Source organism: Achroia grisella, unplaced genomic scaffold (assembly GCF_030625045.1).
Source record: "Achroia grisella isolate CSIRO2021 unplaced genomic scaffold, CSIRO_AGI_Agris_v1 utg770, whole genome shotgun sequence".
NCBI lineage: Eukaryota > Metazoa > Arthropoda > Insecta > Lepidoptera > Pyralidae > Achroia > Achroia grisella.
Genome location: NW_026713016.1, coordinates 1,158,415 through 1,302,593, shown reverse-complemented (window position 1 = coordinate 1,302,593; position 144,179 = coordinate 1,158,415). Strand labels below are relative to the sequence as shown.

At 31.2% G+C, this 144,179-nt stretch overlaps 1 protein-coding gene across 1 annotated transcript; it reads right to left on the bottom strand.

Annotated features, from left to right (window-relative positions):
• Positions 1 to 35,499: 35,499 nt before the first annotated feature.
• Positions 35,500 to 102,922, bottom strand: LOC131850535 (acid sphingomyelinase-like phosphodiesterase 3a). Its single transcript, XM_059200785.1, has 10 exons — positions 102,782 to 102,922; positions 51,734 to 51,881; positions 46,465 to 46,530; positions 45,408 to 45,561; positions 44,620 to 44,825; positions 42,687 to 42,859; positions 41,826 to 42,024; positions 37,985 to 38,094; positions 36,649 to 36,821; positions 35,500 to 35,894 (listed from the first exon to the last, which is right to left on the bottom strand). Exons 2-10 carry the CDS (start codon positions 51,807 to 51,809, stop codon positions 35,684 to 35,686), a joined length of 1,368 nt encoding a protein of 455 aa, XP_059056768.1. The 5' UTR covers positions 51,810 to 51,881; positions 102,782 to 102,922; the 3' UTR covers positions 35,500 to 35,683.
• Positions 102,923 to 144,179: the final 41,257 nt, after the last annotated feature.

Genomic DNA, 144,179 nt, shown 5'->3' with positions numbered 1-144,179 from the left:
AGCCAACCTTTAATTGGAAGAATAAAAAGTGAGAATCGTCTTCTCCAAACATGACTCCCAAAATCACAAATTGCACACTGACATACTTTCATCATTTACATACATACTTACATTGCTATTGTTGTGGAAAATTTTATACGTATTGCATATATGTATGTGTTAATGCATGCATAATTTTATTACTAAATTCCACCTTACAAACTGATATCATGTAGTTTCGGCTATTAGATAACAGACATGGACAGACTCCGTTACAGACAGTCAGGCAAGATCTGTTAATAAAATTATATCAAAATAGCTTCATTCATTTATATTATAGATACTTAAAATAAGGGAATTCTAATTAATTAAGATCCTAACAGCCGTTTAGTCGTGAATATATAACAAGCAGACATACAGGTAGAGACACATTTTCGAATTTATAAAAATTATATCTGAAATTTATATTCTATTCTATAAAAAAAAATAATAATACATAATTGGCTACAAATGTGTATTTAGGCATATAGGCATTGTCATGCCTAAAAACATAATAAAAAAAGTGTAAAGAAATAACAAAATTAAAATTAACAAAGGTTTTCAAGACATTAAACATTTTTATATTACTCAAAATGATTTTTAAATGAATAAATACTCAGTCTTTAACAAGTTATATATAAAAGTGTTAAACATACATATAAATGTTGGTAAATTTGTATATACACGACGTCTGAATTCGATATCTGACTCGCTAACTGTAAAAATAGAAGTCTCATCTACATTCACCCACGGGTCGGAGTTAGGCGGATCACCGCGGTGTTTTACATGAAAAAGGAACGGCCCTATATGCCAGAAAGCAATATCGTGTTAGTGCTTATATTTCGTTTTGGTACAAGCCATGACATGCCAGTAAATAGAAGGCAACATACTCTCTTAGCTCGGTTAAATAATCTATTATTCTATTTGGAAAACAGGTCTGCATATGTTAGTGAATAAGTGTAATAAATAAGTATATATTTAAAATTGACAAAGTTTCATACAATCTTTCATCCCCTGTTTTATCCTCTTGGGTGTAGAATTAATAAAAATCCTTATTCTTAGCGGATGCCTACATCATAACATCTACCTGTATGCCAAATTTCAGCCCGATCTGTCCAGTGGTTTGGACTGTTTGTTGATAGGTCACTATGTCAGTCATCTTTGAGTTATATATATTTAGATAAAGTAAATAGTCGCAAATATGTATAGCTTAAACTACGCGTACTAAACAACTAACAGAAAATCTTAAATATATTTTATTATATATATATATATATATATAATATAAATAGAATGTATGTACATTAACGGTATAATAATGTTATAAAATTGTTAATTGATTGATTAATGATTGGTTGATACTGACGGAGACTGAACTGTCAACCATGAATGAGACAGTGTACAGAATTGTATCATGAAAAACATCTTAATAACCAAATCATTGTAAATAATTTAGAAAATAAAAGAATACAAAATGTTGTGATATTGTGAAATTGATTCCACATTATTAGTACATAAACATTCAGTCAATACAGTATTTTAAGGACTGTAACAATGCTATGTCATAACATAATAGGAAGACTTTTCTCGCTATTGGCTACAGAAGCTTTCTAAATACTTTCACAAAGAAAGAATTGAACAATTTTCTCATCCTCTTTATATACGAACCGATATTTATATACGACAAAATTTTTCAATATTCCTTTTTTAATAATTTCTCAATGTTCCTTTTTAAATGTAGGCGTATGTAAAATATTTTATTTAGTATTTATGTATAATATTAATTATTATATATGTATAATTTCAATATTTTACATAGTATAAAACAACCGCCGTCTGTATTTAATCTACGCAACGGTTTTTTTTTTATTGACGCACTTTAATGCAGTTTTCAGCAATAGATAGAGTGATTTAAGAGGAATGATTATATATATAATACATGCTTATCACAGGACATAACAAGCCGACAAATGCATGCTTGTCTGATATAAACAAATCTACAATACCATGAAATATATATTTATTACACATTATACTGATTTAAATTTTGTAAAAAATGTCTACATGGGTACTTCAACCTCACCTACGTTATTCTACCAAGCACCTTGCTTTGAAAGATATGTTTCGGTTGAAGGGTGAGTGTCCTATAATTATCACTGTAGTTTCGACAGAGAAATCATAGGATAAGATAATATGATGTTCGTAGTTCTATTTATATATACAATGCTTGCCATTTGTATATATATATAAGACAAGATACAAAAATATTTTAAGAATAAGGAATAGGATATTATAATGTAAAGTCAAAATGTTGTAAGTACCTAATAAACATTCGAATACGATGCAGTTTCAATTCAGAATCCCATCGTGAAATTAATGTCGTAAATTGTAAAGCATTGAAAAAAGGACATGATATTCTCGGAAAGGTCAGATATTGAAGAAGGTTTGGTGTCAATAAATAAGTTTAAACAAGAGAAGGTACACTTAGTTACATAAACTGAGATACTCGTATTTGTAACATTTTATACCCTTACCTCTTGCATAATATATTATGGTATTGACTGACTATTGAATTTAGAACCATCGTAAAAAGATACCTTTTACATATGCATTCTTGTAAAAGGTTTTTTTTTGTGTATTTTTGGAGGATAAAGAAACATAGGTAAAAATGCTTATTACAAAATTAAAGAGTTTATAGATGATAATAATAATGTTTTTATAGACTAACTCTAACTTAGAATTCAAAGTGCTGAGAATATTATGTGATTGCACAATGATTGAGTGCATAGCAGTTTCTATATTGATTATCACTTGCCCAATCCTTGTTAATGTGTGATACTTAAAACAAAATTTATTTAAAAGTGCAACACGCAAGTTTCTTTCTTGTTCTTCTTGTAATGTATATATTAAGTTATTTATATTAATGAAGTAACTTCTGATCTCGCCACCGATTACGCAAGTTTCTTTCTTGTTCTTCTTGTAATGTATATATTAAGTTATTTAAATTTATTTTAATGATGATTATTTCTATTTCAGACGACGTCTGCCAGATCTGTTAGTAGGTGTAATGTTGTAAATCGTTATTTAATCATTATTGAATAGAAAAATAGGGGGGCTTAAATCGGTCATTCTCTACCCTTCAAACTTGGGACTCTCTAAGGTTGGCTGGAAGTTACTCGAAGGCAGTTTAGATATTTAAATAAAAATATATAATATATACAATAGGTATACATATACAACAAAAAAAACAAAATACTACATACAGTGGCATATATTTTAAACAAACTACACATATAAATAAGATGATGAGGACGATCATTATTGCAGTTCTATGAGAGACGATTTAAAAGATACTATATAATTCTTACTATATTTATATTACAAATCTGAAAGTATCTCTGTCTGTCTGTCTTGCTTTCATGCCAAAATTATACATAACTATACTAAACGATACACAGATAGTCTAGAACCTGAGAAAGGACATAGGCTACTTTTAAATGCGAAAAAGGGGTAGTAAGAGGTTGAAAGGGGAGATGAGAGGTTGTATGGAAGTATCGTTATTTTTAAAGCTAGAAGCTTGAAATATGTTTTTTATTTAAACAGATATGAACTTCAAAGTTAGTAAAAAAATTCCCTTAAGGGGGTAAAATAAAGTAGGTAGTGAAAGTTTGTATGGAAATTTGTCATTTTTGAGCTAGACTGATATCATGTATATCTTATTTGTAAAATAATTAGTCTAAGTAATAAAATGCTATCTAAGTTCACTATTCCACGTGGACGAACTTGCGGGCACTGCTAGTTCTATATATTTTCCATTCTATATTACTCTATTAACTAAACCATCCTGTATTACTATTGTAATAGTATATTTTGATAATCGCCGTCAGCCTATAAAATGAGCCGGGCCGGCGCGCCGTGCACTTGTATAAAACGACACCACGTCCTTATGTCCTTATGGACATTGTGAAAATACACCAAAAGCCGGCAACGGTGTGAGCTAACGCCTTCCCACTTTGCTTAGTATAACGGAGGAAAAAATGCCACTGTTTTGAAACGTTTATGTGCCCTTTTTATTGTTCTTTTATTATTGTCGCGTTATTTTTTATATCTTGCCGAGCCAAAGTAGCTATGTGCTTGTAATATGGGAATACTTTTGTTATATCCGTGTCTGAATGTGCACATATAATCTATGGAAAATTCATTCGTTCCAAATCTTCAATGGGATAATACCAGATATTATTTACTGATTTTTAGGTTTTTCAGAAGGAAACCTGTACAATACAGGACATTTCAGATAGCACCATCCTATGGTAAAATAATCAGAGTTTATACTAAGAGTGCTCATACTAGTAATATGGTAATATGAAATATACAATAGGATATATAAGATATTTTGTTGTAATCCAAAGGAGCGCGATAGGTTATATTTATATTGTATTAGTCTGGATATTTCCTATCTATAGTAATATATATTTGTATTTACAAAAAAATCTATGTACCTACTTATATCAGTTATCCGATACCATAGAAAATGCTCCGCTTAGTGTGTGACTGGACGACACTGTTTGGATTGTCCCGGGCTAATAATTTTTAAAGTTAGTTACAGTACTATCTTCAGAAAAATACAGTTAAATGAAAACAATAAAATGCAATACACAAAGCATTCCATTGAAGCATTGTACGTCAGTCAAAGTCGGGTATAAACCCCTTCAGTTAACTTACCAGCAATTTATTCCTAGATAATAAACTGTATGAGGCTGTCCCGTGGAATATGCAAATGACAGTGTAATCTTTATGTCAAGTAGGATGACATTATTCTGAGCAATTATACGGATAGTTCGCTTTAATGTGCAGGTAATAAATTAACCATTCTTTATAGCAATACTGTATTCTCTATTATTCTTTTTTAATATTACAAGAATGACGTAGATACCATTTGCCCTTTATTAAGTCACTAATTACTTTGTCTTGATAGCTGTAGGATTTATGGTTCGAATCCATAGAATTTATTTATCAGTGCAATATTTGATGGTCGATTTTGATTGATGTATCACGTGTACACGTCGAGTCCAAGTTTAATTGGGACACGATCATGTTAGGCGTTAGTTGTTTAGACAAAGGATTTTTCATATTTTATATATGCTAGACTCATATACATTATCTGAAAAGTATATATTCATTATTTCAGCCCATAAGAAGTCCACAGCTGGACAAAGACTACCCAAAAATTTCCATAACAATCAGTCCTGCTCATCGGTCCACCTTGTCAGAGGCCTTCACATGCTGCTTCTTCTGGTCCGTGGTTGGACTAGAGGACTTTACCCCAACGGCCATATATATATTATTTATATATATATATATATATATATATATATTTAAATATTTGAGTTTCCTCCCAGTTGCTAGCCGAAATGAACGGTAGGGATAGTGATAAAAAACTATGACTTGCATAAATGAACGAAAGTGTCCTAAATTATTCTGACTTTGATGTACAGCTTACAAAACAAGCTGCGTTGTCTGAAATAGGTACTATGACGAAATTCAACAAAATCTACCTCGATTAAAATGTAGTTGCTATAATAATAATAATAAAAACTCTTTATTGTGCATAAGAAAAAACAAATAATTACAAAAAAGAAATATATGCAAACAAATGGCGGCCTTATCGCTCAAAGCAATCTCTTACAGACAACCTGGGAGCAGAAGTATTGGTTAAGGGAAAGGTAAGTAACGCACTATAAAAAGAGAGTTAGATATTATATTAATACAAATACATATACATACAAATATTAAAGGTATATATATATATATAAATAAAATACGCATACCTAATTATAATATTGAAAATTGTTTGCACCCGCAAAATACAGCACGAAGTACCAACGATTTCAAATTTGCGGTGTGAACAAATGACCGCACATTTGTAGCAGCGCTGTATTCCATACAACCCCGTTTATATGGCGACATGTGACCATAGCACTGCGGTGAGTAATGTGGACAACTTTAATTTAGATTTGTTTTTAGGTAATTACCTCATTAGTTTCGGTATTCGGCCATCCTTATTAATATAATAACAGTTACGTTAGTTATTTAATTAATAAGCACTGTACATGTTTCTACTAGCTGTTATACCGAGACTTGAACGGCATTTTATATGTTTTTATTATGTTCGCCATCGTAATACAATCTCTTTTCACGATGAATTACATTGGGAACTGTTCAGGCGTTTATTTGTTAAGATTTAAGAAATAGACAGACATACAGATAGACTGTCTGTAAGATCTACACGAATCGTTTGAGTTTAATTTTTGTAGGCATCTCTATTTTTTTTTTAAATATAATGCCATATAATAATAATTCTAGAGGTGAAAGAATTATTAAAACAGATTATGTTTTTATAGTGTTATATATGTATATCTATATATATAGGGCGATGTTCTTTACAGCTTTAATGAACAATAAGGGGTGATTGCAGATGGTACTCCAAACCTGCGGGAGGATATGGAGCGGTTGAACGTCATTTCCTGCCTGTTGGTACCGCTAGAGGTTCGAACCTCGTTTCAGGCCGCCGTAATTTCGATTCCCGTTTGAATTCGACGGAGATCGATTAGAGGAGACAGCCATCAGTTTGTTTGCCATTCCCATAAACAAAATAAAATCCATAATTTAAAAAAGTTTCTTCAAATGTCGACGAGAATATTAAACCCTCGAGGGCAAACTCGTGGGTAACCGCTAATAATAACATAATTATGGCGAAATTTATTTAATCTCACCCAGTTTGGTAAGTAGGTAACGAAAAACTCATAATTAATAAGGTATAATGAGAACGAGAACCCGCAGGCTATCAACTGGAGGTATCCCTGTCAGATCATTAGTACAAGAGACTGGAGCTGCATCGACGATCGGCTGGTAAAATAATTTATGAGGCACGTCTACCGTGCACGGAGCGGTAAATAACGGCCTATATTAAAAAATCTACTTCTTGAACAGCGGACTAGGGTTGCCACTTGGCTTGAAGGTATATTAACCCTAGACAATTCACATACCACTGTTTAGTCCCAAGCTTTTTGGAATACATTGACGTACATAAAAATAGCGATACAAATAATCACATTCATGAATACAAATGTTTTTACCGTACGAGGAATCGAACCCGCGGTTATCGAATGTGAAACCGCATGCTAAACTACCAAACCACCGAGGCTGACTAATTATATATACGCATATATTTTATACAACAATACGTATATATTTTAACAAATATAATTATATATATAAATTGTATTCGTCATTATAAAATATGGTAAAAATCTAATATTTAAAATTTTCGTGTCACAGGTTTCGTGTTCATAATCCTCCGAAACGGCTTGACCGATTTTGATGAAATTTTATATGTATATTCAGTAGGTCTGAGAATAATTTAAAACTAATTTTCATATCCTTTAGTGGTAAGGGTGGCTTACCCAAACCATTTTTCATTTTATGACATTTTTTTTTAAGTTTTATATTTTTATTATGTCTCATTAAAAAATACATACAACTCTAAATTTTCATCCTTCTAGCATCAATCCCTTTTTAATAGCGATTTCTTTTTATTTAGCAAAACAACGTTTGCCGGGACTGCTAGTATACCTATGTATATATTTTAAAAATAAATCATCACTATTTAATGATTACATATATTACTTTCATTTATCTAGTATTAATAAGTAAGTTAATAAACAAATGCTTTTACTTTAATATATTTGCAAATAGAAAAAAATAGGGCAATAAATAAAAATTTATAAATTACATTTAGAATTTGTTAAACTATAGTTATCGCTTATTTCAATACACATAATAATATTATATTAATTATTAATAGTCGTCCATAAACCTACATAATTTATTTAAATGGATACATTATATATTAAGAGAAAGGATGACTCTGATATATATATTAATAAACATATGAACGGACCGCAGCCGTTCCTCATTAACTACAGGACCCTAAATAAGCATTATTAACATGCTTTTCGAGAACAAACCTTCATCCAACCGGACTGTATAGCAATCATAGAAATATAAGGAAAATTATAACTGCCAACCCTAATAAGGAATGCAAATTAGGACCCTCATGTTTGCGTTTTAATACACTTCGCTGATCAATAACTTCGTTTCAGTTGGAAATAGGCTAATATTAAAACGTTTGAACGAAAGGTCAACGTTTTTCAGTAGGTATGCTAATGCTCGTGTAATGAAATTGTATATCCTCATATTTATATATACACGTAATTAGGGTTGTCACAAACAGACCTGATGAAAAAATAATCCAGGATAAACCATGCAACGTTATGTAGTCGCAAATTAAGCAAATATTATGCTACTGGTATTAGACGGTGGATAGAAATGTTTATATGTATTTTTGTATATTATTATACGTGAAATAAAGAAAAATTGCAGGATCTTACCACATTTTAATTTTGTTCATAGAAGAACAGACTATATATACAAGTAGGTAATTATGAATATACCTATCTCATTGCTTTTAGAAATAGATTTTTTGATAAGAGATGGCGAAAGTACCTTCCTACTCTGTAAATTATGTTGCTTATATTATATTTTTGGTACAAATAAAGAGAATAAATCTATATATACACATCCCTACCTTTCTATAACAACTAGCAATGTACGGGTTAATACAGAATAAAAAATATAATTTAATCATTCGTATATTGTCCGACATGCCAATCAATGAGGTCAATTTTGAACTGACTGGAGAGGGTAAATGCTTAAAACCTTTAATAAGTCATTTAAGTACATAACATAATTCAAAATAAGTACAACGTATAAACGTTATAAACGTTATGTTATATTTTAAGCGGTTGTATCCCTCACTAGTCATGAGCGATACGAGGTGAGCTATAGATTGAGCTAATAAATCACTCATTACCCTTGGATGCTGGTCGACGTGCCAATCCGTCGAGATCTAGGTTGGATTGCAAACTGTGATTAATTATGGTTTCACTCATGTTAATGTTTATTCTAACCACTTAAAGCTGATTCGTACTGTGAATTTTGCTATTGAAATGCTTCCGGAACCAAGGAAATAACTTAATTTTTATTTATTTAATTGAAATAGCAATAGAGTTCATAGCTCTATGACTGATGAAAATAGCAACCATGAACAGCGCTACTCCGATTGCTATTCAAATGATGTCTGTACATCACGTCATCATGTGAAGCTTAGAATGTTTTATCGATATTCAAATAGAAATGCAGAATAAAAGTCAGTGACTCGGCTCGAAGGACCAAAAATTTTTATAAATCATAGTCAAATTGTGGAGATAAATAAAGACGCCATGATGGTATTGTTACATCTCTGTAATAATATTTTTATCCATAAAACAAATGAATGCGTAGCGCATTCGAAACTCAAAATATATTTATTTTACGAGAAAACTTTTTTGTATTAAAAATATTTTTTATGTCTCGTACAACAATAAGAATAGGTAATACGTACCCAAGTAGATAATTTATGGAATGTGATAGGAATACAGTAGAGAGGGAACTATTTCAAAGCCCTCTAGTAGTTAGTTTTATAAATAGATCCCTCGCAGTTGGTAATTATTTGATTGATTATTATTTTTAAAAATTGTTCCGATAAGTTTGTAATAATGGGGTTAACATGTCCGAAAACAAAAAACCCAAAATAAATTTAGATGAAAAAAAAGTTGATAATTTTCAACAAAATCTATTCGGTGAAGTCTACCTACAACATCATACAGATATTATAAATTGAAAAGTTTGTGGGTAGGGATGGATGTTTTGCAAAAACTATTGATGGAATAGTTGATGAATGGATTTTAATGGAACTTTCCAATAGTGTAGCTTATTCGGCAGAATAATACATAGGCTATAATTTAAAAAGATATTATGTAAATTGGGCGAAATATAATGTTGATAAATATCAAGTAAGTGTGATGCAGACAAAGTTGCGCGAGTCAGCTCGTAAGTACTATTAACTATTTTAGTCATATAATCTGCCAATTTATTTAGCGCGTCTATAATATTAAAAATATATGCAGCTATAAACGCTGTTAGTAACCATCGTTTAAATTTAAACCTGCAATATTATTTTGATCCTTATTTAAAGCGATTATCTCCTAAAGTAGATAGCACTAAAGGCACAATTGTCTTACTGTTTCGAGCATCCTCCTAATTTCTACTGGGGTAGCGAGAAATAAGCAACGCTGTAGCTTTCATCAACTGGATTAGTCTGCTCGAATAAGATATTTATTTTTGTCTACTTTATCTAAATTACTTTATAATTTGTAATTTCTTTGTAAGTATTTTTTAAGTCTACTCTTTTTGTGTGGATTTCTCTAAAATAATTAATAACTATATAAAATTTATACTATAGGGTATATCACATATACATTACATAACTACATTATTATAGTAATTTATTGCTGTTTCTATATACCTACTGTAGCTGCTCTGTAAATTTTTTTAATAGTAGATAATTGATTGCTACGCTTGTCTGCGCTAACGGTTCACGCTGGAGGGGCACTAGTGGAAGATGATAAGATGAAAATGAACTCGGTTCAGTTTCTGATAAATTCACAGAAATTTATTAGGATGGTTACTAGAGGTTTCCAAATGGAGGTCGACAGGTTATGGTACATTGCTAGTAATATAGGTAAGCTAGGCTAATACTATAACTAGTAATATAGTCTATGGTCCCCATTACTAAAATTTCCGTTCCCTATTCTATATTGTAAATTGTATATAAGAGATCAATTGATAATTTTATGATTAAACTGTATATTTTTATCATATTAACATTATGAGGATATGGACAAGCAGCAAAAAAACTGCTTGACGTATTCCATTAGTCCGTAATAATTAGACGAGATGGGCTAAAGGTCGTGCCCAGTGACGTGCCTTGGGAGAGGCCTATGTTGAGCAATTAACTGCAGTGGGCTGACGACGATGATGATGATGTATTTCAATGATTGAATTGAATCCATGCTAACAGTGTCGCGAGATGTTGGTTGAAGAGAAGTTGGTTATAAATATTTCGTTAACTTATAAACATTAAAAGACAATAATTAGATAGCTATACATCCAATATCACTGAATGCATGAATATATTTATATAAGTAGATTAAAATTTAAAAATGTACATTACATTGTCAAACAAACACGTAATTCTATATAAAGAGGCAATCATTTCAATGGAATCACAGCGGAATAACGTTGTGTTACGCACATAGCTGAGATTCGGGACACACGACCGTAAACAACTTAGAGCACATAGAAAATAGACAGTAATACTTATTAAAGTACATAGTTTGTAATTTCAAAACAGTTTCACGGAACAATTAGTGACACTCCAAACCCGCGGAAGGATTTATCGAGCGGCTGAAGGCTAACTCCTGCCAGATAGATACGACTTTAGTTTGAAGGCATCCAAATCTCGGTTCAGGTCATCGTTATACGATTCCTATTTGATTTTTTTTTTATGATAATGGAATGGTGCACCCGCCTGCGCTAGCGGTTTACGCTGGCGAGGCACCAGTGGAAGATGATAAGATGAGCATGAGGTCAGGTCAGTTAGCCCATCGTGACAAGCTCACCAGGAATTTGTCATGATGGTTTCCATGGGGAACCGCGTGGAGGTCAACCTGACATGGTACATTGTTAGCAATGGGGTTATCAATCCACATTACAAACAATCCTCTTTCCCCCCTTCCAATTTGATTGTAAAATCTGTAAATGCAGTCTCAACTATTTTAGCCGCCAAGCAGCAACAGCAAGCTTTCACAAAATTACGAGAGAAGAGACATAACATCATCCTCTGGTATGGTAATATAATTGTGTCATAGATTTATATACGCAAGAGTTACCGCTTACCATGGAGGTTGAAATATTGTAGACAAGTTTTAAAATCTTATATTTCCGGAATGGCAAAACATTAGGAATGACAAATACCATCGGGTGGGATATCGTTCACTACTATATTAAAACTTCCAACTAAAATACAGTTTACAATGTAAATTATTTGGCTGGTTGAACAGGTGAGACACGTACTGACTAAAATGCTTGTTTCATACTCTACCTTCGGATATCTAATGTGATAAAGATGCAACTAGTAAAGGTTTGTTACTCGATCACTTGAGCAACATGTCTCTAAATATAAACCGCCAGAGAGCGTCTCCCTTTACGAATGTTAATGGCTGCTATTTGATGGTAGACGTTGACAAAAATCCTCCACACCCATTGCTAACTGGTTAACCCAGGGCATTCACTGACTTCTATATTGGATTCGCGAATTTGTGAGTTAAGAAAACTTATATTATGAGTATACGAAATACTTATGCAATATGAAACTTGCCAACGAAATTTAGTTAGAAAAGGTTGTTGTTGATACTGGCGACTGATTATTGTTAATATGTTAAATGTAGCACCGGTGCCACAGTATGTGATTTCTTCTAACCAAAGGATATCTTTTTTTTTCGGACTACTCTAATGCTGTTGGCCGGAGCTGGCCTTTACAGTTTCACCGGACGTTAGGGGGCGGAAGAGATTAATTGAGTCGTAAGACCATATTTTGAACTGTTTTTGGAAGAAACGAATAACTTTAATTATTAGAAAACTAAACTTAAGGTATAGTTTATGTATGACCCTATTAGGCTATGGTTATATCGTGGAAGTTAAAGCGAAAATTAACATTGCTACTTTATCAGAAATAAAATACTGTTTATTTAATAATAATAAATAGCAGTAAAAATATGTTTTTTGTAATACATTTCTTAAGAAATTGTAGAGTTATTAATAAAATTATTTCTGATAGGTATATCACCCACTATAGTAGAGGAAACTACGTGTATTGTTAATTCCGTTAATATAATTATGTATACACGAGAAGTTCTAGTATAAATAAAAGTGAGGAGAACTAATCCAACGATACCCTTGTCGACTATGTATCACCCACACTAAGCGGCATGCTGAGGATAGTAACCAAATACATACATACACACATACCTCAAAATTTGTTGAAATAAAAATTGGTAGTACTAGTAATACAATATATTATATATACATGTACTAAGTCAGCCAAAATTCTTATAAAATTGAGGTACTTTCACCAAGAAACAAAACCAATGAACTAAGGATTTTTAAAATTGAACGAGAAGGGTTGGTGACCATGCTCAGTGCCACACATTGAGAGAGGTATCCAGCAATGGACTGCAGTAGCCTGATAATTATGATGATGATGATATTAAAAAATGAAATATTGTAACATAGTAACTGACTGCCCACCTCAATTCATGAAGATTCCCTTCATATGTAGGCTAAGGAGTATTTACCTTGTAATTTTACTGTTACAATTCACCTTTCAAACTAACATGAGTTAACATTAGTTGAGCAAGCTGCTTGGTGACAGAAAATGATAAGTAGGCATAGTTTCATAGTCTCATAGTAGTCGTGTATATCGGCTAAGATTAAAAAGCGTTGAGCGCATTCGAATGGAAAATCTCTACGAATGAATGTCTATATCTCACAAATAATGCCTATAATACATCCAGATAGTTTTCTAGGTGATACTTTCTTCAAAATAAAATAAAACTAACGCTATTATGAAAGTTAAACAATGGGTCTGATTACTAGTTTCTGAGAATTATAATAGTTTGAGTATTCTATTTATTGTGAAAGAGTTCTTTTATACTATAAAAGAATACATTACCATACACATACATATACATTACCATGGTAAAATTATGAATTTATTTTATTATTACATCTCTTTATAATAATAATAATAATAATAAAGCCATTTATTCTGAAATTTACAAATATTTTTAATTATAATATACAAATTCTTCTATATTTTTTTTAATAATATATCTCTAATTTCAGTGTGCCTTTTGGCTTAGGCCTCCTCAAGCGACTTCCATTGACTCCTATCCTGTCCAACTATTTATTATTAATAGATGAATTATTGTAGATAATTATTGTACTTTAAAAAAATCACGAGTAACTAGCTCGCTGTTAATGTCTCATTTTTTTTAAACAATTCAGTAATTATAGTATTACGGATGTGACTATTTTAATTTCTGTAAAGACATAATATAAAAGAAGTCACATCCGCTGTCTATTCACTTAGATCTTTTAAACTATGCAACAGATTTTAATGCAGTTTAGAGTAAAATATAGTAGCAGATAGGGTAATTCATAAGGAAGGCTTTGATGTATAATACATATATACATGTGCGAAGCCGGGATGGGTAGCTAGTTAATAATAAATAATACTAAAAATATTTAAAAAATCTTTTCTGTAATTGTTAAAAGTACATATATATACGGAAAAAGATGTGGAAGCGTCTGTCACGTACCTGTATGGTTCTGCGGATTTCTTGGGCTTAATAATAAATTTCAATAGGTCTAAAAATATTTTAATTCAAACACAATCGCGCGCGCGTCAAGGCCGCTTACGGTCAGTTCAGTAATTAATAATTTAATATAATAATCTGTGCTTACGATGATACAAGATTTTGAACAGTAATTAATAATTTAGTTTTATATATGTAAGCACACATTTACATTAATCTTAAATGTGTGCTTATACATATTATGTGACGTCGTACTGTCAGATAGCGTCGCCAAGGGTATAGTCACTGTTATGGTGAACACGTGGTTTTGCGTAGTAATATTTTATTTCAAGTTTTCTTCTTTACATCGAATGTGTTTCATCAATGCCATTGCTGGACGTAGGCTTCTCAGAAGGAACACAACTGGGCATGATCTTTAGGCCTTTTCTTTCAGTTGCTTCGTGCAACCCTTCGTACGACGTTTCTTCACCTAGCTTTTATTAAATCGCAGTCTCGAGCTTGTGTATACATTTAGTCAAATATATCAAACCTCCACAGTATATCCTCTCTATACAATTAAAGTAGTTTCAAACTTGAATAATTAACGTACTAAGGTACATTCGTAATCTACTTAATTTGTTAGAAATGGACTCCATTTGGGCAGGGTCCCGAGACAGTTCATTATAATGATGTAACTCGGGGAGCGAATGTATGTTTGTCTTTGTACCTTTAGAGATGTTAATGAACACAACCGAGTAATGTATATTTGGTACAATACATTTCACGTTTATCGTGAGTTATTTATCTGAAGTAAATTGGTTCATTATTTTGTAAAATTATTGTTGTTAACTATGAGGCCGCCATTTTGTCCACATGACTGGGTTATAGTTATTTAAACCTTGATTGAAACCATCTACTTTAAGTTCTTTGTAAAAAGTCGTCTGCATGGGGACCTTTGTGTATATATTACAACCGGCAAACGGCTTGTTTTGTGAGCTGTGTGAATAATGAGATATGGCAGTAAAATTATAGGTTAAGATGCATGACATCTTAGTTTAGCGGAATGGCAACGCGTAACATCACGGCAACAGCAGCATGATTAAAAAAAATTATATATGTTAATGCCAAGATCAAAAACTGACATATAAATTTTAATATTATGTACTACATGAACGCGACAGCTAGTCCCCTCCAATCGATCCTCCGTCCAATACAAACGGGTTCTATATTACAACAGCCCGAGCCGAGGTCTGAACCCCTAGCGGTGCCCTCAGACTAAAGTCGTATCCGTCAGGCGGCAGTTGGCTTTTAGCCGCTCTATAAGTCCTTCCGCGGGTTTGGAGTGCCAACTGCACTCGCCCCCTATCGTCCGGTGAAGTTGTAAAGGCCAGTTGCGGCCAACTGCATTAGAGTAGTCCGAAAAAAACGTGACAGCTACTACTTATCATCAGGTGGGCAGTCTGTTTCTTTACCATTCCCGTTACATAAAAAAATATTTCACTCCAATCGGGGAATAGTGTCATGGTTGTTACTTCAGTCAGCTCGTGACCACGGCTAGTGCAACCTAGTCGAAACATCGCGAGAGGTAAAGACCTTTATTTGCCATAAAATTATTCGTGTTAAGACCTGGTTAATAATTTAAATGTCATGGCAATTTTAAATGCGGTATAGATAATTAAAAGCTTTATACATCATCCTTGGAAATGAATGAGGGGTATGACGGGTGTTGTAATTTATGTTGCGAACATGGATGATGGCCATCAGCTTGCTTGTTTGCCAAGTAATGTAAAAATAGATAGATAAAAATAACAAAATCACCAGGAATTTATCTTGACTGTTTCCAATCAATCGTTGAAAGTTCAATCTGAAGTACATTGCTAGCAATGAGGTCATCAGTCTAAATTTCTAATAGTCCCTTTTCCTTCCTACTCGACACAGTCCTTACCTTAGTAAATTTAACTTCTAATTACACTAATATATTTACGGATATGAATAAAACATATAATAATAATAATAATAATCTCAAGACAATTCACACAGCGCCATCTAGACCTAAGTTAAGCTAGCTAAAGCTTGTGTACGTATAATTTTTTTTGTTTTCGTAAATACATACATATTATACATAGAAAATACCCAGACCGATACAAACAATCATACTTACGAATACAAATGTTTGTGCCGTGCGAGGAATCGACCCGCGACCATCGCACGTAAAGTCTGTCGGGTGTGCTAGACCGCTAGACCACCGAGGCCGTCTAATATATACGTCTGTAGTTGGCCTAACGCATTGTTGTTTGAAAAATAAGTAGATAATTTTTCTATATTGTTTCTTTTTGTTGTAAGGTAAAGTCTATTTCTCAACATCAGCAGCAGTACAACGGCAACTGTCATTCAAACTTCTTAAAGTTTAATCATCCAGCTACATAAGTTGCCAACAAAGGGTGTCGACACACTACGCAGAACAATTAAAACTTGCCTCATTAATAACGAGAGATTTAGGGCGCCACAGAGAGCAGACTGCGTCGAGACTTGTATGTTATATGTATGTGTATGTATGAGATTTGAGGTAGGTAACGTTTTGTTTTTTAAATAATTTTTTAAGAACTATTATGATATTCTTAAAAATAATAAAATAATAAAAAAAATACAATAATTTTTTTTACTATTTTTAAGTATTCCTAAGTATAGTATTTCATATTGTATTGAACTTAAAAACTACATTAGTAAATATGTAGTATTAATATTTTTGTTAACGCCCAATTATAATTGACCTTTATACCAGTTAATTTTCATATACATATGATAAGAGATTCTACATTTAATGTTCAGTCTTAAATATTGAAATATGTTCATCATTACTATAAAAGTTTATGGTAAATTTACCATAAACTTTTATAATTTATTTTTACAGTTGTTACACTAATTAATAATGAAATAATTGTTTACTTCCAGGAATTAATTCAATAACGACCCAAAGGAATTAAACAACAAAGTCACCTGCAAAAACCAGTTAATAAAAATAGTCATAAAAAGCTTTCAAAGCATATCTTTTCCCCGTACTCGAACTAATTTTTATAATGAGGAACTCCGTAATGTTAATGGATAACTAGGTAGGTAGGTGACTTAGCTTTTGTTGCGACCGACTTTTCTTAACATTTGTCTTCGTTTTATTTCCAGAACAAAAATGGAGAGACAGTCTGTTTATTATCCCCGCGGCACAAAGAAAATGCGATATTCCCCAGCTCTTGATGATTAAAAAGTTATGTTGAATTTGTTTTAAGAAGTTTATAACTAGCATTCGCAACTATATTTGCGTCGACATTTTATTTTGACAATAACAAAGAGTGTCGTATAAAGTAGAACATATAACCGAGTTTACTATATGTGAATATATGATTTCTTTGTTTCATGTTTTCACTAAAGTCACTAAGTAGCTACCAATTAAACTAATATAGTTTTTAGATCGTTTACTAATATAACCCAATTAAATAAATTAATAAAGTATGATTATATCTGTCGTAAAAAATATATTGCCAACACGTTTTGTGGTTTAAATTTTCTTGGACACACTTATTGTAACATTTTCTTTTAATATTTGTATACATATATAAAGTTATTGTGAACAACTAAAAGACATTAATATAGAATATTCTGTGCTAAATTTAATAATACAAGAAATTGCTAGTGTGTTCTGTATAAGCAATAGAATTCATCACTCCCAGAATTAATGTCTATCTGTTTACAGACGCTGTAACTTCTTAAAACTTAACTAAACACTTCTGACAATGTTTGAAACATATTACAGAATTTTACAACAATTTCAAATAAATCTAATAAGCATCAGAAATCAGAATGCAGTAGTTAGTAAAGATCTAAAATTGATTGCTATTTCAAGGCATTTTACACGCTGTTAAGTTACAGATAGACATGTTTATAAAATATGCTTATTAGCATGCTCAAAACTGCACAAGAAAATGTGTCATACTGAAGAACATGTAGTATGCTTCTCAAATAGACTCACTTATTTTTGCACTCACTTATAGCATGCTTATTTTAAATGTTGTTCATTATTCTACCGCATTGCAACTACCATGCACGAGAATCGCACAATGATAGAGTTTTGAGCGTATTAACTGGAAAGCGCGCTTGCATACTTATTTAATGTACGAACATATTATTATGCTACCTCATTAATAACTTTGTACTACATTTGAGCATGTCTATACCTTTAGTTTTAAATTTAACCTCACCTTATAGAGCACTAAAACGTGTATTAGAAATGTTGTATACCGCGAATGTACCGGTAATGATACAGCTATAAAGCGCTGTTCGTGCTGTAGTGAGCAAGCCCTGAACTGTAATAAACACTTCAATCTGTGGGCTTGTCTCCTTATGGGCTATTAGGGTTGTGAATGTTGAAACATTAAGAATTATATTCGCATGTGCTTTGTACGCGGGCTGATGGCAAATTCGATAAGTGTTACAATGGAATGGTGATGTTGAGAGGAAAATCGTTTACTTTTGATTGCAATTGTTAAGGTTTTGTGTACTTCATAGGTCTATTTGTACTTAACCGTACATTCAACAACGCTGAAATTTACATATTTCAACTTAGAAAACATTACAATAGGGACTGCAGTTATAAAATGTAAAAAGAATTTTCAAACATGATGGGAGAATTGAGTTGTTCATAATTGCCTTGCCTTTATCCCATAATAATAATATATTAATATCGGTATTAGTATATTATTATTGCATTACAAAGCAAGTTGGTGACTGCTTTGTGTATTAAAGTACTTGACAAAATTGTACAAAGAAATAACTTGAAATCTGCTGGAATTCATAGCTAGAACCCGCACAACGTACACGGAGTGTGTGACGTTTTTGTAAATCCAATATGGCGTTTGTTCGAAAATGTCGCATTATTTTTATATAAGTCTTGTATCATCAAACAAAAAGGTTAGCGAGTTGAATCTACCTACGACATTCTGTTACTACATGATCGAAGACAAAAATAGGCCTACTCGTAAATGCCAATGGGTAATTCAGATCGTTATTGCTTTTTATAAATATGTGATAATCTAGTGGTGTTTACGATTACACTATCTTTATATTGTAAGGAAGATGTCAGGTCATTAGTCTTGTTAACAACCTCGGTGGTCTAGCGCACCGCTTTACGTCTGATGATCGCGGGTTCGATTCCTCGCACGACACAAACATTTGTATTAATGAGTATGATTGTTTGTATTGGTATGGATGTTTTTTATATATCTTAAGTATGCATTTAGTAAATAAACAGTAATAATAATTAATAAAATAAAAAATAAACAAAAAGTATATATGTATATATATCAGTTGACTAGACAACTGTATATAATTTTTTATACTACTATAACACAAGCCTTGTTTAGCTTGAGACTGGACGACGCTGTGTGAATTGTCCTGAAATATTAATATTATATTTTATTATTATTAGTCTATCATGGTCTCTAGTAATTAACTACAATTATATCCAGGAACGAAAGGATATATTGACCTGTCAGGGTACTTTTTTAGTACTACATACATTTAGCCCTGACTTTTGAAGTAGGTAAACCTGTACCACGAAAAGCATTCCGTTTAAACATTGATCATGATAGCAATGAGGGCACTAGTTCCTATTACTAACAATACCTTCCCCCTCTCCGTGACTATTGGCTATCTTCAAAAGTATTTAAGTTTTTTTTTTTCATTCCTTTATATACACAACTGCAAATGTACTAAAAATGATTACAGAATGTTGGAGGGAACTGGCTATCGTGGCACAGATTCACCTATATCGAAAGCAAGGGCTAACTATATTTAATTATATCGTACATTTCTGAATAAAGTTTATTATTATTATTATTATTATTAACTATTATCAAGTCTATAATATAAAGTAATGTAATAATTATACTACAATATAATAATCTCATTCTCTATCTCAATAAATATCTTCATAGAGACGATGGGATTGAATTAATCTAGATTAGAGCTTGGTTACTCAATTTAATTATGAAAAATAAACATGGAATATTAGTAACAGCATATTCTCCGCACGGAGACCTGAGTACGAATACGAGATTTTTGAGACGACGACGTTTCATTCTCGTACAAGTCTGTACGAGATTTTGACCTATGATTGTTAGAGGTTAATATATCATATTCTACACTTTATTTCTTCGGGTTATCAGTACATTCCTGGACTGTTGCACCTACTGTTTATCTTGGTTAAACATGACCACGCGGACGAAGACGCGAGCAGAAGCTAAGTTCTACTAATATCGAAAACTCGAAAGTTTGGATGTTTGTTCTACACCAAAAATGTTGAACAGATTCGAATGTAATAGTAGAAAATCTTACGTAGGATACTTTTTACTGAATTTGATGCGGGCAGTGACGGAGAATATAACTAGTAAAAAAATGGAATGAAATAATAATTACCTCTTTTTTTGCCACTTCTCTTCCGGCATCCTCTGTATGTATGTTTATCAGCTTAGTCGTACTAGAATAAAAATGAAACGAATATATAAAAAATCCCCTTCATATTAAAAACGCATTTGTTTTTGCAGCAATTTAATAAGCCCGTTGCAAAGGACGTTTTTAATTCATGGCAGGGTGTAGCATTATCATAATCTTCTCCCTTTACAAACGATTCAGGTATTATAGCATTGAATTTAATATACTGACGGCCTCGGTGGTCTACCGGTTTAGCACACTGTCTTGATTTCGATGGTCGCGGGTTCGATTCCTCAAACAGTACAAACATTATTATAACGGTACAATATTTGTATTCATTAGTACGATTGTACGTAGCAGTCCCAGTGTGTTTTGTGTGTAATCGGGCATTTTCTTTCGTTGATGAACATCATCATCTGTTTCTTCCTTATCCCATTTATTTGGGGTCGGCTTAATATGTTTTTCTCTTCCACTCATCCCAGTTCGCAGTTATCAGGTTATTTGCTCCATTTCTTACCATATCATCTTTCACACAGTCCATACATCTCTTTTTCGGCCTTCTTCTGCCCTTATAACCATCCACATTGATATGTAACATTTTCTTTAAAATATTATCTTCATTCCTATGCATTACACGCCCATACCACGATAGACAATTACTCTTGAATCTCTCCAACACCAGCGTCACTTCCTCTAATGTAATCATTCTTTATCTTATCCAGTCTTGTGACACCACACATCCATCTCAACATTCGCATTTTAGTTCCATGCAGTCGTCTTTCATCCACCGCCTTTACGGGCCAGCACTCTGATCCATACAAGACAGCAAGCTGGATCATAATCTTCTAACTTGATGGACAATGTGCATTAAAGTACTTTTAAAGTTTCTCATATTATTGTGCTAATTATACTAACCACAAAAATGTACAACACAAACGGTAGGTAATTTACGGAAACCGAACGCGATTTAATAGCGGAAAATATCATTTTTCAACACGGGCAGACTGCTCGTTCTGTCCCTTTCATCGAGTTTTACAAGCCATGAATCCGATACGCTATCTCATTGGCAAATTTAGCGTAAACCAGCGGTGGTTTGAGCGGTTTTCGCTTTACATATTTTATATTGGATATTCACGTAGTTTTGTGGCTGTGGTCGCATAGTTGATGCGAATATTTGGAGCCGTAAAAGGCATTTTATACTTTATGGGCGTGATATTTATTGTAGGCATCGGTGACGTAAATAAATATCGTAAATAAAAATTATCTTAACATTATTTTGCTACTTTTTAAACTAAACTATAAATAACTAGCTGAATGGCAAACGTTGTTTTGCCATATAAATTAAACTCGCTATTAAAAAAAGTTAATGGTTGAAGGGTTAAAAATTTAGGATTGTTTGTATTTTTAATATCATATTACAAAAAAGAAATGTTATCACTTATGGGTATGAAAAATAGATAGTAACCGATCAGACCTACTGAATATGCATATAAAATTTAATAAACATCGATCAAGCCGTTTCGGAGGAGTATGATAACTAACATTGTGACAGAAGAATTTTTAACTATATATAAAAGATTAATATAACCCAGAGTAAAATGTAACTTTATACATATTTGAACCTTTGAACATAAAATTTAGTTGTCAAAAACGATGCATCCTATTCTATGTTTCAGTTTTTTATATGTACCTAATTGGAATGGCAAATAAGTTAATAGCCCAGTTGATGGTAAGTGGTAATCGTCATCTATAGACATGAACAACACTGAAGACAACACATATAATGCCAGTAATTTGTTGCCATTTTAGAGGAATAAATTGCGAGTGAAATAGGTAACATAAAGGTACCCAGAAAAAAACAAAAGACTTTATGTTCGGTGACGATGTTTTTGATTGGGATCATTAGAGAAATTGTTGATATTAAATTAGATTTTATGTTTCGATTATTACTAATGTAAAAAATATTTTATATATAGTGAGTTATAAAATACGGTAATTATGTATTATGTGATAAAATTACTACTTGGCCAAATTGAAGTATGAATAAACTTTATAAACAACATAATTCTTATCAGATATTACGAACGCTTGTGAGTGCATATATCTTTTTTTATATAATACAGTCCAATATTATTTGAAAGTATGTAATTTAAGTTATAAGCTTTGTTGGATATGTGTTGTGTATCTAAAACTTATCTCTGAATTTTTAAACTTATAATTTATGTATAAATATTGCCACATACTTTGTCATGCGGGGAAATAAAAGCCTCTGAACTCAGAACTCACTTTACTAAATACTACTACTACTAAGGGGATGGATAGTAATATAATAAGATAAGTAGATCACTGCATAGAGGCATAAAGGAACAACATAGAGAACAAGATTGTTCCTTTACGTTGCGACTGACCATGTCAAAGCAACGTTAGGTGGTATGTAGGTCCCTACTACATAGTAGAGACAAATAGCGAGCTGTCGTAAGGCGGATAACATCTGCTTCTAACTCCACTACATAATGACCGCTACCGTTCTGTCAAGAGAATATAGAATAAGAAGAAGAGGTGGCAATTTAAAACATTCATAAAGATATTAGTTAATCCCTTTATGTGGTATTCTTCTCGGGTTTGTTTACCTTAATTACTGTCCATAATTAACTAGAATCTATGAAAATCTCATTCTAATTCTTTCATCTATTTTTACGTGTATATGTATAAGTAAATGTAAATAGTATAATTTATTTTCTATTTATTTGTACTTAATATATTTTTTATTATTTTATATATTTTTTATTTTTGTCTACATAATTGTATAGCACATTAAACACAGTAAATAGACAAATAACTAGTTTTCGATTAAAAAAGAGTCATTATAAAACTTTACTTGTTATACACAAGAGATTACATAGGAAGGAAGGGTAAATATAGGAATTGCTGTTTTTCTTACCTTCTTTAATGTGTAGCATATTTATTTATTTATTATAAGCCTTGTTATTTATTTTTTAATATCATAATTAGTGACATTACAGAGAATCATCCGTCAGAACATCGCTAACGACGGTCTCTAATGATAGGATAACGACAAATAATGCCGACGATCAGCGTTGATATCTCATAAATTATTCATTCAACAATTAATATCGGTTATTTGGAATGTAGAAAGAGTTGAAGCCAGGTGCCTCGGATGGATCTCGAGGAATTTAATTATGAAACTTGAGGTATCTCGAAAATATCGCTTAGAGGGAACGATCTGATGTTATAAAATTAATTGTGCATTTGTAAAAAAACGTTCTAATAATAATCTAATAAAACATTTATAAAATTACAGAAACCAAAATCTACTTGATAACAAAATCAATGTGTATGTAACAAGCAATCATTAAAAAAAAATGTAAGGACATACAGGAAAAAGATGTTTGTATTGCAAAATGTACATAAATATTAAAACAAAAGATATTTAACAGCACCCGCAGATTTTAATATAATTGAAAGGATATAAGATATTAAAATAAATTGACCACATGTATGTGCCATGTTCTAAAATTAAAATGACATTATTGAATTGTTTTCTTATTTAATGTTAAACTGTTTATAGATTTTTTAAATATAAAAACCCTATCACGAAATGGAAACCCAACTTCCTTCTATTCAAAATTCTTTTTTGTTTCGGATTATGGAACTCTTTTCCCCCTTCGATTCGGTACGCTCAATTACTTGCTAAATTCCTTTGCCTCTAAGTTCTACCATTTCTTTTCTCATTGCTCCTTTCTTTCCTTCGATCTTTTCATGGGATATGTGTACTATTAAGTTTATATTTGTTTTTCTTTTCATTCATGTGTGTTCATTCGTTTTCACACCTGTGCTGCTATGTTCACTACCTACTCCTTCTCTCATATATTTATCTTCTACTGATTGTTTCTTTGGAAGAAATTGTTAACGATAAACTGTTTGCGATAAGATTGTACAAGTCTGTTTGAATATTTTAAATTAATTCTTTTTTTTTTTGTACACAAACACTGTGTAATAAATTGTTAAATAAAATAAAATAGTTGTTCAAGCACGATATTTTCTCTCGCGATATATTTTTTGTTTTATTTATTTGTGTGACCATTTTATTTCCGCAGTCGAAATAGGTTTTTTAGAACTATGCTCTAAAAAAGTGATGCATCAAGCGCGAGTTATGAATATAATAAAGTTACCGTGGTTCCACTTTTATTGGGTTTAACGTTGCGTTTTTAGTGTCACTGTAATGAAATTTTACATGTTATAAAAATATATTAAGGTCACAGAGAAATAAATGTGTAGAGTTGAATTTCGTATCTTGATGAAATAATAAAGAAAAGATTGAATAAAGAAAAGAAGAAAATATTATATTATTATCATTTCTATTTGTGTTCCGATGACGTTCTCGCCTTGATATTATTAGTTATTAGTAAATATATTATAATTTTAAATAAGCACATTTGAGTAATTATGATAAATAATTACTGAAATACTAACTAATACTGTATTTAATATGTATTCCATTGATTCGTATTAGTATATGTTTAAGTATTTTTTACACTGTCTATATAAATTAAGACGCAAAGTATTTTCTTAAATCGGCCTACCTTTTAAGTAAGTAAGGTTTTGTTTTATTTATAAGTAATTGACGCAATGGCGGATATGTGCATTATCCATAATTATTATACTTAATCGGAGTAATAACTATTACTTATTTTGTATTATGTAAATGATTCGGTATTTTGCTATCTGTTAATTACACATACGACGCATTTTGCAATATCAACTTTATACATGAACCGATACATTACACTATTCGTATAATACGGCCCTTAGTCATGAACAATTTCACCTAATATCAGTTGCGAACATATCAGTCTTCACCCGCCTACGTCGTGTCCCCTATTAAAACTTTTACCGCATCATTTCGCCGAAGTTTCATTGTATCCGCACATGTACGTACGACTAGAACAAAAAACGCCACATCGGCGTCAGTTTGCGTTAATTTAACTTTTGGACTCTCATTACAGTAGGCACGATTTGCGGCAGTGGCCTGATTTGTTACATTTGTTCATTCTAATAGAATTAAACTTAATTGTAATAGCAAAATTGATATTTATAATTTGAGAAAAAATTATTGATTTTAACTGAAAATATATTAATTTTATATCTTCCTCTTATTATGTCTTAGATTCCTTACCTAGAAATAAAATTTAGGTCGTGTTTTTTTCGGTTATGTCAGTTTGTTAAAGACTCGTCATTTCATGAATCGTTAACATTCTATATTTTCATATTTTCAAATACATTATATATGGATTATAGGCAACAATCTGACAAAAATAGAAAATATCTTTATGAGTTTTTTCTAAGACGAATTTCTTATCATTGACTGTTAAACTTCTTAAAACAAAAAGCAGTATTTCAGTTAGACATTATAAGTAATGTTTATTGTGTACGACTATATTTTACTTTATTTTGCACGAAAGAATGAGGCCAAGGAAAACAAAGCGCTACGTAAAACATTTATTATTTACTTTTAATTGTATTACAGATAGCGTGAATATAGTATAATTAACATGGAATATATTTAAAAATGTACCGCAACTGCGAACAGCTCCATAATTCACTGCGCGCAATTCTCTAAAAAAATCCCTCGTGTTCAGAATTCACAGTGGCCATATTAAATTGGCCACTAAAAGCGGATTGCCTTTGGTTTATTAGTGCACTAATTTGATTTTATGTCCAACCGCAGCGGTCGTCCAGCGCCGTGACTGGAAAAGTAAACAAATGAAGCACTTCCATTTAGTGGAGTCTGTACAAGTTTGTGTTGTTGGTTCTTAGTCGGCCAACTTTAAGAATAATTAACGGTCAATAACTTACGTGGGATTGGTCCGGATAATCTATTCAAACAGTTTCAAATAGGTGATTAAATTAACGTGTTAATAATCAGAAAGTGACGTATAGACGTGACTCTTAAACCTCAGGAATTGGATCGCAACATTTTTTTTTCTTGAACTTCATTATTTTTATACTACGATGGTGGCAAACTATCATACGGCCCATTTAATGGTAAACTATTACCGTAGGTTATATATGTAGCCTGAGACACCACGGGTGTTAAGTTGCCGAAACCTTAGGAAACCTTAATATGGCGTATATTGAAAATCCCCATACTGTAGTCTCGCGTGAAACCCTAGGTAGGTAGTTCATTCCACAATCTAAGTGTGAGGAAGCTCCTCTGAAGCCGCACTATCCGAAACCACGTAGATTTCAGCGTGTGGGGATGAATAAAAGAAGATATATACACGAGAAGAAGATATTGCGTAAGTATGTGGTATTACACGATTATCGGTATCTTTACGAATAAATTAATTGTGATGACATATTATATGATTTTACAAGTTTTTACGATATTGGTGATTAAGAGATATAATCAGCAACTACAAGTTCTTAGTTATGACAGCTGTGCCCATAGTTTCACATGCGTAAAATTTATATACCTCAGAATAATATATAGCTAATCTGTATATGTTATTCCGATGTATAAGCTATATTACTGTAAAGTTTAATTAAAATCCATTGAGTACTTCTTGCGTAAAAGAGTAACAAACATCTATTCATCCATCGATCCACACAAACTTTACGTTTATAATATTCGTAATATAGAGCATTATATATAAAACTATATATACATGTATATGTTTGTTGTGAACATTTCTGCTCTAATACTTGCGTGTCTATTCGACAATTTCATCATTTGATGTATCTAAATATGTAAAAGAATTCAACTAGAAAGGGTAATATACTCTTATGTTATTAAGGTCAATCGCATTGTGATCCAGAGTGAAATGCCAACAGAATGAAATATAGCTGGCAAACCTTTACGGGTCGCTTCCATAGGGGCTGCATTGACGGGGACAGTATCTACTAGGGTCTGTCTTCACAGCGTACATTATCGGAAATAAAGGTGAAATGAATTCCTGAATTCTGTCCTAGCAGTAAGATATTTTTAGACATAAAAAAAATTTGGGTTTCGATGGAATAGGATATGAAACTGCATCTCTTCGATATTTCGGTACCTTCAAATACTAGAATACGCAGTTTTTAAATTTAAGAACTACACAGAAAATACAAAAAAAAACGTCGTCTTATTAAAATAAAAATATAATATAATATGTATAAGAAATCACTCATTAATATCGTATTGTATCTAAGAATCTACATAAAATATCCCAAACTTAAAATAGGTTATACTCTCAGTATACGAGATTATGATGGAATCATGGATTTGATTTGATTTGATTTATAGCCTATTTGTTATTCTCATGTGTAAGCTATATTACTGTAAAGTGTCATCAAAATCCGGTCAGTAGTTTTTGCGTGAAAGGGTAACAAACATCCATCCACACTCACAAACTTTCTCGTTTATAATATTAATAATATATAATAAAAATAATAATGTCCCAATATAAATAGAGCTTGTGTTATGGGTACTAGGCAACTGACATAAATATTTTTTTTTGTAAATACATAGGAAACACTCACACCGATACTAACAATACTTATGAATACAAATGTTTGTACTGTGCTAGGAATAGACCCCCGACTATCGGAAATAAAGCTAGACCCCGACTTGACTATAAAAAAGCTCAGCTGTACCTTTGCTATTTTATTATTTTCACTAATAATTCGTACACCTTTACGTGCAAAGTAACATAACAAAATTAATTTATTTTCCATTTAAATCACATTTGTTATACCAAAGCACCTGACCATCTCTAAAAGGCTAACAGAACTAGAATTAGTGTCTGAATATTCAACATTATTCCACTGGCATGGCCTGCGTTTTAATTCAAGGGTATCCCAAGTGTTTAGTATTCACGGCTGTAATATTCTTAACATAGCCGGGTCTATTTGAAAGGAGTACATTTACAACTGTAAAAAGGATTATGTAGGATTATAGCGCCTCAAATGAGTGGGTGTAAACTTATTGTACGTAAGCTGTCTATGATTTATTTCAATAGACGGAATCATTTGCTTATAAGATTACAGAATCTCCCATTCAAGATTCGCCATTCATTATTCAAGTATGTGTAAAAAAAGATGAATAACTGAAAAAATATATTTTACGGGGCTTTTACAATCAAGTGCATTTGTTAATCAAAACATCTTATAATGAAAATGCATCGATCCCATGAGCTAATCACAATATCTCCTTGTAAACCAAATCTCTTTGAGACGCTAATGATATTCAAAAATATTTTTACTTTCGCCGCATAAAGTTTATCTCGCTCTATGAATATTTACGACACTCGCTGTATTTTAAATGTTAATTATTGTTTGCCTTGAGACTTACGAGAGCCTTAAGCACTTGAGTTAGCAAATGGGAAAAACTACGGCATTACGTACTCTTCTTAATTACGTTTCCGTCAATCATGACTTCATTATTATGCAACGATTATTTTGTTCAAAGCGAATAACACTACAATTTATCAGTGTTATGTGGTCTTAATTAGGATATTAATATTATTTCTCATAAAGTATTATATAATTAAGTAAATATGAAATAAATTCCATCCAACTAATATGAATAAAAAAAAATATATCGTGAGAGTCCACAATAGTTTGATGAGGTTTTATTTTGTCAATTATGACTCATCTTTATTACTGACTCTTATTTTCATATTTTCAACACTTTCTATTAAAAAAATCTTTTGTTGCCTTCACTTGTAGGTTTTATATGTTTTAAATACAATAACTATAGTGTATTTAAGTGACACGATATCTTGAGGTGGCGTGTAGGTTCAGACAAGTTGGGCTCAGTCGGAACAAAACGATGTGATGAACGGGACCTTGCGGTTCAATTGTAACTCGTAAATTTCGTTTAAGAACACAATTTTGAAAATGCGATTGCAGACGCAAATTTAACCAAATTGAAATTCTACTGGTAATTTGAAATTTGAACTTTTCTTATGTAGTTTTACTGAAGTTTTATTTTTTGTTTGTAGACGATCTTCTTAATTAGGTTAATTTAGAGTACCTACCTACCTCTAATGTGTGTTCCATTTCTAGAAACCTCTCTCTTCTCTTTAAATATAGTAAACTAGTATTATACTTACTTCCATTCCCAAGATCTCACAGCTTATATAGGTACTTTAATAAGCTGTGAAATCTATTTACTAAGTATGGATGACATAGCGTTCAAGCCGTTAATGTTTTCACTCCGTCATCCCTTCAGCATTTATAGGCTATAATTTAACAAACATCGTAGAATTTGTACGGGTAACAAATGAGCTTTTCTTAGATCATTAGGCACCTAATTTAATTGTGCTATGGCTATCTACGCCGTGAGTGCGTCGTGGGTAGAATCTCATTAATTCTGCACCGAATTAAATTACGAACTAGAGGGTCAGTCTAAATGTGCGTAATATAATAAACATGAAATGAGATGGTGCTCTAAATACGCTGTACCATTGGCCCTTGATATTATTTAAACGACTAAAATTTACGATTGTCGATGATATTCAAACGGTACCATTACTTCAAGTAATTTAGGAGTCAATTTTGTTAGAGGATAGTTAATTATTTTGATGATGTATATTTATATACATTAATATAATTTAATTTTGTCGGCCTCGGTGCTCCTGCGGTATAGCACACCGCTTTATTTACGATGGTCGCGAGTTTAATTCCTCGTATGGTATAAACATTTGTATTAGCAAGTATGATTGTTTGTATCGGTCTGGATGGTTTCTATGTATGTATTTACAAAAAAAAGAATTTATGTAATTATATCAGTTTCTAGTACCCATAACACAAGCTCTGTTTAACTTGGTTTTAGATGTCGCTGTATGAATTTGTCCTGAGATGTTATTAAAACTATTATTTTAAATTATATAACATTATTTCAGAGAAGTAATATAAATGTAAATGGATTACTGGGAACATCCCTACGGTTACTCCGAGATAAGAATATCATCCCATTGAGATCAGTTAGTTCTGTTAAAATGGAGAAGATTTAATAAAAATAACTTTATGTTGATAAAACATATTGAATTAACACGAGGAGAAATCCTTCCAAAAAATGCTATAATATCGAAGAAGACTTTACGTACACTGAAATATAACTTATTTACAATAATTATAGGCAATAATTATATTTTAAGATAATTGGTAATATAGAAACATAACGCCTAGACATATCTAAAATTAAACTAAGTACAAGTAGATTAGCCTAAATATAGTATCATCCGCCTAATTGAACAGATAAGGAGCTAATAGCGAATTTAGATGAATTTTATTTATTCATAGAGTCTAGAACTTAATCGTGTTGAGACTAATCTATACATACATATAAATAAAATTGGAGTGTCTATTTGTAATATTGAAATAACCGTTATTTACTACATGCATTTGAATATAAATACGGTACATAAAACAAAATAATATTTTTTACAATTTTTGTCTGTCTGTCTGCCTGTTTGTTCCGGCTAATCTCTGAAATGGCTGGACCGATTTTGACGGGACTATTTTTGGCAGGTAGCTGATATAATAAGGAGTAACTTAGACTATTTTTATTTTAGAAAAATAAAGTTAAATTCCACGCGGACGAAGTCGCGGGAATATCTAGTAAATTATAAATTTGCTTATCTTATATTTCATGAAGCAATATAATACATTCATTTATTCGTTACTCTTTACGAATGTGTTATAACTGATGAGATTTTGATGAATTGTAGATGGCTTAGTTTATTTAGGACGCTTGTGTAAATTCAGAATTAGTAACACAAACATTGAAAGCTAATTAGATATTCGTTTATATACATACATATTCTACTGATAAAGATGAAAAAATATTAAGCATATATATTAACCTCGGTGGTCTAGTGGTTTAGTACACCGCCTTACTTCCGATGGTTGCGGGTTCGGTTTCTTGCACCGCACAAACGTTTGTATTTATGAGTATGATTGTACGTATCGGTCTAGGAATTTTCTATGTATATTATGAATGGATTTACGAAAATATAATAAATATGTATTTGTGTCAGTTATCCAGTGCCCATAATACAAGTTTTAGTTAGCTTAACTTGGGTCTAGATGGCGCTGTATTCAGGGTTATTATTATTAAATTAATACAAGTTTTAGTTAGCTTAACTTGGGTCTAGATGGCCATGTGTAAATTGTCCAGGGTTATTATTATTAAATATAATAATAATGAAAAGTTTGAATTAAAAAGTGTTTAATAGTGTTTAATACTAGTTCAAGGCGATATTATAATCAAAATAACAAAAACAAAGAGAAGAAATATTGACCTTTTCCAAAGTAAGAGGGAACTAGAAAGTTTCAGTCCAAAAGGACAAAAGCTATTCATGTTATGTTTCTTTTCACAATTCCCTTTTCTTATTCACAAATGCTTACTGGCATTTTACCACTATGTGACCCATTCGTTCGTATATCGAGACGTATTCACACGACATAAACTACCTATACACGACCGGCAACACTTGACCTCCCTCGGTGAATCAAAACACTCTTTCGTGTTCCCCTTCATTGTGGTATAGGGAGAGATGGAAAGGTCTCGATACATTGGTGACACATTTGCAGCTTTTAGAAAAAGTATGGAGACGACCCACTTCTCTCGGGCGTTTTAGAAGCACCCCTGATATTAGTAATGCTAAGAGAGCCCTTAGAAAACGCGAATATTATTCTTATGAAAATGCGGATATGAACCTTGCTTTTGGATATTGGCCAAATATATCCCCATATTCTAATATTTGCGATATTTACACCTTGAGAATATACTTATTATGTTTGTATAACAATGCTATGAAATATTTGTTATTCTGCAATTTTGTAATGGAATATAAGTAAAATATTTGATTAAAGATAAGTTAGCAATCTTTTATTGTTATTAAGAGAGAAATATTATATTAGTTATTATTATATAAAAAATTTAATAGTTTGCCATCAGATGCGCCATATACTTGATTGCTACCGTTGTAGAATAAAAAATTGCATCTGTTATAGTAACAAAATAACAAAAATGTAACAGCTTTGATAATCTGTGGTAGTAAATGTCAGTAATGGCAAATAATTTTATTAGCATTACAGATGAAATATTCAATTATAAAAAAATATAAGAATTCTAATTTTGATCTGATATCACATTAATAACGTCTCTATAAAGATGACATACGTGTAGGAGGCAATACAAATTATTGTTTAAATTGTAAAATAAAAGAATCATTAAAATTTCAGTAACAAACAACAATAAAATAAAAACAAGGATAACACAGCGAAAAAATGTACCTGTAATACATAAAATTCCCGTGTCGCGATATTTTGTTACCAAGCTCCTGTAAAACGCCTTTACCGATATTATTTAATTAAATAATCTATATATTATAAGAAGCCGTTCCTCAGACCTAGCGAAGTCTGAACGGCTTCAAAGATGAGAGTGCAATTTTTTTTTACCACTATTACCACTAATTTTTTTTTATTTTGCTATTTATGTAATGATTCGTCATTAGAAAATACTTGTAACCCTCAATTTTCATCATTCTACATCATTTCTTTACATTCTACTTCATCAACCCCTATTTTTAATAACGTTTTTAATTTATATGCCAAAACAACGTTTTCTTTATATATCATTATAAAAGCTGAATGATAATGATTTCCATGCTCCATCAATAGTTTGGGTTCTCCACTTTCCAGACAAGTTGTTCAATTCAGATGCCAATTAACTTGGAAATCCTTTGTCGAAGCGACTTGACTATTCTATTCTTTTCATTCTGTTTCGTCAGCGAGTATCTGAACTGAACTATCGTGTACTTTCAAATTGACAGTGTTAGTCTTCAATCTATCTATCTGCAGTGTATGTATGTCTATAATAATGAGACTTGAACAAATTGGATGACTCTTATTTCTACGTACAATCTCGTATTTTTATGTTCTTCACTATAGTGTTTTGTTTTTTATTTTATATATCAGATTTTTGTCGCTGCTTTAAACTGTAGCAATTTATATTTTCGTTATACAAAATTTAAACAAATAATAAAATTAAAAAAGATTAATGATTACTACCATAGTGATAACAATAATGTTACTCAGAAATTTAAAGCTGATAATTCTTATACTCTTGCATTGAACTATACAATTTGAAACCTAAAAAAGGCATTTCGATCACGTTAACTCTTCAATAAAAACGGCGCATGAAAATCGGTTCATCCGTTCATTATATCATAAGTTCGACTCAATTAAACCTATAACAGAGTTTGACATCGAAGCTCCTAAAGGAATGAACAGATTTTGATAGCATTTTTTTAGTTTTCTTTCTCTTTTTGCATGAAAGTTTTAAAATAACACTATCGTACACTGTATATGGAAGTCTAGTGGAAAAATTTATATAATCTGATTTTTTTGACTGTATGTTTATAAAACACTTAGACGTTCAGTTTACTAAAATCTCTGTGGTCTACTGAACTACGTACAATAAAGAGGTCAAAGTAATTACTTTAAGGTATTTATTGCATATAATACTTATATGGTATTTATTATATTTCATGTTTTGTTGAACCGATTACGATAATTTCTTTTAATGCTATATACATCTACTATTTCTAACGTATCTCTAAAAAAACTCTTAGAAAACTGTTATTTTATTTGCCTTCGGTACTTTGGTTTTTAGAAATTAATACTATAATAAAATAAAACACATTTACCTTAAAATTTTGCATTTTATTAGTTACATTGAATTTCAGTTCGCTTACGTAGTTACCTTTATATACAAGACTTATAATATTATTATGTATAATTATCACAATCAAATTAGCGACGAGAATTCCCAACTAATCAATAAATAGAATACACCAACAATATGCTAACATATCACATGTTCAATAATAAACAACTTTAGAAAAAATAAGAATTGGAAACCGACTTTAAAGTAATTGTTTTAAAGTCGAAATTTTAAAATATTTTTTTAATATTAATACAGTTTATTATTAAGCTTGAGATATAATTAAAAATGGAATTATCAAAATTAAAGCTTCAATTTTTCACAGTAGGTATAAAGTAAACTATTGAATATCTGTTACATAATTACATGATTATAATGAGGCTGTTTCGATTATAATATTCCCCAATTATAGGTTAACACAATAAAATAGACTACAGAACAAAAACTTGCCACATTTTTTCTAAATATTCCTTTAATAATTAACTAGTATATTTATACATTATGTACATTTACGTCTACTTAAAATTAATATAAAACAATTTTGATATTGGCCTATGTTTAAGATATGTCACTACACCCAATATGTCCTATATAAAAAAACGAGATATTCTTATTTTGTTACAATATTTCAAAACATATATTAGCACAGAAAAAGAAGGAAATTTAAACAATATAACTTACATACATAGATATGACGTTGCAAAATATCAATTAAAATACAAAAACGAATCACTTACGTTTCTTTTCAGGGATTGGAAATTAATTTTGAGTTCTTTTTTTTTAATACAAAACTAAATATAAACATTTAACGACAAAACACAATAAGAATATTAAAATTAAATTAACAGATTGTAAACCAATAGTTCTTAATTTAAATACAATTACTCATATGTCAATTAACACGAAATTACAATTAAAACTCAGTTCTATTTTTGAAAACACAATTTCATATTGCAAATTATGACAATATCAAAATGAGAGGTTCATAAATTAATGATTCTTTATTTAAATTAGAAAACTATCAAGATTCTAAAATAGGTTAAATTAATTTCCAGTTGATAGATGCAGCACCAAAATATGATTTTACAAATTATGAGGATATTAAAATCAAGATGGCGTAAAGAATAATGGCAGCGGAGTTGTGAGGGGCACGGGACGCAAGCGCCGATGCAGGATTGCGCACGCACATGCGGAAATCGTTATAGTCTGCACGGGTGATTGCACAATAATGTACGTATACACATGCTGCGTCGCAATCTGATACGTCTGTTGAAAGTCGCACGCGCAGTGCTGTTAAATACCTGGCGAGTAATATTTTATTATTAATAGAAAATGTAAATTTGATCATAATAAATGAGACAATATTAAAAGTTATTTATACCGAGGTAGACTTCGTAAAATCATTTGAGTGAGTGCATATTCTCATCTATTTTATCAGCAAAGCATTTACTTTGTAAGCGGTGTTTTGGTTGAACAATACCAAGTACAGAATATGGAGATATAAAATCTTAGTCGTCCGAAATGGTATCGCATGAGTGGTAACACTGATGTCACGTGATAACGTGATGTTCACATTCATATTCATATGTATAGGCGACAGCTACCACTTACCATTAGATGGACAGATAACTTGTTAGCCATTCTAATCACATAAAAAGAAATTGACTATCGATTGTGAATATTTGAAAAACTTGAAATAATTTTCTAACGCAGTTAAAATCTATCATATATTTCCATATTACAATGAAATTAACTTGAAATATAACTCATTAATTATAATATAACAATAATAATACAAATGTTAAATAGCATATTTCATGGAATAATTTATTCAATAATAATTCTTATATCGATTTCTGAAAAATGATAATAATTTCGTCACTCACATATGTGAGTATTCACAGGAGAAAAGCATCACTGTAATTACACACGGTGTTTTATCTTCACTTGACTTTTTCTTTATTACATTTAAACGAATCTGGTAGAAACATTCCATTCCTATATCTGTTACATGTATTATTCATAAGAGGGAACATGTTTTTAGAAGGTACTTACTTTGCAAATATTCCTCTATCATGATAATTTCTTATCCTCTCCGCCAACGCGTCTAATGAAGTTGCGCTTACTTCCCTGAGCCCATAATACTGCGTCAGGTTATATTCTATAGACCAATGTAGCTCCCCTCGGTTATTTGTTACATCTAAATAATACTGCGTGTAGTCTAAAACCTAAAATAAGAGAAATTTACAATAAATACTTGTGAACTGTTTTATATACCTTTTTTATTATTCCCGCGACTTCGTCCGCGTGGACATTATTTATCTAAAAAAAAACTCTCATCGCATTCTCGTCTTTGATCTCCTTTTACATTTTGGTCTTTCGATTGCCGTTTATTATAAAAAAAACATAGACAATCAAAAAGGTATGTAAAACAGTTCGTAACATATATTTAAAGCATAAATTATTAAAGATTATTATTATTATGTAAAAACACATTTTTGATAGTATGTCACATCAATTCTAGTTTACTTCACAGATTCATAAATCAAATTAGAATTTAAATAAACCACATTTATTTCTATAGGTCTAACTATCAGACACTTATGATAAGTGAAATAAAACGTCAGTTCAAAAAGTTTGAAGCAAGAAAAACTGATAATTGGTTACTGCAAATATCGTTGCATTTAAAAATGAAAACGTAACGAGTTACAGAAAGAAAGAAATGAAACGAGATATAGTTTTTCTTACCGAACTAGCCTATGTTTTTAAGGTGACGTTATTTATACTCTTGATCAAGATACTTATAACAACGTCTAATATCGGTAACTCATAAATAATATATTCAAGATAAATTGGGCCATTGAGCTCCTTAAAATATGGTCGAGCGCAGTGATGGCTGGCCCATCCGTCATACTCGTGAACGAGTTGCTTGTAGGGACTGGTCTGCTCTTATCACTACGACTGATTTAATCTCATTGCATATTTATATTTGACCCAAAAAATTTGTGCTTGTTGGTAGTTTGTATTCACACGTTTCGACTTGTAAATGTAAACTTACAAGGATTATTTAAAAAAGTAACACACAAGTTTCTTGCTCGTTCTTCTTGTGATGAGACAGCTTTCCGAACGAGTGGTCGATAAAAAACAAATTGTTATGAGTATTCAAAAGTGCTTAAATTAAGTTTATTTGGATAAATGATTTTCTATTCTATTCTATTCTAAATATCTCGTTTATATCACAATGTGTACAATTATAAACTACCGTGAAAGAAGTTTAAAATTAAGTAACACTAATTGAAATTTTTAAATTTAGATTCCTAGTAAAATTACATATAAAATTAGTTTCGTAATATTGCTCTGACTTATAAAGTATAAAATGTTATAAAATTACCTTTCCAGAGTTTGAATCGAATTTATAAAGTCTCAGTCCTGGATTTGAAATACTTCCGGCGCCTCGGGGTGTTACAGATGGCGCTAGTAATGCCCAAGATACAGGTTGACCTGCAAATATAGTCAATTAGAATTTGATATTTACGTGTTTTGTATGTGACGTAAATACTCGTTTCTTTAGAGGTTGTATAAATTTTAGAAATTTTAAGGGTTTATGGTAAGGGAGGGTATTTAGATCTTCGAAAGAACCGAGTTTATATAATAGTGATCGAACTTCACTTACAAGTTCGTTTGATCATATGTATACTTGTACTTTTTCCACTCGAGAATGGCGTAAGTGGAGACTAGGTAAACAAAACACACCAGTGTATAATGATTTTTGTAATTAAATAACCTGTCTTTATTGTACAATTATATATTACTCGCAGTGCCCGCGGTTTCATCCGCGTTAGTTGTAATAAAAAATATAGCCATGTGTTACTCTAATGCTTAAGCTATATTATTGTAAAGTTTCGTCAAAATCCGTTTAGTAGTTTTTGCATGAAATAGTAACAAACGTCAATACTTACAATTTTTCACGTTTATATTATTCAGATTAATATTATTTCCATTATACTATATTTCTTATATATTTAAAAACGAACCACTGCATACAAAATGTGTACTTTTGATTGACAATGCATACTTTCGAAGACGACGAAGAAATCTAATTGTTGCATACTTTAGAAACTTCTTTCATTCGTTAACGAACCACCGACCGTATAACATCGTTATTGTATGCGGAACTATATTTAAAATTAGAACGGTATTAAAGTTATGTATTATTAATTTTTTTTTAATCAGATTTTTTTCTTCTTCTTTTGTCTCCGGCGGTGTGTTTCATGTGTGTGCCATTAGCCATAAATCAGATGGTTCTAAGTTTTATTTATTAACAATATTTAAATAAAGAATGCTATTAGAGGGTGTTTTTTTTTAATAGGTGTTTATTCGTTTTATTATAAGTGTAGGAGTAAGAAAATTTGTAATAAACATGGATCATATTTTTTTATTGGGACTTTATGGGTTATTTATTAAGCGTGAGTGATGTTTACATAAATATAAAAGTAAGATAATTTGAATCATTTTAATAACATTAAGAGATACCAAATATCTGATTAATATTATAAACGCGATAGTTTGTGACTATGCATGATAGAGATAGAAGTTTGATACACTTTCACGTAAAAAGTAACAAACTTCTTACAGAATTTAATGGAACTTTACAATAATATAGCTTTATACATTAGAAAATAGGCTGTAATTTTCACGTGAGCAAAACCGCGGGCACAGGTATATAAAAGACAAAAAAAATATATACTTCAAAATATAGTAACCGTAGTAATGAATCATTTCCACAATGAGATAAACAATGAAGTAAATAAATAACTGTTAAATAATGAACGGCATCGAAAACGGCAGAGTATTAATTATATAAAGTGGTTTTAGTCCCCTCGTGAGTATTCAACGTAAAATTTACTGGTGATAAATTTAAGAACGGGACTACGGAATTGAATCGCAACTTTTTAGCTTTTAGACTCAATCTTGAATATACACAAATACCAAGTAGAAAATTAAATTGATATTATTCAATGAAAATGTCGTTGCCTTCTGATGCAGTAAGGTCGTGAGATCAAGGCTTTACTGAGCCTACTAGTTAAAGGCCGACACCAAAAACTTTATCTAACAATATATTGATTATTGGATTAATGGAAACACCGGTAACAAATGAATAAATTAATGATTGATGATAATTGTGGGTGAGTAGATGTCAAATGTTGTTCACACTTCACGATCACAATGTCGAGTTTGATAATTCCTTTTAAATCTAAATCCTATTATAATAAAATATGCTTCTAAAATATTTATAAACTATTTAACATCATACTACAATTTTTATTACAACCCCCGAAGGGGGTGGTGTATAGCCGCTACCGTGGCAAATTACCGAAATCAATACCTCATGGTATGGACTAATATATTGAAGTTGATTCTGTGTGTGTATAATAATATTATATTAAAGTAAATATTAATTCCTATGTATGTTAGTCTATAATGTATTTATAATATGGGCATAGTAGCCTAAATTTCATAATTAATAACAATTAAAAGAAATAAATTGGAACAAATGCTATGCGAAAACTATTTAATAATGCGAACAGGTGATATTATGCGATTGTATCAACTTGGAACCAAAGACACTCGCCATTTCTTTTTGAAATCGGACTCCGGCTAAAACCGCGCTGTAATTAACTATCTAATTAAACAAATAAATAATTGATTCCGGGTAAAACTGTGGAGTAATTAACTAGCTAATTAAACAAACAAATAATTTGACTTCCTCGGCAGTTTCCGATGGTTGCGTGTTCGATTCTTCGTTCAATACAAATTTCTATTTGTATTCATGAGTATGATAAATATTTACAAAAAAAATATATCTATGTGTACTTTATGTATAATAAAAATATGTCTAGTATAATATATATTTATATCAGTTGTCTAGAACTCGTAACACATGCTCTGCTTAGCTTAGAACCAGATGTCGCTGTGTGAATTGTAGTGAATATATATTTATATCGGCGAGTTGGTGAATACTTATAACACAAGCTTGGCTTAGCTTAGAACTAAATAAGATGGCGTCGTGAGATATTATATTTACCATTACTATTTATAAGCCGGAATGTATCGGCGAGTTGGTGAATACTTATAACACAAGCTTGGCTTAGCTTAGAACTAAATAAGATGGCGTCGTGAGATATTATATTTACCATTACTATTTATAAGCCGGAATGTATCGGCGAGTTGGTGAATACTTATAACACAAGCTTGGCTTAGCTTAGAACTAAATAAGATGGCGTCGTGAGATATTATATTTACCATTACTATTTATAAGCCGGAATGTATCGGCGAGTTGGTGAATACTTATAACACAAGCTTGGCTTAGCTTAGAACTAAATAAGATATACTTTTGTACCATCTAAGTACATGTCAGTCCCATTGTACCCTAAAACCAATCACTCCATTACCTCACCAGTGAACAAATTGCCTTAGCCGCATCGCCCGAAGGATCGGCTAAAACAGTTTGTATGGCACCAACATCTAATATATTTATTTCATGGTCTGACGTTATTCCATGTCGTAGACTCTCGTTCCTGACACACTCCATCAGCAAATGATAAACATCCTCTATTGTACCACATACTTCACAATTTTGTGAATTGCTTTTTTCATCAGGTATGCAAACTTTGCCGATGGATAATGTCCAGAACGGAGTCTATGCATTTTTACAATGTAAGAACGTGTACCCTTCACATAATTGCACCAAGGCACCCGGGGAGGTTCTTTCTGTATTGTTTTGTACCAAATGCCCTTAGAATGAGATATACTATCAAAATGGGTTTTCCATTTCTCAAATACAATTCTTTTGAATTTATGCATAATTTCGGAATAATAAACCATTACTATTTATAAGCCGGAATGTATCGGCGAGTTGGTGAATACTTATAACACAAGCTTGGCTTAGCTTAGAACTAAATAAGATGGCGTCGTGAGATATTATATTTACCATTACTATTTATAAGCTGGAATGTATCGGCGAGTTGGTGAATACTTATAACACAAGCTTGGCTTAGCTTAGAACTAAGTAAGATGGCGTCGTGAGATATTATATTTACCATTACTATTTATAAGCCGGAATGTGTCGGCGTGTTGGTGAGTACTCGTAGTGAGTACTCATAACACAAGCTCCGCTTAGCTTGCGACTAGAGGGCGCTGTATGAATTGCCCTGAGATATTATTATATTTACCATCACTATATATGAGCCGGAATGTATCAGCGTGCCGGTGACCATAGAACTGTCCGGCTATCACATCGCTATAGGTTCTAATCACGTGCAACAGTCTTCCATTTGCATTAGGGGTTAATTCCCCACCACCAGCAGCTGATGAACTGCCAGCGTTGTGCCGTTCCTCCACTCCTGGACCAGCATGTGCTACTAGGTATACCTTAAAATAATAGAAACTAATTTAATATGATTGTGAGTTTGTTGTTTAGGGGTTTAGCACACAACATTACTTCCGTCGGTCGCTGATTAAATTACTGAATTGAGGCTTTAAATTTATACAAATGGCCGAAATTCGACCATAACTAATTTAAATTATAACTCTGCATGTTACTAAGTTTTTATTATCGTTAAAGACTTAATGACAATAATAAATATATAATCGAAATTATACAATACTTTCATGAAATAGTCTGAAAGTAGTTATTAAATATACACATTGGAATATTAATTTGTACGGCACAAAACTTACTATTGAAAGATGAAGCAACTAAAAATAATTATAATAACTATTATTGACAGCCTCGTTGGATTAGTGGTTTAGCACACCATCTTACTTCTGATGGTCGCGGTGTCCGATTCCTATAGCACTGTACAAATATTTGTATTAATGATTATGACTGTTTGTAAAGGTCTGAGTGTTTTATATTTATATTATGTATGTATATACAAAAAAAATGTATCTATGTACTTATATATAATAGCCATAACACAAGCTCTACTTTCTTGAGACTAGGTGGCGCTATGTGATTTATCCTAGGATATTATTAGATAAAACTGTCAGGCACAGTGGAAGGCAAGTTACCCGATAAATATGAAACCTACCATTTCCTTTTTCCTCCTAGCTTTGCTGAGGACCTTCTCAAGCCACTCCCATTGAGCACGAGCTCTGTGATGGTGGGGGTTATCATTCCTGGCCGCACCACCTGCCCACAGCACGCTGTTCAGCACCACTATACATAACTTGCTATGAGACTGCTCTATTGTATAATATCCACCTATAAAAAAATAAGGACTTATCACGACACTTTAGATGTCATTGGATGAACAAAAACGGAAAACAAGCTGAGAGCCTACATGATCGAAGAAAGTCGCCTATACATATGTAGAGAGTCTTACAAAAATTATTAATAAAAAAAAATCGTAGAGTAAAGTATGCTACGCTTAGACTAACTAGTAATGTAAGGCCATTTTGTAAAATTATTAGGCCCCTATATTTTATTATTTCACTGCTGTGAACTGTAGAAATATCCAAGCTTCGAATAAAAACTTGCACAAAATGTACAATCTGGCAAAACTGTCCTATTAGTTATACCACAGATAATATAATATACTAACTCAAACACACCCACTCAAACACAAATAAGAAATACCCATAGTAAGTTACGAAATATAAGTATAATCATAAACAGGAATAAAACTACGAATATAATTTAAAAAGTCCTTAACCGATTCAATATGTGTTACAAAACTGTCATTATCGCTTTACAAGACAAAAAGACCTTCCAAATGTTACCAATATAACGTTAATGTACTTTAAAAGACCCAATATAATACAGAGTAAAAGCTTTTCACTTGTTTTTTGTTACTGAGAAAATGGGACGCGATCAACCGATATTCGCCGCTTCAGCAAGCTGTGATGCAATGTCTTTAAGTTTAAGCTAAAAGGGTGTTTCTTAAAATTAAAATAAAGCTTAAATTGGCATTACAAATAGTATTATGTAACAGCTTAGTGTATACACTTTAACTGTTTATGGTAAAGCAAAAGGTAGACAACATAAGTCGTCTTTTTTAAATTTTATGTCGTGTTTTTAATCTTTTTTAACGTTAAAACATTATTGACCTTGCTATTCTATTTGTACTTATATTTGGACAGTAGCCGGAATGTTAGACTGGACAGTCACAGTTTATATAGTATAATAGCTGTTACCGTGACTTCGTCCGCGTGGAATTTAACTTTATTTTTCTAAAATAAAATATTTTTTCTAAAATAGAAGAGGCCTATGTTACTTATATTATAACCTTATTACATCAGCTACCTGCAAAAAATTCTCGTCAAAATCGGTCCAGCCATTTTAGAAATTAGCCGGAACAAACAAACAGACAGAAAAAAATTGTAAAAAAATGTTATTTTGGAGTATGTACCGTATTTATATTCATATGCATGTAGTAAAAAATGGTTATTTTAATATAACAAACAGACACTACAATTTTATTTATATGTATAGATTTTATCACTCTATTTTACATATCCTACATTCAATTTAACCGAAAAAAGTTTGTATTGTTATACAGTGCTATTTGTTTGAGAATGAATCTCGACTAAATAGATTTACATTTCGTTTGTTTATATTTTGTCCATATAAATGTTTTTTGTATTGTACTTTAATTTAGACTAAAAACTGTTTATAATACAATATAAACTGTACTTCTTCTCTTCATTCTTCTTTTGAATTCTCTCATTCTCTTCTTCTGAACTTCATTTAGAATAGAAACATAATTAAGACAAAATAGACTGTTTTTTTTGTGTATACATATTTTGCCTCTGTCTTAAATATTTTATTGTAGCCACTTAGATACCTATTAGATACTGCATCGTGAAACACTTAATCTTTATATGGAATATATCTATCAAATATTTTACAGAGTTATATTATTTTATCAACAGACTTTTATATTGTCAACGAGTACACAGGGACATATTTTACACGGGTAGTGTCACGGGATTCAACTAGTATGACAAATAAACATTGCTCACCAGTCTCAAATGTCTGTAAGGCTTCAGTAGGGAGCCACTGCATCCACATATCTACAAGCTTTCTCGAAGGTGGCGGATCATTGTGGCCCAGCGCTGGGAAGACAAATTGGCTGCTGAATGTCCTACTAAGTATATCGGTGACATTTCTTACGGCTTCCAGTTTGAACTCGTCGCTTACGTGTTCCAGAGATGATGACAGTATATCCCTGCAGTATAAGAAACCTTTTAAAATACACATCGTTACATATAAAATGCTGTTACTGTCTGTCTGTCCGTCCCTATGTATGCTTAAATGTTTAAAACTACGCTACGGATTTTGAAGTGTTTTTTTTAAATAGATAGAGTGATTCAAAACGAAGCTTTATATGTTTATACACATAAACCTTCCTCTTGAAAAACCCATAAACCTTCTTGTAAAAAAAAAACCTTACATATAATACGTGTGAAGCCGGGGCGAGTAGCTAGTACTTAATTAATTAAAGAAACAAAAGAAATTTAGCTGAGTGCCAGTTCTTCTCAATAAAGTCTGTATACCTACAACTGAACTGGACGGCAGCGAAAAAAATAGTAAATTGTCGTTTCTAATGGGCTAAAACGTTCTACATATATGAATAAATTATTTTTTTATTTGATTGGATTGGAATCGACTAAAAAATAAATTGAATTATTTGTTGAACGATACAAAAGAAACTTATGAATAGCTCACAACATTTTACAGACAAACTGCCAAGCAAGAAACTCAACCAATAGTGTATTAATATATATATTTTTTATTGAATAATACTGACCCAGTCCAAAGCACGAATTCCAACGTATCAGGATGTCGCTCAGCCATCAGGGCTGCAGCACTCTGTATCAGGGACCATGAGCTGTCGCATGTGTGGTCCCTATGACGTCCATTTCTATGATTGTGTTCACTGTTGCCGCGGTTGTGTCGACACCCTAACATAAGAATAGAAATAAGAATTCAAATAAACTTAATATATGCACTTTTGAATAGTCACATTTTTTTGATGCTACCGCTCATTCAAAACTTTCTTTGGATAAACTAGTGACGGTAGAAAATAAAACTGCTAGCACCTATCTAGACTGACATCGATGATAATGCAGTCTACTCGTGACCACAGCTAGTGCAATATAGTCGAAACGTCGAGAGAGGCAAATATCTTTATTTGCTATAAATTTATTAGTGATAAGAGTCGGTTAATATAAATAAAGTATATTAAATATGAAATGAATAGATTACTTATTTTTTTATTAGAAAACTAATAGCTTATAATCTAATACATTAACTCAAGAGTACATATCTAGAGAAAACCAATAACAGGTTTCAGTGATTTAGCTAAAGAAAATAAAATAGAATATGGCATTTATTTCTTAATTTACTCTACATTGCACCACAAGTATGTATCGTTATAGATAAACATATATAATATAAAGAACATTAACAGATAGTAAGTAATAAGGCACAAAAGGCGGTCTTACACGTAAGCAATCTTTTCCAGACAACCTTTGGGCATAGGAAAGAAGAGATAAAGTGGTAGATGGCACAAGAATAGACTAGAGAAATAAAAAAGGCATAGCAAATAATAAATTACTACTTACATATATATTTGTATACAATACACTTTATATACTCATATATACATACCTATACTTAATAAACAATGAAATTATAGGACAATGAAATATAATTTCGTATCTCTAATTTCCGACGAAATACTTAACAGTTAACAACAACTACATAAAATTCACAATTTCATAGCAGAATATATCACAATTATGCTAGGTCCTGGCTTAGCAAGTGCGAAAATAAAGATAAATTCAGACGTAAAGTGACCTTACCTCTATGGAACTCCGGGGAATTGTGGAATGGGTCATAATGAAGATCAGTTATATGCCAGAAGTATCCTGCGAACAAAATATGAATTTAGTAAATGTTACATCCCTTGGGGAGACAATTTCGAAACTAAATATTTAATTAAATTAATTGGGTTGTATGAATTACTATTTGGCTTTTGATGGAATCTACAGTGTAATTTATATAATGAAGCATGTAATAAATAATAATTGTTAACAATTACGTAAACCAATAGGAATATAATTTGTAATTTGAATATATGCAATTAGAAAGAATGATATTTATATTTTGTTAACGTGAATTCCGAGAAGGTGCGAATCATTGTGTAAATATTTTATATTCTATTCCTGTGAAGTTTGCAAATTATGTTTAGATTTGATAAAAGGCGAATGATAATAAAATTTTGATTACGATTAATAATTGTCGCCTCCGTAGAAATACATATATACATATATATCATATATAATATAATATGACTAATTATTTATTATAAGTTACAATTAATTTCAAAAATAATGTTTGCTGCAATATTGTAAAAAGACCACGTAAAAATGTAAGTGTGGAAAAATAAATAAATAAATAAAAATTATCGTCATCATTAATAAGTGATATTAAACCTTAAAAAATAAACCGAGAGACTGAGTGGATTTTCCTTATGCCTCGTTAGATTAAAAATATATCTTGCGAAATGTAGGTATGTAGTTGGGTTTACAACAACATTGATACTTGACAACGCTTCCTATTATCTTATCTGGATTAAAAGTCGTAATCACTACTAACTTACTTACATAGAAATGGTCCCGGAAAGGTAATAAGCTACTTTTAATTGTGTCACTAAAGTAAAAATTTTCTTTGATTCTGATTACAAGCTTGCCTACTTTAGTTACGTCTTTATATATACAGTGCTCCAAACGAGATGTTAAATGCAGAGAATATTGTCATATATACAATAACAGATATTTTTTATACAACAGTGGTAGCAAATTAGCATACGGCCTATCTGATAGTAAGCGGTTCGTTGTATATAGATGCCTAAAATAAGTGCATACATGCATCTAACGCGCGTTGCCGACCTTTGAGAAATATTAATATACTCTTTTTGGAAAATCTCAAGCAGTAATCTCTAGAGAAACCTCGGCATCCCTGCCAAGTTCATTCCACAATCTGAGTATGTGAGAAAGGCTAGCTATTTTCTAACCTAGTACTTATAAAATAGTTGGAAAAATTACATTTTACCAGAGATACCATAGTGTAACACCTAGTAAATTGCTGTGTATGAATTACCCGACACCAATACTTAAAAGACCGAATTACCGATAATATTGTACCTTTGTTTTCACCTCATTGTAATAACAATTAATGTATTTTTATTCAGTCTTATTCGTTCATTATTTATAATTAAACTATTTTATTTCACTATACATTCTTTGAATTAATAAAATAGATTTATAAAACTTCGATATCGCCCGCCGTAACATAAATCGAGTATAATTTTTTTAAGTCTATAAAATAATATATGTTTTTTCTTATACTTATAGGTGTACAAGTTTATACTAATTTTCATAATCAATAAAATATTCAAAACAGACTTGAAGCATCAGAATTAATTCACAAAACCCTTACATCAGTTGAGAGGATTACCTACATACCCTACATATAATTCCATACATGTAGGCATACATACATATATGGATTTAAATAACAGAATTCCCGACAGAACCATTTAAAGTCAGCGCGCAGGGATGTTGACCCTTTTACCGGGGTGATCCGGATAAACTCGGATTAAATAATAATGCTTACTCATTTGGTACTTAAACATTATAAAAAGGTACCCAGATAATTACTTTTTGGGCTTACTAAAAGTCCTTCAGATTACAATGATTAAGCCAATAATACTTTTATTATTGTCTTCACACAACCCTACTTCTTTGTGTAATTAATACTTTACTAGTGGGGGGAATAACCCCATTGCTAGCAATGTACCATATCAAGTTCACCTCCACGTATTTCCCCTTGTAAATATCATGATAAATTCATGGTAACTTTACCACGATGAGCAAACTGATGTGACCTTATGCTCATCTTATCATCCTCCACTGGTGCCCCACCAGCGTAAACCATCAGCGCAGGCGGGAGTTCCATTCCATTATTATTTATGAGAAAAAAATACTTTACTATTGGTTTTCCATGGCGATCTTTACACATATTATACGAGGTAAACTTTGTACAAAATCGTTAATGTATGCAGATCATCATCATCATCCATCCATTCCGTCAGTATATATCAGCCGCTTAGCTGCTTCTTTCTAAGCTGTATTTTAGTTGTAGGGTGCGATTAAACTGTGAAATTACTGGACAAGAGGCATGACGTCTTAGTTCTCTGGAATGGTAATTCATGACTTTATCGCACTTTACATATATAATCGATGGCTACCACTTACCAACGAGTAGACTAAGGATTTAGCATCAGCTGACGAGCTTGGTACTAGTTCAGTTATGTAAAAATAATCTACAATTCTGCTATGTCTATTCCCAATTTTATTATTCTTCTCTTCGTTAATTTCATTCATAATTGTATCATTCATAATTTATACTTACATTTTATTTTCAACTAATCTAAAAGCATCTCGCGTTGCTGCCTGCATTGAATACATCCTATATTACTCGTAGATAATATATATCTACAGGTCAAGAAGTATATAAAATCGTTCAAATATATTTTGAGTTTATCCAATATAAACAAACAAAATTAAATATTGCCTCTTATATATATTATATTAGTAGTAGTAGTAGTTATATATTGTATTAAAAAAGTTTAGAGAGAAATAGTTCGCACCGATAAAAATAGTTGAACGGAATTCTATTTCTATCATAACGAAAATATCGTAACAAATAGATGATAATCAGTCACACAACTACAAGAGGTAGCGATCAGTCAACGCTCCCTGAAGACGTAACAGGTAACCTTGTTACAACTTCCCCAGTTGTAACAGGCTGCGAACTGTCAAAGTTTCATGACAGCCATTGATTTAACATTCGACAATGATAAGTTGATATTGCGTAGGAATACATAAAATTTATTTATAACACTGAACCGTCGTTGCTCAGTGGTTTACTTAGACCCCAAAGGTAGTGTGTTTGAATCTGGCAGACATAAGAGAAAAAACTTATTATGAAAATTAATCCGGTTATGTTATACAGTTAAAAATGAAATGAAAGTTTGAAATATACCTAGTGAAATGTACCCATATCAAGAATTACATTAGAATACACCGACATTTGGCAATGACTTCTGACTTATCTAGAATAGTAGTTTAGTTTATTTGCTAAATTAAACCGACTTTGAGTTTTTGTTTTTATTGGGTTGTTTGGGCTATAGTCAGGTGCTTGGACCTGTAGCACTGCGACTTACATAGATCTATTATGCTCACCATTTTTCAGAGTTCGCTACCTCGTCAGGGACAAGAATTGAAGGACATTCTTAGGAGCGATCGTTTTTATCTACTCAGGATATAGTGTAAACTTTCCAAAGAAGATATTACGTTTATGCATGAGTGGGCTACAACCACATGGGAGGTGTAGTGGCGTTTCCTCTTCAGTTTGATAAAATCTGCAAATTTTTGTTGTGCATAGGCCTAGGTTTGCCGTATGTTTTTTCAATTTGGAGTGTCCTGTGAGGGCCCTAGTCATCATACATATGTTGCTTTTACTCAATAGCAATAGTCTATTGGGGTATTTGTTCGAGTAGTCTGATATTAGGGCTTCTGAATATAGCAATCCTGGCATTTCCGGCTAGTGATTCAGTGCTTCTCGTTTGGTTATTAATTTCAGTATGAATAGACTTTGAGTATCTCTATAGAAAATATTAATAGCAATAACAGCCCATTGTACACAAAATGAAAAAAGTTTCAATAAAGAAATTAATAAAATAAATAATACTCACAAAATGATAAATTATTGTTTTAAATTAAAAAAAACTAATTACAATATATATGTTTCTTATAAGTTTGTTTTGTTACAGCTGTGAAATTTCAGGATAATGAGATACAAAAGTCACAAAATATCACTTGAATGTTTTTTGAAGAATTTTTCAAATCGGATAAGTAGTTCTGGCGCCTATTCAATACAAACAAACAAACAAACTTTTCCTCTTCATATTATTATTAATAATAATAATAAAGTATTATTAGTATTATTATTTTATTAGTATTAATAATGTACAAAATGTAAGTAAGCAATATGTTGTCTGTTGTATGTTGTAAATTACGTTAATTGAGATGTGAGCAAAAATTCAATCTGTTAGTACTATTTATTTTTTATCACTGCATTACGTCATCATACAAATAGTCGTTAATCAATCGTCTTTACATCAATGTATCAATCAGGAAATCACTAACCCTAGAGTATTTTTTTTCAATCAGTATATTTCTAAGACCAGTTTCAAATAGATGAATTTTACTAATACATTTTATTGCCTTATATTACGTGAACTCAATTAATAAACACATTTACAGTTATTATTTCACATTCATTTAAATGGAAACTTTATAAATTGCGTAATTTTAAATACAATTATACAGAATTCAATTGTAAATAATTAACATTCAAGTTCTTGAACAATGTCTCGCTACTTGACCTGTTCCGCTCGCATTTCATTAACAAATGTCATTTTCAACGATTCCGCGAAGTTTACAAATTATAAAGAACGTTTATTTTTATTAAATATAGTATAATTCATATTTAATAAATATATTATACTACTTTAATTATTATAAGTAATAACTTATAGTTTACTAAAGCGAAATTTAGCGGTTTAACACACCGCTTCCTTCCGATAGTCGCGATTTCGATTCCTTACACAATACAAATATTTGTATATATGAGTATGATTGTTTATATTCGTCTGCATGTTCCTACGTATATTATGTATTTATTTACAAAAAAAAGTCTTTTAGTTGTCTAGTACCCATCACAGAAACTCTGTTTAGCTTGGTACTAGATGGTTCTATTATACATGTATTGTCTTGGGTTATTGTTATTATATTATTATGTATTAATTCATCTGTTTATTTATATTAGTTTCGCAAGCTGTATTTCGTTTTGATTGTGATATCAAGATCGTCACATGATAACGTGATATCCATGTATATTGCAGCTTGATTGTAGTTATAACTATATAAAAAACATGTGATATCTACGTACAAGCAACGGTTATCATTGGGTCGTCAGTTTGAATACAGACTTAAAACTTACCAATCTTAGCGTCAGTCAGGCTCAGCCAGAGCAGGCTCGTGATGTGTATGTACAAGGCGAAGTTGCTGGGACTCATGTTACAATGTTACATGGTGACTGCCGCCCTCGATTGTGCCTTGCCCGCTTGATCATCTCGTAGTATCGTTGCCTGTTGACAAAATCAAAATATGTTTATTCAAGTAGAATAGAATATAATTTTATCGACTCGTCTTGACACAACAATAATGACAAAAAATATACAACCAACAATAAAAGGGAGTGAGCAGTAAAGCGGTGTGGACCACAACACAGCTAAAGCTGGAGACTATGTTGACACCATAAATTATTTTAATAAAGTAATTAATACAATAAAGTTTTTTTTTTTGTAAACAACTAATGAATTAACAGGTGGCGTATTGAGACTTCATAAAAGTAATTATTTCATCTCTTTGCGAGCTATATTTCCTTTCTATAGCCCACATATTGATCAATATTTAATAACATTTTCTGTAAAAATTGCATGATAATACCTCCTTTTTACGTTACACCGTTAGACATGAAACAGGCTTGTTCTAATTTTATTATATAACGATAATGAACATTAGACTTATTTAGAAATAGACTTTATCTCCATAGTGACTCATCTGTATCGCCACCGTGTATATATTCTTAACATGAATATCAGGCTTTAGGATTACACCACGGCAAACAGGGTAAAAAGTAAACAAATGATGTAGGAGCGGACACGTGAGCTACTAACAAGGTACGGTTAACAAAAAACCTCATTTACACTCACACAGCCCGCAGTTGTACGTCAATCTCTCAGAACAACGATCGTTGTTTGGCATAGATTCGGGATGGGTACCTCTACTCTCTGCGTTGTTGAGTGGCCAGTTTAAATGTTCTAATTCATAAGCTGAAGCGAGAGAGTTCCTTGCGTATAGTATTACAGTAACAAAAACGAGTGATTGGGCTTTTTAATCCAAATCAAAATATTTATGAAACAATTAAAAAAAAACTTGCATTACTATTATTTTCGTATTTTATTGTGGGCATCTTTTAACGAAGCTATAATAATTCGTATATAAATAAATATGCGTTAAATTTCGAAAGAATTAAATTTAGCTGTAATTAAACAAGCCATTATAGCAGAATACTTAAAAAATTGTATTAAACATTATTTTTTATTATTTAATTAATATATATAGCATTTCATCTTCATATCACTATAGAAACAAAACTTTGATGTAAATAAAATACTGCAATGCGAAGTATGCGCTAGGATAATAGGTATGTAGTAATCTAGTTTTTCTCTTTGAAATACTTTAATTATATTAAAAAAAAATGTTTTGGTATTTTATTTATAGGATAAAAAAATGTGCCTATTCAAAAATGTTTAAAATGTAGCAGTTTTTTTTTGGTAAAGATTATGTATATTCAATTCCTTTCTGCTGCTCAACTGATCGCTCAGCTTGTAACTTGCACCAATCCAGTCCAGTGGTTCGAGTAACTCGCTTCGAGTGCCCATTTGTCCGTCACACTGGTCGTTTCAAGTAGTGGTCGAGTGCCCGTCGTGTTTATGTTTTGCTTAGTTTACTTAGGCCGTGTACGAATACGTAAGCCTTAAATATACATTCATCCACGTGCCTAATTCCAAGAAGAACAGTCAGTCGCATGGATTATGTATGCAGGAATACCATATCAGATAATGGTAGAAAAATATTGAGAAATTTCTTATCATTTACGTATATATTTTTAAAGTAGAGCTGCTTTGGGGCGTCGTGACCTAGTAGTTTAACATCTCGAGGTACAGACAGGCCATGAGATCAAATCTGGCATAGACTATTAACTTTGTGTGTTAACAATGTACTGTTTAGTAAATTTTATTTTTGGATTTTTTACTACTGTTTGCTCTTCTGCGTATTGTTATACATTTATGTATGTTGTGTATGTTATTTAAATGTAATATATTAAGGACTGTATATCCGGCAAATAAAGAAAGAGACGAAGTTCGTAGTATTTTATAAATTTACTGTGCGGGTACCGCTTCCAGTTGTAGAGAGGGAAACTCCGAGCTGTTCCCGGGACTTGCAACCCGGATGTAGGTTGGCCAAGATGACAGACAGATGTCGCTATAACTCCCGCTTGAACTGGATATTGATATTTCAACACATTTAAAATTAATATGTATTTTCAGCTAGAGTAGAGTTTATTAATAACATATTGTACAACTCTGATTGTGATGTAATTGAAAAGACCATTAAAGTAATAAATTATAGTTATTGTTATAGTGGATAATCTAAGTGAATATTTCCGTCATTTCGAAGATTGGGGATGTGAAAATTAACAAAGCACTCCTGTAGAACTGTTCATGTTTTTTTTATTAATTTAATCACATAATTTTTGTTAATTAATAATTTAATAAAAATTCAATAGAAACTGGATACCTCAACTTCGTGCCGAATCTTTTCGGACTCGAATCTTTCGTATAAAGATTGTATTATCCGAAAGTTAAATTAACGCATTGTCAAATTTCAATTAAAAGTTCATTCTTGTATTATATTAATTCGTTATAAACATTTTGTTAATTAAAAAGTTTATACATATACTTATATTTCAAGTTCTATGAAGTTTTCGAATATCACAGCGGATTGAGTATACAGCCATCATCTCGTCTAATCTAAGCGTGAATACCATCGCATAATCAGGATCTCAGTTACATACACATACAAATTGATTAAACATACTCTTGTTGGTAAAGCATTTGTCTAATGGAGGGCTACAAGCGATAGGCGGTGCCTCGTTAGCAGGAAAGTTAAGTTTATGTTCATTTCAATTTTATGGTTTAGTCATAGTCATAGTTTTAGTCATGCTCCTAAGAATGGGCAGACTTACTACTAGAAGCCAATACAGTTGGTATTGGTTACAGAGGAGTTTGTAACTCTGAATTTTTTATTTAGCATTTAAATGTAACTTGTCTCAATGGAAAAAACTGCAAAAAATTAAAAACAATATCTATGAGTTTATAAGAAGAATATTATTAATTAATTATTATGTGCAGATATGGGATTTTTAAAGATAAATATATCAGATTCGTTACAGATTAAAAAAAAATGTAAAGTTACTGATATATATTAAAATGTAACAATTAAATACTTCAGTTGAGAATCGGTAATCTCAACTGAAGTATGTAATATAACTGATTGATAGGAATAGTGATATAGAAAATACCTGCATAAGTGAATAAAGAATATTCTGTCTGAATGAGTAATCTAAAGTGTAGACTTTATTGATAGAACTTGACTTAAATAATACTCCTTACGCAGTAACTCTGTTTTTATTGTAGAAATTGAGAAGGCAAATGCAGTTTTACAAACTAGATATCAACAAGCACAAATCACAAAACACAAGCATAGACAAGATGAGCAGGTATTCTACAAACTCTATAGACCATAGGCTATAAGATGCTACAGATAAACAAATATTTTATTACATCTACATTATATCCACATTTCTAATTTAGACTTTATCTAACATACAATCTTTTTATTGGCGTTTTCTGTAAAGGAATTGGACAGGAGCCGAAAACGTGACAAAACCGTGCCACGCTTGGATCCTTTAAGACAAGCTTTGTTCCGAGTACAGAAGGATTTGTTTATAGAAATCCCGCAAAAGATGCAGTGAGCCACTTGTGTTTACCGACGGTAAATTACTTCGTATTTGTACTACGCTTTTTAGAGATCGGTGAGGTCTATATAATGCATTTTTTTATATGCTCCGTCTGAAAGTATCTGACGTTGAGATTGATAAGTTTCTTTTTTTTTTCTAAATGAAATAACAATAATAATCTCAGATAATTTACACAGCGCCATCTAGACCCCAATTAACCTAGCTAAAGCTTGTATTGTGGATACTAGATAACTGATATAGATTTTTTTTTCGTAAATATATATAGATTATACATAGGAAACACCAAGACCGACACAAACAATCATACTCAAGAATACAAATTGTTTTGTCGAATGAATCGAACCTGCGACCATCGGAAATAAGTCGGTGTGTTAAACTGCTAGACCATCGAGGCCGTCAATGACAAACAAGCTAACGGCCTGCCTGATGTTAAGCGGTATCCATCGCCTATACAAGATGTAATCGTTAAGCATATACACTCGACTAATCCGTGCCTATAATAGATAATAATATTAAAAAACTTTTCATTACATAGTATAAAACAAAATCGCTGTCCCTGTCTGTCCGTCCCTATGTATGCTTAAATGTTTAAAACTACGCAACGGATTTTGAAGCGGTTTTTTTAATATATGAAGTGATTCAAGAGGAAGGTTTATACATATAATATATGTACACTCGAGCGAAGCCGAGGACGGGTGGCTAGTTAAATATAAATTGAAAAACATTCAACATTTTGACATTAAACACACTCATACATTTAGTATCAGATTAGAAGAAGAGTTTAAAGTACACCTATACTTTTTGCAGCTTTATCTGTTTCTTTATCTTTCCTATAAGTTGACGCATATTTTGTGAAATTTTTTTCCCAATTCCACTAGCCGTTTTCACCTAAAAGCTCAACACTCAGATGAACAGATGATTTTCGTGTCGTCAATATTTTAGGATTTTATTATATGTAGATATGTATACAAAATTTGTTCTGGAAACAAACTAAACAGTACAAGTTGAGTTATTGTCAAACTACTGAACCCGCCAGCGAAACAGTTGTTCTGACGGTTTATTTTCTCAATTGCTTTCAGAGAGAATAAAAGGAGTAACATGTGCGCGACTTGTTGACCGTCCCCGATGTAAGTCTAGCAAACATTTAGTTCAGTTTCTATTAAAGTTTGAAAACAATAGACATTCCAGTATTTTTGTAGTCAATCTCTTTGCTGTTTTTCAATTTAAAAATACTCGCAAACACACACGCAATATAAATAAAAAACATTTTACTATTTTTTTTATACTACGATGGTGCTACTACATTTTAACATACGGGCTATTTGATTTGATGCTTAACAGTTACCGTAGCCTATGCAAAAATACATTCGTAAATACATACATCGTATACATAAAAAACATTATACTCAAGATTTTTCTTATACTACGATGGTGCCCATCAAATATACGGCTAAAAAATATATTATAAATACATACTTAATAGATAAAAAATGTCTAAACAGTTACAAACAATCATAGTCATGAATACAAATTACTGTGCAAGGATTCGAACCCGCAACCATCGGAAGAAGTGTGCTAAACCATTGAACCACGGAGGCCGTCAATATATATGACAGTAACAAATTACTTAGCATATAGGAGCCGTCAGCTAATTTGTCATTCCAGTTACAAAAAAATGTTATTATTTCTACATACACTTTTGTATAGGCTCATTATAAAATAAACATTGATTATCACAATAAATGTTCGAGAGTTGTTCAAAGAGGATATTTTAGCGTCTTCAACTTTCCAAAGTTTTTTCAAATCGACAATGCACTCTAAAATATATTCTAGAAATATATTTAAAGCAATCCAATTAAAACTTCCTGACCTTACAGTCCGAAGTTCGGTTCTCCAGCCGACGAGAACAAAATACTTTTGTGCTGATTCAACTTTAAAAGTACAAAGAAAATCGTTTTTCAACTTGAATAAAGCTAGCTATTACTACGTAGCTATTTACGGATTGTATGAATAGAAGGTTGTATTAAGTTAATTTGTGGAAGCTATAGTGTACTGGAAGTAAGCGTTATTGAACCTTGATACGTTCTATTATGTTGCTTTATTATTAAAATAGTTAGAATAAGCGGCTTTTCCTTCATGATATAAAGGCTAAAAATATTGTAAAAACAATTTTTTTTACACACAGCTAGTTATATAAGTTTAAATTTTTATTATATTCCTTTATTTTTTACTAGTTGTAATAAACTGCTTTGTCTGTTTAATTTAAATAATTGTTTCATATTTTTGAACTTCACCACAGGTTATTTAATGTCAAAAATATAAAATAAATACAGTTTTGAACTTAATCAGAGCTAGTTGTTTACATTATTATATTGCCTTATTTTTTATTTATTTATTTTCATTTAACCTCAAAAAAAAAATACATTTTTGAACTTTCATAAACCTAGTTTACGTATAATATTAATGTATGGTTATATTAACTTCATTTGTAGAAGTAAGAATTTTAAGGCTTATTGAATATATTGATACGTTCTATCGCTTTATTTATAAGTGATTATTTTTTCTAGCAGTGGCATTTCCTGCATGATATGAATGCTAAAAAATATTATTTAGACTTCTCAAAATAGTATTCAACTTTAAAAATGAGTAAAAGAATATGAAATGTAACAATATGTATAAAAATAAGGGTGTAGAAAGTAGGTAATTTTATGATATATAAATATATTACTCTGATAAAAACATATATTTTTTTAACTAGTTGTAATAACTGACCTAGTCTACGTTATATCCTTACGAAAATTTGAATGTGATAGTCTATTTGTGCGTTTGTTATGTTTCTTATTCTTTAATAACTTGAAAAATAATCCTAATTTAATATACACATAGCAGTTACAATGTACAAGGACATAGGCAAATATTTAGTCAATTAAAGCTACACCGAAGAAGCAGAATCGCGAGCAGAACGTGTATATGTAATGTATATTATAAAAACATATCTCTATATATAATATGACGTCCATTTGTACACCAAATTACATTAAAATCTCTTTAACATCTCATGCGTTACAGAGTAATGAACATCTTCATTAAACTTTCACGGTTTAGGAGGATAAAAATAAAAATAAATCTTTAAAATGTTTCCAGAGGCACGTAAGAATGTGGCCTTTGTATAAAAAAGTATTTGCACAAAAGCTCTTTTTGTTTGGAATTCCGTAATATAAAAATACTAAATGAACTCTATTTTTATACAATTTATTTCAAAGCTACTTGGTCTTGTGACTCACTATTACATTTTGTGAACAACAAGTGATGTTGAATATATATTAACGTAGTATAAAACAAAATCGCTGTCGCAGTCTGTCCGTCCCTATGTAGGCTTAAATCTTTAAAACTACTCTAGGGATTTTGAAGTGGTTTTTTTTAATAGATAGAGTGATTCTAGAGGAAGGTTTATCTAGACATGCGGAAGCGTGTCAAGCCGAGTTTCAAGTAAGAGAACTGGCGAGCAGCACCGTGTGTATATTTACACGAACCATTTGGAGCCACTTTTGACCCCCTCATAACTCAAAACCTCTTTGACATAGACCTGTCAAATTTGGTTCATATATTTAGACTTGCGAGATAAATATGTGTTCAAAATTTCATAAACATATCTCAAACGGTTATTTAGATATTAACGTCCAAATATCGTAATTTTATCACTGATCAACTATAGATCAAAATTATAACCCACTTCCAGATGACCTAGGAAGTTACCTACGAAATATACTGTAGCCTTCGCAAGTTCTAAACATGTTACTTGTCGGTTTCTATTTTATTATTAGTAGTAACTAGCAATCGAAAGTAATAATTGGTATATGAGAACTGGCCAAGTTAGATCTTAGGCTACAGTATATTATCCTAAGTTATAAGAAGAAATGATATTTTGTATTGTTATAAATATATTTCAGGACAGACCATTGAACTTGGCACCAATTTAGATCTTACCTCTTTTGTCGTAGAAGTCAACTATCAAGGCATATATCATAATATTAAACTCGGCTATCACTTCACATTTAAGTTTTTGATGGGATATGTATAATACATGTACACCTGGGCGAAGCCGGGGCGAGTAACTAGTATAGTATAATGCAAAAACTTTATACGTCAGTTGCAATTTCTGTCCAACACGGTGATAAAAATTGAAAGACGAAATTCTTAGCATTCTATGAATTCACTGTGCGGGTGCCGGGTCTATGGTGTTGCCACTCGATAGGGAAACTCCGAGTAGCAGGAGAGCCTTGCCGATATACGTCAACACTCACCTTCGTCACTCGTGTTTCTCTCCCTGCACAACCAAATATAGTAGTCTGCTAGTGCACCTTTATATACACGTTTTAGAATAGAACTTACTGGAGTTCTAAAAAACAAAGATCTTTTAGATGATTGTGGAATGATTTTGCTGGTAGTAAAATCGATTATATACATTTTTTTGTCATTTTACTTAAATTTTTGAATGTATTTACTATTTATATTATAGTATGTACACAAAAGACCTCTGGATATCACTACAAATGTAATCAATTAAATAATAAACAAAAATGTGTAAGCAAATTCATCCACACCAATGCTAATAAATGCGAAAGTGTCTCTGTCTATTTGTTACTTTTTCCCGACTAAACGGCTGAACGGATTTTAATAAAATTTGATACGTACATGGGTGGTACAATGAGGATTGACTTAAAGATAGTCTATGATCTATCTTTTATTTCAAAAAAGTAATCCCAATGAGATCCGCAGAAGAACCAGATTGACCGACATAGGCCGAAGAATTGCGAAACTGAAGTGGAAATGGACTCATTGGATATGACATAACTAAAAGGACAGATGATCGTTGGGATAGTAAAGTCCTCGAGTGGCGACCGCGAACCTGAAGACCCAGTGTGGGAAGGCCTCAAGCAAAATGGACCAAAGATCTGGTCAAGATCGCTGGAAGGAGTTGGATACAAGCAGTGCAGGACCAATCGTCGGTGGGATTTTTGGGGGAGGCCTTTGTTCATCAGTGGACTGAAATGATGATGATGATGAATCGGAATGGGGTGAAAGTTTGTACAGACAAAGTCACGGCAATACCGTGTATACAATATTTTTAATATGATTTACAGTGCCTAAAATAATATTACATTATACATACAAACTCGTTCAATTATACGGGAACTCCGAGGCAGGGTATAACTGTGGGTGGATTTGAGAGGAAAGGGTAGTATGTACTCTATTTATTATTAGCATCATTATACAAGTTTACATGTTTTGATGTTAGGATGGTTGTCGGTCAATAATATTCCAGTGGTTGAGTTATATATAAATTACAGACGTCGTGATGTAGTGGTAAGACAATGTTTTAACTAAGTTAATAGATGCCGGTTCGATCCTCACTCACACATATAAGTTCGTCTTTAATAAACTGAGTTTTTAATACATTTTTGTTGGTAACTACAACTTTTTTTGTTATAGTACCCGATTAGATAATACAGACCAAGAAAGTCCAGTGATTTACTTTCTTAAATTTCTGTCTATGATTTTTACTAGTGTCATCAATAATAAATTGTGCGAATATACCAAGTTTGATCCAATAAGTTTTTAATTTCCTTAACAATAACAATATGTATATGTAAATACAAAAAAGTATATTCGAATATAAGACACTGATATACAATTATAAACAATCATACTCATGAATATAAATGTTTGTACCACGCAAGAAATCGAACCCGCGACCACCAAAAGAGGTGTGGTAAATCGCTAGACCAATGAGGCATATACATCGGTTTGTTATTCTAAATATAAAACCGATGTACCACTTTGTAACAAACCTGAAAGTATTGCATATCGATTGCTGGCTGCCGGATGCCGCTCTATGGAAGCGGATTTGGGTGTAGTCGACTTTACATGAGCGGTAGCAAGGCTTAAGTATCTCTGTACCTATCAAATATTACAGAAGTATCTATATAAAAAAACAAAAATCTTTATATATTTACTAGCTGTACCCGCGACTTCATCCGCGTGGAATAGTGATCGCATTTTTAATTACGTACATATTTTTTATTTTACCCCCTTAATCAACAGCCTAAAAACAAATTTCAAGCTTAGCTTTAAATACTTCCATACAACCTTTCATGTTTCTTTTGAACCCCTTACAACCCTTTCTTTTTATTACAGTCATAATGCTGTATTTTAATTATTGAGGATCATTTCATGATAATGTACGACTCAAGGCAATAAAACTGAAATCGAATTCCTCATAAATAATCATTTTCTTATATATATCTTCGCGTATAACTTAACAAGTCAGAAATGAACCTTACTCCAATGCTCATAGAAATCTATATTGATCGTATAATCCGCTATCTTACTTATACCTAAGAACCTCACTCGTACGTCGGATACTAATTGTACTAGAAGCATTGGTTGGTATGGAGTGTGTGTGTTATCGACGTTGTATGCGAAGTGACTTAGTAGCATTTCGATAGATACCAATAATAATAATTCAACATACCACTAGTCAATAAGCCTGTCATTTACCAATTATAAAACAACAAATCGAAAACAATCATGGTGATGTTCGAAATTCGACCATAATCTTTTTAAAACTTAAGTCTAAATTCTATTTTCAAATAAGTACTAAAGCATCATCTGTTAAGATATGATAGGACTTCCGTACTGAAGCGACATCTGATAGTTCAAGGGAAATATTTGATATTTGGTAGCGATTTTGTCTTTCTGCCAAATCTCTACAGCCATTGTTGACTTGATCGAACGTATTTGTGAATCATAGGCATAGGTCATAATGTGTAATCTTTTTATTATTAATTTAATGTTTTCTTTAGTATTATTGTATAAAAATCTATTAGATTTATACCTTTTCTCAATATAAACGTTCTGTTTGAATTTTCAGTCTCATCCGTTTGTAATTTTTTTAGCGTAAAAAGGGGTAGAAAGTTTTATACTTCACGCATACTGTATTGCTATGTGTCTTCATTAGGTGTTATTATTGTTTCGTGTTTGTGAGTTACAGAAGAAGATGTCGGAGAAATCGAAGATATTTGACTCCTAAAATTACAGCTAAAAATCCTTAATAATTAATTGCTAGATCACTAGATCACCGAGGTCGTCACTATTATAGATTATTAGGCTTTGCCCGGGTGTTCATGTATTATATATATAAACCTTCCTCTAGAATCACTCTGACTATAAAAAAAATCGCTTCAAAATCCATTGCGTAGTTTTAAAGATTTAAGCATACATAGAGACGGACAGACTGCGACAGCGTCTTTGTTTTATATTATGTATTAATGATAATGATTCTGTTAAAAGTATTTCTACTGTATAGCTATGGGAAACCGAGTATGATGTGTTATAAACATATCTGTATATAGCGTAAATATATGTTCCTCTTTAGGGAAATCCGAACATGGTTTCATAAATACATTTTCATGTAATAATGTTGTCATCAAAGAGAAACTCGATTGTTATACTTATATACTCCTTCTGTATACAATAGAATATATGTACATACATACATATAACTTTTAAGTATTACCATTTTCTTAAAATACATAATTGAAATTACGAAACGTTGATTTGAAGTAGTAACTATTGCTTATATAGGGTACTGGCACTAGTAGTCGGCCCCGCACCAGTACTCAGCCTTTTTCGGTTTAAAACCAATAGGAATAGCGCTATAACAGAAAATACCTAATCAAATTATTTTAAATTGCTTCTATGACTTCTCATTGGTAGAATTAAATCCAAACATAATAGCTACGTGGCTGCGAAGTACATTAAATATGAATCTATTTCGACGTCATCGGCTGACGAGGCGACATGCGGCGTGCGCGCCATTTTTTTATTAGTGAGAAGCGTTCACAGAAATGGTAATTTATTTCATTTTTTTGTTAGTTTTAGGCCACATTGTATTAAAATTTACATTAATTAATAGTTTTGGCATTGTAATCAATGAAAAGTATCATGTTTTTCTTAAGAATTATTAAATAATGAAGAGGCCGACTACTGGGTTCCATTTTTATATACATTATCTAGTACTCAACCACCCCTGGTTGACTACTGGTTTTAACGCTGTATGTCAAAAACTCAATAGTCGGCCACTAAAATAGTTAGAGTTTGTTACCTGGCTGAGTACTGGTGAAAGTAGACCCAGTATTCAACCGTCCATATTTTAATTGTTTTTTATATAATTTTTTATACAAAAAAAAGAAAAAAAGCAGATCTAGATTCTACCAAAAGTAAAGTGAAGGAGACTACAAGAAGAAAAATTATGAATATGATAAGGAATTGAGTGTAAAATGCACAAAGACAGGCTGTGATTTAGTGGAAATCAAAAGAAAATAAAATTAAAATTTTCAGTAATATACTTCTATCTCCTAAAACTCCTGACACAGAAACCTGTAAGGAAGATAAGCTCCTAAAAAAAATTGTTAATCGGTGACTTTTACAAAGAAGAAGAAGAAGAACTTGTAATCTTTTTAAATACTGATGTTACTAAAGAAGTTTCCGACTGATTTAAATATAAGTTAGATAGGTATTTGATTTTTGTGATTGTTAGGGCACAGTTAAGTCCTTTTAGGTTCTATGACCGGACTAATTGTTTATTAATGTTCTTAATCTTTAAGCTTAAAACTATTGATCTTAAGAGAGGCTGGCTATATGAATATGAATGTGGCTGAGTACTAGTTTTTGGCGGCTGAGCACTGGTGAAAAGTGCCTTATTTTGTTAAAAAGTATTTTTCACTTTATTAAAGGATAAATTTGTAATTTTTGTTAATTTTGTAACAAAGTTTAATAAATGAGTAAGTTAAATTATACAAAAGACTTTCAATTTACTCTTTCTAATATTTTCTTATATAAGTTTGAACCCAGACTTACCACTAAAAGGCTGACTACTGGTGCCAGTACCCTACCTATATGATTAACATGACGAACTTCTTTTCGTTATATATACTCGATACATTTTCTTTACTGCTTCGGTGGTATAGTTTTAGCATAACGCTTTACTTTCGATGATCGCGGGTTCGATTACTCTATCTCACAGTTTTAAATATGACCTAAAAAGCAATCTGTATGATAATAGTAATTAATATTACGTAAGATATTGAGACGGAGATTCTGAAATAAAACTTAGAATATTTATTTCTGTTTAATGTAATTTTTTTTTACCCTTTTTAAATTCTATCTAGACACGGTTTTTTCTGAATGTTATTAAATATGTACATATGTATCACTTCAAATAAAAGAAAATTAAAATATGAGATTATTACTTTAGTGTCAATAAAATATAATTTCTTTTATGATAAGGAATTATAGATTCATTATAGATTATTAGGCTTTGCCCGGGTGTTCATAATAATATTCTTCATTTAAGTAAACAGTTTATCATATCTGCGCTTCCCAACTGCTTCTGTATGTTTAGTCAATAGTATTCTAGGATGCAGGTATTCAACTATGGAGAGTATTGTAAACACGAGACCGTCACGTGTTGCGATGCAACATACAGAGCAACGTGGAATGATGTGTCATGAACAGTAATTGTACAGGATACGCGCATTACATACATACAGAAAATCTCTCCTATTACGTAGTTAAATTGGTTGTAAAGAAACTGCTTTAAATGCAGTATATTCGTCGGTAAGACGGAACTATTAAATTGCATAAATCATAATCTAACAGAGAATAACTGGATTACTTAATGGATTTATATATTATTTTCTTTAATTTAATGTGGAAACCTTACAACCGACTTTGGTCAGTAACTTGGTGAATGTCTGCTCACTGAACAGTTAACACTAGGCATCCATGCTATATTCGAGCTATACACGACCTCTCTCAAATTAAGTATAGACTCCTTATTAAATAGAAACTAATAGAAAATTAATAATATTGATATGATAGGATCACCTTAGAGATAATCATATCAAATGCAAAAGGAATATGTTTTTTTTCATACTATGTGAATTATAATGTTTATACATTATAATTCACTGGAGTCTTTTGATTTACATCGGAATATATATTCATTTATAACAACGTTCTTAATTTTGCTTTTAAGAATCTCCATAAATATTATCAACACGTAAAAATGTTTTACAAATTTTAACAATAAAGTAAAATAGAAGACCAATCAATTAGAAAATAGATATCATAAAACGACGGCCAGGCGAAAAAAATACCAGCGAAGTATATCACTTGAACTGTAGGTAATTGAAGTCTGCTTCTAGCGATGATACTCCCATTCGCAAAGCTCTCCAGTCGTAGTAGTACTATTGTTATAATTCCAATCCCATCTCTACGGGTACAATTTATATATAGTACTTAATATTGAATAGTATGAAATTGAACGAGGAAGGAAATGTAACGGATAATATACTGATTCTATTCTAGATGTGATGTGAAAAATCATGAAATCAATTTAAATTATTAAAAATATACGTATATTTGAATTTTCATAATAAAAGCAAAATTTGATTATCCATATCCATACTAATATTAAAAAGTCGAAAGTGTCTTTGTGTGTCTATTTGTTTCGGTTTTTCCTTCGGATATATACCCCAGTCTGTCAAGTAGTAATTAGTAGGATTACTCCTACTGATTAAATTATTATTGGTTGTAACATAAGTTCGTTCGGTTTTTTTCGAAGAGGTATATTTAAACAAAAAACAATAATTATGAGGATAGTTTAATCAATGACGTTTTTCTATTACTATTTAGAACTTGCTCCCACCTCTCGACTAATTTGTTGATCCCGTTACAAGAAAATTCGCCGGGTCTGGTATCTAAGAAGTGGTTGAGCCAATTTTTTAAGGTGCTCTTCATTGTCGAAAGTAACGCCTCTCATTTTATTTGAGATGGAGCGGAAAACATGGCAATAGGTTGGCGCAAGGTCGGAAGAGTACGGCGGGTTCTGAAAACCTCCCATTTGGCCTTGTCGATCGGGTCTTTTTAGGCGAATAACCTCAGTCACGCGGTGCAGTTGAGCAATATAGAGTCCTCCTCCTTACCCGTAGAATTCTTTTTCAAGCAATTCCCAGCGTACCATTCGCTCCCCGCCACTCCAAACGCAGATCATTGTCTTTTTTGGGTAAAGATTCATCTTGATTCTCGGATTCGGTGGATCTCCTGGAGCCACCCACTTTTTTCTTTGCTTTATATTGACGTACAGGCACCATTTCTCATCTCCAGCGACGATCCGGTACAAAAAACACTGTTTATGACCGAGTGCTGGCCGATGGCGGGCCAGATGTTGAGCAGCAATTTAAAGGTGATTTTCTTTGTGAAACTAGTTAAGCTTGTGAGGGAGTTAAGCTCTGAGTTTTTGGATAAAGCTCGTTAATTGAAGGTGGCAAAAAGAGATCGTCATAGCACTGGTGTTTATTTTCGGCCAATTCACGCGTTGTTTGGCTGTCTTCCTTCAAATGATTATCTTTGAATTCTGCACTTCGTCCGCTGCGAAGCCTGTTTCCGAGCTCAAAGTCGCTCTGATTAAAGTTTGCAAACCATTTTTGTGCTGCACTGCACTTATGATATCTTTTCCATACACGTTGCATATGTACCTAGCGATTTCAGCTGCTTTTTGACCGTGATGATAAGCAAAGAAAAGCAGATGTCGAAAATGCAGATTTTTGCCTCCTGGATAGTTCATTTCGGAGACACAAAAGCAATGAGAAATTATGTTATCCAAAAAAACCAAATACACGGTTTTTCAAAGCAAAAAGAGCTGCATCAAATGAATATATACACTCTATATAAATTTCTACAAATCATTGTAAATGAAAATATGTTACAACCTTAATATTTCCTTTTGAAAAAAATGCAGTAGCATATTCTGATGGTCATTATATTCTACCTAATTGAATTTAAAATTAAATCTGCATTTTTGTAATTATGCAAGCTCATTTGAAAAGAATATGAGCTGAGTTTCTTGTCTGCTCTGCTTGTAACCAAAGCACTCCCGATGGTAGTTTTGATATATTAAAAGTCTGTTATATAAACCTACATGAATAAAGCTATTTGGATTTATTTTAATTTAATTCAATATATGTTAGTAAACCAGATGAAGTCACGTGTGATAACTAGTAAGTATATAAATAGATTGCTAACCTTATAAATTCGGCATCTGATTGTGAACGACGTTAGATTGCGAGGTATGCCGTAATAACATCTCTGGCTTGCCAGAAATTTCACGAGTCGAACAACTTTTTTCGTTACGGGAATTCGATTTACGCGCGTAAGCTATTGATATGATGGTTCGACGCAAATAAGAGAAAGTAGATATATTATGGTATTGACTTATACTCTACAATGGCTGTACTTATACTATGTATTGTATGTAGTAAGTTTATTTTCTTAGGGGTTCAAAATGATTTGGTTTTCATATATTTAGAGAAGCGAAGGTTTAAGAAGTAACAAAATGTGTACCTGTTTTGTATATTTACATATCATATTATATACATGTTTTTTATATATTTTTTATTATTATATTTCAATATTTTTTCTCTACGCCATCTATGGTTGACTGAAATATGAAGAAATTTCAAAGAATATGTCACAGTTCTATAATTTCTGATGATGTAAACCAATTATAGAACTATGCTTTTATATTTGCTGAGCATACATATATATATATTAGCCTAGTAAAGTCGAGGTTGTTATTGGTTATTTTGTAAAAAAAGCTAAAATATAAATATGAAATAAATTTCGAAAAAGTTTATATTATAAAATATTCCGATACGAACAAATCGTACATAATACCCAGGACTTCATAAATTTCGTATTCCCGTCTATAAATTAGTACGATACGGAGGGAGAAGATATACGAGCCGTAACGGTAATGTAAATTTATGTAATTCAAAACCCTAATAAAGATATCTTGTTTACAGTTAATTTTGGAATAATTAATATTCTATATTTAAGTAATCCAATAATTCAGAACGCATTCCTTTCAGAACAGCAATTAAATAACGCGCCATTGTCCCGGCCTAGTTTCAAATCACTCGTGTACACAACAAATAGGGTTGGCAACTGAAAAATCTTATGATTTTACCTCGTACATGAAATATCTCGTATTTTGACTCTTTAACCTATTCGAGGTTAGATATTCTCATGATGAATAAAAATAATGAATATAGTTAAACTTTAAGTAACTTACGTATTTTTAATTTTGGCATATAATAAAAAATTACTTGAATTAACATTCATATAAAAATATTAGTCAATTGAATGGCGTCGTCGCCGCGTCGGTATCATTAGTTTGCAGCGAATCTTATAATTTATGTGCAGTGAATAAATTGCTAAAAAGTAAAAACTTCGTACAAAAATGTATGAGGGTGATGACTTCGTACCATATATCGAACACTAAGGGTTTGTAACAGTACGAGAATCGTTGTACATTTTTTTTACAATAATCTCAGGATAATTCGCACAGCGCTCTCTAGACCCAAGCTAATCTAGCTTGTGATATGGGTACTAGATAACTAATACAAATACATAGATATTTTTTTTGTAAATACATACATATTATAAATAGAAAACACCCAGATCGATACAAACAATTATACTCATGAATACAAATGTTTGTGCCACGAGGAATCGAATCAACGACCGTCGGCCGACCGAGGCCGTCATTTGGCAAAAGCCGACAGTTGGCAGCCCTGACAACGTACACCGTACATCTCTCTAACAACAACGTATAATTCCCGGAAATACATACAGACCTTGACTCGCATTGTACCCAAGACGTATCCTTACGACCCCCATTTTCGTAACGCGCTTATAAAACAACTGCTCAAGAAAATGGACGCGTCATTATTATCCGTAAAATAAACATCAGCATTATTATAAAGCAAGGAAGTCCACTGTCCCAGGTGCGTCTGTGTCCGCTTGATTTATAATTTAAGCCCACCCCCTTTCGGGGTAAGTTATAAGATGACGAGGCTGGATGGAAAAGGTCATAATAATATTATATGAAAGTCACGGTAACATGGAATGGACCTGACAATTACTTTATTTTTCAAATATTCACGGGAATGTAATTTAATGGATTCTTCAAAATATTTATCACCTATATATATATATAATCCATTTTTCATGTTCATAAAATGCATACTTTTCCAAATCGTTTATGCACGATTTATCGTATATATCATATATTGATATGGATGGTATAAAAAGTAATAAAAAATATATAAATATATGCATTTTATGACAAGTTAAAGAATCAGAATATCTTTACCAAATAATAAAACATTGAAAAGAATTTATTACTGTCTCTTTATTGTTAATCAAAATATTGTAGTATTTATTTTAACAGAATAAACTACTTTAACTATCGCTACAAGCTTATAACTTGAATAGTTTCTCAAAAATACCCCTCGCGGGCACTTTTGAAATAATCGTAAAAATGAAAAGTCTCAAGACAGGACAGCTAATAGAAGTAACCGTTGTATTTACTTTGTCTTGTTCTCCGTGTAACTAAAACGAGTTACACACGCGACTAAAAGCAGAGGCAATTTGGACTGGTGGGGATATTATTATTGCCTTGTGTGTAGCCAAATCGTGGACGATTTCACAAGCGATACTAAAATTATCAACATCGAAGTGGTTAGGGTAAAATATGAAAACAGCCCTGTTACTGGAGCGGGAACATAACTAATTATTTTAATAAAAATCAAACACCAGTAAAAATGTGTATTCTTCCCAATAGGGCTCACAGCGAGAAGTAACAAAAAAATTAGTTAGTCAAAAGTGACATATAAAAAATAGCATACTAATATCAATTTTGTTGCACAAGAGGATATGTGAGCGATCTAAGCACTCACTGCCATCATCGCGTATTTGAAAGAATATCAATATTGAAGCAGTGGTGATAAATGCTGGGTCGCAGGCACTCCGACTTTAGTGTCGTACATAATACATCTTTGCTTATATCTAGAAATGTCTACAGATTTGTAGATCATTCTAGATATAAGTAATTTGAAAGAATATCCAATATTGAAGCAGTGGTGATAAATGCTGGGTCGCAGACACTCCGACTTTAGTGTCGTACATACAACATTTTTGCTTCCTTTTCTTATATCTAGAAAAGTCTACAGATTTGTAGATCATTCTAAATATAAGTAATTCGAAAGAATATCCAATATTGAAGCAGTGGTGATAAATGCTGGGTCGCAGAGACTCCGACTTTAGTGTCGTACATAGAACATTTTTGCTTCCTTATATCTAGAAAAGTCTACAGATTTGTAGATCATTCTAGATATAAGTAATTCGAAAGAATATCCAATATTGAAGCAGTGGTGATAAATGCTGGGTCGCAGACACTCCGACTTTAGTGTCGTACATACAACATTTTTGCTTCCTTTTCTTATATCTAGAAAAGTCTACAGATTTGTAGATCATTCTAAATATAAGTAATTCGAAAGAATATCCAATATTGAAGCAGTGATGATAAATGCTGGGTCGCAGGCACTCCGACTTTAGTGTCGTACATAATACATCTTTGCTTACTTTTCTTATATCTAGAAAAGTCTACAGATTTGTAGATCATTCTAGATATAAGTAATTTGAAAGAATATCCAATATTGAAGCAGTGGTGATAAATGCTGGGTCGCAGGCACTCCGACTTTAGTGTCGTACATAATACATCTTTGCTTACTTTTCTTATATCTAGAAAAGTCTACAGATTTGTAGATCATTCTAGATATAAGTAATTTGAAAGAATATCCAATATTGAAGCAGTGGTGATAAATGCTAGGTCGCAGACACTCCGACTTTAGTGTCGTACATACAACATTTTTGCTTCCTTTTCTTATATCTAGAAAAGTCTACAGATTTGTAGATCATTCTAAATATAAGTAATTCGAAAGAATATCCAATATCGAAGTGGTGATGAATGCTGGGTCGCAGAGAGACTTTACAGTCGCACATAGACTCGATTTTATCTTATTTTTTTTTATAACTAGAATAGTCTACAAATTTGTAGATTATTTTAGATATAAATATTGAGTCTTCGTGATGCGTCTATAGAAACGACAGTGGTAATATGGGAGTGTAGCCAGCGCTCTAATCGCTGCCTTGTTCATCTCATGTGTAGCGAAATCAAGCCTTATCACCATCATTGCTTTGATATTGTCCCTGACTTTAGTGTCGTGTGTAGTCTTATGTCTGAGAAATAACGCTACGCGACGCGTAAATTCCACGACAATTTGTTGTATCTAAACAGATTACCAATTATTGGTTTTCCTTATGAAATTTAATTTACCGATCCCCCAGTGATGAAAATTACGCTTGTATAATATTGGCTTAGGTAACGTATACAATTACAGTGCTGCTATTAGAATGTAATTTTCAAGTAAACGTAAATGTTATTAGTATGACTTAGTATTTACAATGATATTGTAAATGCGAAAGGATCTCTGTAAGTCTATACCCTTTTGTTTGGCTGTATGATACTGTTTTATGATCCATTTAAAGGAAATGGTGTACATGTATTATACATATAAATTTTTCTATCGAATCACTCTAACTATTGCTAAAAACTCCATTTATATCCTCCATTAGTTTAAAAGATTTAAGCGAACAGACAGCGGAAGAGTCTGTATTTTATACTATGTAAAGATGGAAATTCACGACAACTGTAAAAGGAAATATTTCGTAATGTTTGATATTAAAGTACCCAGATTGTTTTTTTTTTTGCTATATTTCTAAGAAATAAGAATACACCTAAAATTATCCAGATAACTTGCGTTTTGTAAAATAACTTATAATTTTAGTATACATTTATTAATTATATTTGAAAAGTAAGTTCAATTATAATATAATAGGCACTACGCATATTTTTTTACAAATTACATAAAAAAAAATTTTTTTAATTCGTGTGTAGTTGGAATTAGACTTGAGAATTTATATTTTTAATATTTTCTAGTACTTTATAGGTATATCTAAGTACTTGCTCATACTTATAAAAACTAGAAACGTATAATATTTAGTAAAACTGAGTATTCAAAATTTTTTAATTCACTTTATCTAATTGAATGGAGTGACTGGAAAAAATTAATATTATGTATGAAACATGAATAACAAAACATAAGCGAATAAAATAATGCTATAAAAAATTTATTAAAATATAATAAATTTTTATAGTATTATTATTCCATTATCTTATATTCTTCTTTGAGTAGGTACATTCGTAATATTTTCTCATAAAATTACAAAAAAAATTATATACAAATCTAATTACAAACATATTAACAGGTCACTAAACCAGACCATTAATGAAAAAGGGCTTCGAGGATTGAATGTCAAGTTCGCAAAAATGTTCTACGACACGCTAAATAAACGTTAATTGTAATTATTCATTCCGCCCAAAACTCATTATGCTAAAATACTGAAACTCAATAGCAACGCTCAATTCAAATAAGTAATTAACAGCATCTCAAATGGCAATCGAACAAATGAATTTATGATAATGAGCATCGCGTATTGATGGATGGCCGATTTTCTGAGTTCGTCGTGTAATTGCTACGTAATTTAGAGCTTTATTTCCATAAGGATTAAGTGCATTTCATAACGCTTAAACACCATAACGGCGGGGCTTTTAAGGCGATTCCGGGTTAAATCTTTTACGATGATCATAAAAACGTCGTTATGACGCCCGGATCTCTGGGAAATGACGGCATTGTAACGCCTAAAATATATGTTCTTTTATTTTTTTTGAGTAAAAAACCAAGTGATAATGAATGACATTATCAGACCTTCGTGATGACTCAGACAAACTTTTTATACCTACTGTACTATATTTTTAGCAAACAAAAATAAGAGATACTTGTTTTTGTGGCATTTTTATCGAATTATATTTATTTTATGTGCAGAACAAATTATACATATCCAATATACTGTAAATTGGATATGTATAATTTGTTCTGTACTTGTATACCAAAATACAAGTTCAGTTACGTATAATAATATTTAGGAATTGAAAAAAAAAAGAAAATTTACTTTAACTTTAATTAGATATTCTCATTAAAAATATTGTGTTATGGCAATTTATTATTAAGCCTGTATAATGCAGAGATCGAAACCGCGACCACTGGATACTAAGCCATGCAGCCTAACCCTTAAACCATAAAGACCATCAAATATATCATAGATAAATAATGTATTTCTTTAGAAATACAAGGAATTATAATCTTACATATGGCTGCGTAGGAATATTTTACGTACAAATCTGTTATTAAAATTAGCAATGAGATATATCCAAATATTTGTATTACGCACAAAGCTTTCCTGAATTCAATATTTCATATTGTGAGACTCAAAAGGATGTAACTAAAATATTTATATTCATTTCAGTATAATCATATAATTTATATGTTATATCTACCAAATGTCATGGCTTAATAATTTTTATTATTACTATATTAAAATACTGTAACGTCACATCGAAGTTACTTAAAACATTGCAAGTATTGAAATTATTAACTTACTTCCAGTTATGGAAAGCACCGATAACAAACAAGCTAACTGTTACTAACAAAATGGATCATATTGTCTAAAAATAAATAATAATTATTATTATAAATATTTTATAGCTACCTATTTATTTAATTATTATATGCATTATTCTCTCATTAATTCTATACAAATTCGCCATGATTGATGGCACAAATAAGGGAATATTATTAAATAAAAAATATTTTAAAAAAGCATAACCATTCCATTATCATCCATGAAAAAAAAACGAATTTGTCTAATAGTAGAATTAACAATATGCGGGATTTTCTACCAGGAAACCATAGATTGTGCAGAGAATAAATGTTGGCGGTTCAATATATGATAAATGGAAAACAAAATGCAATAAAATATAAACAGAACGGAAAATATTACAAAATGTTACGTAATTGATAGTCATATTTCTTTGGGTGGAACGTTTATATCTGCTTATTTTTGTCATTTTTACAAAATTAAAATATATTATTTCACTTTGACTTTTACAAATGTATACCATGTTATAGTGGGGTAAGTTAAACAAACATTATGTAAAGGTGTGTACACAAGCTAAAAGTATTTGCATAAGGAGGCCATAATGGATTCAACCCGTTAAAAGAGGCTTGGTAGCATCATGATGTTGCATACAGTATTGTTATGGACATCTATTATAGTTCTGTACAGACGTGGAACAAGGGGACGTAAAGGCGATGGATGAAAGACGACTGCATGCAACCGAAATGCGAATTTTGAGATGGATGTGTGATGTAACAAGAATGGATAAGATAAAGAATGAATACATTAGAGGAAGTATGAAAGTGGCGCCGGTGTCGGAGAGGTCGAAGAATAATCGTCTATCATGGTATGGGCATGTAATGCATAGGAATGAAGATAATATTTCAAGGAAGGTGTTACATATGAACGTGGAAGGTCATAAGGGCAGAAGAAGGCTGAAAAAGAGATGGATGGACTATGTAAAAGATGATATGATGAGAAAGGGAGTAAATAACGAGATGACTGCGAACAGGGATGAATGGAAGAGAAACATATGTTACGCCGATCCCAAATAAATGGGATAAGGAAGAAACAGATGATGATACAGACGTGGTAGAGGCTAGAACGGTATACACCAGCTATTTCCAATGACTTTCAGTTTTCCTTTGCGGCATCTTTTATTTCCAATGTCTCCAAGATTATACAAAAAACAATTGTCTTAATGGATGCTTACTTCTATAATATTTTCTATAAACTAAACTGTCTATCGGGAGATGGTAGGTGGGACGGTCTAAAAATCCAGAGATACTATTTCTGTATTACAATAGATGACCCGCGCAACTTCGTCTGCGTGACATTTGACATTTATCATTATATCCGCCCTATGTGTTATTCTGATGTATAAACTACTCTATATTATATTACTGTAAAGTTTTATCTAAATATAGTTTTTGCGTTAAAGAATAACCAACATCCATCCATTTATCTATACTCGAACTTTCATCATAATATTAGTAAAAATTAGATTTTTCTAAAACTTTCTATTGGAGACGGTTTATAAATACATAACAGAAAAAGTTATTTTTTTATTACAATGTTCTGTCTAAAGTTTGTTTAAACGACCATAACGTAAAAACTAGTGCACGGATTTTGATGGGGTTTTTACTAATGTATTTAAAAATCAGTAAAGTCTTTTAGATACATATACCCTTATCCTGGTAGGAGGCGAGCTGCGGCACTTTTTGCAAATTAATATTAATAAATCGTGTATTTGGGCAGTTAATTCATGTCCAAATAAATATTTTTAGTCTGGAACAATTAAAATAACGTGATAATTTTTAAATAGAGAACAATGTTTATATTTAATTTGTTAATAGTTTATATTTAATTTGTTAAAGATTTGGTTGAAGAAATTTGAATGTGTCCATTTCGTGAATCAAATTTTTCATTACATATAAAAACAAGTATAGACCTAGTAGGTAGTAGACCTAGTATTTTTTTATCCCACGAACATTTGTAATTGTAGAGGTTTTTACTAATTGAATATCTCCACTTGCTAAGTAGAAAAATATTATGTAAAATTTTTGTTTAATTATTTATTTAATTGGTTTCAGGAACATCCTGGCGTGTTCGTTTATATTTCTAATTGTTAGACCTACAATGAGAGAATTTGTAATACTTCTGTCACTGCGCTCTACTATAAAAGACGTCTATGGAAGAATCTCTTTGTTTTCATTCATTTTTAAAATGATGGACTTTCTGGCGATGGAAATACCGCTGGTAAATTTAATAAACAGTTAGACAAATCATCGCGGCGGTAGACTCACACTTGTCATGTTGGTTTCAAATTGGACAATGTTATGTATTGCACTCACATGATAGTTAACTGTTAACGAATCTTATTAATAAAATTTCTTATTACCCTATTTATATAAAAATTAAAGTTAAGGGAATTATTATTATTATTATAAACATATAGCGATTTTTTTTATAAGATTGACTGTAGAAAAGTGTAAAGAATAAATCGAATTGTGAAATATAAGTCTATTCTCTATACCAAACCTACTGACCTCGTGATAAATGTAGGCTTTGCATCGTTTTATGAGGAGATGCCAATAATATACGATGTGATTATATATAAAACAACACAAGATATTTCAAACAAATTAACTTAACATTCAAATAAAATTCCACGAATTGAAATTACTTCTGTACTATCATCATATACATTGCTTCTGTATATATTTATACAATTTCCATGTTAATATAAACCTCATTACGTGATTAGATACATCCGTTAGTAGGCCGGGAAAATTAATCTTGTTGCATGTTAATTTACATATTAAATTTGAATCAATAGAATATAAAATTAACTAACATAATCAGGAATGTAAGGACAAAGTGACAATGATTTCCTGATTAGTTATCTTTATATGCCATTATGTATGTATTTAGAATAAAAAGTATGTAGTCCAGTATCCATAACACAAGCTCAGCTTGACTTAGGGCTAGATGGCGCTGTGTGAATTGTCCAAGGATTATAATTATGAATTAACTAAATAGATAGTTCTGAATAATGATGATCTATTGGTCTATTGTTTTTTTGTTATACTCGTGCTGCTCTATGTGCATAAAGCGGGACTAGTTAGGTGGAAAATTTGCATACAGATAGTGGAAAGTGTAAATTATATTGTTTTCTGCTGACGGTCGTAAAGTGTGTAAGCTTTTTATATAATATTTCATTGTTCTCATTTTTACGACTGTAGTTGGAGGAGCGGTAAATATTTAACGACATCCCTTCTAATGACGACTTTCCCAACCATTAATTTTGAATTAGTTTGATGGTGACAGACAGACGTCACTTTTGTGTTTTTGTGTATTATTATAATTAGCTAGCGGTTTAGCATACTGATTTCCGATGGATATTTCACAAAGTTCTAATCGTGGAATCCACATTCTCAGAGTATACCGATAATTTTCTCTTATTATAAAAATATGTAATCGTGAAATCACATACTCAGATTGTAGTTATATATTTTTCAATCTACAAAAACAGCTAATCGTGGAATACATTCTCAGATTTGAATGGTATATTTTTCAATCTACAAAATAAATCTAATCGTCGAATCTACATTCTCACATTATAGCGATGTGTTATGCAATCTGCAAAAAGAGTTAATCAAGAATTTAAAATCCTCGATTAGCTCTTTTTTATACAGATTATAGCGATATTTTTCTCTATCTATAAAAATATGTAATCGTCGAATCTACATTCTCAGATTTCAAATGACATATTTTTTAATCTACAAGAGAAGCTAATTAGGGAATTTAAAATCACCGATTCGTTCTTTTTTTATACAGATTATAGCGATGTGTTTTTCAATCTACAAAAAGAGTTAATCGTCAAATCTACATTCTCAGATTATAGCGATGTGTTATTCAATCTAAAAAAAGAGTTAATCGTCAAATCTACATTCTCAGATTATAGTGATGTGTTATTCAATCTAAAAAAAGAGTTAATCGTCAAATCTACATTCTCAGATTATAGTGATGTGTTATTCAATCTAAAAAAAGAGTTAATCGTCAAATCTACATTCTCAGATTATAGCGATGTGTTATTCAATCTAAAAAAAGAGTTAATCGTCAAAATCGTCAAATCTACATTCTCAGATTATAGTGATGTGTTATTCAATCTAAAAAAAGAGTTAATCGTCAAATCTACATTCTCAGATTATAGCGATGTGTTTTTCAATCTACAAAAAGAGTTAATCGTCGAATCTACATTCTCAGATTATAGTGATATTTTTTTTCATCTACAAAAAGAGCTAATCGTGAAATAAACCTCAACTAGTTTCGAAATATAAAACAATTCACATAAAGTATTTAAGTAATTTAAAATCGATGCCAGTCGTCGTGTTTATGTATCCACCGCTTGGGTAATAATATGGTTGTACTAAATGAACCATATAATACATCTACTTAGTGAAGTAGTTTGGAAACCGTTGATTTGTACAAAGTATATAATTTACAAATAAAATATTTATTATATTTACAAATTATCTATTTCTACAATGTATGATAATCTGTACTATTATACCGCTAAAGAGTTCGTTTGTTTGCCACTAATCACGAAAACTAATGTAAAATTATTTTAATATAAGATAGCCAATTTATCAAGGAAGCCTATAGAGTATATAATGTATCCTTATGACCAATAGGAGTGGAGTATCACAGAAAAATGCAGACGGAGTTTTGCGAGTCAGCTAGTTTACATGTTTGACACATAGTTGCATCAGTTGACACAAACCGTAGAAATATTTTAATATTTTATGTATAAGAATTTGACCATAAACCCTCTTAAAGAATGTACATTAAGATGTTGAAGACTGGTATTGAAGGTGTTTACTGTAAAATTTGGTAACCTCAGAATCTCTCGTTCGTATAAAATTTCTATACATTCTTTACTATACCTAAATCACAAACAGAAAAAACTTAATAATTATTCAAAACTTAACGTTATAAAATAATTTCTTTTGTACTTTAATATTAATAGATCAATTATTCAAAATATATATTACAGAACAAGAAGATAAATTATTCTGTTTTCTTAGAAAAATGAATATTTTGCATATAAAATAATAAAATATTCCCTGGCGTCATACCAAATGCAATGTAAAATATATATTTTTAATTTTTATTGTAAGAATATATAGGTTTAATATTTGACATAATTTCTTCTAACTGAACATTATGTTTATATAAAAGAAATTCGATGAAAAATTAAAATTTATACGTAATACTAATTGCACATTTATATACCTAATTGATCAACAATATCGCCATCAATTGGCGTATGGAATACACGATTAGTACACACCTGAAACCAGTTAAAATAGAAATGGCCAATTGTTATTCATTTTCAGAGCTTAAACTGTATTATAATAATTACGTAGCCGTCATAATAATTAAGGTAATTAGCAAGTTTATTCGTATTTCGACTATTTACATAAAGTTAAACTTTATAGTGGTAATTGAAGGACCTTGTTCTAGTCCCGGGTAATTACAGGGCAGAGGGAGGACGGTGAAATTAGAGAAACTATATAAGATAACAGCTTTGTATATATACAATTAGGTGATTTGGAAGAAAAGTTTGGTTGGGAAACAAAAACTGGACGAAGTTGCGTATAGGTCGTCTCTCTGGGTAACTAAGTTGTGGGTACAAAGGTTGGTCCCTATACACACATGAAATGAAACTTGTCGCAAGTGCTTACATAACTTTTTTCTTCCTCTTTGATGTTTTGCGTCTGAACAAGTACGTATAATTGTATTTTTTTTCCTTTATTTCTGCTTTATTTGTACACAAACTCAACTTAATGGTTTTATAGTCACTCAGACGTAGTTTATCTAGGTGTAATATAGTGTTGCGTCAAACTTATTAAACTTACAAAAAGGCTTCTTCGCGCCTCGTATATGATGTTATGTTACATTTTAAAGAAAATGTCAAAACTGGAAATGGTTTTGACTGTTGTAATTTTAGGGTGGAACAAAGATAATAACTATGAATTATTTTAGTTCCTATATTAATGTCGTGAACTACGTCTGCCTTTTGACAATTGAATATAAAAAAATGAAAGTATAATTTTAGATAAATTCTGACACAACTGATTATAAAAACACAAAGGGTGAAAATTGTAATAACAGTTTTAGACACTTTGAATGTTCTGAATCGAATGTAAGACGGACTTTATATCTTTGAGTAGAACCCAAAAATCTTAGTAGGTATATAAGGTATTAGCAACATACAAACATTTATATAAATAGATCTACAAAACAGATGAACAATAAATTACTACGCATTCTATAGATATAGTTAAATATTGAAAAACTGTATTGCATCACAAGAGCAAGAAGTATTAGTGAGTAAGGAGTTTACACTTGTGACGGAAAATCGAAAGACCCGTGCGCGCCGCGTGACGTCATAAAGTGAAGTAGAAAATATCAGCAGAGCTAAATCTGATGCACTTCACATAACGACTGCAATGCATCATATATCGTAAACTGTGAAAGCAACTCGGAGTAATGACAAAGTTGCACAAATGTGCGGGTGTCGTTAATTTGCACACTGTTAAAAAGGTTTACGACTGCCGTCCGCCTAAAGTTTAATGTCGACTATGAAGATGAAGGTAGCGCTTGGGGCTATGCAAATAGCGTTAGAGACATGACCGCATAGTCATATCTCTAACGCTATTTGCATAGCCTATATATATATTTCAATAAACTCTAGATAAAGATGTACTCGTATATAGCGAATTTAATAACAATAATAATAATCGCTCTGGACATTTCATAATGTCATCTATTCCCCGAGCTAAGCAGAGCTTGTGTTATGAAGTACTAGACAAGTGATAAAAATCAAGCAAAGCAAAAGCATCCATAAAACATTAGTGGAAATTTGCCAGTTAGCAATTTTGATTTTAAACACCAGTGAGTTATACAAAGAAGAGGATCCTTTCACTTAACTATATGTGGTATATTCATAATTCCTAAGCAATAGAACCCATGTGTTTTTAGATTTAATACCTACATGTCTTGACAATTAACACAGCCCCACTAATTATACTTTTCGTTCTATTGTTGGACTCTGTGAGCTATGTTATGCGCGATGCTCCTCTTTTATATTGATATATACGTATATATTTTTAAAATCTTTCTATTTTGTTATAGATTTCATACACCGAGTTTTATTATTAATATAATAATAATAGAATGTAAATACTAATAAATATAGTCTTATAGGCACTTATTAAAATATATTGTAGTCTACCACTATCATGCAGGTCATTAGGTTAAGTAAAATATATTGTATAGTACTAAATCAGTGAGATATATAGTGTTTAAAAACGTTTTCGTGTCTTGTTTCATGAAACTCATTACGTTCCATCATTATTTTAACAAAGTGGAGGAGCAAGTAACTCGCGCATTTCAAAGCCTACCCATTAGCAGTGAGATGCTGCCTTAGAAATAATTATTATAACGATGCTCACAATGATAGTCGACTCCAATAGCCTGCATAATCTCAAGGGTATACCCTCTAAATGAAGGGAATGTTTATAATACCCCTCTTTTAATCTGCGTTAGTATCTTAGCACAAAATGAACTGCTATTTCTTTGGTACGCTCTATAAATTTCAATGCTATGTGGCAGTTCTACATTGAAATTTCATCTAAAAATTCCAGGATTCTGTTCTTTATATATTTATGTAAAACGATTAATGAAGCTAAGTTTAGGTTACGTCATTACGGATTTATATAATTCTCATGTTTTAGTTGCTATACCTCTCCGAAACCGCTTAATCAGTTTTGATAAAATTTGTATGTCTGAGAATAGGTTATCATCTATTTGACGATCTCGGTGGTCTAGCGGTTTATCACACCGCTTTCCGTCCGATAGTCGCGGGTTCGATTCCTCGCACGGTACAAACATTTACATTCATGAGTATGATTGTTTGTTATTTATTTAATTGTCGTAAGATTATTTTTGTTATTATTTTATACCCTGGTATGAGTAGCAAATTTAAAAAAATAAATTTTTACCATTCTGCCATCAACACCTATTTTTCAAGTATATTAATTTATATGGCGAAACAATGTTTGTCGAGTCGAGGTAGTTGTATACAATATTTGTAGTTCTAATATTAAAAGAATAGTATTTTATTCCCCAAACGCTCAGAGTAATATAAAAGTCAAGAGAAAACATTATTAAACTGGAAATCGCAAAAGGATGCTTCAAACAAATAAAGATATTTGCTCATATACGTTTAAGTTCTGAACCTTATTTTGACGAGAAATTCATACCAAATTATTATTTTAAACACAAATATATTACCAAAAAAGAGATTTTCATTTTTTAGAATTTATTTTAGTTTCCTCTTCTGTTTAGAATACAATAGAATAGAATAGAAAATCATTTATTCAAATAAACTTACATTGTTTATTTAGCACTTTTGAATAGTCATTACAATTTTTTTCTAATCTACCTATTTTATATATCTAATAAGATAATCTATTTAAGATAATGTTTACTTACATAACATACACATAACAGTTCAATTACTCTGGAGTGACTTTCATTGTTTATTTAACTTATTTACTATAAAAATAAATGAAATAATTGTTATATGTATATATGCTATTTGTAACTAAATAATATTATAAATGCAAAAGTCTGTTTGTATGTTACATTTTCACATATTAGTAAATTATTTTATTAAATTATGAAATTTTTAACATTAGGTAGTATTTGTGACCTGGTGTTTCGGTTACTCTTTATCCTACACTAAGTAGTCACGCAGACGAAGTCGCGGACAAATCCAGTAGCTCACAAGTTCCTCACCGAGGTAAATATGAAAACATGAAATAAATATGATTTCCATAACAAGAGGAAAAGGTCGGCTTGTTATTTTTCGGTGTATACTTGAGCCGAAATATTAATTCGGTCTGCGTTGTAAAGCTTCCGCGATCCTAATATACAAACACTCTGTATCAAAGAATGTTAATATAATGCGTTGTTTTGAGTTTTTATTGCGTTTGTATGTATTTTTGTATAATAAATATAGAAGACAAATATCACATGATATCTATATTTTTAAATGTAACGTAATGGAATGACAAATTTATTAGTTTGCATGTATTTTTATATTGGAAATATAAAATAAAACACATGTCACATATTATTAAAGTTTTTTTTTAATGTAATTGGATTGGTAAATTTATTAGTTTATATGTAATTTATAATAAATATAAAAACAAATCACAAATACACACCATTTTTTTTTAAATGTTATTTTAATGGATAATTAATTTTGTTATTGGATTATACTTTTGTTCCGTTAATGTCAAATGTTTATATCTACTTTGTTAGTAGAGGACAGTTTTGAACTTAAGTGCTATCGTTTTCGTTGAATTTGTATTGTATTAATTTACTAATAAAGGCTATAACAGAATAGCAGAGAGAGTGGACTCATTGTTTCTGTTACACCGTTTTGTCTCGATAATTACTACAAATTTTATTATAAGCAATTGTAATAGTTTATTAATTGAGACAAATAAAGATGGTTATTACATCATGTTAATGCGTAACGCTCGTGATACCACAAATGCGTTTTCATTCCATAGGACTAAGATGTTATGCCTCGTATCCTGTAAATTAACTGCATTTAGCCTTCAACAGAAATATCTTTCAAACAAGCTGCTTGGCGGTTGAAGACTAACTGACTTAGGTGAAATTGAATACCCAAGTAGACGCTATGCAAAATGTCTTATGGAAAGGGAAGAGCCGAGTTTCTTGTCAGTTTCTCTGTTCAAACTACATTTTAAACTAGTGGGAGATTTTTATACGTATCTAGTAACTTTCTTTTCTCCTTAACTTTGTTTGATTTTATATAAAATATAGCCTCATGATACGCTTTTGTCACGGTTTTCATTAAGATTAATAAGGACATTTAATCATGAAAAGATACAAACATACCGACAGACAGATATACTTTCTCTTTTATAATATAACAAATATATTATGATGATATTTTCTTTGAAGTTATTGTACATTTGTTTTCCTTCATAAGAGAATAGAGTTTTCTATTAATAAAAATTTATAATATACTTTTTATTCGAAAACTACCGAATGCGTTTTCATAGTAATTTACCTTATACGAAAATGTATTTTCTTTTATAGTTAGTAAAATATGTTATTTCGTATAAAATTGCGCAATTGGATCTCCCAAATTGCGTAGAGGAAAAACGTTGATAGAATGTAAGGTAAAAGATAGTTATTTATTTATGAATTTTGTTGGTGAAATCAGTAAAGAATCAGTTGAATAGACTTTATGAGGTATAGAATATAAATGGAAGAAATTACTTTACCCATATACTATATAAATACGTCTAATAGATTTATTAATCATTACATAGTATGAAACAAAGTCGCTGTCACTGTCTGTCGGTACCTGTCTATGCTTAAATGTTTAAAACTACGCAACGGATTTTGAAGCGGTTTTTTTTAATAGGTAGAGTGATTCAATAGGAAGGTGTATATTTATAATACATGTACGTCCGGGCGAAGCCAGGCCTAGAAGCTAGTATATCTAAATATATGTAACTCAAAGGTGACTGACATAGTGATCTACCAACGCACAGCCCAAACCACTGGACGGATCGGGCTCAAATTTGGCATGCAGGTAGATGTTATGACGTAGGCATCTGCTAAGAAAGGATTTTGATTAATGCCACCCCCAAGGGGATAAAATAGGGGTTGATAGTTTGTATGAAACTTTGCCAATTTTAAACTGGACTGAGACTTTGCATGCATAAAGCTACTATGACATAGGTATCCCCTAAGAAAGAATTTTGATAAATTCCACCCCTAAGGGGATACATTAACGCGAGCGAAGCCTTGGACAAAAGCTAGTATGTATATATAATTAATATCACTAATAATACACTACACTATAACATTTTTAACTATTATAATTATTTTACTAAAATTATTAATTTTTGCCTATGACTTTTTCTGAATGACAAATTAGTTACACGTAATTTTATATATGTATGTAGATATTACATATACCGGTAAATATAATGTAATAAAATGGTTATATAGATGGATGAATGTTTGTTACTCAGTCACGGAAATACTACAGAACGGATGTTGATAAAACTTGACATAAGCTAAAAAGTCTATCATATAACTATCAAACATATCTTAATTATTATTATCTACTGTAATACTACGTTACAAGCATGTGGGTAAAGCCGAAGTGCGCCCTGGCTTCTGGTGCTTATAACTTTGTGAGTTTTGTATATATTAACATAATATATGTAGAATACATGTATGTATTATGTCACTCTTAAAAACGTACAAAGAAAATTTGAATATTGAGTTCCCAAGCTCACTTATCTGTTAACAAAATCCGCTCTCTCAATTTATAATATTGAGTATAGATTCCGTTGAAAATTATATGTGTGAATTTAAACATACCCAAGTAAACGTTGTTGTACCATACGACCAGATATAGCAAACATATAAGTACATTTTTGTTTACCATATCGTACAATATATTGTGATTAATACAGAACAACTGTAAAACAAACACTTGGCCGTGTAAGTTTGTACCGTAGTCACTACGATGTAGCAGGTCTACGATGTAGTGTCTTCGGCGTAGCGGATCTACGAATTTGTGCTACGAGTTGGTAATTTCAATGGTACATGTGAACTCGCAATAGAACTTTATAATACTTGATTTTTTTGTATCAAGCAATGACTCCTGATGACTCATCTGATAGAAAACGCTAAAACTTTAGAAACCCAGTTTGTTAAGTAAGCCTGGATACGGAGCTAAGCTAGAATTGTCTTAAATGTATAACTTAAACATTTGTTTTTTTATTTTTCGTTCTGATAGTATTTATTAGCGTAGACTCATTTATATTTATTTAGTAATTGTCAACTCATTATGATCGCCTAATTATAATATATGCGCAATATATTAAATCTCAATTTATGTGAGTACGTTCAAATATTTAAAATAATCTCTAATCAATTAAAATAATCTATAAACTCATACTACCTACTGTACTAACTCGGATAACTACTACAGTCGAGAAGAACTGAATTATTTTTTGTGTTATTAGCTTATTTTCAAATAAAAGAAGATTGCTCAAAGGATGCGTATTTAGTAGTTGTAAAACTAAAATAGGTTAATTGTTGTTTTAACGATTCGATGAATAAGGTATAATGAATATAACCATTATACACAATTCCGAACGAAATCAATACGTCTTTTCTAGTTTACAAAACAGACATAATATGACTGCCATGTCAATCCAATTCTTATTGCGATTGTATAATCCTCCCCCGGGAATCGAAGCTCATAAAAAAGGTCATGTTTGAAGGGCTGCAGCAATAAATATTTGTACAGGCCATTTTATAGACGCATCTGTTGTCTCCTTTATAGACACAGTGAGATATGCGTGCACGGAATTGTCTATTGTCTATTGTTTTATTACATAAAAAGGAACTTCTGTAACCCAATAAAACAATAATATTGTCGCAAATTCAATACAATTTGACAGGAGCAAGAATCTGTAATCGTGCATCGTTGTTTTCAATGTTAAATGTATTTATGTTTCTTTTTATGGTCTTATAGTTTTTGTTGTTTTTTTTAACGGTATCTGTCTATTCTTCTTTCTATTTCAATCTCACGAGAATCAAATGATGAGTAGGTACTTGAAATTCTAACAGTATTTGTTGCAATTAAAAAACTTAGGTAATGCTATAATTAGATTAGCGGATGAATTTATCCTGCTCGGTTTAATTGTTTATAAGTCACGGAAGTACCTTTTAAAATATATACACAAAATATCATCCAAACCAGAAACCTATTTAGGAGCTATGTGACAAATACGCGCGCAGAATTGTTGTATATGTCAAGATATTGTTAAAAAATGTAGGTAGGCATATTTGGCCTGCCCTCTCTTTTCCTTCTTTTTTCCCTACCATGACGTTGACTGTTGGAATGAACTCCTTACCGAGCCGACACACGCGAGACGTTTCTAACCCAAAAATGCGTGGTGCAACCTAAAATTAATAACGTGTTATAAACCTAATGATTGCAAGTTTCTGATCTGAACAGTGATATAGTGCTATACCTATCCTGGACTCTGATACGAGCTGAACAAAAGTGATATGGTGCTATTAACCCTGGATCCTGATACGAGCTGGAGATCAGCGAAAACCTCGGCGCATCCAAAAGGTCCGACTGACTTTTATCCCTCACACGCTTCCACATTTATTCCACAACATTTTTTGGTAGCAGAGCTTTTCGTAACAGATATATAAACTTACATATATATGTACCTACATTATCACCACTTTACTAACTTTACTTTTGAATTGTGGCACTACAAAGCAATTATAGTTTTTTGATGGCAGAAATAGAAGAAACAAATCAATAAAATTAAAACTAGTTGGTACAAAGTATTGATATGCCCATATATTTAAAATTACATTTATAGTAATCACATAAGAAACTAATTCTCAGAAGTATATTTAGCATAATAAAATAATATGCAAGAAACCAGAATACCGGTTTAAAAAAACGGTATTTTTCTTAATTGGTCTCACCAACTGAGTGTCACACTTCAACTTTGCAAAAAGTATTTTGCGTGGGTACTTCAGTATCACATATTTCAGCTGACACTACTACTACTTTGAATTCTGTGTTGTGGTTATAGGGTAAAGATTAGGCGTTGAAATTGCAGGATAAGATACATGGTGTCTTTTTCCTATTGAATGACAATACATGAGTGATGTCACATGATAATGATGTCCGTAGTTTCAATACTTAGGCGACAGTTACCGCTTATAGTCCGCTTGTTTGCCATACCAATTACACGAATAAGCAGGCTTTGAACCTATGACCTCAAATGACTCGCCATCTAATGTGCGAAGGTCGTCATTGAAATAACAATAAAAGTCTAACACTTTGTTGAAACACCGTCGTGTAAGAAAAAATATATGTAATTTCGTAGCGAAACAGCGAAAAAATCTGTAACTACATCGCGTTGTTGGCTGTTTATCGGATTGCATTTGTTTTATATTACAGCTCAGACACGACGATAAGCACAATGTAACAGTTAAAGTACTTTTTACCCTATTACGTTGGAATTGCAAAGGAGAAAATTATTTTTTTTCACGACTGCCCATAAAAGGAGTGTAACGTTTTCACAGTTCATATATGTAAGCGTGTATATATATATGTTGTGAAGACTTTTATTTTTATCATCTGATGCAAAATGTGGGGTTTAATAAGTTTGATGTGTCTATACATATATTTGTGTTTCAGTCTGTGGAATTGTAGCTCCTAAACGAATGAACTGATTATGATGATGAATCTGATAAGTGATTAAAATAGTTGTTAGTTGTAAGTTCTTAATATGAACAAAACGACTGACTATAACCACATAATTAGTTAGTTATTTTGTTAATATTAAAAAAACACTAAAATATGAGTAATGATTATGAAATATAAAACATATTTATTAATTATTATGAAGACTATTATCATAAACATTTAAGTCAGTCAAATCCGCATAGGTTTAGGTAATTCTTTACAATACTGGAGCTTCATAACATGCACTATCTTTCTTTAGTTTAGTTTTAGTTTTAAATATTGTCTCTAAATAATGACGATACATTCAAAATACATGTATATTTTTATCTAAGAACTGTTATTAGTTTTAAAAACTATTATTTTTTTTAAATACAAGTATCTTGTGATTTCTCGAATAATAAATATCGATAAGATTTACATCAGTGGAGAGTCAGACAGAATTATAAATTAAAACACATTTTTTATTGTCAATCTGACTTGAACTCGTAATCTTTACGGTCTAATTCAGTGTAGTAACTAACCACGCTATGCTGTTCTCTTTCGTTATAAAATATTTTCGTATTATAGATATAAAGACGATGTACGAGTAATAACGTAATCGATCGAGAGCATTCCTTATGACTGGGTATGAATCAAATAGGAAAAAATGAAAAAATATCCATCGTACTTATCCTTAATGGTAGAATCATTTTGTCGACTTTACTCCTATTGAGCATCACGAATATTCGAATCCATCGTACCTACTTGTGTAGAATTAGTTCTATTCAAAGCAGAATAAGGAAAAATCAAACTTCATATTTTATACGGTTTATTCCGCATGTATGCTGAATTTGTTAAAAACTTAAATTAAATAAACTAAGCACAAGTTTTGTTTACATACAAAAATAATTAATTACATCTATATAATATGATATCTCAGGACAATTCACTCAGAGTCATCAACTCTCATGCTAAGCAGAGCTTGTGTTATAGGTACTAGACAAATAATTCAATATAAATAATTAGATTGTTTTTATAAATACATATACATACAAAACACACAGACTGATACAAGTAATCACATTCATGAATACAAATGTCTATACCATGCGAGGAATCGGATCCGCGACCTTCGGAAGTAAAGAGTTGTGCTAAACCACTGAACCATCGAGGCCGTCATTTATACATATATGTATTTTAGGATGATTATAATATTTTAATAAAATACTTCTGCGTCTTTAAACGGTTAAAAAATATTTAGGTCCTGGTTGAACCTTCTGTATGTCTTCTTATAAAGTCTTTGAAAAAAAAAGCAGGATGAGATATGATAGTGAACTCTGATATTACATTACTAAGACTTGATGTCCGTTCTCGTATAAATGTGCTGGTTATCTTTCTCTATTTATTTATTTAATTGTAGGTAAATAGATATTTAACTTTACATTGTATTAAAGATGATCTATTTTTATTTACAATTTTGCAACAAAAAGAAATTAAATGTCTACTCAGGACTAGAATCACCTAGGGTTGTCACTCAAAAATAGTGGATTTCATCGATTTTTAGACTGTACTCCTATCTTCATTAATAATTTACAGTTCATGTTTATCGCAAGCAGTTTGGTACGAGCATAGTTTTGTGAATTCCCAACATTGTTATTATATTATATTAAATACCGCAGCAACATATATGATGACATGCGATATGTACTCTGTACGAGGGCTTCCTTGGTTTTGTATATCAAGAACAGTAAAGACTAACTTCAAGATATAGTTCTAGAGAACTATTTAGCAATGTATGTAAGGAAAAATCAATTTATGTGGTGTAACAGTGTAGTAACACCGCCTTATTTCTGATGCTCGTGGGTTTGATTCCCCGCATGCCACAACGAGTTGTTTTTCTTAGTCTGATTGTTTGTAACGAGTGTTTTATATGTATATTATTCATTTACAAAACAGTGCATCTAATTATTTATATCCGTTGTCTAGTACCCATACTTTGCTCTCCTTGATACTAGATTGCGTATTGTGTATTGTCTTGAATTATTGTTATTATTGTAAATAACAAAGATGTATCCACGCAGACCACTTTGTATAAAGTCTTTCTGAGTGTATCCATAATCTAGTACCCATAACACAAGTTCTGCTTAGCTTAAGACTAGACGGCCCTGTAGGAGTTGCCCTGAGATATGATAATTATTTTGTCATCGTAATCTAGAGATTTACGACCCTGATTGGGTATAAGAAGATTGTCAGTTCAAATTGAGAAGTGAGCAAAAAATCCTTGTGGATTATTTTATATTTATGATTGACTTTTTATTTTGAAAATCCGCTAACAAACCAAAAATTAATCCGAAAGACGGTAGTACGCTCGCCCCTTCCAACTTTGGATTCAGATATACGTAGCGAAATGTGGGCATATCAAGTGTTGCAAGTCAACATCAAAAACATTTATAAATTTAGTTATTACATTATTAAGTACGATAGTTATTTTATTTCTGACCATTTCATCTGAGATTACAATATATATTTTATTTTATAAGTTAATAACAATTTATAGGTGATATGTAAAAAATGTCTGGAAGTGTCAATAATGTCACTGTGACAAAGTACTGAGTACATATTATTACTTATTACTTGACTGTACTAATATTTTACTTGTACATTACGTAATAATAGGTACCACAGTTAATGCTTTATACTCATTACCAACAAACTATCAAAAAGATGTTGTTATGTGCTCCGGCTTTACTGTTGCTATAACTTTTTTGAAGAACCTGGAAGCGGAGTTATACTTCGTTTAAAGTACCTGACTCAAAAAAGTATCACTCGACTTCACTGCTTCAGTCGGGGTATTTCTGCTTACGGTTAGACGCCGATATATGCGATCCGTCATTCCAGGACTGAGATCTACCTCCGGCAGGTACTAGAGGATTCGAAACAAACTGACATATGAATTTTTACTGTTTGTAGTCATGCTTTTTTAGTCTAAGATAGAAAGAGCTGTCTAAGCTATACTTTACTTATGTGTCTGTTTGTATATACGTCTTTTTTGTTCTACTATTTTTTTATACAATTTTTTCTGTGCATAGTCATTTTCATACATGACAATTGTAAATGTAGAATAACCATAGAACATTCTCTTCCATCTAATTTCATTTTGTTATTTCATTTATCTTCAGTCGAGTCTAGTGTTTATATAAATTTTGAAATGAAATAAATTCTAATTTCGTTTTGGTGAAAAGCCAATAAATATCAGATGAAAAGATAAACGTAAATAGACAGCGGCAAATCATAACTAGAACAAAGTAATATTATCATATTTCTTGGAGCTGGCGCTCTCTTGAACAAATTCAGGAACTAAGTAATAAAGTCCAATATTACTGTTTGATAACAAGAGACTGCTAAAATGTAAGATATTCTGTTTAAGGTAATAAAATTATTATTTTTTCGTGTTATATTATATTTCAGCTTAATTAAATATCCAATTATTTTACAAATTAGAAACCAGACTGTTATTCTTATATTAGTTGTTTAAAAGAAACAGTATAATAATTCATAATTTATTGATATTAAAGATTCTAAAGACGTATTACATAGAATTATATATTTGTTAATTATTGTTAATACCAATTTATATATATTCAAATACACATTTAATAATATTATTTCATAATATAATTATAGTTACTGATATATTCATTTGTATAGGAGGCAATTCCAAATTCTATTAAAGATATCATTCATTATTTTCATCTTCTTCTTCAGTATGGGATAGCTGGGCATATGCCTCTCCGATCTGTTACTCTGCAGGGTTCATGGCTTGTCGGTACCACTCTTCCAGCTGCTATTCCTATATTATCGATCTGGCTGATGGTCCGCCAATACTTCTTTTTGCAATAGTTATTTTGAAACTTTCGTGATTAATATACATTATTTATATTATTAACCGGGTCTTAACTTCTTTTTGCCTCACGGGGTCTCCACTCTAGGATGCGCTTGCTCCGTCTGCCATCGTATCGGCGGCATACATGGCCCATGACCATTTAAGCAACGCTAACTAGTATCCTATATCCTTTTTAATTTGATACTATCACAAAACTGTGACCAATAAAATGTACTTACAAGTAATATGTTTTCATTTATAACACCTATCATGCCGTCACGATTTTTATCACAAATGGGGCAGTCAGAAGCATTGTCAACTGTAGATGTTGTGGTGAACGCAACGCTTGACTCCGTTATTTCGTACGGTGTATTTCGGACCCAAAATGGCAAGGGGATAATGTACCGCGGTCTTTTCAATTCATTATTACTTTACTATCGGCGTTTCCTTCACCGGAGCGTTAGTTAAAATATACATATATTTAGATATGTACAAAGTTTTTTTTTTAATCTCAGGACCGATATAAACAATCATACTCATGAATACAAATGTTTGTGCCGTGCGAGGAATCGAACCCACGATCATCGGTCGTAAAGCGGTGTGGTAGACCTCTAGACCAACGAGGTCGTCGTTTTTTTATTTAGACAAATTTGAACTTACGGTCACTGGGGTGTTTCTCAGGTGAGTAAACGTAGTGGTTTTTTTGTGCATATGACATAGACTAGTGTCTATGTCGCAATCATTCGTGTAGTTCACATTGGCTTTTATACCAATTTGTGAAGATCGAAGTGTTTATTTTTGTAAAATTACAATCTTAAATTATTTTAGATGTACGTACAAGTTCGCAATTTTCTCAATATCCATTTTAATTACGCAGTGTAATTAAAAACGACTCGACCCGGATAAGTAACGGATAACGTTTAAAGTTCTCTACGAAGGTAAAATTTTTGAATCTAATATTTATAAGATCCATTTTCCATTGGTGGTTTAAAAACAAACTTGCCCTCTTAATAATTTTCTATTTCCACCCGATAATGTAATAATAATTGCTTTTCTAAAGTGAGTTTATTTCATTATAATTAACCGCCAGCCAAACATTTAACCTTCACTCAATTTCAAAAGGATCTTTTGTGGTAAAATTGAATATAAAAAATCGCAATTTCTTTATATAAATGGTATGACAAATAAACTGAAGCACCGCCTGATGATATGAGATGATATATATATGGTATACAGATATCTACTATTCACAGACTATTCTAAAAGACTCTTAGTCTATGCCAGACTCCATATTCTATAATATCACTGCCTTCTCTCACCTTTGAACCTAGATACATGTTACAAAATAAAATAACGCCACACCCACGCCAATAATTTTCTATTTCCACCTGATATCATCATTACCTGCTTCTTCTTATCCCATTTATTTGGGGTCGGCTTAATATGTTTTTCGATTCCATTCATCCCTGTTCGCAGTCATCTCGTCATTTACTCCCTTTCTTTCCATCTTACACACAGTCCATCCATCTCTTTTTCGGCCTTTTTTTGCTTTATAATACACATATGTACATATATAATACCTTCCTCAAAACATTTTTTATTCCTATATTTCATTTATCTTTATTCCTATACATTACATGCCTGTACCACAATAGATGATTATAGTACCTCTCGGTACTATTTGCACCTGGTAATACAAAAACAATCGTTTAATACAACAACCTCGTTTAACCCAAGTTCATATCATTATAATACATCGCCTGCTAAACATTTAACCTTCACTCAATTTCAATATGGCCTTTTGTAGCAAAGTTGAAATTACTCAAAACAATTTATTTCGCTATTTGAAATAGGCGAATCAATTACGATGGAAGCGTTACAAAAACAATTTCGCCGTAATCAGAACGTAGCTTAAGAAAGCCCCGAGTCTACATTCCTCGGCTAGTCGGCGGACTTGTAAAGGTATCCGACTCTCTTTGTAATTAAAAATATCGCTGCCATGGAAATATTTCACGTTTCATTCCCGTATATAATAAAATTCAAACATATCTTTATGATTGTTATCGCAGATGGGGTAGCCAGAGGCATTGCCAAAAGGTGATGTGGCGGCGAAAGCAAAGCTTCACAAACCCATATTGCATTGGATATATTTGAAACACAAAAAAAATATTTGCTCGTTCTCCAATTTGAACCCCATGAGCTCTTGGGTGTAAATCATAATAGTAACTACTAAGCTATGACGCCTCTAGTAAATTATGACGTATTAATACATGACACAAAAACTTTGTATCCCTTTTTACGAAAATTGCGTTGAGGAGTATGCTATGTATAGTTTATAAGGTATGCAGTTCCAATATTTTTTTAAAATTATGCATAAAAAACATTGTTAAATCAGCGAATCGAGGTTTGGTTTATGCTGGTATCAAAGTTATCTATTAATACCTTAAGCAAGTCTTTGAGAATATAATCATAAAACCGTTTAACCTTATAATTTAAATTACTGGTATTTCAACCATATAATATTTCTGAAAGCAGAATTATGAATGATAATAATAATAATCTCAGGATAATTGACACAGCGCCATCTAGTCCCAAGTTAAGCTAGCTAATGCTTGTGTTATGGGTAATAGATAACTGATACAAATACATAGATATTTTTTTTTGTAAATACATACATATTATACGTAGAAAACACCCAGACCGATACAAAAAATCATATTCATGAATACAAAAGTTTGTGGCGTGCGAGGAATCGAACCCGCGACCATCGGATGTAAAGCGGTGTGTTAGACCGCTATACCACCGAGGTCATCATGATTTATAACAAATAAACACTTTATTCATTTGTATCGTCAAATGTATATTTTTCATTTCAAATACAAATTTATGTAAAGATATATTCCGAGGGAGGATTCGCAACCTCTCGCTGACCGTACCACTGGCTCAATTACTGGACGAAGCGAAAACACGTCAGTCATGCAAATGTACCTGTGCCTTGCCCTCACTTGAATTTGCAATCCAACTTGGAACAAACATACTCAGCTATAGGTACACTGTATATTCCAGTAGGCTATTTAGTAAGGGTTATTTCTGTATATTCATATTAATAGAGAAACGGTGTACTTAATTTCTGAAGTACACCTCTATTAGTAACTTACTAAAGTTTATATTTGTATAATCGTATCAATAGAATAGAAAATTCTTTATTCAAATAAATTTAAATTTAAGCACTTTTGAATCATACTTCGTTTTTATAATCTACCACTCATTCGGAAATTTATCTTGTCATAAGAAGAACGAACACAATTGCGTGAAAGGGTAACAAATATGTTCCATCCATCTATCCATATATATACAGAAACTTTCGCTCTTATAATGTTAGTAACAGATTATTAGAATGTTGTGAATACGAAAGTATAACTGTTCCTTACCTTTTCACGACTAAACGGTTTTTTATGTAAAAATAGTTTTTTATATGCTATTATGATATTTACTAGAATTGAGTAGATATTTGAAACTAGTTACGGGTGTTGAATATATCTAATCTAAGCTAGAGAGAGCGTTTAATGCCACAGATTTACAATATTTGAAAGTTAAACAACTCATCAAACCAAACAACAAATTTAATGGATCGGTAAACTTCTACAGTATGTACAACTAAAGCATTTTACTATAAGCTACGTTGTCTCCGATAAGAACATGTGGACGTGACAAAGTCACGAAAATTTGAATGGAATAGAATAATAGATTTCTTTACAAACATAATAATATTTACATTTTGTGACAAGCACCGTTGCGGTTATTTCATCCTAGCTATGACCGCGGTTTTACCCGCATGAAATTTATAGCCTATTTGTTATTCTGATGTATATTACTGTAAGTTTCATGAAAATCCGTTCAGTAGTTTTTGCAAGACTAACAAACATCCATCCATTTATCCGTCTATACTCATCTTCTTACTAGAAATGCCTTTAATTCTCCTTTGAACTTCTTTCTATATATTATTTTTTTATTTGAAGGTATTGATTGTTTTTTTCCATCTCGTGGTTTATTATAGACTTAAGACACATCCGACGATATTCGATTCCAAAGTTACGGGAGCAAACCCACCGCAATCTATAGGATTCATTTGTTTTTAATGATATATTTTAAACATTTAAGAGTCGTACAAAAATATAAATGTATAAAGTTATTCAGTGCTAAGTTGTAATTTACAACCTTTGGGGTTAAATTGGAGTTCGAATAGACTAATTGTATTTGTACTAGTTGTAAAGTGAGAGCAAATTTTTTAATGTAAACGGAATAGAAAATAATATTTTTTAATTAGCAAATAACTTCAGAACCGAATTGAATAACTCTTTTCATCGTTTGAACTATACATTATCCCAGAGCAATGTGAGAACGAGCGTACATGTTACGGCAATATATTGTATATACAACTGTTAATAACATTTACTCCAGTAAATAAACTCTGTAAATTTACAATTGACATAAGTTCAAACATATTGCAGCTATTTAAATAATGAAAGAACATACGATTATTTGATAAACATAAAATACATAAAAATATGTGATATTTTATTTACAAATTGGTTTAAGTATATGGTATATGGTACCAAATAGGTCTGCGATCAGCATATACCGTGACGGGGTGCCACGACACTGGTATTCTGGTGATATCTTTATATATAATAGTAATAATATACATATATAAATACATCTAGGCGCTTAACAGTGAGTACATACATACATTATTAAATATATACTGTTTATATATTTTTCTTTTCTAATAAATGTCACCAGCTCCCGAGCAAAGCCAATATGAGCTACTAGTATAATCTTTAGGTAGTATAAAATGAAGTCGCTTCCGCTATTTGTTCGCCTACAGCTTTTAAACAACGCAACGGATTTTAATGCAGATTTTAGTAGTAGATAGAGTGATTCAATAGGAAGATTTATATGTATACATATATACGTAATATATGTACACCCGTATGAAGCCGGGGCGGGTAGGTATAATATATATCGTATATATAGATTTGCGTGAAAAATATAAGCCTCTTGCAAATGGGTAAATAACCTATATGTGTGTTTCATATTCTCAAGAAAATATGAAGCTAATAACAGCCGTGCACGCTAAGTCCACATTAAATAGTTGAACTAAACTGACTTCTCGCAGACGGGAAATGTTAGCTTGTCCACAAACCGTATAATATAAAATAAGTAACAGAAATTTAATGAATCAACGAAAATATAGTGCACCTATTGTTAATAAATTACTTTCTTTTACACTAGCTCATTTCCGCGGATAAGCTGGTATATACAGTATTGTATTTATATACATGAATAAACTTTCTATATTTATATATAGAAAGTTTATTTGGTACAAAGATTATTCTTTGTAATAATTTTCAAAATCGGTCATATCTCTCTTGAGCTTATGGTGTCGAACGATGAGGAGTAATACTATGACAAAAGACTATCTTTAGATTTTGTAATATGCCTAGTCGAATGTTGAAATAAAATTATCAGCTACCAGTTACTCTGTCTCCAATCCATATAAGTTTAAATGCGAATTAATAAATGAAATGAAATAAATAATTGAGAGTTTGGTGACTACATTCGATTACATTGTCGCAATATTCTACTTATAACAGAATTAATATAATGTCGATTCACTGAATAGTTCTTGTTTTTATTATTATCGTGGAAACAAAATAATTGCTTAAAGAAATCCACTTATATCACTTATACAATCTTGTGCTGAAAAACAGCGTTGCAGCGCTCCAGCCGCTGCAGCATTATACTGAGCACGGATCTATTCAGTGCTTCGACATACATACACATGTACTGATTTTTTTTTTATAATTGTCGCACTGTTTCTTATTCTTTTTTTTATTTGTTTAATGTGTGTTTTAGTTTTTTCTTCTACTGAATAAATATCATTTCATTTCATATATAACATGTTAGTATGGTTAATTCTTTGGAAACCATTGTGATTAATTCCTGGTTTATTTATCAGAAGGAGCAGACTGACCTTAGATGCTCATCTTATCATCCTCCTCTAATCTTTCGACAGAGTATACCGTTGTAGCGTCTAAGCTGCTTATAAGATATCCAGAAGTATCCATCCATGCCAAAAACAACCCTATTATATTCTTGCAAATAGGTCAAAGCCTACTGCTCTGGTATAAATGTTACTCTAGCATGGGTTCCTAGTCAATTAAGAATAATAGCGAACGAATCAGCAGCATTCATTATTATCCATTTAAAAAATACAAAGACTCTTTCACCAGGACTCGAAGTCACAACTAATATTATTTTAAGTATACTTAAACTACTATAAATACCGTCAGACAATAGAATAATTTATATATATCTTCTTATTCTTCTTTACACTATCCCACTTACATGACGTTGGATCTACTAATTTTACGGCGCCAGGACAATCTGTCCTTGGTTGTCGGAGCAATTTTTCCGTCTCAATGATATTTTACTTACTGGTCCACCATGTAGTTGGAGGACGTCCTATACCTCATTTATGTGGGGGAATGGAATAGTAGTTTGAGGAATAAATCCATTGCTAACATGTGCCATTTCAGGTTGACCTCCACGCGGTTCTCCCTGTGAACCATCGTGATAAATTCGTTGTGAATTTACCACGCTGGCTGACCTGACCTCATGCTTATCCTCCACTAGTGCCTCGCCAGCGGAACCCGTTAGTGCAGGCGGGTGCATCATTCCATTATCATCCATAAGACCTCTATTATTTTCGGGCAGTTGTAAAGCTTTTTTGATAATGGGATTATAAACGTTTTAAAATGTAATTCTGAAAACGACGTAACGTATATGTGGGTAATAAAAAAACTTTTTCCCAACTCCGTTATTTGTTAGCCTAATTCGATTCGTAAACAAACTTCAATATTGAATTTCCGAACCTGCTTATTCGTGTTTTTGGGCCGACGGCGTCGTTCGTTGTCAATTTTGTTATCAAAGTAAAATACTTCGTTAAAATTATATGAGGTATATGTTGTATTATTTATTTATTACTAATAATGTCATCGTATAGTAGTTGACGTACTACCCAATTGACGGTCTCGATGGTGCAGCGGCTTAAAACCTCGCCTTACTTCCGATGATTGCGGATTTGAATCCTTGCACGATGCAAATATTGATATTCACGATTGATATATGATTGTTGTGGTAGATGTATCGATATTATTATGTCTTTATTTGCGTAAAAAATTATAATTTTAAATTTTTTGTTAGATAATCCTGCCGGGGTCACTATTGGTTAGTAAAGGGACAGAGCAGTCAGTTACACTAACGTATACACGGGCGGGTTGCCAGTGGGAGACAGGATAAGGGGTCAGGTTAGTTAGCCCATCGTGACAAATATACCAGGAATCATCCAAGATGGTTTCCGGGCGGAAACCATGTGGATGCCTACCTGGCATTTTACTAGTAATAGAGTCACTAGTTCAAATTAATAATAATATCCATCTTCCCTGAGAGTACATAAGCGGAACTACATGAGAATAGGTACAAAACTGGATTAATTAAATATACTCATATATATCATGGACAAAGGTCTTTGGCACTTAGTTCGCTCTACTTACCCGGCAAGAAATTTGACATAAATATAAAGATATAGGTACAGTTATATTATGAACCTTATTTATATAAGTATGAGACACTTGTTAGCTAATTTCTGAATACCGTATTTCATCTCGCATATTTACCAATTAAGTCTTCATAAAATAATAATAATAATAGCGCTGTATGAATTGAAATGAAAAACAACTCTCTATGTGACTTAATGTATGGTTTAGTAAGGAAGGAGGCAAATAAACTAAAATGTATAGTTAAAAGTATTAATTCATTAAATGAATATGAAAATTCTTTTATTCATCCTATTATAATTTTATTTTTAATCCATATTATTATAAAAAATGCTAATTAAAAAAGTACAATTCTATTTATAAATAATATTATTGTACAAAATTATCTACACCAAATATCAACAATTCTTTTGTTAGATACTATATCTTTGCAAAGATAATAGTTTATAATACTGTGAATCATAATAATTATAACAAAGATGATTTAATACATGATTCTTTCTGCTTGAAAGGCGTCTGACACGAAGATAAAGAATAGATAGACGGATGAATAATTCTTTTGGGCGCTGAAAATAATATATCTTTTCGCTACCGAAAGCAATACGAATTTCCCTAATAAGTATCTACCGGAGAACCTTTATTCTATTTCATAATTTTAATATGAAATATTTCATAATCTGTTATTACTCATTTTTTATGAAAGAAAGGTATTTGAATTTACGTCTCGCTGATTACGATTTGCGAATCAATGGCCACCATAACGTTTACAATAATAATAATCAGCTATGCTCAAGCTAAGCTGAGCTGTTATTGATTCAGATATTCAGTGGATATAATAATAATACTCTTTATGGTGCAGAAAAAAAATACAAATAAAAATCAATAGAAAGCACGCTAACAAAAGGCGGCCTAATCGCTAAAGCAATCTTTTACAGACAACCTAGCAGCAATCTTACAGCAGTAAATACAATTTATTCTTGATTTCATCCTACTCGCATGTGAGACATAACTTTTACTTCCAATAACAGTACTAATTTTAAATGTGATGGATTATTTTAGTCCACAACTAATGTACTTAATACCACAACTAATGATCCAAATTGTAAAGTAAAAATTCTGTTCGTTATATATTTTATGTGTATCAAATAAACGTTTTCTAACTAATCTAATAATAGTTACAACTGATATTAATATTTACATAGAAAATATCCAGACCTATACAAATAATCATGCACGTGAATAAAAATGTTTGTGTAATGCGAGAAGTCGAACCTGCTATCATCGGAAGTAAATCACTGTCTAAATCGATAAACCACTAATAAATATAAAGAAATATTAAAGAACTATAAAATATTAGTCTTTGAGTTGAGAAAGTGGCTGCTTCTCCACGATTATTATACCAGATGATGTAAATATTGTATGAGACTAGCGATCCACGCAAATTTGATAGCTTCGCCTTTAGCCGGTTGCTACAATGTTTTTTGTTACAGAAACCGCCTATTAATAGTTCCTATGGATCGTACCGTAATTAGTACTTCGAATTACCTATTTTCTTTTCTAAGTCCCATCTACATTAAAACGAAATTGAACAAAATTCTCGATTCTCAAAATCGGTTCAGTAGTTTCAGTAAATAACCCACAACAACCTCACAAACTTTACCCCTTTATAACATTAGTTTAGATTAACGAGAACTTAGAATATTAACTATTTTTTAAATCTTACAAATATATTTTTATCATTAGAATTTATAATACTAACTTTTATTTTATATATTTAATATATTATTTAATGAAAGCACTGATTTTATTTAAATTTAGAATAAAAAAAAATTGTTATTATATATTATGCATAAAAGTAATGTTTCTATTTATTTTTAAATTAAATAAAAATATATATTTGAAGAATATGCCATTAAAACTTAAACTAATAATTGTACAATGACGGTTTAAAAAAACAAACTGCAACTCATTTGATCAATCACTAAGTCTTTAAAACTACTTGGTCTATGAGAATGAAATTGAACATGTGAATTCCTTAATCTCAAAGAGGGTTTTGCGGAATTGCCACGAGGATAGGAAATAATAGATTCCAGACGAAACTGTAGGAATCCGATATTATAACACATGCTTATGACTATAATTCCAAAAGAGATATAAGGACATATCCTACCATTTGAAAATTATGTATAACATTCTTAGCTACAATTTTGTTACGAATTAATTAAAAATTAACTAATATAAATTTCCATTACAATTATTCATATTGTTTATTTGTTAACAGTTAATAATTATTAAATAATATTAATAACTATTATTTCAAAAATAATATGTAAGTACATATAATCCACTCGTTTTATTATTCGTAGCACTTTTCTACGCCGTAGCAATGTGCTACGAACTTTTCTCTATGATTATTGTTTATCAATTTTTATATTTACTATGGTTTATTAATAGAAACGTATAAACATACAATAATTGTAGAAGTAACTAGTTAAATTTAGAGATCGTGTCTAGAGATATTCAATATTAAATATCGTCAGATACCATAAAGTAAACTGATGGAAACTTATTAATCTTTCCAAATAACAAAGTGATCGTTAAATAATTATAGTCGTAAGTTTATATATTTTATATCCCTAAGATATATTAATATTCTATTTAAAAAAATGTTTTGTACCGTAAAGATATTTGCTGATTTGTTACTTGTATTCCTCGTAAAAGAATACCCTAAGAAATGAAAATAAACAAACCAACTTTTATACTTTAAATTCCCGTTAATACTTCATCCTAAATTATAGCAATTTGTTGTTTCAATTTGAGGAAAACAACATTAATCCATACAATTGTATCCGAAATCTAATGAACGTTAACATTAACGAAGCAAATCAGGGAAACAACGCTATTAGCATATTAGAAAAGGGGCTCACGTATTGCGAATTCCATCGACGATGGTCGTCCCTCGAGTGAAATTGCACACGAAAAAAGTCAAAACATAAATCACGGATTCATCAACACACTCGCGGCGGTTAAACACTCGCGGCGGGTATGCGAGAAGCGACCGCTCTACACGACGGGCGGCCAGCGAATACGGAACGCTGGCAGGTGTGAGCCAACAGTGTAGGGTTGTCTCTTTAGTTTAGACCAGTGTATCCCAAAGTGGGGCCCATACCCCACAGGAGGACAATTCGAAAATGCCTATATTAAAATGATATGGAATGTAAATTTCAATTTTTCATTATAGGTTTTGGAAATTAACTTTACCGTTTCATTAACGATTATATATACTATATTAATGATTACTGTATATTACTTTTTTAATGCGATTATTTATGTATGTTACATGCTGGGGGGACAGCATAAGAGTTTTAGAAAAGCTAATTTGGAGCACTAAACAGGTTTGGAATCACTGGTTTAGAAGGTTTAGACCGAGAACAATACATACTTTTTTCTGTCCTAGCCGACGGTTGGATGGACATTTCGTTTCGCATATAAAAGGATAGGTTTTAGATCCAGATCAGGAAGGGATGACGAGACTGATATAAGTACAATGCGAAATTGGAATAATGTAAACACTGAAGCATGTATAGGCTAACCTATTACAATTATATATATATATATATATCATTACATAGTATAAAACAAAGTCGCTGTCGCTGTCTGTCCATCCCTATACGAGTATATGCTCGAAACTTTAAAACTACGCAACGGATTTTGAAGCGGTTTTTTTAATAGATATAGTAATTCAAAAGGAATGTTTATATGTATAATACATGTACACCCGCGCGAAGCCAGGGTGGGTAGCTAGTTAACATATATAACATCGCTGTAGTCGGGCAAGAGGACATCATCCGCTTTACTACCGATGGTAGCGGACCAAGCGGTATTCGGTTTGATTCCTCGCACGGTACAGACATTTGTATTCATATGATTGTATCGTTTCGGTGTTTTCTTTGTAAATTATGTGTGTATATACAATAAAAGCACTTATGTGTACCTAGTACCCATAATACAAGCTCTGTTCGGCTTGGGACTAGATGGTGATGTGGATGGTCCAGCGTTTTTATTATACATATTTACATAGAAGAAACATAATTGTTCATGTTACAGTTCACTATAGTTGATACTATACTATACTTACTAGAAAACAGTGTTTTCATTACTAAGAGTCATTGTGTTAATTGTTAATATAATAATAATATTTGAATGTACTTCTCTGGTAATGCGAATCGTTAACTTGCCAAACAAAATTGTACCATATTTACATAAATTCGCTATTATTTCGCACTAGTTACCAAAAATTTGTAATTAATATACAGTACATGACTCGACTAGTTTATTTACGGTAATGGTCCTTTATTCGCCAAGATTAAATAAATAATATTTTGCCCAAAGGTCATATTACGAATGAGCGACTGTGTAATACATCTTACTATATGAGTAAGATATAAACGCGAAATTTTGTGAGTATAGATGGATGTTTGTTACTAGTTCATCCAAAAAATATATAACGAATTTTGATGAAACTTTCCAATGATATAGATTGTACATCAGAATAACATATATGCTATAATTTAAAAGATATTATGTAAATTTAACGAAATTTAATGATAAATGTCAATTAAGTGTGATGAAGACAAAGTCGCGCGGGTCAGCTAGTGATACATGATAACATGTTTGTTTAGTCTACTTTTGTGTATGTAGAGTCCTTTCTAATATTTATAAACATGATCCTATCATAAAATATTCTAAATATAGTTACAGTTAGTTTTGAGAACGAGAGAAATACAATATTATATTATTACTCCTTTTTGTAGTAAATATCATGTAATATGTAATGTATATTTACAGACTATATTAGGACTGATAAAAAAATAAACATTAATATTTTTTTTCATATATAAAGATCGAAAATTTATTAGAGAATATTTTCAGTATTTATATGAGATTTTTTTTTATTGTGTATAAAAATAATTATATCTATAAATATATACGTATATATATGCATGTAAAATATTATTATTTTGTTTCTTTTGACATCATGTGGTTCTTCCTCATCCCAGTTATTTGGGGTCGGCATAATATGTTTTGTATTTCTTAAGCACTGAATAAATATTTTTTCTTTCTTTCAGTTGAACTCAACAGAATTAGCTAGATGAAAAACCCCTCTTTAACTATGAATTTGGAACATATAATACTGACAGTATTTGATATTGAGATCAAGAAACCAATATAGCGCAATGCACAAATATATAGTGCCATTTAGTCTCAAGCTAGGAAGAGTTTGTATTATGGGCACCAAATAACTGATATAAAGACTTTTTTTTAAACAAATAGATGATATTTATTTTTAAACTTATATTCTTTTTTGCACTAATATGTACATAATATTACGAGGAAAGATGCGGTAAAGAACACGCCTTACTCATTAAATTATAAAAATATTACATAAATAATATACATAGAAAACACCCAGGCCAATACAAATAATCATATTCATGAACACAAATATTTGTATAGTACGACGCGAACTTGCGACTATTAGAATTGTGGCGGTGTACGAGTACTAAACTGCTATACTACCAAAGCTGTCAGTGTATAGTAAAAGGCTTTCTTGATTGCTGAAGCATTGTATTATTTATAAACAACTGTGACCAAAGAGCGAAGCCTAAATCAATATTCGATTTCAGTTCAATTACATTAATTAGAATCGCTAAGTTTATTACCCTTTAAGTGCTATTTACAAAGTTCATTATTATAAAGCAATTGTTATAGTAATAGCTTCGTATTTATTTACTGAACTCAATTATTATTATAATTGGGTTCAATTCTATCGTTTACGTACCATACGTTCATTTTAGTATTTTGTTAACTAGCGAACCGTTCTGACTTCGCCCGATTGGAACATTTAATATGAAATATTAATTTTTTTATAAGAAAACTATCTGACCCAGCAAACATTGTTTTGCCAGATAAATTAATATGGCTCCTAGAAATAAGGTTTGGTGGTAGAAGAGTGAAAATTTAGGATTTTACTTATTTTTATTATATTTATATTATACTATACTCTTAAAAAATTAATCAATTTTGTTTTCAAATAATAAAAAAAGGATGTGTTGTTACTTGCGGGTATAAAAAATAGATAACTACATATTCCCAGACATACGAATACATATGAATTTTCATAAAAGTCGGTTAAACTGCTTCGGAGAAGTGTGACTGAACTGAACCGACACTTACTTTTAACAATTTTAAATATTATATATTTAAGTGATTGACATAAAGTTATACAAAATCTGTTGCGTAGTTTGTTATACATGTTCCAAACTATAGAAATACAATTGGAAAAACAAATAGATGTTCATAATATTAATACTAGATTTAAAGACACACTTGCTGTTCCTAAGTATCGTTTAGAAAAAAGTCAATAGGTCTTTTATGGGAATAGGTATAAAAATTTACAATAAGATACCAAAGGATATATTGGAATTACCCTTAAATAAATTCAAAACATCTGTTAAATCATATTTACTGAGCAAAGCCTATTACTCACTAAACGATTACTTGAATGACGAGCGTGCATGGCAATAGTTGTTCATGTACGGGATTTTCATTTGTTATATTTGTTAGACATGGACACCTATAGAAATACCCTTACATTGTAAATAAACTGGCTTTAAAAAAAAAAGTAATTCTATTGAGTTTCTTGCCAGTTCCTCTCAATTGGATCTATATACCGAACTGGACGGTAGGGAAAAAAATTTATAACGTAAAATTTGTCGTTCATAAGCTAAAATGTCCTACATGAATAAATTATTTTTGAATTGAATTGAATTGATTGTTACAGCAACTTTATTTAACACTATTTAGATATGACTATAAAAATTTATTCTAAATGGAAAATTAATGGGAAATCAGTTATAATTAAAAAATCTAACTTAGTGCATATCTAGGTATGTATATATATCCTATTTATAAAAATATTTTTTTAACAATAAACAAATATTTGGTAACACATTATATCCACGACCACGGTGGTCTAGCGGTCTAGCACATCGCTTTACGTCCGATGGTCGCGGGTTCGATTCCTCGCACGGAAACATTTGTATTCATGAGTATGATTGTTTGTATCGGTCTGGGTGTTTTCTACGTATGATATGTATGTATTTACGAAAAAATAATATCTATGTACTTGTATCAGTTATCTAGTACCCATAACACAAGCTTTAGATAGCTTAACTTGGGACTAAATGGCGCTGTGTGAATTGTCCTGAGATTATTATTATTATTATTATTATTATCATCCTTCAGTGAGCGCCATATTTCATTGAATGTGATGTCATATAAGCGGACAATTAAAATTCCTCCGATAATACCTTATTTATTAAATATCATTCTTCTTCTTCTTATTTGATTCGCTCTTGTTGCAAAGGTCGTAGTCATTAGGTAGTAGAGAGAGAAGCAGATGTCATCTGTCGTATAAATTAAATATCATACGGATATTTAATAAATGAGGTATGTATCTTACGAAACTTAGAAGTTATGAGCAGATGAACATACACACCGTCATATTTTCTAATATGTCATATCAATGTCTATGAACTTTCCACATAAACCAACAATGTTTCGTTCAGAACAGATAATAAAAATATGCTTGTTTTTATTTCCAACTGTTGACTTTACCGCGACCCTTTCGTATTTTTTGCTTTCACGTCAGTTAACGACTATAAAAAAGTAGGTATACATGAAAGTAATGCGACTGAAGCATTTACAAAGAAAAATCTCAGCTAACTTTACAACTAATCATACTTTTGTCTCGCGTAAAACTTTTCGGAGAAATATGAAAAATAAAACAATACAAAAAGTTTTTTTGACTAGTGACGTAACTAGTTGGGACGGCTGTCTTCGAGTTTCGTTTCGTTGTTTTATTTTTTTTTTTCTGTACAATATTCAGACAATGTTAGGTGCTTATTGTTTTATTTCGTTATGAGCGCGAGTGAAACTTATAATATTTTCGTTACTTATTTATGTATTTCATAAATAAATTACAAGCAAAATCTTATATTAATAATATTACAAACGCGAAAGTTTATGAGTATGGATGGATGTTTATAACTCTTTCACGCAAAAACTACTGAATCGATTTTGATGAAACTTTACAGTAATATAGCTTATACATCAGAATAACATATAGGCTATAAATTTGCGTGCGTGCATGCATGCTGGTATTAATATAAAACTATGACCTGACTTCTTTCCACTCATGCGCCATCTACTCTATTTTTTTTGTAAATACTCTCTTTAAAAAGATTATCTGGAAGAGATTGCAATAGCTATAAGAATTTTTTTTGTACTTTATTTTTAATATATTAACTTTGTTTATTATACATATCTATTCTACGTTGGTGCAATGAAGTGTTATAAATAGAAAAATGACCTCGGTGGTCCAGTGGTTATGATAGTTATCGGTTTCAGGTTCAAGTTCTAAAAATATTTTTTTTTATTTGACGGATATTACTGTAATAGTGATGACTTATGTGTTATTGTATATGGAGTATTAGTAAATAATGAATATATAAAGAATAAATTATATAACTAAACATATTATAGTGAACCAAGAATGGATGGTTTTCATCAAATTCTACGTAGAGATAACATTTATAGGGTACATTTTTTATGTATAAACAAGCTCATGGAATATAGTAACGGTCGCCATTATACCTTTACATTTGAATATCACAATACACATTACAAGGCATCGCCTAAAGTATATTTTACCATTTCATTGGACTAAGATGTCATGTCAATAATTTCACTTTTTTATGTAATTGGTCTAGCAAACTAGCTGATGATGTGATGATGTGAAAGGTAAGTGGTAACCGTCATCTATATACACGAACAGCACTACGAACTTCACTTTATTCTGTAATACCTGTGATACTATTCATGCGTTACTTTTTCAGAGGACTAAGATGTCATAATAACAATATAATAATATCCCAGGACAATTCACACAGCACCATCTAGTCCCAAGTTAAGCAGAGCTTGTGTTATCGGTACTGGACCACTGATATAAAATCATATTTTTTTTTGATCCAGTTTGATACAAACGATCATACCAATATTTGTACAGTGCGAGGAAACGAACCCGTGACTATCAAAAGTAAGGCGGTGTACTAAACCACTAGACTACCAAGCCCTTCAGAATGCCTCTTATCGTATAATTTTGCTACCATGTTTTAATTTACAAACCGAAACGCAGCTTACAAAGCAAATTTCTTGAGGAAGATATAAGTGAAACAGAAATATCCACGCAGAAGACTTTAGACAAAGTGGGTAAACACTTACTTACTCTGTGAAACATTACTAGTCATTATTACTGAGGCCAATGCTTCCCGTTGTTAAAAAATCACCTTCCTGTTCATTCACTTCTATAAAGCTAATACAAGTCCTATATATAAGTGAGTTTCTATTCACAAAGCAGAGCCCAATATGTGGGCTCTTAAATACGACCACTCAGTAGTCAATGAAAGCAATCGGTTCCGTAGATTACCCCTATATCTAGTAATTGATCTCCAGATTATTCCGCTGATTAATCGCTGCGTACGGTCTGCGTGCCAATGATGTGTGAGTGGGGACATTTAGATTGGTACTTTTGTTGCTGACGGAGACATTATGACGTAATTGATTAATTAAAAAAGTAGATTTTCACTTTATCAAGAATTCAGCATAAGCATACTACGTAAATGTTCTACCTATCCTAAAATGTTAACTATCATGAAAAAAAACATTAAACTCAATGTAACTAATATAAAAATAATGTTTATGATATTTAGGACTCAATCTACACAATGCCACAGTGTATGTAACTAATATAAAAATAATGTATTATGATATTTTATACATAGGACATTGTACAAATGTTTGTGCCTTTTTTGTGCTGGACAGGTAATAAACAAGTAATTAAGTTCAATACTATAATAGTATAAATGCTAGAAATATGATTTAAATATAAGAACTAAAAAAATGAATTAAATATAAGTGATGTTGATCATCAATGGCATACAAGAGAGGTTATTTTATGACCACCATGATGTGTAAATAAAATATAAATATTTATATTACTGAATAAATATTTTGTTATTTATTACAACAGTCGTACATTAATTACAATTTATATAAGCAGTACTAAAGTTAATACAATATTAACGAATCCAATGATATCGGATATCGTAAATGAGTGAAAATTTTTGATTTGATTTTATTCAAATATTTGAAATACACTATCTATTTATATATGAAACAAAATGGAAGACACTTTTTACGAAAATTATTTGAAAAGAATACGAGCTGAGTTTGTTATCAGTTCTTCTCAGCTCGAAAGCACTCAGAACTAACAGTAGATTTGTAATATCATAAGAGTCTGTAATAGACCTACATGAATAAAGATATTTTGATTTGATTTCGTTTGAAGTAGATCTAAATAATTGCAAATTGTATTTACAAAGTAAATTACAAACAAGCCAAGGCGATGGAAAAACTTAAATGCCTCTCTGTGGGTTGAAATATACCTATGCATTATTGTTGGTTGACGCTACGTTTATGGTGTGATAATTAATTTGGTCACGCGACATTTGGCCACTGGATGTTATTCAAACCTGATTTCTATTCACTAAAATGCAGCAATTTACAAATGTGATTAATATTAATTTTTATTTAACGAGAGTGTATTTTCACTCAGTGGCTTAATAAATACTCCAAAGGTCGTTAGTTCGAGTCTGGTGTACATCAAAAATCTTTTTAATTTTGTCTCAGAGGTTAAATATTACACACCATAAGTTCAATAAACAAAATCTATAAAACCTTTTTGTGTAAATTTTTATTTCCGAATCTCTGGTTATGGAAACAAGAATAAGAAACGTAGAGGGTAGGCTCACCACTCATTTATGAAGGTATTTTATTTATTACTAGCTACCTACCCCGGCTTCGCTCGGGTGTACATGTACATATTATACATAAAAACTTCCTCTTAAATCACTCAATCTATTAAAAAACACCGCTTCAAAATCCGTTGCGTAGTTTTAAAGATTTAAGCATACATAGGGACAGACAGCGACATCGACTTTATTTTATACTATGTTATGTTATGATTATTCTATACGAAAAAAATTATATAATAATTATAAAATGGTAATGAAAGTAATTAGAATAAATATTATATATATAAACTTCTATTTAGGTACTACTAAAATCTTGATATTGATTTGTTTATGTTGTTTTAGAACCGACAAGGTTTTCATGGTAATTTAGATGTTTATTTTTATTATAGCAAACTCTGTAGCCTTAATTTTACTTCCCACATTAAATCTAATGAAAATCGTAAATCTGTATATTGTAATTGTGGTATGTATATAATGAAAGTGGTAGTACGGTTTTTTTTATATATGATAATGGAATGATAATAATCATAATAATAATAATAATATCTCAGGACAAATCACACAGCGCCATCTAGTCCCAAGGTAAGCAGAGCTTGTGTTATGGGTACTAGACAACTGATATAAATACATGGATATTTTTTTTTTGTAAATAAATACATATTATACATAGAAAAGACCCAGACCGATACAAACAATCATACTCATGAATACAAATGTTTGTACCGTGTGAGGAATCGAACCCGCGACCATCGGATAGTAAAACGGTGTGCTAAACCACTAAACCACCGAGGCTGTCATGATGCACCCGCTTGCTCTAACTGTTTACGCTGGCGAGGCACCAGAGGAGGATGATAAAATGAGTATATAGTCAGGTCAGTTAGCCACTTTTTTTTTTAAGCATGATAATGGAATGATGCACCCGCCTGCGCTAACGGTTTACCCTGGCGGGGTACCAGTGGAGTATAAAATAAGCATGAAGTCAGGTCAGCTAGCCCATCTTGGCAAATGGCAATTTATGATGATAGTTTCCGGGGGGAACCGCCTGGAGGTACATTGCTAGCAATGGGGCTCACATTAATAACAATCCAATTCCCCCCTGGCAATATGGTTAAGTAGAACCAGTACATATTACTTATACATGAATTCTATACACTTATTTCAGGTTTATTTATATTTCAGGGTCAACGGCGTAGAACTAAACCAAAATTAGTTTTTTATCTGTATCTGTAAACTACTTTGTATTAGGTAAAAATCTTCTATAGTCTATACTTTAAAATATCCCTTTTAATTTACTTAAGGAACAAATTAAAATAATTATCAACTTCAATTTCGAAAACAAATCAAAACCCCAAGAACGATGAATGGCCGAAGTAATGCTTTCGTTTATTAAATTTCATCGAATTTCAAACGTTTCCAATATATATATTTGGTGGCATCCAATTGGAATATAATTTAATTGACTTTGATGAGATTCTGTTTCTGTTTAGTTAAGAATTACATTGAACTCAAAATTGAAACCATTATTTTATACATATACTAGCTTTGCCCGTGGTTTCACCCACGTGAAATTTACAGCCTATATGTTATTCTGATGTATAAGCTATATTATTGTAAAGTTTCATCAAAATCCGTTCAGTAGTATTTGAGTGAAAGAGTAACAAACATCCATCTATACTCACAAACTTTCGCGTTTATAATATTAATAAAATCTTTAATATAATATAGGAAAAAGTAGAAGAAAATATGTATATTTTTATATGTTTTATAATATGTGTGCTTTACAAAAAAATTAGGTTTTTCTAGTACCCATATGTGAGTCGTTCAGGGATATTACTGTCATTAATTGTTTTATTATCTAGTTTAATTTACGTATATATTATTTATGTATTAAATTTACTATTTTAAGTAAATAATGTTTATATTGAATTAAATTATGTATAGCCATAATACATCACGGTATTACTTTCCACTTTAATATTCTCAGTTTTATGGGGACCCTAAAAATGTTATCTTTCACGTTAGGGAAACCGAATAAGAAACAGCTCATAGCTTTCCCGAAACAGCTTATTTTACACCAAGCATAAAGTATCCCGGGCACTTAAGCATAGTTAATCTAGCGTACAGGGCCTACCCGAAGCTTTTGAAACCGTAAAACTACCATAAAAAGTCCAAGCAACATAATAAACAAACACATGCCAAAAAAGGTCAGAGAATAGGAAACGGTACATCTTTTACTTCCAGTTCGCCGCCGTTCATTCCATAATTCTCTTTTCAAGGGCTCAACGGTTCTGTACCCTCCTCCCCTTTTCCTCTTATTAACAATGCGTTGCCTTTCTTTGTAGTTCCGGTGGCGAGTGACGTGGTTCCGGCTTTGCCAGGTATGTGGTTAGATTTTCGATTGAATTACTCATAAAATACAGGCGGTATATTGCCGTATTATTTTCATGTTAATTAAATATATTATATTAATAAGTAACTGTATACTAACGGATAAATCGACACTACGCCTACAAGAATTACTGTTAGTCTAACTCTTAACGTAGCTTTTCGAAATAGAAAGAATTTTTAATATCTGTCAACTTGTTTGTGATTTTATCTATTACATTCAAAATATTATGTTTCCTCTTGACGTACATAAAAACATAACTGATTAAATTTCATCAGATGTATTTTTTTTTAATTTCTTAATGTACAATAAATTGGACAAAAGGCAAACTTAATGCAGTATATAGATTCTTACTGACTAAATTTGTTAATATTTTTTTTTCATATTATTACAATATTTTTTATTAATTCTCTTTGATACATATTTGTCTGGTATAATGTATTTATAATACACCTGTATAATGTATCTCTAGTTTAATAAAAAAAATTGTAATGTTACATATCGTAATATTTGTATGCAAATGTATCAAAACTTAATTACATATTAGTATATTTAGGTCACGTACTCACGTAAGTAAAACTTATAGGAAAATATATCAAATTAACTTATAAATCCACGTGAGCAGTTTAAAATCCAAGTGAAACACCTTGTATATTTTAAGTCGGACAATAGAATGTAATACACTGGTATATTGGACTCTGTGATTTAGCATAAAGTCTAAGGTTGAGGTCATATTAGGTTCAAAGGTAAAGGAATAACTACCTTCTTTATCAGGATGTCTTGCTCATTCTTTTTGGATGAATCTATTCTTCGAATTGGCAGTAGAATAAATTATAAAATTTTATGTAACTATAATTAAACAAAATATCAAATCAATTGTACCTAAGAACCTCTGATTACGTCAGGTTTCAAATAAGAAAAAAAACGCATCATAATCGGAGCTATCAAATAAAGAAAAACTCATGATAGTCGTTCCTTTTGTTTAGGAGTTACGATGCCGCACTTGGAAATTAACTTCTACAAATTAATAACTATTTAGATGAAATATTTACGATACCACAGACAGCCACACTGATAGACATTTTCTTGAGTTAGGGCTTTAAAAACTACTAAGTATTCAAAAGTTCTTAAAATTAAGGTTAACAGATTAAAAATGTTTAACTATATGTTTAATTATATCTACTATACATATAAAAAATGCATATCTTCACGCTAGAAACGGTGTTGTGGGCTGCCGTTATGAGAATGCCTTACATTCTCATATAAATGGTTTTCACTAATCTATAAACCTATAATATAATAATTCGAATATACTACAAAAATTTAAATATATATAAATATATAATACAAAGATTGAAGGGTAAGGACAGAATATTTCATTTCAGATTTACAAAGAGGGTACGTCTATTAAAATTTAAGATCGAACTAGAATTTGAAACTCAAAAGGCAATCGTTATAAATAACTTAAGTTTGATTTGAGAAGTCTGCATTTTAAGCAGAGAACGAATAATATTTCCTGAACTTCGAACGACTGAAGTAAAGGAAATTACTCGTTAAATTGTTCTTGCTGTCCATCAACACTATAAAATATTCATGTAAGAATTTGTAAAATTCCAGAGAATAGATATATTGAAGTGAGAAATTTGTGAGGGATATAATAAATTATTATTGCAGATTGTAGTATATGTGGGAGAGTGAAGGAAGTATTATGTCGTCTCTTGCGCACACTGCTGGCGTCATGAGGCAATTATGCTATAACCGGCGAATGAGGATATTCGTGTGAGTTTGAGAGCTGATAATTAGGAAGACAAATATTACACACATAATTTACTCTTTTTTATTCCACTGATCCAAGTATTCAGAGTTAGACTTAGTACAAAGTGTTTTCCGTTGTTTTCTCTGTCTCACCTAGTACATAAGCCATAAAGTAACTTCATTGTAAATTTTGTTACAGTTAAAGGGTGAGATATGGCAGTGAAATTATAGGTTACGGAAGCATAACAGATACAACTTAGTCATACATGTTATTAATAATTTTACGATAGCCGGTTCTCCTCAGTTATATAAGCAATACGGTTGCCACTTAGGTACCATCAAATGGATATTCTGCTTTTCTGCCATTTCGGTTAGCGAGTTTAGTACTGGCCTAAATTTAAATTACTTTTAGTATCAGTCCATTAACGAGATAGACAAGTATTGTTATATAATTATAACTTTAAGTTGTATGAATTAAAAATATTATTATTAGAAAATATGTATAAGAAATATATAAAAGATAGATATTGTTGCAATAAAATAAAACACAGTTTTATGTTTGTATATACATGTATGATAAATTAAATGATGATGACGATAATGATATATGTTTTTTCTAACTAATAGACATTACAGCTCTAATTTTATAGTGCTATTGAAGGTAGCATCTTGATACTTTCGATACTGAACGATATTTCACATACACTCTTAACATTATAATCTTAATTAACCAGATTTTAACACATCATACCGCTAGCATCCACTGACTACCTTAAAATTAAAGCAATAAATCATATACTACACGCTTATCGCTCCTCTCATGAACATAGCCGCTCACTAATCTAAGGTAAAGCGGCAAAAACCGCAAAGGCAACCATAAACTTTGATTAGATTTTGTAACACGCCGTGCCTTCGTACATTAGAATGCGTGAATTGCGGCTGCCGTAATTGAATTTTCTAGGTCATTGCGTCGGTTCGTCCTGCTAAGATTATGCATTACTTTATTCAAAGGGACTTATTTTGGATTAATTTGGTATCTCGTGTTTCGGTAGTACGTGATACACCGGATAAGATGGCAAAATAACAAATTAATAAATATATATTATGGTAAAACAGATGCTAATTAGGTTATTTGTAAAATTGGTGTTGAAATTTTAATATTTTATTTTATATACTAAATATCGCTACTTCTTGTACAATGTGGTCTTGGCTTTACTAAGAAAGCATTATTGAAATAATAGTTGATATTAAAGATGCACATTAGTCTGTTTAATAGTACTATATATTGTTATCTTCTATGTTAAATCTTAAATACAAAGGCTTGATGTGGTAGATAGTAGCATTATTAATTGCCAATATTTTCATGAACTAGCCTACTTTCTCGTAGCTCTAATTATTACTATATATATATATATATATATATAAGCATTTGGATATTTAAAACTATTACTATGTCCACAGTCGAGTTTAGGAAAATATTATTAGACAAATAAAATATAAAAAAAAACATGAAATAGCAATAAACACAATACAGAATAATTATTACAAACATTCTGAACAGCAATCGCTATGCAATTATATTAGTCATAAAAACTCTTACTGAAGGAATGAGAACTTACCGAGCCGTGCAAGATTTCCGGCTAAAATAAATAGCGTTTATGGAACATAAATATTGTCATAAAAAATAGTTTGTTCCCCGTAAATAAAGCTATGCGTGTCACGCCCAGAGCCGTTTATAAATAAATACACGTCGCGTTTATTGCCAGCCTACGCTATTTGTTTCACCTGTAAATTGATGTATGTGCAGTGAGAAAAATAACGCATTCCTCTACTTTGGGCTAAGATTTATAGCAAATATTATATAGTTATGTGCAGAAGATTCGAGAATTTAGAAGAATGGCAAACTTACAGCCCACCTAATGGCACGGTAACCATCACCTATATACACGAACAGCAACCACGGACGTCATGTCATCATACGACATCCGTGATAACACTAGCCTTGCATGATAACGTGATGCTATTTCAGAGGACTAAGATATCATGCTTTCTATCCTGTAATTTCACTAATCTGTCTCTACAACCGAAACACAGCTTAAAAAGCAAGCTGCATGACCGCTGAAAAAATGCTGAAAAACTGATATATTCATACTGAAAATTATTTTAAGTGTTTTTTTATGTAACTGGAATGGCGAACAAATTGATGGTACATGTGGTGGTAAGTGGTACCTATCTAAATATATATAACTCAAAGGTGATTGACGTAGTGATCTATCAAAGCACAGCCCAAACCACTGGACGGATCGGGCTGAAATTTGGCATGCAGCTAGCTGTTATAACGTAAGCATCCGCTAAGAAAGGATTTTGATTAATTCTACCCTCAAAGGGATAAAATAGGGGATGATAGGGGATAGATATGAAACTTTGTCAATTTTAAACCGATCGGGCTAAAACTTTGCATGCATAAAACTACTATGACGTAGGCATCCCCTAAGAAAGGATTTTGATAAATTCCAACCCTAACTAGGGATAAATTAACGCGAGCGAAGCCGCGGGCAAAAGCTAGTCGTCTATATACATGAAGAGTGCTACTCTTGTAGTATCTCTTATGTATTGTCATTCAGCAGAACCAAGGTACTATGGCTGCATATACTGTAGTTTAACTGGCATATCTCACCTTTCAACTTCAATTTTCGACGGCCTCGGTGAGGCCGTCGAAAATTGAAGTTGTCTAGCGGTTTAGCACAGCGCCTTACTTCCTATGGTCGCGGGTCCTCGCAAAAACATTTGTAATCATAAGTATGATTATTTGTATCGGTCCAGGTGTTTTTTATGTATAATATGTATTAATGAAAATAAAAACTACGTATTTGTATCAGTTATCTAGTACCCACAACACAAGCTTTAGTTAGCTTAACTTGGGTCTAGATGGCTCTATGTGAATTGTTCTGAGATTATTATTATTATTAACTTATAATGAAGCTGGTATGCGGCTAAAATAGGTAAAATACAGGTATACATCTATTACCTTGTACAAAATTTACTCCTGGAATACTGTAGGTGTTGTGCTTAAAATTGTATTATCTTTATTTTATTTATGCCAAATTATTATTTAATTACTAATACAAAATTCGATATAAAATTCTATTTACAATAAACACTACCAGTGTTCTAAAATTTGTATAGAATAACAGACAGGAAGATAAAACAGAATAAACACCAGAAAAATAAAAGGTAAATAAAATAACACAGTATGGAATTATATCTAGCGTTATAATATATATACAGAATATCTTATATAGTACATAATATCTTTATCAGATATATCTTTTCATTTTACAGTAAGGTGGTAATATTTATTTTATTGTATGGCATAGAATAAAAATCTAAGTATATAGTAATAAATTTAGACAGAGTAATCCTTATTAACATTACAATAACGAAAATAACTCTGTCTGCCAATTTCGCTTTTACGCCAAAACGAATAAACCATTTTAAATGAAATTTGATACACAGATAGTCTACCCCCTAAGAAAGGACATAGGTTACTTTTTAATGCAAAGAAAGGGTTCTTAATGGTTGAAAGGAGAGATAGAAGGTTGGTTATTTTTTAAGCTGTTGACTAAATATGACTGAATATGGCATTGGAAATTTGTAAAAAATTTACCCAAGTAGCCAAAAGAAAATGGGTGATAAAAGTTTGTATGGAAATTCGTCATTTTTGGAGATACAGCAATGAAACTTTTCTTTGGCCTTTTTCGGTTAGATTATTTAATATTTTTTTATTCAATTAAAATTTTCCATTCATCTCATGAGAGCTATAAAAAATAACTCTCATTTGGGCCCTCTATATCCTTTCTAAACCTATTTACTCCTCAAACAATCGTAAAAAATTGGTTCTGTATTTTTCCTGAAAAGTTGAGATGCGGATACCATTTGTTCTCCGGAGACAACGATTTTATGATCTATCTCATTGCTATCGGAAAGTTTTTTTGCAGTTCCATTTTTTTATAGGCTTCTTGTATTTGTTATAATATATTTCTTAATAACTTTTACAACGAAAATACAATAAAAGAAATTGTGAAATTGTGTATTAATAATTTAATTATGTGCATGTAACATTTTTAGTATCGTGGGACATAAAGAACACATTTTATAACATTAAATCAAATCAAAATATCTTTATTCAAGTAAGTCTATGATATGTCAAATCTACTGGCAATTCTGAGTGTTTTCGAGCTGAGAAGAACTGACTAGACTACTCTTAAACAATGTATGTAAAAACAAATAACTCGATTATTTGTTTTGATATGTCAAATAAGAGGTTTATTGTACCATTACTATTATATTCACCGGAGAGACGGCGATACCATGATCTCATATTTTTGTATTAATTTATTTTCATATAAACAAAATATTTTTTAAGGTTCTCTATGATGCTCTAATGGCTATTTTATTGTCGGATTATTAGGTATGTGTCTCTGCACCATCTATGATTGACTGGTAGAAAATACCCCAAGTCCTCCAAATGTACTTTTAACTTTCTTTATATATGTTTTTACGTAAATGTATTTAATAAATTAGCTATACTTTTTTATATTAAAAACTTTCTAAATTAAAAGTAGCCTAAGTTACTCATTATAAAATTAGCTATTTACTAAGTGAAATTCGGTCTAGTCATTTTAAAAACTATCTAGACAAAATAAACGGACAGAAAATTGTTTAAATTATTTTTTGCATATGTTACGTTTGTACTTACATATGCATTTAGTGAAAAGCTATTAATTTGAACAGACACTTAAATCTTTTTTGGTTAGATAAATATTTGTTCACCTATGTACATTTGTCATCAAATAAATGCATCGCTCAAATAGACAAAATCTAATTTATTTGATTTGTTATGACGGCCGAATATCAGATACTAGGTTCGATGCACCGATATAAGTGTTGGAGACATCAGACGAATATTAAGTATCAAAATTTAAAAGCTAGTGCTGCCAAATGGAAATATTATTTTAGCATTTTGTGAATAAATTTATGTAAATTGTCTTTCACAACGCTTGTCATTTAATTGTTCGTGAAAGTTGAAACATTTTTATTTTTCAAACAATTTCTGAAAGTAGTTGGTTGTCTATTTGACTGTATTTTAACCGAATTTCAAAAAGCAGAGGTTTTTCGATATTTTTTAGAAATACATTTCCATTATTCTTTTATCAATTTTTACAAGTCAATACTGATATTATAATTTCATTTTTACGGTTTGTTGGTGGTTTCTATTGTATGGAAAATATATTATTTATGTACAATTTTGATTATTCTTTCTTTATGAAAAGGTTGCTGCTATGATACATAATGTATTAAATTGATAATTAGAAACGTTGGAATCAGCATGTTCTTTGTGCCACAAGTCTAAAAATGATGAAAAAATTTTCTCATCAAAGGGAAAAACCCTTTCATTTTCACCAGATTCAATGCTGAAACCACTATAATAGAAACACTGAAAACCATATAAAACTACAGAATAGTGCAACAGTTTCAGCTAAAAGTGATCCTGATGAACTGATAATGTACTTTTTTACACAATTCTAAAATTATGTTCTTCTTATTACGTATAAATAGTATGTAATTAAAAAAATGGAAAATTATTAGTAGAGTAAAATTAGTAGTAATTTACAAGTAGTAATAAATTTTCAGTTTATTTGTAAAATTGTACTGTTATTTTTTATTTAAGGCTTATTATTATCGTTATTTGATACGATTGACCAGACTCCTATGCTCGGGGTACTAGCGGATACAATAAGAGTAGATACAGCATCTGTTGCAATCATACATTACAAACCATTTTGATAAATATTATTGAGAATGAACATTATTACGCTTACTAGAAGCTATTTCATATTTCATTTAGACTTTATAGAAAGTCTTCTGCGTCGGTACTTCTGTTTCATTTATTTCTGTCCTCAACCTTATTTTGGATGCCTTGTATTGGTTTCATATGATAGTAAAATGACATGATATGCGGCCATGTTACTAACAATAAATTATTACAAATGTGTTAGTAATTGTTTTGTTTATATGAGTATGCTTGTATGCATATGTATATTATATATATACACATATATGGGTGTGTGTATCTTATGTTTAGTTATTATTATATGAACATCTTAATGTAATGGTTGTCAATAAATGTTTTTTATTTCTTTCTTTCTTTTTTCTTAAATGAATTAGATTTTTGATACACAAAATCGGAAGCCATATGGAATGTCAGGGTAAACAGTTAATTATATTATAAACATCCTAAATCTCGTGCGTAATTCAAATGTTCAATGCAAATATTAGTTAGGCATTTCATGCCGTTTGTTTTTTAGCGAAAACAAACAATGTAACTCCCAGGTTCATTTGCATTTCATACAAATTGGTATTGATCGAGCGATGGGCTAAAGGCATTTGTGCCTTCAAATTGTCGCATTTGATATTCCGTGTTGTGTTCTGAATTCATAAGTAATTATAAATTGACAGTATTTTATCTTTTGACATTCATTGTGACCGTTCTCAAACTTATGTCACTCGACAAAATAATGCCAGGTACATTAAAACAGCCTCGGTAGTCTAGGGGTTTAGTACACCGCTTTACTTGTAAATTGCGAGTTCGATTCCTCGCATAGTGCAGGCTGGAATCAGACAATAATTAGGAATTACAAAATTATAAATGAACTCATATATAATTTAATATAAATGTCACTGTCCAAGAAATACATTTAAATATTTATATTAATTAACTAGCTGTACCCGCGACTTCGTTCGCGTGGAATTTAACTTTATTTTCTAAAATAAAAGTAGCCTAAGTTACTCCTTATTACATCCCCTACCTGCCAAAAAAAGTCCCATCAAAATCGGTTCAGCCATTTCAGAGATTAGCCGGAACAAACAGATAGATAGACAAATTGTAAAAAATGTTATTTTGGTGTATGTACCGTATTTCTATTCATATGCATATAGTATAAAACGGTTATTACAATATATTAAACAGATATTCTAATTTTATTTATATGTATATTATTAATGTCAACTTATTAATAACAATGTATATACATAGATACAGATAGATTTAGACAGTAAGTCTCACGTAAAAACGAAACGTGAAAATTATTCAGCCGAAGCGGACAACTCTTTCAGAAAGGTATCCAACTATGTCGGTATGATATTGGATATTCCAGATGACCGCGATCGGGAATTATGAACTTTAATCCCTTTTGGTTGGGTGCCTCTGTACCTCCAACTTGCTAATTTGAATGTGCTCGCGATTGTTTTAGTTTCGTACAAAGGGCCCACTCAATTTCCATAATCGTAAGTTTCATAATCAATGTTTGCTTTTCTGTAATACTGTATTATGTGATTTATTTATTTAGCATAGAATTGAATTTATTACGGCACACATCACGTCACAATGGCGCTATAATCACACAATAACATTAGATACTATTAAATATTATTAGATATATATATATATATATATTGTACGGATCTTTATTTTTTATTTATTTAATTACCACAATATAAACTTACAGCTAATTGCCAACACGTTTATATTTTAAAACTATTATACTTAACTATATATGCTACTTAAACTATATAATGACAAAAACATTCTTATTTTATTTATTACTATCTGTACCCACGATTTCGTTCGTGTGGCAATTTAACTTTATTTTTCTAAAATATAATTAGCCTTATTACTCCTTATTACATCCGTTAAAATAGGTCCAGCCATTTCAGAGATTAGCCGGAACAAACAGGCAAACAGATAGACAAAAATTGGACAAAAAAAATAATTTGGTGTATGTACCGTATTTATATTCATACGCATGTAGTAAAAAACGGTTATTTCAAAATTACAAACAGACACTCCATGAAAGGCAAGGCTTCTGTGTAATCTAATCTTACTTGACAATAAAATACAGCCCATGTCACTTATTTATGTATTAAAAAGTACACAATGTTAGTTATGTGCACTTTTAACTAAATAACTAATGAGAACCTCTCCTGCACTAACAATATATGCGTGTAAATATAACAGGTTCCAGGTAATAGGTACTAATGGACCCATTGCCAGCAATGTAGGTTAGGTACCCCACGAGGATCTTCCAGGAAGCGAGGACCGCGTGGAAGTCGACCTAACATGGTAAATTTCTAGCCATGAACCACTAGATATATTAATAACAATCTACATGTACGCACACACACAGAACTATACACACATTTATTTTAGACCTAACAATGCATCTGAGATCGTAGCCTGGTTTCCTAACAAACAGCAGACGGCCAGATTACTTGTCATTTCAGTTATATAAAAAACAAAATCTGTCACAAAGCTGTAAGAACAACGCTTTATAAATGTACGTGAATTTTCATATTCCAGTTACCATTCTATATCATCTCCTTGTATAGCTTTGCCGAGATTGTGTCAAAATAAAGTGGGGCTGAATTTTAAGCGGCTTATTTGCCGAGAGTAAATCAAAGCGCGCTAAAATATTAGCGCGCAACAAGTACGCCTAACATACTACCGGTAACTTTGCGTGTTATATATTTATAAGGTTTCATGTACGTACATGTGGAAAAGATGACTGTAATCCATACTAACCCTAGCGAGGTATTTTGTAGTGCATTAAAGATAATATCGCGTCTGTACGAGGCTTCTTCATTTTAATGTTGATTTTATAAAAAAAACTGTATATAATACTTAGGTAATCGATTATTAACTAGGATAATAATGGGTTTTTCATGCACTATGTGCCCGCGGTTTCATCCGCATGACATTTATATCCTATGTGTTTATTTTGTTTTCATTGTATAATAGAAGATAAGATTAGTAATAAGATACGATGGGACTAGCATTATCATATCTATGATAAATAATTCTATGATTAAAAAAAATAGTTTTATTAAAATATTATCATTACATAGTATAAAACAAAGTCGCTGTCGCTTTCTGTCCGTCCCTACGTATGCTTAAATCTTTACAACTACGCAACGGATTTTAAAGCCTTTTTTTAATAGATAGAGTGATTCAAGAGGAAGCTTTACATATATATATATAATACATGTATACGTACCAGCCGGGGCGAGTAGCTAGTAGATAATAAAATTAAATGTTTACTATTTGATTATGTTTCTTGATATTGAATGAATACGATTTTTATGAAATGATCAACAATGGTATGTCCATTTTATGACATGAAATATTGTACTATTTTTTAATACATTGAATATGTGTCGTGATTTGACTAAATCAATGCAAACAAAAATAAGATTGTCTGTAAGAGATCCCCTTTAGCGATAAGGCCGCCTTTTGTTAAGCACATTCTTACAAAGTATTCTTATTGTATTTTTTGTATAGTAAAGAGTTATACATATATTACTATCAAGATAACAAACCTCAATGAAACTTTTATTTACATTTAAAATTGAACCGTTATTCAACGTTATTAAGTTCAATATCGTTATATATCGAATCTACTGGGATTTAGTACATAGAGTATAGGTCTGGAAACCTAATTCACCTCAGGAAAGCTTACGCTATAGCGAGAATGTATGTATATACATATATATAGTATTATTTGGTTGAGATTCCTAAAGCAACATTTCCTCGAGCCCTAGTTGAAATTTGGAGCAACTTATTGCTCCAAATTTCAAGCGTGTAAGCTACGACATTCAGTGGAATTCACGTTGTTATGGGTTCGATTTCTCGGTCGGTAAATGACTTATAATGTGTATAAATATATATTATTATAATTTGTATAAAAACATCTTGCTTTTGTTCTTATTCATTATTTCTCAAACAGATGTTTCCAAATTAAAACTCAGCGACTACGGAGTTAATTATAAACTTTATCGTTTCAAATCAGAATAGTGGATAAAACCATAATTATAACCGTCTGTCTGTCACAAATTCAGAACTGTAGACACGGCTATTTAAGAAGAGATTGTACTAATTTTGGTAGCTATTTACCTACAAGTACTATTAAATAAAAACCTCCCTGAGAGAAAAAGTTTCTAAAATCACTTGGTAAACTATAACTTTTGAAAGCTTGAAAGTTGACGTGATGTTAGCTTTAAAAAAAACCATCTTAAAAATCAGCCTATGCATTTAAATGCAGTGACATCACAGTCACGGTAATCTTATAACATACTTTTTATAGTAGGCGTTTAAAAATATATATAATGAAAAATTATTAATTAATATAAAAAGGTTATTTTAAACTACCTCAACCCTTACCTTACTTAAACTACCATATGGTAATTTTTAGTTATTATGACGTAGTCGAGTGTATTGAGTAGTCATGCTTACTAAAATATCCAGACATGTGGCGGCGTGATGGGCCGGGTTATTGGGCTCCCTAAAATATGATACAGGGCAGTGATGGCTGGCTCATACGTCATACTCGTGAACGAGTGCTGCGTGTAGGAATTGTTCTGCTCTAATCTACTACTAATATAAACTAAGACTGTTTTAATCCTATTGTATACTTAATATCTGAAGCTAATAAATCAGTGCTAGTTGGTGGTTTTTATTCGCACGTTTCGAATTGGAAATGTAAAGTTACAATGAGTATTTAAAATAGCAACACGCAAGTTTCTTGCTTGTTCTTCTTGTAAGGAGACACGGAAAGCTGTCTCATGAGCGGTAGATTAAATGAATGACAACTATGACTATTCAAAAGTGCTAAATTAAATTTATTTGAATAATTTATTTTCTATTCTTATTCTATTCTACTCTATTCTATTCTTTTATATATATCTTATTTTGTAATTATATAAGCAATGTGCCTATATAAGTACAAAAAAAAAATTTTTTTCTTCTGCGTCTCAGTTGCTACGCTTCTTCAGACGGTATGAGTGAATTCATTTCGTCGTCACCCCTAGAACTTCCCACAATATAATATAAACAATATACAGATATACAAAATTAACATTTATGCCTCTATAAATAGTAAACATACTATAAAAACGGTCAAGCATAGCTAAAAATAGTTTTCAGAATACAAAGCTATTAAATACAAAGAAAACGCATTGAAATTAGTTCGTTGGAAACTACGAAACTAGAGACTACACGTAACTTGTTTGTGGCAAACTTTAGATACTTGTTTGTATGAATATCTCTGTTCACTTTATTGACTACTCTGTACTGTGGTTAGTCTGTTTTTTTAGATATAAGCATATGTTCGTCATATAGTATATCTTCATGTCAAATTTCATTCAGATCCTTTCAGCTGCGTGAAAAGGTAATAGGCGCATCGCAAGTGCACAGTATTTGAGGATATTCTTTTATTAAAAGCACTTAAAAGTAATATAATAATAATAATCTCAGGACAATTCACACAGCGCCATCTAGACCCAATTTAAGCTAGCTAAAGCTTGTGTTATAGGTCTGAAACTGATCCAAATGCATAGATAATTTTTTTTCGTAATATTATACATAGAAAATACCCGGACCGATACAAGGAATCGAACCCGCGACCATCGGACCTATTGGTTAGCACACCATCGTACTTCCATAGTCGCGGGTTCAATACCTCGCACAATGTAATGCATTAATATACTTGTGTATTTCAAATTATTACATACAAAATGTATATCTATCAGTCGTTTAGTACTCATGCCACAGCCTCTGCTAAGCTTGGGACTGGATGATGCTGTCTGAATTGTTAAGGGTTATTATTAATTTAGTTATTCATTATTTTCAGAGTGCACAAAGATGTTTTGTCATCAATGATATCGTGATTGTTAATATTTTTAGAGTTGTTATTGTATATGAAACTGAACCTATCACTAACAGACAGACCGAGTAAAAACACTATAAATATCTAACATCCTAGACATTATTCACAGTACATTAAACTAGTACTTTAAGTGCATACTGATAACCAAAATAAACCGCGGCGAGTTGAGTTTAATCAAAGCCGACACGCGACCTCTCACGCAACCCACCATTCCATCATGGTTAAGCAATTATCATGTCGATTTCTTCATGATTGTGCTCTTTATAAATAATAAAGGAGTGGCGTACTAATACCCGGTTGAAGCAGTGACTACGTAAAATAGAAAAGTATTTGTTATTTCTTATTACATAATAAGAAATATAATAGATAGAAATGTAAACATTATATTACCGTGTAGATATTTCCTCTCAGTTCATTTCAAGATGTACCCGCGTGTAGTATATCAGAATAGACAGCCGTTCGAGGACATTTCATCCTGTTACACACACACAAGTTTGTAAGAGATAATGAGCTTTTTTTTTATACTACTATAGTGGCAAACGGGCATACGGCCAATCTGATGGTAAATGGTTACCGTAGTCTATGGACGACTGAAACACCAGGGGTGTCACATCCGCGTTGGCGACCCTTAAGAAACCTTAATATACCCTTCTTGAAGAACCCCATGTTGTAGTCTCGTGAGAAAACCTCGGTAATGAACTACGAAAATTTGTCAAAATATATATTGAACTAGAGGTGAATTGAGCTATTTAAATTACATAGAAATAGGATAATCTTTAGTCAAGCAAACTTACAATACTTATTCAAAGAAAGTAAAGTAGAAAAGTGTTGCAAATATATAAAATTTTATCAGATGTATTTTTTCTTACAAGTTCATAATTTATCACGTTCTATAAAGTGAGTAACATATTTATATAATTAGAATAACCAACAAGATAATGACTATTAGATGTTAAGCGATAATCATCATCTATATCATCTGTAATTTCATTACTTAATCTAATCCTACGAACTATCGTAGGCTCTTGCTTTGTAAGCTATGTTACTAAACATAGCTTACAAAGCAAGCTACTTGAAATAGGTACGAATTAGGTACGCATTCAGATGACTTTTTACCGTCTACAAACCTTCAGTTTTTGTTATTCTAGTAATATACAAGATAGATAAGTATAATACGCGACCAACGTGTTTAATAGTAGCTATAAAGTTTTCTACAGTAATTAACGCTACCAACTTTAACTTACAAAGGCGGGCGAGCCCATTTTAAACTAGGTTAAAAGACTAACTATAAATGTACCATTAGCTGTATTAACTTTTACACACTTGCTTTCTCGCATCATCTACGCAAATGCTATATTTAATATGTACTGTCAAGCCTTCAGAATAAATAAGATATTTTACACTTTTTAAATTAAATGTACTTTTAATTACTTAACAACTTAACTCATTGTTAAGTTACATTAAATATTCAAAAAGTGTAAAATATCTTTAATAATGATATCAAAGATATTTTTTTTGTTTTTACTACCTTTACATATCTAGGTAGAAATTGTGTGTGTAATTTATAACATAAATATGAAAACTATCAAAAAAGTAATTATGAAAAGAATAGGACAATGAAGAGTTTAAAAACAAAAGTCTGAAACTAAAATTAAAGCGTCCATAAAATTAGGATAAACTAGTTGTTTTAGACTAAAAAACGTGCATTTAAAAAAAGTTTTAATAAGTGACTATTAAAACTTTAGTCATAATTACCAAAACTAGATTAGAATTTACTGAACAAATAGAAACCAATTAGAATTTACAACGGATACGAATAATTGTACTAGCAACTATAATATTTTTATTTATTACTAAAGAGTAGAGTAGCTTTACAAATTTTGTTTATCACTTTTTTCAGTATATACAATAATCTTCTGTGGTCGAACAATGATATAGTATTTTTTTTATACTACGATGGTGGCAAATGGATTACCGTAGCCTATGGACACCTGAAACATCAAAGGAATCACGTGCACGTTGTCGACCCTTAAGAAACCTTAAGCTTCTAAAATATTCTTAGACTTAAATATCTTTTTGCATATATCTCAATTTATATGATACTGGGCGTATCGTTCCTAGCAGATGGGCAGAGTAAATATATGATAAAAATCATATAGATATAGCAAACTCATTGATTGATAACCCAATAACTCATAACTCAATTTGTTCACGTCCCAATATTCTTACATCAATTAGGTAATTCACACACCTGTTTTTTTTATACCATATAGGTGGTACCTACACAAACCTGCATACGGCCCATCTGATGGTAAACAGTTACCGTAGCCTATGGACGCCTGAAACACTTATAACTTATTTAAAAGTATAAAATACCTTGTGTAATTTTGATAAACAAGTGTAAATAATGTGTTTAATTTTATATTTTCAATATTACAACACTGTTTTGTTGTGGTAGATCGTCTGTATGGACTTCAGCCTTACCTATTTTAGTCGTCAATGCTGAGGTAAGGTAGCGAAATTATAGGATAAGCGACATAACGTCTTAGTAACGGTTACCACTTACCATCAGGTGGGCTACAGTTACATTAAAAATAATAATTAAAAACCAATTAGGTTACTAGAACTTATTACAATATGACGAGGTCGAGTGGAATGAGTAGTCATGCTCACTAAAATGTCCATACATGTGGCGGCGTGGTTGGACGGGCTATAGGGCTCCTTAAAATATGATCGAGCGCAGTGATGGCTGCGTCATCCGTCATACTCGTAAAGGAGTGCTGCTTGTAGAGATTGGTCTGCTCTTATCACTATGACTGATTTAATCTTATTGTCTATTTATATTTGACCATAATAAATTAATGCTGGTTGGTAGTATGTAGTCATACGTTTCGACTTGTAAAATGTGAACTTACAGGGTTTATTTTTAAAAGAGCAACACACAAGTTTTTTGCTCTTTCTTCTTGTGATGAGACAGATTTCCAAATGAGCGGTAAATTAAAAAAAAAAGTGCTTAAATTAAGTTTATTTGAATAAATGATTTCTATTCTACAATCATTTTCATCTCACGTTATAAGGAAAATTAGTCTTCAACATAAAATCGGTATGAAAATCAATTCAGTATACACAATTTGCTACTGAGCTACAATGGTACAATAAACTGATTGATGAACTATGATCCTATGTCAACATTCTCATATTATGTTTGTTGGACTATATAAATAAGGAAAACTAATTTTTAAGACGAAATTTGTATTGAAATCAACCCTATATTCTATATATAATTTACTATATATAGATATATATAGATATGATACAGTAACCTTATTGATGAACCGTCTTCTTGTCCCAACATTCTCGTATTGTATAAATCTTCTCATAATATAAACGCGAAAGTTTGTGAGTATAAATGGATGTTTGTTACTCTTTCACGTAAAAACTAATGAATAGATTTTAATGAAACTTTTCAGTAATGTAACTTATATACGTCAGAACAAAACAGGCTATAAATTTCATGAGAGTGAAACCGCGGGTATAACTAGTATACAATATGAAAATGTTGACACAGGAACTATACTAAATAACTTTCACTCACATTGTTGGTTATTCTATTTTAAACCTACTTACACTTTAATGCATCCCCTGTGTGAATTAAATAAACAATTACATTATTAATGTGATGGAGCCGAACCCTGCTCGCATAAGCCACTAAAAACCAATTTAATGTCGCGCCGCCAACTTCAGAACGAGATTTTCATAATTAAAAAGATCGGCAACAGGAAAATATTAATTCTTGTTTTAAAACATGAAAACTCCATCACGAAGTTAATAAAATATAGCCCGCAGGTAAATTAAATGTTTTAATTAGCTACAAAAAATGTTATAATAACTCGCCAGTATAGTACCAATATTGTTATTCTCATAAGTGACGCGTGATGGCTTCATGATTATTAATAGATAGGGTTATATTTAAATCTGGTAGACTTTTACAAAACTGTGTCAATATTTAATTTTAAACTTTCGTGTTTAATATACATTATTTAAATTATTAACCGGGTCTTAACACGAATAATTTTATGGCAAATAAAGGTATTTACCTCTCTCGACGTTTCGACTAGGTTGCACTAGCCGTGGTCACGAGCTGACAGAGACGTTTCGACTAGGTTGCACTAGCCGTGGTCACGAGCTGACTGTAATCTTATATAGTCAGCTCGTAAATACCTTTATTTGCCATAAAATTATTCGTGTTAAGACCCGGTTAATAATTTAAATAATGTTTCAATATTCTTTACATTACGTAGTATAAAACAAGGTCGCCACCGCTGTCTGTTCGTTTATATATTTTTAATTACGCAACGGATTTTAATACACTTTTCAGAAACAGTTAGAGTGCTTCAAGAGGAAGGCTTATATATATAATACATGCGTGTTATAGTATAGAACGAGAAACTTCAAATATACGAAACTGGGACATATCGCTAGTTTATAATATAATAGATTCTGAGGTAATGGAAATTCCCTTTTTTATGAAATTGTAATGATATACAGGCTGACCTGACAACCGTCATACTATATATGTGTCACGCCAAAGGCCTGAGATATCATAGCTTTATTCTGTTATTTTACTCCCCAATCTCACCCTAGAAGCGAAACATAGCAAGCTGATTTGGCGCATGAAATAGTTGAGTGAGAGGTACCTACATAGGCAACTCATTATAATCTTTACTTAGTAAGATTTCTATAACAAATCAAATAAATTTAAGCATCTGCGGTACTTTTGTGAGATGTATGCATGTTAAACATTCTCGATCATATCATGATATATTATTTTATTTCTTACAAATTAATATATTATATGTTTATTAATATATTAATTTGTAACTTTATTAGTATATTTTGGTAACATCATTATTATTTTTTTACTCTACTGGCTAATTAGAAATGTCCTTTTATTGTAATACATTTTATTCTATGTAAATATAATAATGATGTTTATGTAATTCACAATAAATAAATATGATACATTAAATTTATAGATTAATAATCATGCATTCGTGTTTTACCAATACTACATTTTATAGGGTACATAAGTTATTTTACACACAAGATAGTAATAAATAATTAACGACTCATTCAAGACAATAAACTAGTACTAATATTAATCTTACTTAAAATATCGTTAAAGAATGATACATTTATAAAACGAATGAATTGTACATACTATGAATACGTAATTCGAGTGACTGTTGTAAATTGCTTTTGCCGTATCTGCATGAATTATTTCCAATGTCTAATGTTAACTTTTTGATTAAACTTCAGTAATTGTTTAAACTCTAAACTAACCGTTTCCCGCGATACTGTCTGCGTAAATTTAGACAAATAGTAACACAAGAGTGGAACCTGAGATATGATCTATTTATGTACCAAATTTATTCGTATTAGTCTGTTTTTTTTGGTGACAATTTTCACCATAAAAAACCATATATCCTGATAAATATTTACAGCTCTTAATATAATGAAATCATGATGAGGTAAAAACCTTCCAAAAGTCCGTACCGTCAAGCTTTCACGTAAAAACGACCGGAAGAAAAGAGATGAAATTTTAACAGAAAATATTATTAAATTACAGCTACTAATTTAATTATTGCGTTATTACAAAAAATCAGCAGCATATACTAGTGATATCTCTATTATCCCACAGCAAGCCAAGGCTAAGGCTAACATACAGGCTAAAAAGCCGAGTGAAGAACAAACAGATGAAATAAATAATTCCATAAATAGTAACTAGTAAGTATAACAGTAGTGAAAGTTTACTAATAACAGTTTGTATGTTTAAAATAAATATATTCAAGTATTTCAAGTAGTTCTTTAGTACCCATAACACAAGCTCTGTTCAGCGTGGAACTAGATGTCTATATGAATTGTCCTGGATTATTATTATATTATAAATTGCATAATGGACGTAGCCGATTCTACTAATGGTCTTGAACAGCTACAGTTGTAAAAGTAATTAAACAAATACAACTGCTACCATTTTGTTTTGTGTTAACATCTAATATTATAAAAGAGCTACATTTTGCCCCAACTTGCCTTACTACATATAGTTACACTAGCTATTGCCCGCGGCTTCGCTCGCGTTAATTTATCCCCTTGGGGGCAGAATTAATCAATTCCTATGCGGATTCCTACGTCATAACATCTACCTGCATGCCAAATTTCAGCCCGATCCGTCCAATGGTTTGGGCTGTGCGTTGATAGATCACTATGTCAGCCACCTTTGAGTTATATATAGAGTAATAGCCAATAAAAAAAAAACTTCAGTTATATATATACCTATAGATTTGCATAAACAATTATATAAAAGGCTGTAACTAATGCAAGTTAAACTCATGGCGTGCGGTTTCTGCGCCGTTGTTAAATTTGAATTAAATAAAAATATTAAATTTCCTAACCTTTTTGAAAAGTATCATAATACCTACTAAAAGTATTGCAATTAAGTAAGTAATAGTGTTTTAAACTAAATCTTAGTTGTTTGTATATTAAATACTAGCTGTGCCCGCGGTTCCACCCGCATGAAATACATAGCCTATGTATTATTCTGATGTATAAGCTACATTATTGTAAAGTTTCATCAAAAACCTTTCAGTAGTTTTTGCTTGAAAGAGTAACAAACATCCATCCACCTCCATCCATCCATGCATACTCAGAAACTTTTGGGTTTATAATATTAATAAGATAATGCAATAGTAGTAATGCAAACTTGTAACACAAGGGTGCTTTGGTTACCTGTAAATGTAATAACAGTTACTTCATTATGCGACTGTGGTAACCGTGTCATACCATTCTGGACAGTTAATGTATAGTACATATATCGGTACACTAAATTACATAATTTCACTGTCATATCTCTCCAAACACAGCTGCAGGAAACATTAATAGGTGATAAGAGATACCAAAAAGGCAACTTTATCCTAAATCTGTCTCGTTAAAGTAAACTTATAATTGTGTAATTAAAAAAAAGTGAAATTTCAGCGTTGAAGCTAATTAGCAGTGTTTTCATAATTAAGAACAATACAGTGCGGTTTGAAATGTATCCAGGTAGGAAGCATTAAAAAAAACACACCTGTAATTAGCGTCGGCGGCAACAGTGGGTCGAAAAGGTTTCAAAAAGGTTACACAAATGTCATATAATATATTATAACGACATTTATATAACCTTTTCAAAATTTAGGTAGCTCTATTGGTTTTCCTAATACATTAGATTAGCCCAATCATATCAAATCAAAATATTTTTATTCCAGTAGGTCTATTACAGACTCTTCTGATATGTCAAAGCTGCGATCAGTTCGAAGTGCCTTCGAGTCAAGAAGAACTGATAAGAAACTCAGCTCTAATTCTTTGAAATGAGCTTGTTCTCTTTTTTCTTGGCCTTATACTAGCGACCAACCACGGTTAGCAATACATAGCGGTTTCTATGTATGTTGATTATCGCATAATTAACATAGAAACCGTCAAATATTCATATTAGTAGTAAATACTATTGGATAAGAATACATATGTAATACTGAATGATATTATATATTTCTTTTTAATCCTGATTATTATTATTATTATATCTTGATCTGTCTCCTCTCTAACGTAATACAATCAGTTGTCATTAGGTGAGCTGCAAACTCGTTTGCCTCTTAAGCATTTTGCCAAGCAAAAGAGGAAACGCCACTACACATCGTAGTTGTAGCCTATTCATGCAATATATATAAACAAAATATCTCCTTTGGAAAGTATACACTCAGGAGTATACACTGAGGAGATAAAAATCGCTCCTAAAAGTATCCTTCAATTCTTGTCCCTCACGGGTCTAGGTAGCAAACTTTGAATAAGGGCGAGCACAATAGATCTATACAGGTCGCAGTGTTCAGGTCGTAGCACCTGACAATAGCCCATACCCCCCAATAAAAAAAATGCATTAAGCACATATAAAAAACTAGTCTATTCAGTAAGTGAAAAGTAGATCAGTCAATAAAACAGCTAGGGTTGTCACAACTGAAGTTTGACACGTGACAGTGTGAAACCGCCCAATATTTTCTCTTATCCTAAAACTTCTGACAGGTCATTACTGGGCCAAACCACTTTCGTCTGAAATCCGACCAGAATAAACAAACAATAATCAATTCTGTTTTCAACTTTATACCATTGGGGTAAGGTATATAATTTTGTGTGCAGCGTTCAAGTTATTCAAGGCGGTACATTAGGTTTGCACGCAATAATTGCGTGACTGTGCTTTATTATGTTATTTATTAAGCTTTAATACGTTTTCAATGGGAGAAATATTTGGAAGGTTTTTCGGTATAGCGATATTATACTGCTATTTAGGTAATTTTATAATTATTGCACTCGAGTTTCATAATAAAAATATAATTTATTAAGTGATAAAAAATAAAAGAAATACTTTACAAAAGTAGGTTACGTAGATATAATATGAGGGCTTCGGTGGTCTAGCGGTTTAGCACACCGCCTTACTTCAGATGGTGTTGGGTTCGATTCCTCGCACGGTATAAAATTTTGTATATATGAGTATAATTGAATCTATCAGTTAATGCGATTTCTATGTATATTTCTTTTATTGATGATAGTCGAATGGTGAACGCGTCTGAGCTATCGGTTTACGCTGGAGGGGCACCAGTGGAGGGCGATAAGATGAGTATGAGGTCAGGTCAGTTAGCCCATCGTGACAAATTCGCCAAGAATTTATCATGATGTCTGACATCGTACATTGCTAGCAATAAGATCACCAGTCCCCTTTCTCCCTTCTATGTATATTATGTATGTAATATATGAAAAAATAATATATTTAAGTATTTCAATCGGTCGTCTAGTACCCATAACATAAGCTCTGCATAGCTTGAGACTAGATGGCGATGTGTGAGTAATCATGAGTAATTCAATTATTACATTAATAATAAATATCTAATTATCTATGTATAGACAGGACAGGAGACAGGTAATAAGCACAGAATAGCAGTAACATTTAGAAGGCACAAACATTTATATTTATACGTATGATTGTTTATATCAGTCTGGGTGTTTTTTATATATGTACGAGACACAAAAACTCTTTTGTAATTATTTTAAATTTCGAATGCGCTACGCATTCATTTTTATGAACAAAATATTATTAGAGAGATGTGAAAATACCATCATGGCGTTTCATTTATCTCCACAATTTTAAATTATAATTTATACAATGTACAATATTTACATTTAAATGTATCTTCATTTTACTTTTTTTAACGTGGTTTCGCCACGTTAAAATCTTCAATCTTCATAGATTTTACCACCTGTCCAAGGAAACGGGTGGGATATGTGAGCTTCGTACTTACTAAAATCTCCTCGGTACACCAAGTCATGATGCCACGGGAAGTACAATGTTTATTATACCTAAAGTATTATAGTATTTTAATAAAATCGTCTATGTTCGTATTTGCTTATACAGTGATCCTCATAACAGATTCTTTGTAAGGTTCGATTCGAGGGAGGGAGATATCTCATCACATAGATACAATGTTGAATACAAAACAATGTTTTCTGACAAAAGCAAATTTAATATACATTGTATTGCCCAATTACCAATTAGCTAATTATTCTTGAGTTTTGTTGGCAAAATCTCAATTATTTGTTTGAGTTAGCGGCACGTTTTGTTAATTCAGTAGACTTTCGTTGAACATTGTTAATTATAACGTACGTAATAGAAACGGTAATGAATTATTAATATCTACTTTTTACCTGCGAGTTCATTCATGTATCAGGAATTTAGGTACTTATAAATAATAAATATTGGACCATGCCGGTTAATTTTAAAATAAGCAAAGTTTACATTATGGGTATTTAACGAGGGATAGAAATACATTATTTCTGTAAACGTGTAACAATATATTTAATGGTGTAATCTTTAATTTGTACGGATTTATTTCAAAAATTACTTAACCTGTTTCGAAAATCTTTGACACATAGAAAGCAATATTCTTTTTCAATTATGAGAATTATATAGTACAGTTAGACTGTTTCGAATGAAACTTGCTACATAAAAGATAATTTTTCATTCCAAAAATAACAAGAAAAACATATATTTGATTTGAAAAAAATATAATTTCCAACTTGATTTCGTGTTTTTTCATTTTGATAAAATAAAGCAAAGCCGGTGCTTATACAGTCATTATGATATGTATATAGATATATATGTAGCATTTGAAGGAGTGTTTAGTTGTTTGTTCCTTTTATCCTGATCAATCATTATACGTAGATGAAGTCGCTGACAGAAGTTTGTATATAAACTTTTAATGTATAACTTTTTACTTTTCGATATATCAATTCTCTGCACTCAGAATACATTGTTTGTTTGTAATATTATACTTTATGGTACATATTATGAATGGTAGACTTATCCCAAAAGAGGGATTTCTTCCAGGCAACCTTTGAGTGACTGAGAGGAATTGTGGAATGAAGGAAACAGGTACAATAAATAATACGCGTTACAATGTAATATATCAAACATAGCAAACAGTATTTATTAGAAATGTTAGAAAAAACCCCATGAGTATTTTTGTATGTTTGAATTTTTATTTGTATTATAAATCCCTAATATTAACTTTGGTTAGTTAGGAGTAGTACAAAATATTTTAATTAAAGTATAAATGTGTAATAACATTATTTACTATTTCACACTTATAAAATTGAAGGAAAATTTTATTTATTCAGTACATAAAAGTTTTCTGTACTAGCTGTTCGTTTGTTGAACTCACTTCCATTCTCTATTCGTAGTGCACCATCACTGTCTGTTTTCATGAACTCTGTTAAACATCCCTATCTCTCCATCTAAACTTTTCTTATTCTGTCATTCTTCATCCACTTAGCTTATTCCAAATTGTGTGTAATATAATTACTTGGTACTTATAACTCTTCTTTATATTATATTTATACATAATGTGTATGTGTATATATGTATCGGTTTATACAGCCACGAAAAGAGCTGTTCACGGACCATCACGCCATCAATCGTCTATAACAGACGCCTGAACCAATATTATTATTATTATATGTATGTATTAGTATATAAAATGTATTCTATGTACTATACATATATGTAAATTATTATTAGTTAGTATTGCTAGGCCTTTTTTTATTTCTCTAGTCCATTCATGCGCAGACAGAAAAAAGACAAAAAAGTTCTTGATCAGACAAAAAATGGTAGCACTTTCTGTCTTCTCTCCTCTACCCAAAGGTTGTCTGGAAGAGATTGCTTCTTACGCCTTAAGACCACCTTTTGTGCCTTATAACTTACTATCTGTTTATGTTCTTTGTAATGTACTTATAGTGCAGTAAAGAGTAAATAAATAAAACTGAAACTGTGTTACCAACAAAAAAGTGAGTCGAGAGCTCGACAATATTGGCTGAAATAACTCCAAAATAAACAAGTAACGTATTCATTGTGCACACACAAAGTCGTGGCATGAATAGTCGTCTCGTGTGAGAGTACAATGCCATCGGCACTGTGCGGCACACCAAATTCGTGTTAATGTCGCGAACAATCCGCGGCGCCTATGCTATTAATTAAACACCCAATTTGATTCTTTTTTTAACGTTGGCAAGTTTACTTTGTTTCGTTTTTATAGAAAAAAAAAACGATGGAATAGAAAATTCTATATTCAAATAAATTTTAATTTTCACTTTTGTATAATCTTACTTATTTCTTTCTTTTATCGTTCATTCGGAAATCAAAATCATTACAAGAAGAACGAGCATATGTTTTCTTCTCATCACAATTTTTCGATTTTATTATATTTAAGAAGATAATCGTTTTGTGAAAATAACTAATTTTTTGTTACTTTCTAATGAATCTTTTTTTTGTAATATAGACAAAATAATGGAATACTTTTTTAAACTTTAAAAGTGACTTCTTTATAAACTGTTTTAATTATTTCTTTTTATACCTAATAACGGATTTTCAAAACATTTTTTGATATTAAATTTTTCAAATATATTTTGTGTGTGGGAAGCGAACACACTACCTCCGAACTTTGGATACTAAAAACGACGACTGTTAAACAGCACATAATTTTCTCGATGCTAGTAAATAAAGACGTAAAATTAATTTTGTTTGATGAAATTTCTCAGAAAATACCCTTTATATTAAGCCCCCTTCGTTTGGCCTTCATAAATAATATCTCCTGGAAAAACGGATGAATACCAAAATAAACCTTATAACTTTGTAATAAGGTACAGTGTTATCGGACTTTGCACCTTCAATATATGTTAATTGACTCTGTAATGGTTTAAATCGGGGGCGTAGCTAATTAATTTCCACTAAATTGTTCACAGGTATGACGAATTTCTACCAACTTCGAAAATGTATGTCGATGACTGTCAATTCAGTCATACTCTATTTATATACCCTTAATTTACCTATAACATAAACAATAAACAACTAAACTATAATAAACTAGCTATGCCAGCGGTTTCGCCTGAAATTTGTAGCCTATGTATTATCCTAATGTACTAAGCTACTATAAAATGTCATCAAAATCCGATCACAAGTTTTTGCGTGAAAGAGTAACAAATATTCATCCATCCATCTATTCATTCATACTCAGGAACTTTCGAGTTTATAATATTAAGAAGATTAGAAAATGTATATAGAAATACACATTCTTCATTAACACTCCATGAGTAAACATTAGGAATATGAATTTTTTATATAAACGAATCGATTAATATTAATAGCATAAAAATCGATAAGATTAATATTTAATTAAATAATAAACGATTTATACATAAAACATTATTTGAATAAAACTTAAAGTTTTGGATAACATTGCATGTACTCTCTTATTTTTCTTTACTAATTGCCCGTATTATATTGTTTTACTGTAAATAACAATTTATAAATATAATTTATTAAAGAAAAATACATATATCTCAGCAAGAAAAAAAGCATAGATCAGATTATATATTAAAAACAGTAGGTTGGTGTATTAAGGCGCAGATGGCGATAGTGTTTAGGAATAACAAAATCTAACCATAATCCTGAAAATATAAAAAACACTTGATCTAATTTTATAAAAACATATTGTTTTATACCTATATAATATAGATATCTTGGGCAATAAAATTTCAAACATTTCTTATGGAAAAATATATGACGTCTGTATATTTTTCATTCATTTAAATAATGTTTGTATTTTAGTCATAAACGTATCTATTATTAGTAATTTGAGGCCATGAGTACTCGTAACACTAGGGGAATTCAAGCCGATCTTAAGCTCTTTCCTTGAAGGTTTCAATATCGTATCAGTTCTAAAATAGCTTTCCTGGAATGTGATTTAACAATGTGTTTATACGTGTCAAAAGTTTCTTGAAAAATACGCAGTGGAGAACCGCCATCCATCCATATAATGATAAGGATGGTATATTCGTTTCTGACGGGTAGTGTGATGGAAAAATTCAGCTGGTATTACATAATTCGAACAATTACTTAAAACATTCTTATGCGGTACAAAATGTATGTAGAGAAGTAATGTTTCTCCGCATAGCCAATGGTTCCACTCTTCCACAAAGACGTTGATTACCAATATGGTTAAGTACTTCAGTTATAAAATAGAATTAAACAAATACAAAAAGTATTTTACTGCATATATGTATGTGTGTTATATACTGTAATAAATATATGTATATTATGTGTTTCGAAGTCTTTCAAATAGTACTAAAATATATATTATACCCAAATATAAACAAACAACTCCACGTTTGGGATGTCGGTTTAAAAATCCGTGCAATATGAATCGTGTGCTAGCTTTAAAGATTTATTACTTAATCTACGTTGACGAGTTTTTTCGCAGAACCTTTTTGCAATTCGAAAAGCAATGTGATACATTTGTTGTTGAATAATTGAATAAGTCACGCTAATGGATCGGATTTCCAGTAAATGGATTTATCCAAAAACGCTTCCGTCACTAATATAAAGTTACTACGTAGCTCGCTACTGATTTTTACGTTGATTTAATATTGAGCACGCATTATCTATTCGATTTTAATTTTTTTTTACTTCGTTTACATTTTATGCTTTAAAATTATTAATTTTAATAATTTTATCAAAGTTTAATAAGTCTCCTTCATTGACCGTTTAGTAAAATGAAAAGATAACAAAGTGAGATAGGCAATAACACTTTCTCATTTATAACATTATTATTACTAATAACTACTTGAACTATATAAATGATAATAATAATAATATAATATTATTCATCTCCTTATTGTGCATAGAGAAAAAACACAATAACAAAAAGAGTAAATAGAAAATTAATAACAAAGGGCGGTCTTATCGCTATAAGCAATTCCTTACAGACAACCTGGAAGTGAGGACTAATTAATGTACACAGAACAGGTAGATGGCAAACACGAAAATATAAACAAATGAAATTACAGTGTATTCTGTAATATACGTAAATACAGTTTGTGAATATGACTGTCATCATATTCACCATTTTTATCCCTCCTGATAGTATAGAAAATAAATACAATAGAAGATAAACAATCAGCAATAAATGTACAAAAGTTTCAATTGGAGACTCAATTTTAGGCTGCATTTTCCTCAATTGAAATTATAAAACAAATCCCGATATTGTTAAAGAGACAGCCTCACAATCCAGCTATCAGCGTCCTTAACAAGCAATCAACAGAGCAATTGTTCCTTCCGATTTCTATCTGTTTATTAGCCGTTAAGATATAAAGGGAAAAGGATAATGGGACAGTACTGCTATAACGATAAATACATTATTTTAAAAGGTACAAATTAATCTGGAAGATCAGCTGGTGCTTTCGTAATAGAGGAATAATGTTTAAACTTGACGTTTTGTTTTATAATCTTTTATTTTTTTATTTTTACACTTTTTTGCACCCGTTACAGAAAATATTAATTATTACAAAAATATGTATAACAATGACGAGTACAAAAGGCGGCCTTATCGCTAAGCAATCTCTTACAGGCAACCTTTAGGTAGACAGTGAAAATATAAGAAAAAGAGTAAGTGGTACAAATGACAACACAACTAAGATGGGTTTATCTTTTTGTTTTTATTTGTTAGCCCTAACAAACAGTAATACAATACATATATATATTTACTAGGTACTCTATGGATTAATATTCTTTTGTTTAATTCAGCTACAATTAGCTTGTGTGAGACTACAAATATTCGGTGTGGAAACTTGACTACCGTTACGACCATTTCGAATGGCGATCAACTTCCGACCGTTATTGTTTAAATTTTAAATATGATGAGATTACACTTTTACTTGTATTATATTGTTATATATATGATTATGTTGTTACATATATATATGATTATACTATGTAGACTCAATAGTCTATATCTATATAATAATATAACTCTAGTATTGACAGTATTTGGCACATTGGTTGTGAATTAAAAAGTGTAATCTCATCATATTTAAAATTTGTGTTCTTGTTGCTAAATAACAATATGTCTTGCTTGCAACTGTGATAAAATCACTAGTATATTACTACTGACGGAGATATTCAGTAGATATACAGCTGTATATTCACTGAATATCTCCATCAATTCTCTGGTCCGGTATCTATTCTAATTCCAAAGAATGGACAACTTGTCTTTATTATTTTTTAAGTTAATATTTGATCTAACAATTTTTTAAAGCATAGCCCTTTTAAAACACCCACTAATACAGAATAAATTTAACACAAAATTTTTTTCTAAACTCTTACATATTCTTAAAGATATTTTTTTATGTAGATGCTTTAACATCAAATGGCAGTTCGTTAAATCCTGCTACTTTATTTCTGTCATTTATTCCTAAAATAACTATGCTATTTTCGTCTTTAATATGAAAATAATGTAAATACAGTGTACCCGCGGTTTCACCTGAATGGTTTCGCATGAAATTTGTAGCCTATGTGTTATTCTGATATCTTTCTGATCTCTATGTAATTCAATTGAGTTTCTCGCCAGTTCTTCTCAATTGGATCTATATGAACTGCATGGTAGAGAAAAAAATATAATAATATAAAATAATAAAATATAAGCAGCTAAAATCTCCTACATGAATAAATTATTTTTTAATTTGCATTTGAATTTGATATTGTAAGCTATATTACTGAAAAGTTTTATCGAAATCCGTTCAGTAGTTTTTGAGTGAAAGTGTAAAGAACATTCATCCATCCACCCATCTATCCATACTCACAAACCTCCACGTTTATAATATTAGTAAGATTATTAGTAGTAGTCTGAAGATTCTAAGAGCTCTTTCACATAATGTCGCGACGTGAACAAATTAATCTAAGACAATGGCACTCTGGCCCCCTGCTACGTTGGTTTTAATATACCCAGCGAAGTATGGACATGTCACTAGGAATGCAAACAAACTAATGGTCCACCAGATTTAAATGATACTACTCATGCGTTGCTATTTCGGAAGATTAATTTAATTCCATATCTTGTAATAGAGTTACCGAATCTCACCCTTAAAAGGTACTACAAAGCAAGTTCCTTGGCGGCTGAAATAGGAGCAACTATTTAAAAAGTCAACCTAGAATATATCTAGGATAATGTATATATTGTGTAAAAGGTTATATGTACGTGTATATAATATATAATTTATATTTATTCATGAATACTTGCAATTATTAATTGTTATACTTCGACTAAACACAGTCTAATCACTACTTTCCATCCCAAGGTTGCCTAAAAAATTCGCTATTTAGCGGTATAGTGGTCCATTATATTACCTATATATTATAATTGTGTTTAAATTATGTAATTTTCTTTCTTTAAGAACAATAAAGAGGTTTTCATTCATTCATTTACAATATAAAAATATATGTTATTATATAGTGTTAGGAATGACCTCTAAATTTAATTAAAGAAACTATTAATTAATATTAACAAAATCAGTACAAGAAGAACAAAATAAAAAGCAAATACGGTTTGATACATTCGTTCAAGAGCACGTACCAGAAGAGGCCGCACGCCGGGTTTCGTATCGCGTCGCACGACGGTGGCGTCTCCAGCGGAACTTACAGCTGACAATAGATACACCATCGCACTGCTCGGCATCAACAGGGAATTCATCCTCACATGCTAGAACCTAAGTGGTCTCGGACAGTACGGTTTCAGAGGAGCTTTCTCCTGCGTACACTTAGATTGTGGAATGAATTACCTGCCGAGGTTTTCTCACGAGACTAGGGTTTTTCAAGAAACCCTTCTTGAAAAACCCCATTCTGTAGTCTCCATATTAAGGTTTCTTAAGGGTCGCCTGTGACACCCCTGGTGTCCATAGGTTATGGTAACCATTTAGCATCATATGGACCGTAATGCTCATTTGCCACCAAAGTAGTATAAAAAAAGTTGCTCCTAAAATCCATAACCAACTCGCGTAACAA

Bases quoted from the DNA above. Each gene is read 5' to 3' on its own strand.
- LOC131850535 (XM_059200785.1), bottom strand. From the start codon at position 51,809: ATGAGTCCCAGCAACTTCGCCTTGTACATACACATCACGAGCCTGCTC. The intron at 44,826-45,407 runs GTCAGTATTATT...CTTATACTGCAG, and splicing joins GAATTCGTGCTTTGGACTGG to GGATATACTGTCATCATCTC. The intron at 42,860-44,619 runs GTGAGCAATGTT...ATTTTTTTATAG, and splicing joins CTTACAGACATTTGAGACTG to GTGGATATTATACAATAGAG.